The sequence below is a fragment of the Gossypium hirsutum genome, chromosome A12 (genome assembly GCF_007990345.1).
Source record: "Gossypium hirsutum isolate 1008001.06 chromosome A12, Gossypium_hirsutum_v2.1, whole genome shotgun sequence".
Taxonomy (NCBI): domain Eukaryota; kingdom Viridiplantae; phylum Streptophyta; class Magnoliopsida; order Malvales; family Malvaceae; genus Gossypium; species Gossypium hirsutum.
Window position 1 is genome coordinate 92,939,231 of NC_053435.1, and position 144,179 is coordinate 93,083,409.

Here is a 144,179-nt window from a genome sequence, read left to right on the forward strand (position 1 = left end):
GAGACAACCTATAATTTCGTGTGATGGAGTTTGACAGACCACACGAAGGTATTATTGGCGGGTAATATCGTGTACACTTGAGAAATAGGACTTGAGACTGTGGGAGGTTTGACGCACTTCGTTATGCATTCGCTCATGTAATTGTAGCTTGTCAGAATCTTCATCTAGATCCCATAAGCTACGTCGACGAAGTGTACAAACTAGAAACCATGTACAACGTGTGGAGACAAGTATCCTCACCTGTCCCAGATGAACGTAAGTGGCCGCCTGTATCACTTATTCTGTTTAAGCTGTTACCGGATAGAGAATTACATTGCAAACCAAAGGGTCGACCTTACTCGACTAGAATACATACCAATATGGATATCCGAGAAACAACCAATCATCAGAAGTTGTACGGATGGTGTAGGAACCCAGGCTATACAAGTAGATCATGTCCAAATAGAAATATTTGATAGTTGTCATAAAAAACTATGTTGTATTATTTATATTTTATTAAATGAAACTATGTTGTATTACAATTGTCTTATTCAAAAGAACTTTTATTTTTATTAAATGAAATAATATAAAAAAGTTTGTACAAATATATTAAAAAAAATCAATATTCGTGGCGGTCAGAATCAGTGCCATATGGGGGTCGTCGACGAGTCTGTGTTGGATTCCTCCTTCGATCAGCTTCTGGCGGGGGTTGTGGTTCATCTGGCAGGGGATCTGGTTGTGGGTGTTGGGAGAGTGACCCACCTTGATAGAATAATGATTGCGGCGGTGTTTGCATCACCTATGGCGGAGGTGTTTGAATCCCGTTAGGTGATGTGGATTGGTAGAAAGAAGAGCTCCTCGATGGTGCCTCGTGCGATCTCTCATGCGACGGTGGCCTATAGATCAAAGGTTGACTCGGAGTAATCGGAAACAGAGATGAACCGAGCCATGGATTCCAACCTGCCATAGGACTAGGAAAAGGAAACATATAAGGGTTAGGATACATATAAGGGCTAGGATATGCACCTGACATAATCTGAAAAGGCTGTGATATGGGTGTCGTCGGTTGAACTGTTGGGCCTGATGATTGTGTGGGCGTTGTTGATTGGCCTGCATCGTCGTCCCTTTTTCTTGGATTTAAAGGGCCCCGTCATTCCCTTTGGGCACAAATTTGTCGTCACCTCTCCTTTTCCGACAATAAATATGGCTTGCCATGGATCCTAAACCATGACATGTATTCCAGTACATACGCTAACTCTGAAACAATAATCGGTTGCCGAGTAGGTATATAATCATACAGATTTTCCCACATTTCAATATAGTGTGACCAGAATTTCAGCCAATCCATATGCAGTTGCCGTAAGTCGACTTTGTGCTCATCATCAAACATCTCGGGTACCACGGAAATCGGTTGTCAGAATCCAAATTGCCACAATACTCTATCTGACTGGTGCATCTCCATGGTAGCATAGTTCACCAATGGGACCTTCACATGCCAAACATTTAGATTTTGAAAGAATTCATCCGGAATTACTGCCCGAATTGTCGGATCCTCGTATGATGTCCATTGAAACTATATGAACATGATAAAAATATTACTTATATACATAATACATAATACTAAATACTAAATAAAAAATGACTATTTTATTATGTATATATATTTTATTTAATACTTACTTCTGCTTCCGATCGTTGGTCTAATAGAAGCTGTATATCTTCGAGAGAGGTAAGTAATCCGACATAACTCGCCGAATGGTTCCACCTAATTAAATAAATTTTTAGCATACAATTATATTCTAAATCTATGTAATAATTGTAAAATTTAATATAAAACTTACCTAGTTATGAGTGGAAATGTATATGGGTGGTCCACTCGAGGACGTAAAAATAGAAAGCGAAACCGTGCCCATGATTGCAGTAGTGATAGACAACCTCCTATTTTGGCTTTGTTCGGTCCCGTCGCCCCACACATTTCCTTGTACAATGTTGCCAACACGGTAGACCCTAACTCAATTCACTGATTACTCTAAAATCAACGAGTTTCAGTAGCCATCTCAGATGTACAAGGTTTCACGACAAGTCCGGCATCAGATAACCTCCAATCATCTCAAGAATGTATGCCCGAACATATCATATTCTTTTGAGTTTAGTCGAATCATTATCCAGCTCCGGGAATGTGTCTCATAACCATCCCATCTCGATCCGACCTCCGTTAATATTATCCGGTATAGCACCCAAAAGCTCGTAGCATATGGCTCCTCAATCAGTAGATGATGCGAACCCGGTGACTGCATACCTATCCACTGGTAATCCCAATTGCAAATGCACGTCTTCCAGAGTAATAGTACACTATCCGCATGGAAGATGAAAAGTGTGCGTCTCGGGTCTCCACCTCTCTATCAATGCACTGATTAGTTTCGGGTCCAACTTACACCCCCGGTCTATCGTGGCCACGTGCCAAAATCCCGCTTCCCGTAAGTGATTCTCAATTAACGACGATGGAGAACCAAATATATTACGGATGTAGCATTGCAACACCCGATCTACAGGCTATTATAAAAATTTATAAAACAAAAATTAATTAAAATTGCATAAATTAATTAATGCAAACATCATAAATGAAAAAAATCAAGCAATATTGAAATTGTAATTATAATTGCATAAATGAATAAAATATCAAATAGTATTGAAAATTTAATTAAATTTGCATAAATTAAAAAAATATCGAATAGTATTGAAAATTTAAAATTATCACTTACCATTGTCATTTGATCAATGGAAATGTGCTTATTATCGAGACGGATTAATTCTCCGGCCATTGCTAACATGATCGGATTTTTTTAATTTAAAAAAATTAAATTAAAAAAAATTTAAACAAAGAAATTTGATAGAATTTTGATAGAAATTTGATAGAAATTTGAGAAATTTTCAATGAAATTTGATATATTTTTGAAGGGAATATTGAAAGAATGTTGAGAATTATGAGAGAAATGTGTGAAAAATAAATAAAGGGAAAGGAATTTTGAGAGAATTATAGAAATTGTGAGAGATTTGTGTGAAAAAATGATTTGGGGGGGTTTTATAGTTTTTTTTTGGACCGTTGGAAGCCAACGGTCAAATTTTTGACCGTTACACGCGCAAAACTCTTCCCTGGGGGAGCGTTTTGTCCATGTCAGCAAAGCGCTCCCTCAAAGACGCGTTTTTTGCTAACATGGACAAAGCACTCCCCCAGGAAAGTGTTTTGCTGACGTGGACACTAAATCGTGCTTACGTGGACGCATTTTCGTGGAAACGGCCTAATCCGGTAAATAACCCAATAAACGGCCCATTTCCGTAATTATATTTTTTTAAATGGCCTTTTTGGGTAAAATGGCCCTCCTGGATTAATTAAATGCATTGGGAGATAGTTGCTCCATTGTTCATATCAATAGTACAAAAGAGCAAACAGTCATCTGCAAACAAGGGGTGGGACATCTCTCGACATTGTAATTTGATAGTCGTTAATCATCTCTGAAGCTACATCTTTATTAATAATATCAAGAAGACATTTGCAACTAAATTGAAAAAACCTGGTGAGAAGGGGCCTCCCTAAAAAGTCCCTTTCTAGGTATGATTACTGCAAGTGATGTTGCCAAAACGCAACTCAAAACTCTCTCTATCCAAGAGTCAAAAAAATCCCATTGGTATCATGGCTTTCTCACAAAATTTTGACGTACGCCCTGAGAAGATCAAGTTTTATAGCCATAATTCTTTTCCTCCCCTCATTTCTTTCTTTTTGTTCCATGGAAAAATATCTTACACCCGACTCGGTCGCTAGATTTATATGTATGATATCGTTACATAATCATGAAATATAAATCATAATTATCATTTAAACCATGTTAATCATCAATTATACTCACATATATGCATTCATAGTGTTTAAGATTCAATTTATCATATTGCGACGTTATGCAATGTTAAATTTAGAGTTAAAACTCGAATTCAAATTTAACTATCAAATTTTAGTGCTTGTGTCTCGATATGAAAGACTTATTGTCTTAAGACAGACCTTATTTATTTTAGGTATTTTTGTTTCAATGTCAATATGTCTGCAAGACACTAAAGGTGGTATCTCGAGATAAGGTTCTTTATATCTTGATACCAACCTCCATTATTTCTTTAATTTTGCTTTGATATTTAAATGTTTCAAGACAATATGTTCTTGTCTTGAGGCTTTAATAGTGTAACACTCCTAACCCATATCCATCGCCGGAATAGGATTACGGAGCATTACCGGAGTTTACAGAACAAATATAGTTAATTCATATTATTTACAATTCATATTCGAAATCAATCATGTTGTCCCTTAAATGGGCACTCGAGACCCAAAATATGCATTTAAAACAAGTCAGGACTAAATTGGGGACTCAGAGAATTTTTTGAAAAATCTCAAAAATTTTCTAATGTGTAGGGGACACACATCCGTGTCCTCAGGCCGTGTGGCTCACACAGTCAAGAGACACGCCTGTGTCTCAGGTTGTGTGGAAATTCGAAATAGGGATACACAACCGTGTGCTAGCCCATGTGAAAATACCTGAGCATTCTGTTTTGCAATTTTAAAGATACAGGTGACACACGACCGATCCACACGCCAGTGTGCATGGCCGTGTGTCACACACGGTTGAGACACACGTCAGTGTCTCTACCCGTGTGGAAAAAATAAGGCCGTTTCCAAGCCTTATGTCTCACCCAAACTTGTCTTCCACCTACATTAACACTCAAACACAATCCCAAGCCAATATAAACCATTCAATTCAATCAAAAATCAAGTTTTATGCAACACATATAAACACATAGGTTCAAGTATCTATACTTATCAAAATACCATATGTACAAATAGGCATATTCTATCAATTTTACCATCATAAACCAATATGCCTATATGATTTTCATCAATTATCCTTTTCAATCACACATCAAGCATATTAAAACCATTTTACACATTAAAACCATTTTACATATTAAAACATACCATTTACAAGCCATACGAGTGGCTAATTCTAACCAAACACATACATACCATCCATGACCATTTTATCCTATACATGCCATTATAACCAAAATGTATTTACTATATATACCGAAATAAGCTGATGGATAGTACGATCATATCTCCGCCAAGCCTCCAACCTAACGAGCTTCCAAATTACTATAAAACAGAGAAAATAGAACAAAGTAAGCATTTAATACTTAGCAAGTTCATATAACGGAAATTAACTTACCATTTAATTGCATTTAAGGTAATTATACATAATATATTCAAAGCAAGTTGGCCAATAGCCTATACACATATCCTCATAAAAATGTTGTCATTTATTTCACTTGAATATCAATAAATAAATATGAACTTATCATTAATCAAGTTTCCTTATTCATGTACTTTCCATATCATGTATTCAAACTTCTTATACAAGTCATGTTCATGTAGTCAAATATATGTCCACAATCTTTCATCACAAACTCATATTGTCATTTATCATAACTTTACCTGTTGAACCACTTATAATATCGATGGATACATGGTTAGTACACACAAAGTGTACATATTATATTCCGTCAATTCATATTCAAGAATGCTCATTCAACATTTAAACGGGAGGCTCTTCCAAGCCAAATAACAGAAAGCTCATGTGAGCTTGTAACGGGAAGCTTATTCGGGCTTAATAACAGGAAGCTCATAAGCGCTTATCAGAAAGCTCATGCGAGCTTAACAGGTAACTCCGAAGAGATATTATTAGGAAGCTCATGAAAGAGCTTTTAATTAGGAAGCTCCGAATAGCCATATATCGGGACACTCATAAGAGCTACGGTGTGTTCGCAACACATGCAGGATCACTACCGATTAGAATGATCATAGGAGCATATAAACGGAAAGCTTGGAAGAACCATGTATCGGAAAGCTCAAGAGAGCTTATATCGGGATGCTCAAGTGAGCTATAACAGGACGCTTTTGAGAGCTATGGTGTGTTTGCAACATATGCAGAACCACAACCACTCCGGAAACCCTGTATCCATCTAATTTCATTTGTTCAAACGAGATTTATTTCTTGTAGGACATTGTTGGATATGTGATTTATTTTCATACTTAACAATTATTCAAATCACATATATATAAATCAAGCATAACACATAAATATCTAATTTAGTTACACGAACTTAGACAAAGTTCATGTTTGTAGGGTACTAATCCGATACTTTTTGTTTTCCTCGATCCAATTTCGTACTAGGTCTATCCGGATCTAATTAGGCCAAATAAGTTTTCTCTTTCTTCAATTCTCCATGGCCACGATTTCCATATTTTATTTGGGAAAGATGATGATAAAACGATGATATTTTCTTTATTTTATTATTTATCATATTTATTTTTCATCTTTCCAAATTTATCATTTTCTTTTTCTAATTTTCCATGGATGAATCATCAAACTTATCTACTAACTCCTCTTAATGGTCTATTTGCCATATAAGGACCTCCAATTTTGAATTCCATAGCTATTTAATTCTTTTAGCTACTAGAATTCAACTTTTGCATTTTATGCAATTTGGTCCTTTTATCAATTAATAATGTAATTGGTAAAAATTTTCTTAACAAATTTTTTATAAGATATTCTTATTATGTGGTAGACCATAAAATAATTTTAAAATAATTTTTTTTCTTACGGACTCGGATTTGTGGTCCTAAAACCACTGTTCCGATTTCACTTAAAACGGGTTGTTATAAATAGGATTGTCTCGAGAAACTAAGCCTATAGATCAAAATATAAGGTAAATTTTGTTCTTATGGTTTCGAAAAATGTTCATATTGTCTCGAGACTCAATGGTAGAACAACTTAAGATGCATATTTTTAAGTGTCCAAACCATATCAAATGATACCTTAAACATACCTAAACTTCACATCAAATTAAAACTATCAATTGAACACGTAAAAACATAACTAAACTTCATCAAATTATAACCATTAATGCAACATCGTTTAACCAACTAATTCACGTAAAAAAAACTTATGAAAACTAAGATAATTATCTACTAATTGAAAATTAAAATTCAACTTAAAAATTTATAAGCCAATATACCAAATATACCATGATAACCACTTAAACAATATGCCTAAAACAATTTAGGTACGTATCATTTAAACTCAAACACATATAATCTACGTCTACTCACTTTCGATACCTACGCATAAAAAACAAACATAATCGTACACTGAGTATTGAATAGTACTAATTGATGCTAATATAATTCAAATTCAAACATATTGCATTAAGAATAAACTAAGTAAACTAAGTATATATAACAAGTATAAATTATTTTGATAAATACTATTTTCTCTCATCATATCATTTTCCGACTTTCTTATTCATTTCTCACATTTTAGTATCAATTTCAATGCTCATTCATTCTAGCCCCTATTATTCGACAATAGACGTCAGGAAAGATACACAGATCTATTTTATTCTATCATCTTAGGTTGCTCGACAATGATGACTTTTAAATTTATATAGTTTACCATATTGGGTTCCTCGACAACGACTTGTACTATTTGTATGTACTATTCATTCTATCATCTTAGATTGCTCGACAATGTTGGCTGGTAAATCACTATATCAATGACCCTATGGCATGCAAACTATACTCAAACTATCTAGTATCATTTAACGGGACATTACATCATAATTACCTTCATAACACATATCATCATAATATCAACGTCTCAACATTTATGTACATAGTAAACACAATTTCGAATATTTATAACATATTCTAAATATCACCAATTAAATCCATTATTTAAAGTTCATAGAGAAAGATATCACTATCTCGATGCATGGACATATTGGTTATAACGATTAATTAGTCTACGTAAGCAAATTGAAATTGAATTATTAAAGCATAAACTGTCAAAGTTAAACGATGTCCGACTTTTCTATTCCTTTTGACTTTGACGTTCTAGCGTCGTCTTTGGTTACATTCGATAATGCAATTATGAAAACGCCGCTAATCATATAATTTAGCACAATTCAACGAAATCAAACAAGAATGCATTTAATTCAATTTAATCCTTCACTGCTTTAATATTTGAAACTTTTATATTTTACAATTTATCAGATTGAATTTAGATCCACCTTAATGAATATAGTACAAGGTTTTCCTAATTTTATTATTTATCATCTAGAAAAAGTTTCCATTATCGAAGAAATTGCTAACTACAACAATCACAGCATCTTTAATAGAATGCTAAATATTTTTGTAAAAGACACCCATAAAGCCACTGGGACCAATGGCCTTATAAGGAACACAGCATTATAAATTTCTTCCGGTAGGACTTCCTTTTTTAATGTTTCATTTATGTGTTCAAAAACTATCTAAGATTTCATGGATTCTGCATTCTTGAAGAGATTTGATTAGATGAATAAAATTGCTCATAAAGATGTTAGATTGATTTTCTTCCCGGATCCCTCCGGATCCTGAGAATTGCATTCTAACTCCTATGGTTGGCAGTAGTGGCATAGAAGATTCAAACTGAAAGACATGTAATTTGTTAACCTTTCAATTTCTTTTTTTGGGTTCCTAAACTTGTTTTTATTCCATTCAACCCGCGGTTGCATCCAAAATATTGTGAAAACCATCATTCAGAGTAGGAGTATTTAAACGGTTAATTAATCGGTTAATCGAATTGAACTAGTATTAATTAAATTAATTGAATTTTTTAATTCTTTAATCGTTAACCGAATCGAAATTTTTCATAAAAAATTAATCGAATTGAAATTTATATGTTTTTTTTTTGTTAAAACAAGTATAAAACATATTAAAAGAAAATTTGATAATGTTCATTGGACTGAATTAATCAAATTAGTAATAGCCTAATACATGTAATATATAATATTATTTATTTAGGTCGATTAATTACCTGATTTTGAACCGAATTAACAGTTAACCGAAATTCCAAAAAATCTTTAACCGACCTCTGACAGAACTAGACAGGTTAACCGACCAATTAACCGAATTAAATCGATTTGGTTAATTAATTCAGTTTTAACCGAAATTTGAACACCCCTAATTCAAAGTGCTTTCATTTTGTTTCAATTATGATGACATTAGTTTCAAGATTGAAGATCCTTCATTCTAGTTTTTCTAGGGTTTAGTTTTTTTTAGATTTAAATATATTATAAGTTCATGTATTTTTTTAAAATTTAAATTTTAATTCTTATATTTTAATTTCAAAACATTAAATTTTTAAACTTTTTTATTTAAAAATTTTAGTCCCTCTCTCTAATTTTGCCATTAAAGTTACTAACATGACAATTAAGGTAAAATATTTTTTTTAATTTTCGAACTTTACATTTTTTTATCAATTTGATAAATGTCCATAAAAAATTATAAAGGAAATTAAAATTAAAAGTTTTTCTTGTTTTCACTAAAAATTGAAAATTAATAGTTTCTTATAAAAAAATATAAAAAAACCTATAAAAAAAACAAAATTGTCATAACAAAAAGGTCCTCATTCAACCCTTACCAATGAAATTATGACAGTTTTTTGTGATAGAGTTGAAGATTCATGTGGATAACACTCAAAACAATGAAACTTTGACTCTCTTGTTGATTTTTTTTTTTAAGCTTTAACTTCGAATTTGTTCATCTGGTTGTTTTTATTCAATAAAATCAGATTATTTGTAAAAAGAAATTATTATTTTTATTTAGAAAGATATAACGTTCAGAATTAAAAAATTATTCTGCCCTTTTATAATTTCCACATTAACAACTCTAAGAGCAAAATTGGAGAGAGGGACCAAAATTTTTAAATAACAAAAATAAGGTACTCAATATCTTGAAATTAAAGAATAATGACTAGATTGAAGTTTTATAAGAGTATATATACCTCAACATATTTAAATCTAAAAAGCCTACCCACTTAAAATTCAAAAAAATAAAAATAAAAATTGGGACATCAATTTCTTAAATAAACATTTTTTTTTTTGAAATAAAAGTTTAAACTACAAAATGGTACTTAAATTATACCAAACTTTTTTTTTAAATTAGTACCTAAACTTTTCTTTGATCTTAAGTGGTACTAAACTATACCCTATTATCTAAATCACCCAATTATTTTGAAATATTTTTTAGATAATTACTTTTATTTTCTTTAAATTAAGAGTTATTTTTTAACTTCGTGAATTATTTATTTTATTATTTCTAAGTGTAATTATTTTATTAAATTATCTAAGTAATAAATTAGATATATTAAAAATATTTTATGTATAAAATTTTACATCATCTGTTAACTGTAGTTTAATCAAATTTGTTAAAAAAGATAATTTGATAAAAAAATAAAGATTAATAAAATTAGAATTATCTTGATAAAATATATAAATATTAGTGATCAAATTTATCATTAAATTTAATTAAAAAAATTTAAAGTTTGAAAATTAATTTAAAAGAGGAGGGAATGCCTTAAAACTTTTTTATAAGAACTTTAAAATACTGTGTTGATCGACCGCAAATTCAAAATTCTTGCGACATGAACTCAACTTGAATGATGAATCAGATTACACTCACTACTTACAATAATAAAGAAAAGAAAACAGAGATGGAGAGAAAAGCCAGTTAAAACTTAAAAAAGTGGAAAGTCCACAATAATTGGTATTAAATGCTTATGGGGATTCGCATTTCGCCCTGTTGCTGAATTCCGAGATTTGCAGACATCAATTATACATATATCTATGCCACATTTATAAATTTCACCTATAAAGAATAAACCTTTTTTTTCTTGGTTTCTTGAATCTTTGCCTTTGCCTAGCAAAGCTTTGCTTCCCCAGTTCCCATTGGGTGAAGTCTGTCCAGAAGAAAATGGAGAGATTAAACAAAATAACAAACAAAGACAAAGAACCCCACAACCCCAAAATAAACAAATAAACAAGTAATACGAAAAAAAAAAGTAGCAGTAAAACAGCAATTGCAGCAGCAGTGAAGTTTTTAGATTTTAGTGAGAAAGAAAAAGGCATAACCAATTAGGGCCTTGTCGGAAAGTTGCCCACAAAAAGGTAACTTCACCTCTCCCTGTTCACTCTGTTTTTAGCGTCGTCGTGTTATTTGATTTTTTTTATTCAATTAAATTTGATGGGATTATTTTTTTTATAATTGTAGGATTTTAGGATTTGTTTTGGGTTGAATTTTCTTTTTCAGATTGCTATGGCATTTTTTTGTCCTTTGGTATTTGTGCTGTATAGGGTTTTGTAGGATTTTGATGAGCTGAAATGAAAAGAAAAAATGGTAGCTTTTGAAGGAAGTTTTTAGTTTAAATTTTAAAATGACGGGGAGAAATTAAGTTAGATTTTCACATTTGGATTTGGTTTGGGTTTTCAGTGAAGTTTGTTCGTGAAAATAATTTAGGTTCTATGATGAATCAACACGACATATCTTTCCAACCAGCTGCTATTGCCAGTAGTTCCGAGATGATTCCGATGGGTGGTTACTTTGCACCTCCCCCCATGAATTTCTCTGGGAATTCCAGTATTTTTACTACCTCCCCTGCTTTAATCGAACCTGGGAACTCTTCTGGCTCTTCCCTTATTGACTCAGTCGCAGGGTTCACGCATGATACAGGGTTGGCTGTCGAATGGTCCGTTGACGAGCAGTACTTATTGAAGGAGGGCCTTGAAAAGTATGTCTTAATTAATTCTTCATGCCTTTTGGAGACGTAGTCGGTTTCTTACTGTTTATGCAAGTATTGTGATTTAATGCTACTAATATAAATAATGAAGTCAAATTGATAGTAGTTAATATTAAGTATTAGATCCCTAGTCATGTTCTAGTATTGCTGAGCTGCCACAAGATAGAACTGCTTATTTAGAAGGTACTTATTTTGAAATAAAGATTCTGCTGATTTTCATTTTTGATGTTCATGTATATAGATATAAAAAGGAACCAAATATTATGAAGTACATAAAGATTGCGGCTACATTGCCTGATAAAACTGTACGTGATGTTGCATTGAGGAGTAGGTGGATGCAAGTAAGCTCCTTTCTTCTTTGATGATGTATTTCCATCTATTGTATCTTGTGATTTATTCCCCCATTCTTTGTCTGTATATGAAAAGGTTATGTGGAAAATGATTATTTTTAATATTCCAGTTGGAATGTTGAATTAATAATCAAGTGCTAAAGAGAAGTTACACAAAAATGCGTCTGCTTAATTATTTTTGCTCATTCTTAATCCATTTTGGTTTTTTTATTTGATGATAATTTGTGTCTTCAACTTGATAATGGATTATTTCTCTGTAAGTCACTGTAGCATATGTCAATCTTATGTTGATTGAAATGTCTTCTGCCTTAATACTTTATTCAGTTTGGTCCATCCCTAAGTAGGCCAGAATGAGTTATTAAGCAAATGAGTCAGTAAATTATATTGTAGCTACGGAGCCTTATTAAGACAATAGCTAAAAGCTGCTGGCATCTTTTGATTCCTCCCATTTGAAGATATTGCTAGCTGCTATTTTTTATTATGGCAGTTTTGACTTGCCGGGTATAGATTTGTCTTCAAGAAACATGATTACATAGGAATTGTCTGGAGCCAATGAAACACAATGAATCTTGTTAATGTGCTTTTTATTCTTTTTAAAAATTATTTGTTGATTCATTTGTTTTAAGAGATAAAGGTATGTTTTGGAAATTGGCAGAGAAAGCGAAGGAGACCTGAAGAACTTAATGCGGGTAAAAGGGTTAACAATAGGAAGGTATGCTGACAATTTTTAGTTCCTTCCCTAAAATGATTTTAAGCATGTTAGTTAAGTTTCTTGAGACAAGGCACATAGAAGTATATGATCCATGAATTCTGATTTTCTTTGTATAAAATGGTTTTTATCATCGGTATAAACAATAACGATTGCTTTGTGAAGTTTTTGTTTTTTGAAAGTATCCTGCACTACTATTTATGTCTCTTCCACATAACTTGATTGGGATTATCATATAACTACAAGTCATAATGTTGTATTTCTTAAGATGAATCCCAAGCTTTTTCACTAATTTGGTGAGTACACTGATTCTTTCACTGCTCTGGCTGTGATGCTTTTATACTTTTTGTTGGAAAGAATTACAGTTTTTCTCAATTGTGTTTCTTCTTTCATTCAAATTACAAACAAAACTGCTAATTATGACAAAGAATTGACATGAATTACCTTTGCTGTATCTCAATTCGCTAAGTTGGATGCTACAACTGGGACTCCTGTTTTAATTTCCTGAATCAACTAATGTCTTTAGGATGTAATGTGATTGAAGAACCAGTATTCTAAAGATCATACTTCTTCAGGATAAGCTGGTGGAATCATCTTCAAAGATGAATATGCCTTCAGCTTTGCCACAAAACACGGCTTCATATCCTCTCACAGTGCACCCTCTAGACCAGAATGGGAGAATACCTTCTGAAGGTTTGTATTTTATATTTCCACCTTGAAGCATCCATATCTATCCTTCAGTCGTAATTGCCTTTAGGTAATATCTTTTTATTGATATTTGTCCACATCTCCCTTTTATTATGTCAAGTAATGTAAGAAAAACTTTTGGTTATCTTCCAAAATGATGTTTATAAAACAGATTTGGGTAAGAAACTAGGTTTGGGGGTTTGGAATTGTGGTATAAATTTACATTTATTAATGAATTAGGGATGGACATCAAATATGAAATTCATGCTTAAGTTACGAGATTGGTAATATAAAATATTTCTTATATTAATTAGGTTTTTAGGTATTGCAAGTGCTATTGATGGGTTTTAGGTATGCATCATTAAAGTTAATTTCTTCTGAGTTGGGCTTGACACTATGTGGGCTTGACACTATGTGTACATTCTCCTTGATTTATCAAAGTTATATTTATTTAGATTTTCCTTCACATGCTTTTTTTTTTCTATTGGGTGTTTATGCAAGGTTTTGCTTAATTAAATCCTTGTTTAGGTTGCGGTGAATTTTAAGGTCTGACCTGCAAATTAGGCCTGCTTGTGGCATAAATGGTAGTAGTTGGATTTGATATATTGTGAATATCTTGTATACGTGCTTGTGGTTAAATGTATCGGCTTATAAAAACCTACTTCTATGATTCCTGTTTTCAGGAATATTTGGTACAACTATGCATCTTCTGAAGCAAAATTCTCAAGTACTTAGTCAAATCACATCCAACCTTTCTGCATACAGGGTGAGTGTATCATCCCTAATTTATGGCAGTCCTTGATTGCTAATATGCAGTCAGATGGTGAAAAATAGTTGTTGGATGAGATGAACACTTTGTCTTCTTGCTTGTGCTACTTTTTATTGGTTAGTCTGCAAGTTATGTTTGTTTATGCTATAAAGTTTGAGAGGTTAACTAATGTGATAATTATCCATTTAATGATGAATGTTGATGGCATTATAATGAGAATTGGAAAAATATATTTCACTAATGAAACTAGGAAAATGAAAATTTTCAGATATATCATCATCCTCCAAATGTTTTAGCTTCATTTACAAACTGATGTCTGGGTTCTTAATCAGGATTATAAAGAACATAGCAACAATCAGACTTATATACTTCTAATTGTGCTTTATTATACTCTTTGACTTATAGTGTTGTAAACCTATTTGATAAGAACAAAAAAAAGCTTAGTTCTGCATCTGCTGCCAGATAAAGCTTGCTGTTGTTGATGGGGTTCAAATTATTATTGTTCTTTTAATTATGCTCACGTAAATTTTGTATGTGATTGCCTCATATCATATATGATTCTTGTAGAAGTTTTATGAGGCTGGCTTATTAAGTAAAGCTTTTATGAACAGTTACAGGATAACGTTGATCTCTTTTGTCATGCAAAGAACAATATTACCGCCATGCTAAAAGAGTATGTGCACGTTCTTTCTAATTATCAATTGGTGATTAATGCCCAACTGGCAAGCATTTTCATTATTTCTTGGGTTTAGTGTTGCCTATGTGTTGGGTTATTAATTTCTACTACAACTTTTTGCAGCATGAGAGATATGCCGGGTTTAATGAGCCATATGCTGCCATTGCCTGTGTCTGTTAATGAGGATTTAGCAAATAGCATGTTGTGTAGTGCAACTCAGGTAGGTTCTCCTTTAAATTGACTCAGTTCTGTATTGTGCTGAGGTGGATGGCCAGAGTGGTGGGATCATATAAACTACCATAAGTTAAAGAATTTCTTCACTTTATGGGATATATTGTTAACTTTATCTCATTAAGGTTTCATTCAAAGCCTATTTTCACCTGGTTGAGATTCAACCTTTCCAGGTTGCAATCTACATATGCATGTCATGTTAGAATTTCAAACTTTATAAATCAAATTCGTACCCTCTGTAACCTTCCCTAGTAAAACACCCTTAACTTATGAGCATGTGAACTCCCGTACTCCCATTCATTCCAGTGAGGACTTGTAATCCCCGTCGCATTTTCTCCCTTAAAAGTTTTTCAAGTTTTCAGGTATCGTTCTCTCTCTAACTAATTGTTTTAATCTCTTTCAAGTCCCAGATTTCACGGAACCCTCCATCAACCTCCTTTCTCCATTTGATGTAATCTAGTTTTTGAATGGATATTTGATATTTTACGGCTATTGTCAAAAGCACAAGGATAAGAATCCACTTTCAGTTGCCTATTGACCAGACATTCTGAAGAGATTTATAGATGTCTTATGTAACTATCTGTGCTATCGCCCATCGGTTCCTTCATATTAATGCTGTTTAAAGTTTTACTCTGTCTTGCATTCAATATCGCATTTGCTTGTTGTTGGCACTGCAAACTTCTCTTCTTGGCATGACTACCTTTTGGACCTCTTGGTATGGTCTGCCGACCAAAACGGTTTCACGGCTAGCCCGTTGGTCATAATCCTGTTTTTCTATCATCATACTGCAAGTGCTGCAAACCTCATCTTATCTGCAAATTCATGTTCTGTAAAGTCTTTGTACTGACTGTTTCATGGCTTGTTGGTCAAATCCTCATCTAATCACTCATGTGTCTCGATATTAAATCCGTATTTCCAAAATCTTTCTCCAATTATTTTCGCATATTTCACATCATACCAGCATATCTGCCGCTCCTCGGTATTACGTATTATTCATGTTATTCAGTTTCATTGACGTACATTTAATTTTTGAATTCCTTTGTGAAACAACAATCTGCTTGGCTCCTTGTTGATGACATGCAAACTGGCATATATGGTCATCCTAATGTGTGGTTAGGTCACCTAATTCAACAGCAGGAAATTAGTAATCCCACAAGGTGTATCACATCTTGTTTTTACTCGTGTGTCCAGGCAACGATTCTCGGGATCAATCTCAAGCAGGAGCCAAGGTGCTGATTGGGAATTGTTGAGGTCGAGTTTCGATGTATCTGGTATGTATAAATTACGGAAAAAAATTTCTACTGTAAATTCATAAGAAACTGATATGAAGAATTTGTAGAAATCCCATTTTTCGAAACCTCAAATATTTAGATATCAAATAAACCCTAGCACCAGATAATAGGAATGGTGAAATATTCATCATCTCATATCTCAAGTTAGAAAAGGGGGAGAAAAAAAAATTATCCAACAGGTTCAGCTGAATTTTGCATTGAAGCTTTCATGTGTTTAATTTGTAACTTGCTAACGTTATTTGGTACTTGATTTATATAACTTGTAGTTTATTATCTCATTGTTCAGTATATTTTGGACCAGTTTCAACACAACTAAAATCGTGACATAATGAGCATCATTTAAGTTATTCACCACATAAAATCGTAACATAATCAAAGTGATTGGATTCAACGCAACCAAAATAGAACTAAAAAGTCCAATAAATCAAACCATTCCCACAATGGAAGTAGCTTTAACATTCTACAAATGCAACCAAAAAACAAAATAAAAGCCTTTACAATACAATTCTACAGCTAGTAGAAGAATGAAAGTTTGAATGGGAAAGAATTTGACATCTAAATCAATGCCTACCAAATCTTAAGCTATTTCACAGGCTTTTTTCTTCTTCCTTTTTTATTTTTTTTATTTTTTATTTATTTATATGCTTAGATGTTCATCTCTAGGCAAACTCTGAACCGTGTCAGACCATCGTCCTGGCGAATGATCGCTACTGTTTGACGATACTTGAGCCTCGGCCCTCACATCTCTAATCATCTTCAAAACTTCTCTCATTGCAGGCCGGTTATCCGGTGCAATAGCAACACAAGCCATTGCAATGTTCAAAAGAGCTTGAAGCTTGCCTTCGGATGCTTCATTACCCGAATTAGGATCATCGCCAGACTCGGTTTCTTCTTCCCGGACTGATTTTACCCATCTAGGGATGTCCGAACCGTGCTCCTGAACAAGGTCTTGGAATGGAGTTTTGCCTGTTAAGAGCTCCAAGAGAAGAACACCGAAGCTGTAAACATCAGCCGGTTGAGTCGATGATTTCCGGATGTCCCGGCACTCAGGTGCCCTGTAGAAAAATGTAGCAGCACCAGGTTCTTCGACTGAATCTGGGTCTCGGAATATAGTGAGACCGTAATCAGTGAGGCAAGATTCAAAATCAGGACCTAACAACACATTAGATGATTTGAGATTTCCATGGGTTAAGCCTGGATTTTGGTGAACATAAAGCAGTCCAGTAGCCAAGTCCTCGGCTATTTTCAGACATGATGTCCAGTGAAGAGGCTTTCCACCACCACAAGTTCTTGTTCCTACAAGGTAATCCAAAAACAAAACAAGCTTATATTATGCCTATGGAACATAAACAACATATTTCCACCCATTTAGATGTTCGTATAAAGTAGTAATTCTCCAAAACAATAGACATATTTATTCAATCTGGTTCTCTTATTCTTCTCTGAATTTTAGTAAATAAAAATTAAAAGATAAGTTCGTGGGGGCAACTGACAACGATAACATGCTGGGGGTGGTCAGACTCTGAACTATGAGTTGTCAAATTATAGTGATTCACCCTTCTCGATGTTCTGCTTTGTTTCATTTTATTTGAAAATTAAATAAATAAAAAGGGAAAAGAAACACAACTCAGCCACGAATTGTCCTTATTTACCTAAATCTTTTAGGATCATGATTGATAGAGAAATATTTTCTATATAAAGGAAAATACTAGTCATTTATTCGAGATGAAATTTTACACACGATCTTTGAATAATTTAATTCAAAGTAAAGAAAATAACCCAAAAATAATACAAATAAAAAGGGAGGTAGACAAAAGGTGGGGCATGGATTGGATTATTGGATTGTGAGAAGCGGAGACCCAAAGAAAAAACATGGGCTGCCTAATTTCCACGAAACACACTAAACCCCACAATTTCATGCACGGATACAGGGAAATAACCACAATATTATCTGAATAAAATAATTAATTAATTAGAATTTAGAAATTTGGGATGTACGAGTATTGTAACTCCTTTTACGAGTTATAGTCATTTAAGTAACTAGCTACGTACAAGGATCCAAATTTTAGACTGCAAATACATAATGTTTTCATCCTTTTCTTGCTTGAGATCTCCCCAAGGCCCAAGCTCCTACTTGTCTCATCCAATTAACTTTATTATCAGGATCCATTATGCCAAAAACCCTGACTTCCAAATTTCTTAAACTTAGCCATCAAATGGTCAAAAAGTACTAATAAAATTATTTTTCTAAAAATATGTTACTAATCTGAGAAAGTAATTGTAATGTCAAAATTAAATTTATTGATTTTTTTAAAAATAATTATAATTAACTAAAAAGATTAAGGAGAAATTAAGCGTTACTTAAAGTAAAAAAGAAAGTAATTATTATCACAAACTACGCCCAATACTCATGCTTTAAACCGTTTGACCGCTGATTTCAAGTCAAAGAAGGTTTAATGCAATTTCAGGGTTGTAAAGAGTAAAAAAACACAATGAAGACCCAAATTAAATCCCATATACAATCTAGTTCACTATGGAAATATGTTAATAAAAATACAATTTAATTCAAATATTTCACGATGGAAATAAAATATTTATAAAAAAAAATGAAACTTGTATGTATTAATTGCAAGTTATTGGATATTAAAATATTAATTCAATATAGGTATACTAAAAAAATAATTAAAAGAAGTGAAATTTGAGAGTCACCGACATACCGTGAATAAGAGAGAAGAGGCTTCCATTGGGGAAATAGTCGTATACGAGCAAGCGTTCTTCTTTGGCTTGAAAATAAGCTCTAAGTGGGACCAAGTTTGGGTGCCTGAGCCGTCCTATCAAATCCACGTGTCGCTTGAACTCCTCTAACCTTGGATATCTCGCATGTTTCAACCTTTTGACGGTCACGATGAACCCTGATTCCATCACCGCTTTATACGTACTCCCCATCGTACCCCTCCCCAATGTCTCCGCCGATCCCTTCAGCAAATCCTCTAAGCTGTAATTCATTTGCTGATCACCTGTTCCTAAGAACACCAGACTCCCTAGACCCTCTGCCTCCCAAAACCCCCCTTGTTTCCCACTATTATTACCTCTCATGCCACCACTCCATCCGCCGCCGCCGCCGCCGCCGCCGCCGCCATCCAACGCCTCCCCTCCTCCTTCAACCCCTTCAACGCTAACAACTCCTTTGCTTTTAACATCATTTTCCTTACCCTTTCCTCGCCTCCTTTTGCTAATAAAACGCACCAAAAACACACTGATAAGTAGCAGCGCTAACCCACCTATACAACTTACTATTACGATCTTGATCAACCTGCTATGTTTTTTCGATGTGGGATTTGAACTCGAATTGGGATAAACTGGACTCATTGCTGGCCCCAAATTGATCGTTCGACATGGGTTTCCAATCTGTTCGCCGCAAAGATCGATATTACCAGAAAATGAAGACAGGTTGAACCGAACCAGAGCTGGGGTCACAGGGATTTGACCATGGAGTTGGTTATTTGAAACATTGAAGAATCTAAGACTGGTTTGGTTCAAAGCTGGGAGTGTACCATTGAAGCTATTGTCTTGTAAGTAAAGAGTGTACAAGCGTTTGAGCTTGAGTAAAGAAGCAGGAATCTGACCAGTGATTTGATTTCCAGACAGAACTATGGTTTTCAAACGATGTAAGCTTGTAATGGACTCTGGGAATTCACCGGTGAAGTTGTTGTCGTTGAGATAAAGTGATTTGAGGTTGAGTAGGCCAGAAAGGTCAGGTATTTGACCTGAAAGGGAGTTGTTTTTGAAACTCAGAACCCGAAGTTGATCTAACTGGTTCAAGCTTTGTTCATCTAAAGGGCCACTCAAGCTTAGGTGTTCTAAAACAAGTTTTGTAACTCTTCCATTCATGCATTCCTTGATTCCTTCCCATGCACACACATTGGTTCCTTTCCATGGCAATGAGTTGAAAGGGTCGATGGATGATTTCAGGGTTAAAAGCGCCCCTGCATCCCCTGATCTGACAAGTGGAATAAGAGAAAGGAGAGAGATGAAGATGGAGAAGAAAAGAAAGCAGTACCTTGAAACAATGGGTTCCATTCCTTGAGCCTGTGATTTTCGAAAATACTCTTTGGATCTTTCAAATCATTACCATTAAACAATGCAAACCCTTGATTTGAATTTGCATTGAATAGCTTTCCATAAGCAAAGACATTGACGTTTTCAACCTTCCAAAAAAAAAATCAAAATCCTATCACCGCCCCAAACTCCAAAACTTGAGATCTGCCATTGTTTCCACGCACAGCATGAGAGTGGTTGAGTACAAGAAGGAAGAAGCCAATTTGGGTCATTTTCAAGTGGCGCCCTCTTGACGGCATCTAAAGCATGAAACAAGCAGCAATGGGGAACAAGCTTATTTACTCACTGAAGTGACTTTGAAAACCCTGAGAAGAAGTCCGTGTGCATTTATGGCGAAGTAGGATCAGAGCGGATGCATTTCATTGCATTGCATAGCAATGGTGAAGTAGGTTATCTCTCAAATACAGCAAATGCAGCTGAGCTGAGGCATCTTTTTCTCGAATTCGTTACTTGCAATAATCACGGACAAGGCAGCGTATTCTTCACGTGAAACCTCAGAATTTGCAGACCATAATATAATATATGTATTTTACTTATGGTTTCTATATTCCTGAAACTGCAGTATCTAACAAAGAATCTTGACTCAAATTTCTAAATTGTTTCGGGCTGCTCAAACGTCGTTTAGCTTATTTTGAAACTCGGAAGTAATGGGATCCAATACTTTCACTTTGATGGTTGTTGAATGCAATATGCATACAGTCAATCAAATCAAAAAGCCTTTTCAAAGTTCAAACCCTGAACCTTTGAACTTAGAAACCTGGGATTTTTTTTCGCACAGAATAACCACCAAAAACCCAGAACTTTAAAATCTTCAAACAAATTATTGAAGCAACCAAAAATAATTTAAAAAGAAAAAAAAATTACCCAATGCCATAGATCATAAGAAAAACAGTAAGAACACCATTGTTTGTCAGATAAAAAAATTCAAGTTTTTCTTCAAAAGGAAAGAGTTTGAGGATAAGTAAAATGAAAAACAAACAACAGGTAAGGAGAACAGAGGTAGAGGATAGATAGATCTACCTGTACTGAATGTAATAAATCAAGAGAGAGAAAAAGAAACTGAGTTTCTGAGCAGTCTCAGGAAAAGGGTGAGGGAATTGAAAGCAAAGAAGAGAAAATAATAATTTTGGAGTTTCAACATGCCATTCAAAGGTGCATGATTGCCTGACATATGTGTTATTTTGCTACATAAACGTGGCAAAAGCTCGTTTCATATAAAGTGAGCTTCCGTATATTTATTTTTATAATTTAAAATTATAAAAAAATTATTTAATAATTTATGTTGTACGAAATTTGAGTCTTTAATTTATTAGTTGCTTTCGTGATTCATGGAAAACGTAAAGGGTAATATAAATCTATTCACGCGCCTTTCATGAATTTGAATAAATATTATTTTATTTTTAATTAAACTTTCATTTTATGAATTAGATTAGATTAACTTGATTTTTTTAAATGATGTAATTCACTTCATCAACATTTAATTTTGTTGCTATTAGAATAATATAATTTAAAGTTTAAAACTTTAATATTGACTTTAGATTTCGTGATTAAAAATTCAAGATTCAACATGAATTAAGGTGAGATTAATTATCAGATGAGATTGAAAATTGTAGTAGTAAGATCAAAATTAGTGATGGGATATATATTTGGATTCAATTGCAGTTGTAGCATTTTTATGGATATTTTAATTATTTATTTTAAATTATTTATTATAATAAATTACTATTAAGTACAATAGTTTGAGTTTATAATATAATAAATAATTATTTAGAACCATTTATATTAAAATTTTAATTAAGTAATTAAAAGTATTAAAAGGGCATGTATATTAAATTATTTAAGATTATGTTATATTAAATAATAATTTATATTGTATTTATGATAATAAAATTTTATATTATTAAACTATGAATAAAAATATATTTTTAATAGTTTTTAAATAACAACACAATTTATTTGTATTCACTTTGAATAATTATTATATTTTACATTTATATTATCTAATCATACTATTATTTTTTATAAAAACTCAAATAAAAAATGGTAATAAAGAATTTCAACTTAGCTTTTTCTCCAATAGTAACTTTGGGGCTTTTTTTACCTTTATAATACAAATTAAAAAACTAAATATTGAAATGGTATGTCAAAACCATTATTTATCAAAATAAGGTGTTTGAAACCGTTCCAACTTTCAAGGGGTGTTTGAAAAAAAAGTTTATCTAAAACAAGCAACAACATATAAAATCAAATCATTGTTTGTAATATATTAGTCTAAGAAAATATTCAACAATATGATTGCTAATAAAATTATCAAGAAAAATAAGCATCTATATAGTTTTATTTAATTTCTCTAGTATTTTGTATTTGTTAAGCTATTCTCTTTCCAACCTTAAACATATACTCATTGTCATTTTTGGTTGGTTCTTGGCTGAATCTGAAAAATTAATAATAAATACTATAAAGTTTAGTTAAAATTAATATAAATAATTTATAGTAAATACCATATAATTTAGTTAAATATTTAGTAGGTCAAAATATATGAAAAATCTCTCATCTATAAAATTTTCATATTTGATAAACTATAATAAATTCATATTTTTATCCCATACTTGGCTTATTTTTGGATGATTTATCACAAGCTTCAGTGAATTTGATGCTCCTAATATGTTAAATTCATGTTTTATACTTAAGTGAGCATAGGAAGGCGAAAAGAGCAAGAAACGGGCCAAAAACGGACAAAATGGGCCTAATTCAGTGTTTCACAAGGCCTAGGCGCTTCCACACGGGTAATCCACACATCATGTGTGACACACGGGTAAAACACATGCCCATGTGTCATGGCCATGTCAACAATAAACCAAGTCAGAATTGTACACGGCTTAAGCACCCTCACACGGGCGTGGCATACGGCCGTGTCCCTGTCGAACCCAAGTCTAATTCGATTCTGAAAAGGCTATTTTTAGGCTATTGTCGGCATTCCAGAGTCTATTTAAACACCCTAGAAGAGGATCAAAAGGGGGACGGAGAGTAGAAGGCAGAGAATACTCAGGGATAGCCATCGAAATCAGCTCAGAAGCAGGATCTACTTCAAGATTGAAGATCTCCATTCAATTTCCTTAGAAGTTCTTTGGGTTTCTTTATGTTTTGTTGTTTTCCCAATTTTGAGACGTTTTCCATTATTATGAACTAAACTCCCTAAATACCTAAGGGCGATGAAACCTAAGACAGATCTTAGTACTATTTGAGTTGTATGATAAATACTTGTTCTTATTCTTAATTTTGAGTTTTAATCCTTACTTTAATATTCCAGGATATTAATTCAAGTTTTGATCTGCTTAGTCAGTGGAGCAAAAGTCCATGTTTAAGAGTAGATCTTCCATAATTAAGCGGAGTTGCATGCAATCCTAAAGATAGGACGACATAAATCTGCCAGATTAGAGTCAAATCTAATAAAGGAATCCATAGATCGATTTAATGCGATAATAAGGGTTTTAATTAGAAAGAGATTTTAATTAATCAACTTAGAGTCAGTCGTTTTTAGTCTCGAGTGAGATATTAACAAAAATCAGAGATTTCTACGGATTAAATCAAGTGAATAAATTGTTTAACTCAAAAGTAATAAGTGAAATCTAGGTGAATTCTTCCTTGGGTATTGTCTTCTTCATCGGTTTTCCAAAAGTATTTTCCAACTTTAATCTCTGTCATAATCCTAGTCAATTAGATAATTAGTCTTAGTTTAAAACATCTCTTAATTCTTAGGGTAGATAATAAAAAGATAGTAATTACTAGTATTTTTAGTCCTTGTAGATACGATATTTCCAGTCTCACCATAACTATACTATTGTTCGATAGGTACGCTTGCCTTAGTCGAATTTTTAGTTAGTTTAGCGACCATCAAGTTTTTGGCACCGTTGCGGGGGACTAAGATATTAGGAACGCTTGATTTTTATTACTTTAGCCATTTTTACTTTTATTGCAATTTACTTTTTGTTTTCAGTTTAATTTTTCTTTTCTAAATTTTTCTTTTTAATTGTTGCTGGTAGGTGTCTTTAGTTTATGACTAGGAGGAACTCGTCAGGACCTTTGCTTTTTGACAGAGAGATCGAGAGCACAGTTCGCAGAAACCGAAGAGAAATAAGGCGAAGTCTACAATACATAGAGGAAAAGCGAGAGGACGATATCCATACTACAACCGAGGAGATGGCTGAAAATCAAAATAATCCACTACCTCTTGTGGTTGCTGCAAATCCAGTGAATCAGAATCCTGCTCCTCGTACTATTTACGACTATGCTAAGCCTAATTTAACGGGGGCTGAATCGAGTATTGTTAGACCAACAATTGCTGTAAATAATTTTGAACTGAAACCTAACACTATAAAATTGATTCAACAGTTTTTTCAGTTTGATGGTTTGCAGGATGAAGATCCAAATACTCATTTGGGCAATTTCTTAGAGTTCTGCGATACTTTCAAAAAAAATGGTGTTTCTAATGATTCTATTCGCCTTCGGTTATTTCCCTTTTCATTAAGGAATAAGGCTAAACAGTGGTTGAACTCGTTACCACGAGGGTCAATCACTACTTGGGAACAAATAACCGAAAATTTTTTACTCAAATACTTTCTGCCGGCCAAAACGAAAAAGTTAAGGAATGATATCTCTTCTTTTATGCAAATAGACTTAAAAAATGTTTATGATGCATGGGAGAGATACAAGAACTTATTGAGAAGGTGCCTTCACCATGGGTTACCTCTGTGGCTGCATGTTTAGACTTTTTACAACGGTGTGAACCCCTCAACAAGGCAACTGATCGATGTAGTCGCTGGTGGAACTTTAAACAACAAAACACATGGAGAGGCTTAAGAATTTATTGAAGATATGTCACTGAATAACTATCAGTGGCAAGTCATGAGAACGAAGCTGACAAAAGCAGCTGGTGTTTTCAACTTCGACGCGGTCACTATGCTATCTAACTAGGTAGAACTTTAAATAAAAAGATTGATGGTTTGTATGATTCTACTCAGGTACATCCAGTGATGAGGTGTGATTCAAATGGAGGAGGAGTGCACAACACAGATTATCCATCCTTCAACCCTGGCACCGAGGAGGAACAAGTCCACTATATGGGTAATAATTCTAAACCTCAAAATAACCCGTATAGTAACACTTATAATGCAGATTGGAGGAACCATTCCAATTTCTCGTGGGGTGGTCAAAGAAATCAAAGGCCACAACATCCTTTAGATTTTCAACAACCATCTTACCAACAAGAGAAGAAACCAGACCTTGAAGAGATGCTTATAAAATTCATCTCAGTGTCAGAAATTCGTTTTTAGAATACCAAAACAGCACTTAAGAATCAGTAAGCATCAATTCAAGGGCTCGAAACTCAAATAGGACAGCTTGCTAAGTTGATCTCTGAACGACCACAAGGTGGCCTACCAAGTAACATTGAAATTAACCCATGGGAGCAACTTCATGTCATTACTGTATACAATGATGAAGGGTTAGTTGAAGATGAACCGAAACCGAGACAAGACAATGTGGCAGATAACGGTAAGGTTAATGTAAGTAAAGAGTATAAACCTCGTATGCCATACCCTAATGTGACAATGAAAGATCATACGGACAGACAATTTGGTAAATTCCTTAAATTATTAAAAAAAATTACATATTAACTTACCATTTATTGAAGCTCTTTCGTAGATGCCAAATGCAGTGAAATTTTTAAAAGAGCTATTGGCTAATAAACGTAAGTTAGATGATGCATCACATGTAGAATTAAATGCAGTTTGCTCAGCCATTCTACAGAAAAAGCTACCCAACAAGTTGAAAGATCCAAGGAGTTTTACGATTCCTTGCTTAATTGGTAGTTTGAATATTAATTATGCTTTGGCTGATTTAGGGGTGAGCATTAATGTTATGCCCTATAAATTGTTTAAACAGCTAGGTCTTGGGAAACCCAAACAAACTAGGATGGGCATTCAATTAGCAGATAAAACCATTAGATTTCCTAGGGGTATTGTTGAAACTCATTCCAAATTCGGCACTTTTAAGGTAAATAGTACTCGTCTAAACCTTATTTTGATAAGATTGATAGCAAGAATGAGGAGTTTCAACTCCTCGAGCCACCATGACCGTGCAAATATGAGGTAAGTTGAGCTTAGACTCTAAATAAGCGCTTCTCGGGAGGCAACCCGAACACTAACACCACTAACTAAATTATTTTTATCTATTTTTCGTGTTTAAATGCAAGTTTTTTTTGACACACATGGGCGTGTCCTTGGCCGTGTGGAAACAGGGCTTAAATCGTCCAAAATCGATAGGCACGGGCTAAAAGATATCACACGGGTGTACAACACGGTCGTGTGGACTACACGGCTTGGACACACGGGCGTGTTGTAACAGTCCGATTTAGACCCTAATCAGAACGGTGGTTTCGGGACCATGAATCCGAGTCAGAAAATTTTTTAAATATTATTTTTCGTGTTTATTATCTGTGAATTTGCATGTGTGAAAGTTTCGTATGAAAATTTGATTGCTTGTATGCTTAATTTAATAATAGGATTTAATCGCGTAAAATAAAAATTTAGTGGTTATTTGTGAAAGGGCCGAATAGTGGTTGTTCTTTTAATTTGGAGGCTTTAAGTTGCAAATTACCCATGATATATTGTAATGGACGGTGAAAGACAACCATTATATGGTTTTGTTATTATTTTATAAAGGTTATATATGTAATTTGGTTAATAATGTTATATGACATAAAACATAAAATAATTAAAAGCCATGGTTCCTTATTTTGCATGACCGAATATAAAGAAAAGAAAAAAGAAATAAGAGTTCCTTAGGTTCGGCCATTTTTGGAATTTGGTTAAAGGTAAGTTTTAGCTCGGTTTTTGATAATTTTTATGTTTTTGAGATCGTTGCTTCGAGTACTACCCGACCCATGTTTGAATTTTTGATTTTGGTGAATATTTTGAGTTATGCCATTGATGAATATTTGTGTTTTGTGATGTTTGATAATAAATTATGAAAGATATGTTTTGGATTAATATGTTTTGTATTGGAGTTTTGGATGATTTTGAGTTATTAGGACTAAATTGAAAAAATAATAAATTGAAGGACTAAAATGAAAAATAAATGAAATATATGGATTAGTTTGAGCATAAGGAAGATTCGGCTTAACTATGATGTGGTGACATTTTGTGTATTTTGTGTTTTGTTCAATTAAGACTAATTTGTAAAAGTATTAAATATCAGGGGTAAAATGATAATTTTCCCATTTATGTGTTGTTGGATTAAATTGAATGAAATTTTGTTTAAATGAGGTTAATTTGAAATTATATAGATCAAGAACAAAAGAAATCGGACTTGGATCGGGGAAAAGCAAAAATAGTCGAATAGCCGATTTACATCGTTCGTCGATATCCGAGGTAAGTTTATAAGCAATAAACGTTGTTGAATTTGAATGTGTATGATTTTTATATGTTGAATTTAGTTGTATGAATTTCTATGGTTGGAGCCGAATGCATGAATGTTTATGAAATTTGGGAATATATTGGTTCAATTGAGATATGAATTATGAATAAGAATAACTTTGTAACAGTGATATATCAAGCTTATTGCCTAGCAGGCTTTGATGCCGGTGTATGATATCAAGCTTATTGCCTAGCAGGCTTTATGCCGATGTATTGAATCAGGTTTATTACCTAGCACGCTCTGTGCCGGTGTTTTATACAAGGCTTTATGCTTAATGAATTTTATGTGAGCAACAGTAAAAGCAATCAAATGTGTTAAGTGAGCTAAAGCATTCAGGTATGTGAATATGGTTATTCTATTCGAAATGAAAGTTAATTGATTGAAAGATATGTGATAGAAATGTTTTGTGATGATATTGAAAATGTATGAAATTATGAGTAAGGTATTCGATTTTATGATAAGTATAAGTATGTGTTTTAAAAGTTTGATTCACGTGATTGTATATATATGAATACGTATATATAATCGATTATCTATGATATTATGACTTTGAAATTGGAGAATATATTGATAATTTATATATATGGTATATTCGGCCATGGTATATTGATGTATAAATATATGTTTGATTCGGGTTATTTTATATATAGAGAGAGAGGTTGTTAATTTGCTTAAATTGCTCATAACTTACTAAGCTACGATAACTTACTGTGAATGTATTTATTCATTGTTCTTATAGATTTTTGGAAGTTTGCTACAAGCTTAGGGACCGTCAGTGAAGTTATCCACACTATCGTCAACCTTCGGTACTTTTAAAAGTCTATTTTTGAACTTATGGCATGTATAGGCTAATATGTATTTTGTTCGACCTTGAATATGTATAACTTGAGCCATGCGAAAATGGCTTAATCTCCATGATAATTTTGGTCATATTTTGGTTATGGTTTGAGCTCACTTTTGGTTATGATGTTATATATTATACATGAATGGTCTAAGTGATAAATGTTATATGTTTGAAAATGGCTTGATGATGTTGGTAAATTTGGAAATGGTTGATGTAATGATCATTGTATGTATACAATTTCATAGCATAATTAATTGTTTCAGCTAAGGTTTTAACTTATGTAAACATATATGAATTGATATGAATTTTATTTCAATAATGTATTGGTACATTTGGACATAGGATGGAATTGAATAAGATGGTTAGGTTTAAATCTTGGTTTGATATTGCTTATATAAATTCCCATGCATATGATAATTTGACTTGATTTGTTTAATACATAGTATTTAATATTTATGTTTTAAATATGTCTATAAGTGATTAACGTCTTGTAATGATAGATATAGTTTTATTTAATTGATAAATATTTTAAGTTATATGTTAGAATGAGTTAAAGAATATGGTTGTTCAATGATTCAACTATTTCTTATATATATATATATATGAATGATGTGTTTAGAAAATGCAAATTATAAAATGTTTATCCATGTTTCCATGAACGGTTGTATATTTGTTTGTGATGAAATAAAGTTGGAATGAAAAATGATGATATGTATGTGTATATTCGGTTAATGAGATGAAAATTTACTAAATGAATAGTAACTTTTGTCAATTACTGTTATGAAAATTATATATGTTTTACATGATGTATAAATGTTTAACTTAATATTAAATAAATATCGAATATGATATGATCTTTATCAAATGATTATAAGTAATGCATTTCGTGTAATACATTTGTGTTTGATTATAGTATGCAACTAAAGTGTAATAAAGTCTGTTTTTCTGCATGTATTATGAGTTTAAATTAAAAGTATATTCAGCTATGTGGTAGTAGAGAATTAATTGACTATTAAAATTCAAGTACGTGTATGTGATCGTTTTAACTTGTGTTCTTGACTGGTAATACCTCGTAACCCTAATTCGACGACGGATACGGGTTAGGGGTGTTACACGTGTACCAGGGGGTATGAAAACTGGAGCTAAATTTTCAAATTTTAAATAAGTCTGGGTACTCCACGGGCAAGGCACACGACCGTGTGTTCGGACACACGGGCGTGGGGGATACCACACGGGCGTGGGAGAAACGAACAACGAAGCATACTGCCGTGTGAACCACACGGTCGGGACACACGGGCGTGTTTAAGGCCTTGTGACGAATGGGCATTGAATTTTTGTGCCCTCATTTAACCCTAATCCCCTTTTCATATTTTTCCAAGTTTGTTTTTTTTTTTGATCTCTTCTTCCCTAAGCCGCCGCCTGCCCCAAATCCGACCACCACCTAGCTTCTCTCTTTGCTCTCCCTCTCTTCTTCTTTCCTTTCTTTTTCTTTCCTTCCCTTTTTTTTTCTTTCTTTCCTCTTTCTTTCCCTTTCTCCCCTCTCCTCTTTCTTCCCCATTTTTCTCTTACCCGCACGGCTACCAGCCCACGCCCCTCGCCACCATAACCCCATCGTTTGACCCCTAGCCCGTCGTTACCCTCACCGCACGCCCTAAAAGCTATCGCGCACCACCCTCACCCTTACCCTGCGTGCGCTCCAGCAACAGCCCCCATCCCCAACCAGCAACCCCAACACCTACCCTTGCTCGGTCCAACGTCGCTCTTTCTTTCGACCGACTACCCTTCATATAGTCGGTTTCCCTTTTTACCCTTTTATATTTATTTATTTATTATTCTTTATTTTTATTATTACTATTACTATTCATTATATTTGTTATTAAGTATTATTATTATAATTATGATTATTATTCCTTTATTACTATTTTGTTGGTTGTGGTTTTCTAATTCTTTCATCTTTGTTCTTTACTCTATCCTATTCTGCTATTTTTAGTATTAATACAATATTTTCCCCTATTTGCATCCATATATTTTATTTTGGTTTAGCTGTTCTTATAAAATAATATTTAGCTTTTTCTTTTGCATATTTTTGCTTAATTAGTATTATTGTTTCATTTTTTCATCTTATCAACATTATATTAGTCATGCATATAGTTTTTTCTCTTTAGGTCCCTACCTTCTTTAGTACATATTCTGTGCGGGATATATTTTTATAACTAAGGGTCTCTCTATTTAGACATGTGGATTGAATATTTGGTGATGCCTTGTTACTAATAAATTCTTTTAATTTTTAGGCACACAATAACAAACACACGAGGCAAGAAGACTACCGTCCCCGCTTTCAAAAAGCAGAAAGGTCTCGGTGAGACCTCCTCATCAAGTGTTTCGGCCGCAACTCACCACCCTTTGGTCCAATTTCCATCGAACAACCAGGAGGATTTATATCAGCTTCTCAGTGTACGACCCCTCGGTATGAGGCGTCGCATTGATTGGGCCGCGCTAGAGTAGGTCCGTTTGGCTGATGATGTGCACGCAATTATTACCACAACCCCGTGGAACAGGTTCTTCACCACCATCGAGCCCACCTACTCGGAGCTCACCTTAGAGTTCGGCGCTACATTTTCAGTCCAGCAAGTCATGTTAGTCCATAACGAGCCTGGCACTATCACCTTTCGCCTTTGCGGGATGGTGGGACACATGAGCGTCCCAGAGTTTGGTGCTGCGTTGGGACTTTACAGAGAGGAGTTCATAAGCGCCAAGGACTTTCTTCAGCTTCATAGACATATTCATTACTCACCTTCGCGATGTTGGACTGAGCTTACAGGCGACCTAAATAACTATGACGCGAGTCGCTCGAAGGCGACGCATCTCTCTCCAGCCCTACGGTATATTCATGCCCTACTAGCTCACACTTTGATAGGTCGGAGAGAGAGCACACGTGTGGTTAGTATTTATGATGCATATTTCTTGTGGAGCATGACTACTGGACATGTGTTTGATTCGGCATATTTCATCACACTCGCTTGCCACAACCAAACTGAACGCCATAAGAAGGGCCCTATCTTTCTCGGCCCTTACGTGACTCGTCCTGCTCAGCACTTCGGCCTCTTCGACACTCCAGAGATGTCACCGATACTTACACTAGTAGGCCAAATGCCCCATCAGGGAATTTCTAGTATGATCCATATGAGGATGATAGAGCGACACCGTGGATTCGACCCCCTCAGTACAGACTCATTCACTCTGATGACCAAGATGAGCTAGAGGATATTACTGATGATGTCCCTCCCCCTCACGAAGACCCGCACCCACCACCACCACCGAGTCACCGACCTCCTTCTGCCACTTTAACCGATATATTTGAGCGACTCACTCGCTTTGAGCAACAGTGTTTTGAGCGATTCAACAACATTGATGCCACTCTTCGACAGATTTGCCACCACCTTCACATCTCTCATTCGGCATCGTCAACCCACAAGACATCCGATAATGAGAACCTTTGAGTCCTTTTATTTTATTATTATTACTATTTTTTATTTTTCTTTTTCTTTTATTTATTTTTGAAGACTTATGTTTTATATTTTGAACTATATTTGTCTTTATAGTTATTATCGAGTAACCTCTTAATTCTCTTCCACAGTTGTGTTTATTTTCTTACTAGTAACTCAGAATCATGCCTTTCATTAGCATTATCTATAATTCTAGCTTTCGCTATTCCAAGGATTTCATCCAAAAATTCAGGGCAGTTTCGCTTCTCTCCCTCTCTTCTGATATTATGCTTATATTGTTATTATCGATCTTTGTACATTGAGAACAATGTACATCTTAAGTGTGGGGAGGTTATTTATTTGATTATCAGAAAATCCCCAAATTATATCTTGTTCTTAAATAATTTTCTCATATTACTATTAGAATGAATTTTGATTGATTTATGATTTTTATTAATATGTTTTGGATTAAAACATGCATTGACCTTTTAAACTTTAGGACAATAGAGAATCAAGCATGATAATTAAGTTGACTTTTGAGAATTAAAATTGCCTGGTTGTTTCCCTGAATTGAGGTATTATCTTGAAGTTTCAAATTTACAGGATTGACATCAAATACCCATAATTTTTGTGAGATTTTGAGCCTTTAGAGCATACATTTTTTTTTCTTTCTCACTTTATTATTGGCTATGAGTGTGTCAATATTGAATTGATATTTTAGAACTTGCTTCGGTTATACATGTCGAGACCACACCTTTGATTTGATATACTAAGATGATAAAGGCACCTAGGTTTTAACCCACTTACCCCACAAAAGGCCTACCTTCATAATTAACCCTTAGTGAACCCCTTTGAGCTTAACAAAACCATTTCTTAATTAACCCTAAAATTTAACCCCTATATCAAACTTTTTGATTCGTTGAGAATTTTTCCTATTTTATTGATTCCCTTTTTATCAAGATTTGATTTGGTTAATTGCCTAACTATTTTCTTCCATCTTAGTTGTATAATTCTCTTTCATTATTTTTTCTTATTCTTAAAAAAAATGAAAAAGAAAAGAAAAGAAAAGAAAAGAAAATATTTATTTATTTACATATATGTTGATTATTATTAGTTCTTTGTTTGAGCTTAAGTATTTAATTTCATATTCTGAGAAAAAGCTCATGTTTTTCTTTAACAAACTCGATTGATATAATTATTTAGTGTTAGTTTATTTTTCCAGTTAAGTAATTTATCAATTCGATCTCGATTCTAAACTTCTTTTTCAGCCTTTATCCACACCTTTAACCTAAGCCCCGTTACAACCTTTTAAAGACCTTTTGATTTGTGTATCATCTCATTTATAGTGGTGGAGATTTGATTTTCATGCAAGTCTATGGTAATAATTTTTCATGTTTGACTATTGAGTGCTTAATCATTGAACCTTAAACACTTTGAGTGATTTGAGTGACTCTTTAGTGAGGATGCCAACCCTTGTCGGTTTGGAATTAAAGATAATTACTTAGATAAATAGGGATACCTATGATTTTATGATTAAAATGCTCAACTTGAAATGTTTGCAACTTTAATGTTCTTTTAGTTAAGCTCTCAATGTATGATTACTTGTTGATTACTTTGAAACATTATTGATGAGAATTATAAGTTGAGAAGAATTTATTTTAATTATGAGTTGAGGATTTTGCTTGAGGACAAGCAAATGCTTAAGTGTAGGGATATTTGATAAACCATAATATATTCATATTTTTATCCCATACTTGGCTTATTTTTGGATGATTTATCACAAGCTTTAGTGGATTTGATGCTCCTAATCCGTTAAATTCATGTTTTATACTTAGGTGAGCACAAGAAGGCGAAAAGAGCAAGAAACGGGCCAAAAATGGACAAAATGGGCCTAATTCAGTGTTTCACACGGCCTAGGCACTTCCACACAGGTAATCCACATGCCCGTGTGTGACACACGGGTAAACCACACGCCCATGTGTCATGGCTGTGTCAACAGTAAAACAAGTCAGAATTGTACACGGCCTAAGCACCCGTACACGGGCGTGGCAAACAGCCGTGTCCCTGTCATACCCAAGTCTAATTCTATTCGAAAAAGGCTAATTTTGGGCTATTTTCGGCATTCCAAAGTTTATTTAAACACCCTAGAAGAGGATCAAAGGGAGACGGAGAGTAGAAGGCAGAGAATACTCAAGGACAGCCATCGGCATCAGCTCGGAAGCAGGATCTACTTCAAAACTGAAGATCTCCATTCAATTTCCTTAGAAGTTTTTTAAGTTTCTTTATGTTTTGTTGTTTTCCCAATTTTGAGATGTTTTCCATTATTATGAACTAAACTCCCTAAATACCTAAGGGGGATGAAACCTAAGACGAATCTTATTACTATTTGAGTTATATGATAAATACTTGTCCTTATTCTTAATTGTGAGTTTTAATCCTTGCTTTAATATTCTAGTGATAAACCGTAATTCATACATATTTTTACCCCATGTTTAACGTATTTTATGGATGAATTAACCTAATAAGAATTGGTGAATTAGATGCTCCTAATGCTTTAATTTCATGTTTTATACTTAGGAAAGCATAGGAAAGCGAAAGGAACGAGAAACGGGCCAAAAATAGAGAAAATAGGCCAAAGTACGAGATCAACACGGCCTGGACCTCCTCACACGGGCAGACCACACGGCCGTGTCAATCTGACAGTTGGAGCACGACTCACACGGGTATAGCACACGCCCGTGCCATTCTAACAGGCTCGAACATGGCCTGAAGTAATCATACACGGGCGTGTCCCTGTCGAGCCCAAGTTGAGTCCAATTCAGAAAAGGCTAATTTTGAGGGCCTCTAGGCATTCCAAAGCCTATAAATACACCCAAGAGGAGGAAAAAAAGGGGGACGGAGAATAGGGGGTAAGGAATTACTCCAAGGAAGCCGATTGATCCATCTTAGAAGCCAGATTCATCATCAAGGCTGAAGATCTCTCCTCAATTTCCCTTCAAGAGTTTTGGGTTTTCTTGATGTTTTGTATTCGTTATTCTTCTGAGATGTCTTCTTATTTAGTTATGAACTAAAACCCCTAAATACCTAAGGGGGATAAAACCTAAGACAAATCTTGTTATTATTTTCTGAATCGTATGATAAATATTTAACTTGTTTTTAATTATGTGTTCTTAATTCTTGTTTTGATATCCCATTATACTGATTCAAGACATGCTCTTATTCAGAGGAGGAATAGACCCTGTCTAAGAGTACTTTTGTCATAATTAAGCGGAGTTGATTGCGTGCTTAGAAATAGGGTGACAAGATTTTACCGGATTAGGGTGAAACCTAATAAGGAGATCCATAGATCGAGTTAATGGAACCCTAAAGTGTTAATTAGAAAAAAGTCTTGGTTATTCAATCTAGGGATTAGACGTTATTAGTCTTGAATAGGGATAATAACATAACTTAGGGATCTCTACGGAACAAGTTGAATGAATAAATCGTCCGATTTGGAGCCTGAATAACAAGTAAATCCTAGGTGGATTTTTCATTAGGTATTGTCTTAAGTCAATCGATTTTTCCCAAAAGCAATTTCCCAATTCTTTTCTCTATGCGTTCTTGGTTTAGATAATTTGTTAATTAAAACAAAACCCTATTATTCTTAGGCTAGATAATAAAAAGACATCATTACTAGTACTTTTAGTTCTTTTGGGTTCGACAATCCGGTCTTGCTAAAACTATACTACTGTTTGATAGGTACACTTGCCTAAATCGCGATAATAGTTAGTTTCAAGAATGATTAATTATAAATTTTTAAAACCTATCACGAAACCTCGCGATCATCCAAGATATTAATTCAGGTTTTGATGTGCTTATTCAGTGGAGCAAAACTCCCTGTTTAAGAGTAAATCTTCCATAATTAAGCGGAGTTGCATGCAATCCTAGAGATAGGACGACATAAATCTGCCGGATTAGAGTCAAATCTAATAAAGGAATCCATAGATCGAGTTAATGCAACAATAGGGGTTTTAATTAGAAAGAGATTTCAATTAATCAACCTAGAGTCAGTTGTTTTTAGTCTCGAGAGAGATATTAACATAAATCAGGGATTTCTACGGATTAAGTCAAGCGAATAAATTGTCTAACTCAAAAGTAATAAGTGAAGTCTAGGTGAATTCTTCCTTGGGTATTGTCTTCTTTATCGGTTTTCCAAAAGTATCTTCTAACTTTAATCTCTGTCATAATCCTAGCCAATTAGATAATTAGTCTTAGTTTAAAACATCCCTTAATTCTTAGGCTAGATAATAAAAAAATAGTAATTACTAGTATTTTTAGTCCTTGTGGATACGATATTTCCAGTCTCACCATAACTATACTACTGTTCGATAGGTACACTTGTTTTAGTCGAATTTTTAGTTAGTTTGTCGACCATCAATATTATTTAAACAAGATTAGTGTAGGGGATTGACCCATATAAAGCAACAAACAAGTGAATGAACTAAATCGAAAAGATCAAACATGTAAAATTTAACATAGAAAAACTCTTCAAATGAGGATAAAAAACCACGGGCAAAAAGAGATTTCATTACAATAAAAGGAGAGTACAGGAGATGGAGATAATTAAAAGAAAACCTTAAAACCCACAAGAAAACCCTTACAAAGCAAAGAATAGAAATCTCTCAATCTAAATATTTCTTATGTGTGTTTAACTTAGAGTAATTTTGGCCTATTTATAGCCTAAAATTCATAGTATAATATGACTAGAATACATCCAAATTATGCAGAATTTAACTGGAAGAAGAAAAGTCGAAAACTTGAATAGGGTGTTTGTAACACTCCTAACCCGTATCCGTTGCCGGAATAACGTTATGAGGTATTACTTGACTGAACAAAACTTCTATAAGGTCAAAGATATTTACCAGACATAAATTATCAACAATGCAACCTGTCTCATTGATTTTTCATAAGAGCTCTTATAAATTTCCAGCATGACTAACTATCAAAACATAACCGAATATCTAATAACAAATTAACTACTATCAAGTTATAACTAAAACATTTCAACACATTAGTTCAATTATAAGGCTTCTCTAAATAAAATAAGCGAGCCATCTTCGCATGGCCATAATGTATACAAAGACAAAATATCATTCTACCTATAGTCTATCCTATACATGCCTTAAATCATGATGATATACCATCTTCTCAACTCACATAATGACTCGATAGTGTGATGATATCTCCGGCTCTTCCAACTCGAACTAAAGGATAAACCTATAAGGAATGGAAAAGAGAACACGGAGTAAGCTTCAATGCTTAGTAAGTTTTAAGCAATGCAAACAATTAATTTACTTATAGCTCGATTATTTCAAATTTTCAAGAAATCATTCCTAGGTAATTGCCATTTCGGCCAAGTATCCATGAACATAATGCATATTTAGCAAATTCACCTCACTTGAATCTGAACTCAATTAAAACCAAATATTGAAATCACAAATAAGATCATAAGAACTCGAAAAGTATCTCATTAACTAGTTTTAACCATGTTTGCAACAAAATCGCAAATTCACTACAAGCTATTTTCCTCAGCAACAGTCACTAAATTATTTATAACTGGAGATAAGAAACTCCAAATAAGTGCTGTTAATTTTTCCTGAAAATAGACTTATATATCTTCCATCCATAAAATTTTCAGAATTTTTGGTTTGACCAATCAATACCAGATTTTTATTGAAGTTTCCCCTGTTTCACTGTTTGACTATTCTGACCACTTTTCACTACAAATCAATTTTCTCATTATACAGAATTCGAAATATGTTATCGTTTACTTTATTTGAAACTAGACTCATTAAGGAGTCTAAGAATATAAATTTTATCTTATAATCATCATTGTACAATTTACAATGATTTTCTAAAGACAGAACAAGGGATTTCAAAGTCATTTTGACTTTGTCTCACTCCACTTCAAATATCTCATTATCTAAAATTCTTTTGCTTACATGGTTTCTTTTATAAGAAACTAGACTCATTAAGCTTTAATTTTATAATTTATTCAGCTTCTAATTCAATTTCCAAAATTTATGGTGATTTTCCAAAATCACGCTACAGTTGCTGTCCCAAGCAGATTTATTACAAATTTGCTCTTTCACACATTCCTTGCATTCAAATTATCTAAACATGTATATCATGTAATTCAAGATCGAACTCATATAACATAGGAATTAAAATGCTTCACTATCAGCTTTAGTTCAATTGAAACGAATGAAATACAATATCATATTCACATTTAATTTTCCAAGATCGTAATCACCTAAAAATAAAATCATATACTTCCACAAACCTTTCCACAAGGACCAAGTGTTTATATTTGAATATAAACATAGAATCACTTCACATAACTTCACATATTTACCGAATATATCACAATCACATTTATAGTCATAACACTTATTCACAGATGCATCACTTTATATATTTATAATTTAATTCAAATCAAAATCGCATACTAGTACATGATACATACCTAGCCAACTTAATATGTAATGCACTTTCAATTTGTCAACTTAGTGTAGGATCTTGTAATTGTATACTTTTATCAAATTCATCGGCACTTGGCCCACTAGGTATAAAACCCGAAATTATATTATCAGCATAAAGCCTGTGGGACTTTAACCCGGATACATTTCCAGTACGAAGCCTGCGGGACTTTGGCCCGGATACATTTCCATCACGAACTTTGGCCTGGATACATTTCCAGCACGAAGCCTGCGGGACTTTAGTCCGGATACATTTCCAGCACGAAGCCTGCAGGATTTTGGCCCAGATATATTTTCAGCACGAAGCCTGCGGGACTTTAGCCCGGATATATTTCCAGCACGAAGCCTGCGGGACTTTAGTCCGGATACATTTCCAGCACGAAGCCTGCGAGACTTTGGCCCGGATATATTTCCAGCACGAAGCCTGCGGGACTTTAGCCCGGATATATTTCCAGCACGAAGCCTGCGGGACTTTAGCCCAGATACATTTTCAGTGTCTTGCATATTTATTCACATGTTAACACATTTCACATAACATTTCACATTAGCAATTTAATTGCTTCATTCGAATATAAGCACAAAATGTACACCTACCTTTTAACTTTCGGTTCAATAATCATACACAAGGAACACATAATCTTTTCATTATCCTAGTTTCACTTTTAATAACCATTCGACTATATGCCATATTCACAAATTATTTCACACACAACCTCGATCAAGTAGGAGCAATAGTCACAATTCATCTATTATACAAATATCCCATTCTTTGACTTTGTTTCATAATAGCTATTCTGTCACCACATATATACCATTCAATTCACATTCGACTTTATACAAACAAGTACAATAAAATTGTATACACATATTACACACTTTCACATCATCACTTAATAGTTATTCGGCCACATTATATACATAAATCATCCATTTCATATTCTGCTTTATAGCCGAAATTCAATATACTTATTGCAATTCGAACTTGTAAACGTCAAATAATTACTTATCATATTATATAATCTTAAGCGCGCAGCAAATCAAATATAATTACTTAAGGACTTACCTCGGAAGACGATAATCGAAACGAGACGACTAATCGACCATTTTGATTTTCCCCCCGATCCAAATCCGAATTCTACTTTTGCCAATCTAATTAATATCAAAATTAACTCACTTATTCAACATTTCATTAAATTTTATCTAAAGACACATAATTTGGGCATTTTGCATTTTATCCCCTAACATTTCACATTTTTACAATTTAATCCCTATTTCAAAATAACACAAATTACTCAAAATTTCATCAAACCCATGTTAGGCCGAATTTTCCTTAGGTCTCTAGCAACCCATTTCTTTTATTTATTTCACGTTTTGACCCCTCAATTTACAAATTTCTAAATTTAGTCCTTAATACACATTTTTATCAAAAATCACTTAATCAAACATGAAAATCAAACATCAAAGATTTATTACTCATCATCAAACAACAAGATGCTCAAACATTCAATAATGGCATCATCCAAATACTTTAACAATTTTAAAATTAGAGGTACGGGCCAGCTAGATTACGAATCAACGATCTCAAAAACGTAAAAATTATTAAAAACCGAGACGACATGGACTTACATGCATGAACAACCATGGCCGAACCTTCAAAGCTTTGAGAACATTATTTTCTTTCTCACATTTGGCTATTGATGAAGATGATAGCATGTAATTTGGCTTTTGTTTTATTTTATTTTATTATAATTACCAAATACCATATTTAACCTTAATGTACATTAATAATTTCCATTATACCAAGCCATGGAATTCCACTACCAATAATTATGGAATAATTACCACTTAAGGACTCCCACTATTTAATTCCATAGCTATTTAATATCTTTAACTTATAGAACACAACTTTTACGCTTTGCGCGATTTAGTCCTTTTTGCTTAATTAACTATCAAAACAATAAAACTTTTCAACGAAACTTTAATATCATCTTATTGCCACTTCGTAAATATTTATAAAAATATTTACGACTCGGTTTATAGAAATGAGGTCTCGATACCTCATTTTCTAAACCCACTTAACCTTAGGGTCATACCACTTGAGCTTAATAAATCGCTTATAAAACAAAAATCACAATATCAAAAACCTTTTTTAAACTCACAATTAACTCATAAATATTAAATATAATATTTACAAACCTACTCATCGGATTTAGTGGCCCCGAAACCACTGTTCTGATTAACCCTAAAAACGGGTTGTTACAGTGTTGCGTAGTTGCGGCGCTGCTTCTCTGCTAGTCGAGATGAGCCTTTGTTTTTCGTCAGGACGAAACTTACTGTTTAGTCCAAATAAAGGCATTTTCCCAAAAATCTCCACATTAACTCGTATTTGGACTAACTTCCTTGCTGAGCCCTATTACGGGTCTACTTTGATCTTTGTTAGATACTTACTAAGTCCAAGCAATACTCGAACTTTGAAAGTGGAAGACTCTTTGTCAACATGTCAATAGGATTGTGTTCTGTGTCGATTTTAATAATTTGAACATCCCCTTGAATGGTCATTTTTTGAACAAAATGGTAACGAATGTCCATGCTTCGTTCTCTCATGATGCATTTGATCTTTGGTGAGATGTATGACATTTTGGCTATCACAGAATACAACAGTTACCCCTTTTTCACCTACTAATTCATAAAACATGCCCTTTAACCAAATTGCTTCTTTCACTACTTTGGTAATTACCATGTATTCTGCTTTACTAATCGACAAAACCAATGTAGCTTAAAATGTAGCTTTCCAACTAATGGTACAATTCTCAAAAACAAATAGGTAACCTGTGAGAGACTTTCTTTAATCTAAGTCTCCTACATAATCAGAATCAATATATCCGATTAAGCCCTTTGGGCTTATTCCGAACTCTAACCAGATGTTAGAACTACCCCGCAAATATCTAAAAATCTACTTAATTGCAAGCCAGTGTAACTTACCGAGATTGGCCATGTATTGACTAACAACACTAATAGCATGTGAAATATCGGAAGAAGTCCATACCATTGCATACAACATAGTTAAACCAACAATTCTTTTATCGATGGATAGTTTAACTAGCCGGAAAGTCTCGTTCTTATGAAGGGATTTCATCCCTTCTTCTATTTTAACGAGCCATTTGTTAGAATCAGAGGCTTGAACTGCCTCATAATAACATGAAGGATCGGTTGAATTAATGTTGTCAACAACACCAAGAACAAAAACCACTAGGTTTCTTTCACAATATTTCTATGGTGGTCGGATTTCTCGTCTCTTCCTATCACAAGCCAACTTATAGTTCATTAACTAAGATGGTAAGGGTGCTTGAAGGTAGGATGAAGCCCTAAACTGATCAGAAAGAGATTCAAAATTGTGAAAATCAAAATCTTGTCTCGTTGTCGCGACGTCAAGTGACTCTTTATTGGGACGAACCCTATATTCGTCGTGTCATTACTATGTAGAGTGTTGACTCATCGTGACGTTGCCTACTGTTTCTCCCTTAGTCCAAGACACTATGATTTATTGTGTCTTTAAAGGTAAAAGGCCTATTTTCTGATCGAAACTTAGTAGATTCATCGAATGTAACATATTTGCTAATAATGATTTTGTCGGATTCCAAACACCACAACTTAAAACCTTTTGTACTGATAATGTATCTTAAAAAGATTCATTGAACGATCATTGGATCAAGCTTCCCTGGCTAACTTTAGTATAAGCAAAACAACCAAAAATTCTAATATTAGAATAATTTGGAAGATTACCTAACCATATTTCCTCTAAGACTTTACCGTTCAATGCTAAATGATTAGATTGATTCACCAAATAACTTGTCAGATCTACGAATTCAACCCAAAATTCCTTCCTTAAACCTGCATTAGAAAGCATGCATCAGGCCTTTTCTCGCAAGGTTCTGTTCATTCTTTTTGCAACTCCATTCTGCTGTGGAGTTCCAATAACAGTTTTATGTCTTTCAATTCATTCCCGTTTGCAAAAATTGTTAAACCTTTAACGAACAGAACTCAAGGCCATTATCTGTTCTCAACCGCTTCACGGATTTTTTGATTTATTTTTATAACAATGTCTTCAACTAATTAAAGATTCCAAATATTTCACTTTTCTGTTTCAAAAAAAATATTCTAACTTTTCTGGAGTGATCATCAATAAAAGTTAAGAAATATTTATTACCTTTTTTTGAGATGTCGGGAGACGGACCCTATAAATCAGAATGAATGTAATAAAGAGTCTCTTTTGTTTTGCACACTACTAAATCAAAATTAACTCTATTTTGCTTCCCCAAAACACAATGCTCGCAGAAACCTAACTTATCAACTCTAATGTCTTTTAGAAGACCTCTATTGTACAAGGTTGTCATACCTTTCTCACTCATATGACCCAAATGCATATGTTAAAGTTTGGTTGAATCAGAATCGGTAGAAAAGAAGTCACCTCGCATCATCGGGACGTGGAATGCATTCTTGTCGTGACGTCATGTTGTCACGACACCATAATCTTCATCATCTTGACGTGGCGACAATTTTGGCTGTTCTTCAATAATCGCAATCACACAAGTTATCGTAGATCCTTGCAGAACGTATAGGATGCCATTTTTCTGTCCTCTCATCATAATAAGAGTTCCACGAAAGACTTTTAAGCCATTTGATTCAAAGACTATCCTGCAACCATTAGAATCCAAAATTCCCAACAAAATGAGATTTTTCTTTAAATCAAGTACATGGCATTTGACAGTGTTCGAATGATTTCGTTATGGGTCCTGATTTTTATGGTCCCTACCCCGACTATTTTACACGAAGAATTATTCCCCATTAGCATAACTCCATATTCAACCAAACTGTACATGGAGAACTAGTCCCTGTTGGGACACATGTGATAGGATCACCCTAAATCTAGGATCCATTCGAAAGTATGAATAGAGTTTTCACTTTGTGACATCAATAACAAATTATCACCTCTATATTTGGCTACACAAGCATCAACAACATCAATTTTCTACTTACCTTTCTCGTCGCTTTTGGCATCCCTTTTGATTTTATTTTGGAGTTTCTAACATTCTAGCTTAACGTAACCTTTTTTTTTTGCAATAACCACAAAATTTGTCACAATTTTTGGATTTGGATATCGCTTTAAACCTGTTACGATTTGTATTTCTAGATTGTTGTCTACCTTTTGCAACTAGGACTGAAGCTTGCCGTTTGACTTTTTGTTTGAGTCTAACTCATTGTCGAGTTTATTATTGCTTAACTGAGAGATGATCTCTCCCATAGATTAGAGTTTCCTTAAAAGTTTTATAAGGAGAGCACAAAAAGCACAACAACAACATAGCTTGATCCTCGTCACTAATCTCTACTTTAATATTCTTTAGATCATTAAGAAGGGTAACAAACTCACTAATGTAAGATCTAATGGACTCATCTTTGGCCATTTTGAACTTGTAGATACGTTGTTTTAATATTATCTGTTGGCCAAAGATTTCGTCATGTATAAGGCTTTCAGTTTCTTCCATAACTGATATGTTGTTTTCTCCTTCGAAACCTCTTATAACATATTGTTTGTTAGGCATAATTAAATTATTGATAAAACCTTTCGATCTAAACTATCCCATTCTAATTGTTCCATTTCTATCAGTTTTCTTTTTGCAAGGATCCTCTCTAGATCACTCTAGATCAAAATTGTTGACATGCAAACTTGCCACAAACTAAAATTTGCGATGCCATTGAACTTATCCATATCAAACTTGATGCTGCCATCTTTGAACGGGTTGATTGTGAAAATCGATCTAGTTTTGATACCAGTTTGTAGAGGATTGACCCGTATAAAGCAACGAACAAATAAATGAATTAAATCAATAATATCGAATACGTAAAAAAATTTAATGTGGAAAAACTCCTCAAATGAGGATAAAAAACCACGGGAAAAAGGAGATTGCACTATAATAAAATGAGAGTACAAGGGATGGAAAGAATTAAAAGAAAACCCGAAAATCCATAAGAAAAACCCTTCAAAGTAAAGAACAAAATTCTTTCAATCTAAATATTTTTGTTGTGTGTCTACCCTAGAGTAACCGTGACCTATTTATAGCCTAAAATTCGTAGTATAATATGAATAGAATATCTCTAGATTAATCAAAGTTTAAGTGGGAAACTGAAACAGAGTTTAACTAGGAGAAGAAAAGTAAAAAACTTGGATTGGATGCTGTGTCATCGCGACGCTGCTTCTCTACTTATCGGGATGTTAAGTTGAGATGAACTTTTGTTTCTCGTCGGGACGAGACCCACTGTTTAGGCCGAATAGAGACCTTCTCCCACAATCAGTAAAGTAACATACAATTATATTTTTTAAAAGAATGTCTTGAAATTAAAATACTTTTATTAGTATAAAAATATCTTCTTAAGCTTAAATCATGTATAAATGTGTTTGGAAAGCCATAGGTAATTGGATCTAAGTATACTGTTTGTAGTAATTACCCCGATTCTCATCTTTTCTTTGGAGTGTAATTGTGATACTTTAAGTACGCTCAGCTTAATGAGATCCACTAATTATAATGGTTAACCAAACGTGCCATGAATGTGTAATTACAAAACCACTATACCTAAATTCAATTATTAGGTTACTTTCGAAATGCACCCTAAAAATACTTTGCAAAATTAAAAAATATTAAAATAAGATAACTTTAAAATTAATTGATGAACTAACCTAATTCAAATTCATATAAATACAAAAAAATGTTTTTAATATTTTATTTTAGTAGTTAACTATAATAAATTAGTATAATATTAGAGAAATAATTTAGAAAGATAAATTCAAAATTTATCATTTTTTACGACATAATTTTTAAAAAATTTCAAGCGTTTTTTTCATTAAATAAAAAATTTAAGTTAATTTATTAACATTTTATAGTTTAATTAATTTTTAACATTAAATTAAAATATAGAAGAATTTTGTTAAATTTGTTTTCAAATCATATTATTTGGTAAAATTTAATACACATATTCTCAAATATAATGACAAATTTTAAGATAAATTTACAATTTAACCCATAAAAATAATATACTTTACTCATAATCAGGCCCTCTATAACAAAGAAACAAACCACAGCGTAGATACAAGACAGAGCGTTTTTAGTACGTGGAACCAAAACTGGAACCTTGGACGGAAGAATCTCCCACCTCAACATTCATAGTTTTCACCATCAGAGTAAAGCTCCACGTATCTTGTTCATGCAAATTAACCTACAATTATCTTACAGAATATATAGAATCCCCCACCTCACAGTGTATGTAAAATTGTACCCGAAAACAATGGCCAAACTCACGCTCTTAGCAGCTTCCTTACTCCTTACCCTTTCTATTGTTAATGTTGTTGCAGCTTCTTCTTCTCGCAAAGGTCTCAGGGGTTGCGAGAAATTTTTGACTGAGAGCTGCCGGCGCGTGAGGGACGATAGCTGCCGTGAACGAATGAAGTTATGCTGTGAGGAACTAGAGCGTATTGAGGTGCAACGGCGGTGTTCGGTGATAAGGAGGTTGGTGAAGGAACTGCTGGAAGATTTCAGAAGTAAACAAAAGCGAGAAATGTTGCAGAAGGCTAGAAACTTACCGGCTTTGTGTCGCATGGGAATCGGCCGTTGCGACATTCGAGTTCCATTTCCACCGTCTTGGTTTACTAACTTTGCCTATGTGTTCGGTTGAAATTTAAATCTTAAATGTTTTAGATTACCACTTTTTTTTTTCTTGTAACTTCTTGTCTTGTTTATCTGGTTTCTACTCGGATTTTTATTGCAATATCGTAGTTGCAGACGTAAATTTGATCGTATCTTAAGAAATTAGGTGTTGTTGAAAATCCAATACCTTCTTTTAATATACAAATGTTCTTTCCAATAATAATACATAATCAACAGTGTGTGTATATATCCTTGCTTTGTCTATGTGTATAAATAAATGTGAAAGATAGTTGGATGTTTTGGTTGAAGGGATTTCATCACAAGTTACCAGACCAATCATAGTCCTGATACATAATGTTAATATGGCCATCATCAGCCAAAAGATGGGCCAAAAGCCCCGATTGCGTAGAATCCAAGTACTTCATCACCCATTTCAGGATATCTTTCTCGGTTCCAAAATCTTCATTGTACCATTTGATGATACGAGTTAAATAAACGGTCCTCTTTTCCATGTTAAACTGAATTGCACCTCTCTGGAAATACTCCTTGGCAGAACATCTTAACTCACTTTCAACACCATCAGCAGTGAAAAACCTCACTGCAGGGCTGGACCTTGTCCCATTGCATAGTCCAAAATGTATCAATGGATTCAGTTTGTGAGGAGCCAGCTGTGATTTTCAAAATAATTAATATTGATATGATCAACTAAGACTGGTTACAACAATGGATGGGGATGCAGTAGAGAGGGTACCTCTAAGCGGCGGTCACCTTTGCTGAAGGGTCTGAAGAAGGAATAAGGGGAGGTCCGATTGCGACGGAGGGTACCATTGAGAATAATGTTAAGGGAGTAAGGGTATCCACCAACTAGATATAGGAACTCATTGAAAAAGGCTCGCTTGTCAAGCACTCCTTCGGGGTGTCCGATGCTAATAACAGCATGGATGGCCATGGCGTTGTGCAAGTTTAAGAACAAGGCTAGCCTTTCACTGGGACTCAGTAATTTCATGTTCACCCTTTGCAGATCTCGAGCCACATTTAAGTATCTGCATCACCCACACCCACCCACTCATAATCCATATAGCATGTTTGGTTGATGAGATAATTAGTAAAATAACAAGAAGAAGGGGGGATAAGGATGATAAAACCTGCGGAATTCTTCACTTCTGTCGATGCCACTATAATTAACGTGGAGCCTGTCATCCGATGCATAAGCTTCGAGAATGGCAAACATTAGTTTGGAAAGCCTATCGGCAAGAAAAGATGCAGGTTTGGGCTCACTATCGTTGGTTGAACTTCGATAATTGAAGCATCCCATTATGAATGGCTCATGTTCTAGGAATCGGTAAAAGTGGTTTCCTTCTTCAAATTCATTCTCTCTACACCATTTTCATATCATTAAATTATTTATTATTTAATGACAATCTTTACTACTTAAGAAAAAAGACTAAAAATTGAGCTGTTCTTACCCGAAAACATGATGGAAGAAGTGCTTCTGAGCCATAAGCTTTGCAGTTATGACGCTCTATGAAAACAAAAATTTGTAAATTAATGTTTGCGGAATTTCAACATGAGGAAAAAGAATATGTTGATGATTCTTAGAAAGGATTAACCGCTGACAATCCACCCATTTCATATAATTTTAATAATTATATGAATGCACTATTTGAATTTACGAAGAATTTTTTTATTTATTTTAGATATATAGAAAAAAATACCTTAAATATGAAAAATCATATCCAATGATTATACATCCCGATTAGCTTCATCCAAACTAATTCAACTGGATTGTTTAGTGAAAATATAAACTGAATATTAAGTAAAATATTACAAATACGACACATACAAAATAATATTTATAAAATATTATGTGAAAAACCAAATTATAACTTCCTTAAATTGATTGAGGTTTTAGAGACCATGATATCAAACTTTCTATATATAAATTTAAATTAATTTTATTAAATTTTAAGTTGCATGCTCTTAATTTTTTCACACTAAACTTAGTGTTTTTAATCTATGATAAGCTAAACTAGATTCTTACACATGGGAAAAAAATTATGTAAAGAGATAAAATAATTAAAAATTTGGTCAAAATATGACCCAAATACACATATACTCATATAAGTATATATATATTGAGAAGAAATTTAATTATGTTAACAATTTAATGTATATTTTTAAATTCAAAATGTAGATAACTTGAAATAAAAAGATTAAATTTCAAATATTTCAAGAGTATAAAAATTTGGAACATATTTTGATCTAAATGTTTATGTAAAACCAAATAAAGCATTGGTTAAACTAGTAAGTTGAATGTTTAAAAGCTTATAATAATATAATTTATTTTTTAAAATAATATTTTTAAACTATTTTTCAATTAAATTGATACTCAATTGACTAATAACCTCAATTTAATTAAAGGTTTAAATAATAACATAAATAATAGAGAGTTTATCAATTAATTCAACTTGATTTTTTCGATACTATTTGAGAAATAATGTATAATTTCAAACCTTATCAATAAATCACAAAAATTAATAAAATTATAACAGTTATATGGTTTTTTAAAAAACATAATAAATATATTTTTAAAATTACCAATTAATTTATTAATAACATAAATTTATTCGCATGACGGTATTTTAAAAATGTTACTTAATTCTAACATCATATAAAAAGGAAAAAGTGCTAAAACTATGGCATGTAATAAAATGGTATGAAAATCCATTGATGAATCAGATATATAATTACAATTCTAATAAATTTAAGATTATGTGATATAATTATAATTAAAAGTGATATAAAGTAAGAGTAGCAGTACCTTTTTCCTACCACGGTCAAGATGATCCATAATGCCTTCCACCAAATCAACACCAGAGAAGCAATTCTTAACCATTTTCATCTTAATCAAACGATCTTGAATAGGCAATGTCTTCCTCAGAGCCCTCACCGTCTCCAACAACACGTCGTCTTCTTCCTCCTCATCATCCACCCCATATACTGGTATGGCCGGCGCTCCCTCCGGGCATCTCTCCCCAACCATTTCCCTCAATTTCACTTCCATCTCCCCACCATTCCTTAATTCATTCAAAGCTGTCAATCCTCCATACCACTTCTCGTTGAAGAATATCTGCGGCACTTGGCTACTCCCCGTTCTTTCTATCAATTCCTTCTCCCTTTTAGGGAACACGTCGATGTTTATTTCCACGTAGATCAGCCCTTTCTCTCTAAAGAAATGTCGGACGGCGGTGCAATCTCGACAGTTCGATCTCGTGAAAAATGATATCCGACCTTTCAAATCCAGCCCCAGTCGTTCGGCTTCGCTTTTCAGCTTTACTATTACTTTCACTCCTGGGATATGGAACTCCGTCACCTCTAAGTTCAACGAGTCGTTTTTCACCACCAAGTCCCCGTTATCCTCTTTCCACGACGATAAACGTCTGACGATTGCTGCTGAGAAACTGCTGCTTCGGTCGCTTATGTATTTGCCAATGGAAGGCATGGTTTCTGCGATGGACAACGATTGCGAACGTTCCACCCTCGGCGTCGCTGGTGGGTCGGGTTTAGGGAGATGTGCTTGTGATTTAATGGCCGGCAAGTAATGGTTGCGGGCATTGCAGAATATTTTAGGACTATGAATGGTGATCTCCTTATCGTTGAATTCTTCGGTTTTGCTGGAAATGGAAGTCGATTCTTCCTTGCTTTCTTGTGGGGGCTTCTCCTCTTTCTCTCCATTGCTTTTCTCAATCTCGACGTCGTAGAAGTCTCCGCTATCTTTATCAGCCGACGAGGCGGTTCCTTTCGCTTCGCCGCCGTCTCCACCATAACCGTTGGCAGTCTTATCCTTCTTCTTCTCAACATCAATATCTCCGTCAACTTTCTCTTGCTCCGAGGAGTCCATCGCTATTTGATTTGTAAAGAAAAAGTATAGAAAAGGAAACGAACAGATATAAATATATAAAGGAGAACGGAGATTAAGCATAAACAAAGCGATGAAAACGGAAAGATTTAATGGAAGGGAAATATAGTTAAAGATGAAGAATAAAAAACAATGGTGGCCATTGGCAATAGCTTTTGAGTTGAGAGAAACCAGTAAAAATAGATTTTGGGAAATATTTCTACTTGCGTTAATTTTAGAAAATAATTATGATAAATTGCATGGATTCACACGTCACAATATCACAATAAAACTATTTAAAATACATTTGTTGAGTCTTTACGTTATTACAATGTAAGAGGTTTTCAGTATGTTTTGTCAGAATACTTTTTGAATTTTTTAGTGTGATTTGTACTAATTTGATTTGATGCATACGCGTATTATTATTTATACTTTTGATTAAGTTAGCATGATAACTTAGGTATCAATTTAGTTAAGAAAATTATTAAAATATTTTTTTTAATTAAAATAAATTATATTATTTTATAGTACTTTAATATTTTTACTTTAAAAAAATAATATATATATGGTGAGATTTCAACTCATTTTAATTGTATTAATAAAATTTTAAATTCATTATTCGACTAAAATTTTATTTTGATATTTTTTATATACTTTAATTTTATTATGGACAATTTATTATCACCATCAATTTAATAATGTTGTTGATTCAGATGATGTCTTAAATTAACTCGATATCAACTCATGATTGATACTAACATAATAATAAATAATTTTGTATTCATCTAATATTCTTAATCTAATGTATTTATGCGTTTAAATTTTGTTTTTCTCACAACTTAGTTTAATTTTTTATCTTAATGCCGTACATATTTCATATCTTATTATTAATTCGTTTCAAATCATACGTTTCATTATTTTTATATGTTATTTTTAAACGCATACTATGCGTTTAAATATGTTGTTTTGACATACACACGCATGTGATAGAATTTCTATTAAATATAAAATCTATTATTTTTATAAAGAATATAAACTTGTTAAAATTTAAATAAAATTTATTTTTATAAGTTTAATAGAAAATAAATTGTTAATACTAAATTATGGCACACTAATAATGTAAGTGAAAAAAATGTAATAAATATATTTATAAAATATTAATATAAAAAAATTAAATAGACCTTTGGTTGAAATATTAAAGTTAAGATGTTAATCATTATTATGTTTTATGATCACGTACATGTATTTTTTTAATTTCTAAATAAAAATATAAAAGGCAATTACACTCTCATAGTAATATTTATTACTTAACTTTTTTGTGTGTGTGCAATTTGTCAATCAAACTCTTGATTGCTAAGTGGCACTAATTCAATTAGTCAATTAAAAAAATTTATCCATGCACAATTTTTTTAACTACTTTAAAAAAATAAACACTTTTTTTTTTATCAAATTAATATCACAAATATTATAATATTTATCTTTGTAATAGATGACTTGATTATTATTTGATAGTAATTGATTTTTCATGAATGAAGATGTAATGGTTACCATGAGATAAAATAGGATCATATTGAAAGAACAGATTTACCACAAATATATTCAGGATATCCTATAATAGTAATACACTTATAACAAGGTCATTAGATGAGTACTTATTAAGTAGCTTTAGTAATGATATATAATTAGGGAGGCTTAGTCGCGATACTATAGTGGAATGACTTCGTAACTAAATAAATTTATAATTAATGGGCAAAAAACTAGAACTTAATTATTAATTATTTGAGCTCTAATTATATATGTCAAATCGGTCCCTCCGCTAGCTCGTTGAAACCAGAAATGAATTGCATGTAGAATCAAATGAATAAAAATAAATAGAAATGAAGTTCGAGAAATGGGTCGCGTTCACAAATGTACATGTTTTCTCACTAAATATAGAAATCATTTGAGAATTAATATAAGGTTTTTGAATTATTATTTATTTAATTACAATGAAATAATTGATGTTCAAAAATAGAATTAAATTAATTAGTCATTATGAATTCATTGAATATTAAAATTAAATATATTTCATCATAGATTCTTTTATGGTAAAGTTGTTATGACTTTAACGAAATTAGAAGTGGTTGAAAAAATTATTTAATTGAAAAATTAATTTATCTAATTAAATTAATTAATTAATAATATTTATTTTGGGAAATAGGAAAAATATGTATTGAGTTGAATTAAATTATAAATTGTTTGGTTAAAAGCCCATAAAACACAAATAATTGGACTCAATATAAGAGAGGCCCAAATAATATCTTGAATTTTATTTGATATACTCACATGAATCACGTTACTGGTCCACTTGTTCAAGTAATATATTATTCCAAAATATATAATAATGAAAAAAAATATAATAATTATATTATTAAATGCACGAGTGGAAATTGGTGAGGGAAATTTACTTAGGGACGTAAATATGGTAAGCGGTACCATGCCCATGACTAAAGAAAGAATATACATCCACCAATTTTAATTTTCGGTGCTTTAGCAATTCGACACATCTCTCAGCACAATGTAGCCAAGATAGTTGATCCCCAACTAAGCTGCCTGACTTCTTTTAGGTCAATTGGTTCAAAATTTATTTATATTAAACAAAACAAAATATCTCCTTAAATAACAATATTCTATAATAACTACCAAAAACATCAACTATTTACTCAAATTCCTAATGAAAGCACAATTTTCTAACCAAATATTCAAATTCATATTAGAAACCCAGCTTTGTAAAAGATCCTACAAAATTTTTTAAAAAAATGTGAACTTTTTAATGCTAAAAAAATTATACTTTTTATGAATTTTAATAATTTTTTTATGATTTTTCAACATATTTATTTATATAACAACATTTTATATGGATAACAGAATCTATAATATATACCAATAAATCTATTTATATAATAAAATCTCTATTGCTCTGCACATACAAAGTAACTTACAATCGGTTGATTTGGTAAAAGCTTTTACTATTTTTTTTTTGAGCCTACAACAAAAGCTCCCTATTTATAAACTTAGCATTCCCTTTAAGCCTTAATTTTAGGGCACACTTTCTAAGAAACCGCCACGATAACCATTTAAAATGTTGCTACCTGTAACATATCTCATAATCACCTCCAAAAGGTGTACAACTCAAGTAACAATTCAAATCATGCTCCACTAAGTCACGCTTTAACATCAGCTTAACAATCAAGTCATTATTTGAAATTCAAAGTCCAAAAAATTTAAAATCGTTAGATTTTTGAATTTTTTCATTGCAAGGAGAAGTTATCCTCCACATTGGATAGAAGTGAGAAACTTTCACCACAAAACACAAAAACATCTGTCTTTGAGAAGGTGTAACAATTTGACTTTCAGTGATACCGAAAAATACTATTTTGGAACCCATTTCCGTAAACTAAGTGTGTAAATATTAAATATGAATATTTATAAGGTTAATATAAAAATATATTGATGTTTGGTCCATCAATTTTGTCAATTAAATATTTAATTTAGGCACAGGGACTAGATTGTAAAGCTTCAATTGCTATAAGTTTTTAATTGCCCAAAGGTTTAAGGATTAAAATAGCAATTAGCCAAGGGTCCTAGATAGCAATTGGACCATTTCTCAATAGGAGAAAGTGAATAGTGATGTTGGAGTCCACTAAAGTTGATTAAAATTAAATTAAGTTAATTAAACCTCGATTATGTTAATTAAACTAGTTTAAATAAATCTTAATCAAGGTATATAAGTTAGTGGGAAAATAATGTCATCTTCATCTTTTATCTCCTCCTTACCATCCATGGAAGGAAGAAAACCATATTTGAAAGCTTAATATTCAGCCAACTAATAGGTATAAAATTTAAGTCATTTTCTTGTAAATTTTATAGTTTTGAACTCATGGGAGCGTGATTTAACTAGCCCATGTACCAATTTGTAAAACTGCTAAAATTTTAGAAAGTTTTCATTGTTGATTTCTTGAAGATTTATGCTTGAAATTGATAGATTTTAAGCTTAGATTATGAAAAGCATTATATTGTAAAGTTATTTAACTTGTTAGTTAACTTTTTTACATTAGGGACCAAATTGAATAAAAGTAAAACTTATTATGAAATTAGGTTAAAATAAAAAGTATAGAGTCCCTTTTGAGAATACATGAATTTAGATTTTTATCCAAAGCTTGAAATCGAAAGTTATGACTATCCTGAGTTCAAGGACAAAATTGAATAAAATATGAAATTTTAGGGATATCGAAAAATGAATTCATATAGGTTCATTCATATCATGATATAATTTGAAAATATTTAGTATTGATTGATTGTATAAAATAATTGTATAGATCAAGATTTGGATCCAAGCGGAGCTAATAGGGGAAAAGCTAAAGTTGCGAATTAGTCCCTGAAATGTCCACTCTTTTCACATTTTGAACAAGTAAGTTCATGGAAACTTACTATTTATGTTCATTATGTATGTTTTATGGTTGGTTTCATACATGTTTGAATATAATAGGATTATTTGTTAATTGACATGAAAGGCTGGAAATGGACCAAATTGAAATGTTATGTGAAAATTGGTATGTATCAGTATAGGATTCAAATGTGATGGTTTGATTTATTACATGCATGTAAATGAAATATGTGATCGCGTACAGCGTACAATATGAAAAATGGATAATTACAGGGATATGTGATGGTTATATGTGTAAAAGATGCTCTTATCAACTTAGTAAAAGGTTAGGATACAATTGACATGCCAATAGGGTCTTATGCTTGCTTGTACGAGATATGTGATTATTTAGAGATTGTCATAGTTATATTGAGATCCAGCATTTTTTGCAGATCATCAAGTTTTATATGTCTCTACGAAAACCCTGGTGTGGTGGAGGGATGTATTAGCATATGAACATACGTATAATGCCTACGGGTTTTACACTTCGGTGCCCTGGTGTGGTGTAGTTTGACGAACAACCTAGAGTAGTGTAATTTACCTGTGTATTTGATTTCGTTTACTAGGGTTTCATTGGGCGAAATTGTTTAAACGAAATCGAAAACCTAAAAACATGATGAAATGTACTTGATAAACAATCAAAATGCTATTGAAAAGGTTCAAATGTAAATGTTACATAATAATGTATTGATAATAAAAAATGTGATTGAAATGAATTATGAATGATTGACTTACACTTATGAATTGTTCGTTGAATATGTTTTATGATCGGTTATATGTACCATTGATATGATTTGAGTTGCTTATAATTTTTAATGTCATGGATATGTATGTATAGATATATGCTCATCTTGTGTAACACCCATCACCCGTATCCAACGCCGGGACAAGGTTCGAGACGTTACTAGACTTAAACATTCACAACATGCAAAATCGGGCCATAAAATTTTTTGCCTAAAATTATAACATCTCAAACACATGTATATCGCCCCTTATACAGGCCTTCGAAGCCTGTAACATACATCGGGGTGGTTCGGGACTAAACCGAGAACTTTGAAAATATTTGGGCAACTTAACCAAATTTTCTTGCTTTGGAGAGTCGCACGCCCGTATGGGTTGGGCCGTGTGGTCACACACGTCCGTGTGACTTGGGGCACGCCTATGTCCTCAGCCTGTGTAATTCTCTGTTTGTGACATCAACAACCGTTTAAAGGCACACGACCAAGGTACACGCCCGTGGCGAGAGGCCATGTCCTCCACACGGATGAGACACACGGCTGTGTCTCTACCCTTGTGGTCAAAAATTAAGTTAATATCCAATCTTTTTTTGTCATTTTCACATGCACACACATACTTTTAACCTTTTTTATCTTATTAATCACTTATACCATTATATTATGGTTATTAACTTATACATCGACATCCATGTTCAGGGCACTAATAACTTGTTACCATATCACACAATCATTCTATGACTATGACCACATCGAACGGCCCTAAGGCCTTCATATTCTACCATTAAACATCAAAATACTTGCATATCATTCATGGGTAAATTTTTAAACACAAACCCTAGCTCAAATAAATGGTAGAAATAGCTAGAACATGTTACCGGAACTTAAAAAATGCATAGAACGTTAAAAACGGAGCTCAAAATCACTTACTATTGAGCTTGAAAGCTTGGCCAAACCCTAACCATGGCTGCTCTTGGTATATTCTGCTGAAGCAAGAAGAAAGGGACACAATTGGGTTTTAAAAATTTTCTTTTAATTCATTTTACCCCTAAATGACCAAAATGTCATTTTTACTATTCTTTCAAATTTTAACCAACCAAGGCCATTTTTATCCAACAAGTTATACAATGGTCTAATTATCATTTAAGACCTCCCATGTAAAATTTCATAACAATTAGACACCTCTAACATGTAGAACTCAACTTTTTCACTTTTTACAATTTAGTCCTTTTGACCAAATTAAGTGCCCAAACTTTAAAATTTTCGAACGAAATTTTCACTAAACCATTCCTTAAAATTATAGACCATAAAAATATAATAAAAATGAAAAATTTCTCATCAGATTTGTGGTCCAGAAACCACTGTTCTAACTAGGCCCAAAATCGGGATGTTATATTTCTCCCTCATTTAGGGATTTTCGTTATCGAAAATCTCACCAGAAAAGGGGTTTTGTTTTTTTTTATTTCACTTGGATTCCTCAATCCTATAATCGATGTCAAAAAACTCCCACTCAAGCTGAACTCTTACTACTTATCTCTTTAAGTTCCACATACAAAAATCATGAGTGGTATTCACTTTACAATACTTTCACTGAAACTTAATCTCTACCAGAAAGCTCATATACTCAAAATTCCGATCCATACCATCATGTTCATATACATTCACACCCGAATCTTTTCGGATTCGAATAGTGAAACTAGCCAGTTCATCTCGGCCTCATACTCTTTATAATTCCACATAGTCCAATTATTTGCCAATTCAACCCTCAGCTATCCTTCTTTTCAAGCCTCTTTTGGCTTTCCCAAGAAATCATGATATGAAACTCGGATCTCAATCCGATTAATAGATATTAAAATTCCATGATATCCAATATTCATAAAGACACGAAATTCTATGAATCTGGTGAGCAGACATTCGGGTACACCAGCATAATTTACACATCTCATAACGTTTAACAACTCTACATATCACTTTCCTCTTTCAAGAACAGGAATGATCTAGACAAGAAAATCCATATTAACTTTTTCTATTTCCATTCTAGTGCCCAAATGGCAAAAATAATTCTGATGATTCTTGTTATACATCTTTAAATTTTCAACATTTCAAGAATTTGTACTCAAAGATAAACAATGATTATTTCAGCATTTTTAAATACCCAAATTATCTTCACATTATCAATTTCAGATCTTCTTATCGCATTCAATTCTTCTAGGAAACGTACACTTATTAATTGGACTATTCGTCTTTTTACCTGTGAAGAAATAAAATCTTATTCTCAAGCATAAACATCCCATTAAATTCTAAACATATATTCCACACAGATTGAACAATCAAGTCGACCTTATTCATCCGTAATTGATATTTTAAGAAATTCTCTCTTCTAGTCAACAGAACGATTTAACATGTATCATTCCAAATTCACTCATCATGCCAATCGAAGACCATAAAAAATGCATTAGCATAAGTAATACTGATACCTCAACTGAATACATTAACTTTGATTAACTTACTTGAGAAAGGAAATCCACCATACATATTGGGACTGGAAATTTTACCACATTATCAAGATCAATTCAGAGGTATAGTCATACTTGTTTTATATATATCAATCACAAGCTGGAGGTCGTGCTCTAAATGCAAGCCATGATCAACAAGTTACAAGATAAATATAACCAGAAAATTTAAGATAGAGAAATCCGAGACGGAGAAGCCCAGAATAAAGAAATCCAGAATAACATCATTTCAAACTACTGACAACAAATACAACTGGAACTATATACTCTTCATATATCTATATGTGTGTGTATAATCATTCAGAGCAATGATCAACAGAGACAGAATCATGGCACCATACACAATTTCTCATTGATTCTCAATAGGCAGAATATAACAAAATACCAGAGAAAAACAGAACCGTGCAGATCATAACCCAATCAGACTAACAACGTATTCGTCTAACGTTAAGATCGAGGAATATTTTCATAATATAAGAATTCATCAGGGATTAGATAGCCCCAATAATATTTCTGGTGTCAGATAATCTCATACAATATCTCAATAGAGACAGTCACAAATTGTTCACTGTAATTACCATACTTGGACATTTCATATTTCAAATATTATTCCTTTAACTAGTTCTGCCATCCCACTAAGAAAACCAATTCATAAGGGAATTTCAATCAATACATTTCTCGATGTCATACCAGGATAGATTGTTTTACCAAAATTAACCTTTTTCACTAACTGCGATGTTGCAAAAATTAAACAATCTTTCAATCAATCCGATATCTTTCTAGCTCATGTCTGTACTTACCAACCCCTTCTCAATCTCTAATCATGCTTATAACCATTCTATCATTGAACTCTTTGGTTTCTCACCCGGAAACTCATTCAACACAAATCTCAGAAATTTCCATTATAAAACACCACTTTGGTAAAGGGGAGGGGTCGTAGGGCCTTTGACTTGACTCTCATATACATATACATGTAACACAGTTTTTATCATCATAATCATGTCATTCATTTCAAGTAAACTAACTTTCATATTGATTTTACACTCACTTTCCAGTTATCTCATTTTAACAAGTATGCTTATACATGCATTCCATGTTTTCTGGATAACTTTACTTATCTATTCATTTAATCATATAAGTCATGCACATGATATCATACATGGGCCAACAAACACATATAAGTTTATCACAATCTATACTTTTACCTCGTACACCATCATTTAGACATATCTTTACAATCATATGAATTAGTACAAGCAATTTAACATATTTACTTAAGCTATACGAGCTTATCAACCATGATTTTTCATATAAGCGTACGTGAATATTCATTTCGTCTATATCTTTGGTAAATTATCTAAACACATGTATTCATTCAAGCAAATAGGCCATTTACATCATAAAATTATTTATTAATCATAAATAAGCTCATTCACCATGTACACATTTCATGAATCCTCATTCGTACCTTTCTAAGTTGCAGTTCATCATGACTGGACCTTACTCTAATATTTTAGCATCACATTTAGCATGGTCGATGTAACTCAGTTAGAGAGTACCTTTGTCTAAAAAAATGACTCTCAAATGTGTTGGGAGACATCACACTATCACAAATCAGTGGCATGTATAGCTGGACTCTCATACATATACCACTAAAAAATAACACCCCTCACCCATATCCAACGTCGGGACAAGGTTCGTGACGTTACTGGACTTAAACATTCACAACATGCAAAATCGGGCCACAAAATTTTTCGCCTAAAATTATAACATCTCAAACACATGCATATCGTCCCTTATACAGGCCTTCGAAGCCTGTAACATACATCGGGGTGGTTCGGGATTAAACCGAGAACTTTGAAAATCTTTGGGCAACTTAACCAAATTTTCTTACTTTGGAGAGTCACACGCCCGTGTGGCTTGGGCCGTGTGGTCACACATGTCCGTGTGGCTTGGGGCACGCCCGTGTCCTCAGCCTGTGTAACTCTCTGTTTGTGACATCAATAACCGTTTAAAGGCACACGACCAAGGTACACGCCCGTAGCGAGAGGCCGTGTCCTCCACACGGATAAGACACACGGCCGTATCTCTACCCGTGTGGTCAAAACTTAAGTTAATTTCCAAGCCTTTTTGTCATGTTCACATGCACACACACATACTTTTGACCTTTTTATCTTATTAATCACTTATACCATTATATTATGATTATTAACTTATACATCGACATCCATGTTCAGGGCACTAATAACTTATTACCATATCACACAAACATTCTATGACCATGACCGCCTCGAATGGTCCTAAGGCCTTCATATTCTACTATTAAACATCAAAATACATGCATATCATTCATGGGTAAATTTTTAAACACAAACCCTTGCTAAAATAAATGGTAGAAATAGCTAGAACATGTTACCGGGACTTTAAAAATGCATAGAACTTTAAAAACGAAGCTCAAAATCACTTACTATTGAGTTGGAAGCTTGGCCAAACCCTAACCATGACTGCTCTTGGTATATTCTGCTGAAGCAAGAAGAAAGGGTGTAACACCCCTTAACCCTAAACCGTCGCCGGAACGAGGTTATGAGGCATTATCGGACATATTAGACAACTTACGAATAATTTACAATTAATATAACTTTCATAGTATAATATAATAATTAAGTCCCTATATTGGACTCTCGAAGTTCAAATACGTATTAAAAGTAGAACGGGACTTGTTCGAGTATTCTGGGGAATTTTTTTTTTATAAAAAAAAATTCGACAGCATTTCTGCTTATTTTTACCTAAAACCCCCTGCAAATTCAAACCAAAACAACCAACACCAATGTTTCACATTCATATAACTAATATTTATATCATTAACATAATTTTTAACTTAATAACTATCATAGCATCATTCTAAATTGATTAAAAACTTCATTCATTTAACCATCTAAATTTTATAATTCATCCTTCACTACCCAAAGTAATATACATATTCAAGTGACTAAACAACACCTATGTACATGCCACCTTTACCTAAAAGAAAAATATACATCACCAAATTTGTGTTGGAGTCGAGATTGTTCTGGATGCTGAGCCGGGACACTTGACTTCTACTAACCTGCGCACGGAAACAACCGTACGCTGAGTATGGATATACTCAGTGGTATTACCATAATTCAAAATATATCATCAATAATAAAAATATAAATATTAAAATACATAACAATTAATTTCTTAAATACTAATTCATACTTTATTTTTATTTTTATTTTCATCTTTTCATAATAACAATTCAATTTAATTATTCGTCAATCAATGTATTTTTCATAAACTTGAATTTAAACCACTTATGAACATTTAGCTCATACTTTTCTCTTTCTATCACAATTCCAATTTCTATTCATAATTCAATTTCTCTTTTTTTTTTTATTTCAATGCCTTAAATTCACATTTCAATTTTTCACCCTATTAACGTAACTCGGACTTTGGCGGATACACGGATCCAACCAAACACACCAGTATGGCACCCAGTGCCTCAGCGGATAGTTTGAAGTAATAATTGTCACCCAGTGTCTCATCAGCCTAGCCGAAGTAAAGTTGGTACCCAGTACCTCATCGAATCTATCCGAAGAAATTTAGTGACACCCAGTGTCTCATCGACTCGAGGTCGAAGCATCCCTGAACACTTCTAATCCTATGGCATACCAACTATATCCGACTCAGCCCGACTAGTTAATAGGGTATTCAATTCACTTTCTCAATTCTATATCACTTTCACTTCACAATTCAAATCACCATTCATTTTTCAATCAATACACTTTTCAAATGATCACATATTCCATAATTCACTTATTCTATTCAATTTAATTCAATTTGCATCACTTTCATTTTCACTCAATATTCATATCAATTTCACATGCTTACCTCAAATCTTACTTACCATACATAACAATTAAAAATTCAGCAATCAATAATAATTAAAATTCAAATTATAGTAATACACATCGTAATTCTCCCGTTTTAGTCCTCGATGACTTTCTCCTTTCCTTTTGATGCTGATGCTTCAGGTTCTTTGTTGGCTACGAAAATAATAGTAATTTACATTATTATTTACAGCATTAATTATAATAAATAATTAAATTTCTAAACAATTCCTACCTTATTCCCAATTTAATCCTAACTAAACTTAATTATTTTCTTAATCCAATTCACTCTCTTTTTCTATTCAAATTTGTCTAAACTTATATTTAACTATAAAATTTCCTGCATATTTTCCTAATTTCGAAATTTCTTCAATTTAGCCCCTACAACATAAAACTTATAGCCTAGTTTACAATTTAATCCCTTAATCAATTCTAACTTATAATTCATTCAATTAAATCCCTAATTCCATAATTTGTCCAACAAGAACCATATTTGGAAACATATGAACTCTTGAACTATCAACTTAATTTCATCAAAATCTTGTTTCAAAGCTTCTAAAACATCAAGATTAACTAAAAAGGACTTAATTGACTTACCAAATTAACTCCAAGCTTCAAATCCTCAGTTTTCTCTTTTATTTTTCTTTCCCTTTTTCTTTCTCTTTTTCTCCCCTGCTTCCCGTTTTCAATTCTGTTTCTATTCCCTTTTGTTTCTTTATTTCTCTTCTATATTTATTTGCTTTACTTATTTAATTAGCATATATTATAATATATTTATTTTAAATATCTATTTTAACATCATTTACATATTTTACAATTGCACACATATTTAATTCTACATTTGTACCAATAGTTTTATTACATTTGTCATTATTTAATTTGTTTCTCAAACAAAAATCTCATAATTTAAAATTTTAATTATTTAATTAACAAATATCTTTTTACTCAAATTATAAGTAATTTAGTATTTAAATTACAAACGTACCAATATAATTTTTACACATGTATATTTTATTACCATATATTTATCAACTATTTAATTTATTTAAAATATAATATTCATTAAATAATCATAATAATTGTAAAACCATAATAATAATTTTAATATATATAATACATACATTCAAGAAAAATCTTGATTTTTCTTCCATTTGCTGCCTCAATTTATGTAAATAGCTTAATTGCCATTTTGATCCTTTTTATTTTCTATTACTTTAGAATTAAATTTTTACCCCTTTTTCAATTTAGTTCTTTTTACTAATTATTCTAAATTAAGCTAATTTCACCTAATTAAATCCTAATTAGACATACCACTAGGCTCATAAATATTTTTAATAATTATTTTCGAACTTATTTCACTAAGACGGAGGCCCTATAACTCACTTTTCCGGTGCCCGTGGATTTTGGGTCATTACAAAGGGACACATTTGGGTTTTAAAATTTGTTTTTAATTCATTTTATCCCTAAATGACCAAAACGCCCTTTTTACTATTCTTTCAAATTTTACCCAACCAAGGCCATTTTTGTCCAAAAAGCTATACAATGGTCTAATTATCATTTAAGGCCCTCCCATTTAAAATTTCATAACAATTAGACACCTCTAACATGTAGAACTCAACTTTTGCACTTTTTACAATTTAGTCCTTTTGACCAAATTGAGTGCCCAAACGTCAAAATTTTCAAACGAAATTTTCACGAAATCATTCCGTGAAATCGTAGACCATAAAAATATAATAAAAATGAAATTTTCCTCATCGGATTTGTGGTCCAGAAACCACTGTTCCAACTAGGCCCAAAATCGGGATGTTACACCTTGTTAATGTTGTATAGTGCTATGATCTAGCCAACATTGTGCCAATTTAAGGTAGCTAACATGCTTAGGTGAAAATAAGGTAAGCATAGTACTTCTCATTTGAACTTATTAAGCATTCTATATACTTACTTTCGTTGTTTTCCTTCCCTTGTAGATCGTCACCTTGTGGAACGTATTGAGCCGGATCAGTATGAAACACACACTATTAAAAGACTGTAGAATCATGTTCTTTTAAGTACAAAATTGTGGCATATATATAGGAACACTTAAGTGTTCAAATGCTCATTTTGGATAGCTAGTTTTGTGAGAAATTGAGCATAATTGATTTTGAATAATGTGAGTTCTTTGTGGCTAGGTAAGTGCATGGAAATGAACATATTTAATGCTATTACAAGTAATAGTCATAATATTGAGTGATTTGGTAGTTAAGTTGATGTTTAGCTAGTAATGGTATTAACTCATATAATGCTTGAAATATGTATTTAGTACTTGGTGGTTGTTGTTCATGCTAAAGTCACATAAGGTATTGATGCACAAAATGTATAAAAATGTATGTATTCAAGTTGAATGTCATGTCTTAAAATGTTTTGGTATAGGTAGATTTGGCATTTGAATGAATGTAATGAAATAAATTGATTTTGAATAGGTTGAGCTCATGTTTCAATTGGTTTTGATTGGAATGGTTTGGTGATTTGTTTGGCATGAAATGGTATAATTGGAGTTGCTTTTGATGGTATAAGGTTGTATAAATCATTTAGGTAGTATTGCACATCTTGAATAGGAACCAAAATGGTGTTTTTACTAAAAATAGACATCGTCACGACCACCAACTCCTAATGTCACAATGTGATGTCAACAATAAGGGATGTTGTGACGTCAATATGTATGAAGTCGTGACGTGACATACTAAGTTGGCGACATCATGATGTGGAGAGAGTGAGGTCACGACATCAACCCATAAATTTTCAAACATTATAGTTTTGTCCTAATTCAAACTGGAGTTAGCAAAAGAGCTTTTGTAAGCTCATGTGGGACCCAAAAATGATCATGTAACATATCATGTATGTGAATGTTAGTTATATACGTGTTGAATGATCGAATGTTGTTTAATGGTAAGAAATTGCTCCGACAATGGTTATAACATCTCGTAGCTCAGACTCGATGACTGGGTCAAGTATGGAGTGTTTCAGAAGGTCACTTTGTAACATTCCCTTCGACTTGACACATATGTTTTGCCACCGAGTTACCTACGTCAAATGCCATGGTTGTTTGAATCAGTGGTCTAATCAGTTCAATCTGTACCAAAAAATTGAAGAAGTACTGAATCGACACAAAATCGATTAAACCGAATAAAAAACCAATTAAAAACATTTGAATCAAATTTAAATTAGTTTAAATATTTAATTTTATTTTTATAATTTATAAAATGAATGTTTATTTTCTATTATTATTCATTTTTATATTTTAATTTTCCTTATTTTCATGATTATTTTCTCAATTATTTTTATTATTTTTAGATTTTCTAATTTTGTAATAGTTGATCCGGAAATCAATGGTCCAACCAATTCAACCACCAGTTTGATTTTTAAAACATTACCGAATGCCACTAAGTAGAGGTGCTCATGGATCGGGCCGAATCGGGCCCATGCAAGGTGTATATAGACCAATTTTCTAAGCTCGAGCCCGATCCGAAAAATGGGCTTACTTTTTTACCCAAGCTTGACCCAATTTAAGGAAGGTAAACCCGAGCACGACCCGACCCTCTCATATTTGATTTTTTTAGATTAGTTTTTATTTAAAAGTAAAATTTTTAAAAAATATAATATACTAAATGCACTAAAAATGTGCTAAAATAAAAATTTTCTAACACATTAAAAGTATTTATATTAAAAAAATACTACCATAAAGATAATAAATGTTTTATTATATTAAAAAACACAAATAAATATAATAAATATTTTATTATATTAAATATAAATTTTAAAAATTTATATTTTGAGTTGGTTATTTAGTTGGGTAAGTTTTCTTTTAAGTTTTGATTAATGAGTTTAATTGTTATTAGGTTAGCGATTTAATATAAATATATATAATTATTATTTAACATATATAATTAATATAACATTTTTTTTAATATAATATATTCGGGTCAGGATGAAAACATTTTGCTCAATGCCCGGCACATATAGAAAATGGATCTTAAATTTTTATTCAAGTCCATTTTTCGAATATTGTATTTTGTCTAAATTCTCTCATCTTTAAGTAGACCTTTTACATCTGGACAGATAGTTTGACCTATGAACAGGCCTACCATTAAGCCACCCTCGCTAAAACACCACAACCATCTTACTTCGCCTAATATACCTCCTCCACCATTGGAACTATTTCACTAGATCATAGGAAATGAGCAAGCTATCTACTTCTGATTGTCAACAGATTATTTCGATAAAACATACATCAATTGTCGCTCACATATCTTATAGTCTAATCAACTCATGTTAAATTGTTAATCCAACAAGAAACAGTAGAAAGAACCACCCAACCTGTCAAGAAACGACGCATGGCAAGAGAAGACTAAAGCCCCTATAAATACTCCTCTTAACCCGAAGGAACTCTCGAACTCTTATAATACCTTCTTCCTCCAGTCCGTCCTCCCTCTCAGCCCCTCAGCTCCATTAAAAACTGTACGGTGCCTAAGTAGGATGAGCCGACACTAGTCTCCTCCTCGCTACCTTTGCTGTTTGTAACTTTGCAAAAGCAGAAGCCAATTTTCAACTTGAATTCATGATGACCGACTGATAAAAATACAGTTACAGTGCTCCTTTGTTGATCAATTCTTCCTCACCTTCATGTTGGGTTTTCAATTCTACTTCAAATATTCTAAACAAAACTCACACAAAACAGTTCTTAAAACAATGTATGATGTTCAAGCATGTTTTATTTCACCATAAGCTATAGTAAGTTACATTTCTTTTCATTGGTAATTAACATTTAATGATTTTTTACAAACAAAACACGTTTGCACACATATATATGAAACACTATTTGTTCATATAAAAAGTAAAACCTGCAACTACAGATCAATTACAATGTTCTTCTCTTTGACTTTCTATCCATCGTCAACAAACTCAAAGCTATGCTAATGATGGCGACGCAACAGAAAATATTATAACCGAGCAATGACATGATTGAATGCAAAACCGGGACATTATCCTTAAAAAAACATGCTCACAACATATTAGGCATTGAATTCAGCGTCATCTTCCATTTCTCGAACAGCTTGAAGAGGACCACTACCAAACATGAAGCCTCGATCGGAGAGATTGTTCAAAGGACCATCTCCATATAAACATACCTGTGGTTCAATCCGATTCAAGCGGTTCCACTCATCATCTGACAGAGACCAGTTAAATATGTCAATGTTTTGCTTTATCCTGTCGGGTTTTAGGCTACATGGTAGAACACTGGTTCCTCTTTGAAACCCCCACCGTAGAATTACCTGCAAACAAGCAAAGTGGACAGACATGTCCAGAACATATTCAGACATGGATACGGAGATACAACCCTCCAAAAATCTTTCAAATACAAGGAAAAACTGAGAAAAATTAACATACCCACATCGGACTTAGAGTCCAAGTAACATAGTTCTAATAAAAATGGCTGTTATGATCAACATTTTCTCTACCATAAATGATTGTGATCCTAAATGCTCCGAAAATGACAGACATGCTAAATAACCCACAAATGTGGATTCTTGTAGTTGCAAGTTATTTGATAAGAAAATCATTCACTATACACATGAAGCTTTAAATACATAAGATATCCTCTGCCAACCATCATGCTGATGTTAAAAGAAAAATCCTTGGGCTAATCCTGCTGCTCATCTCATCGCATTTCCAAACACATCTATTACAGCCCAGTCATGATAATACAAACATATATACTCATAAAAGCATAAGACTGTTCCTTGCACAGATAACTTTAGTCAGTTGTAGGCTTCCCTTATTATATGGTGTTATTCTGTTGGGACGGAGTTCAATGCAACTCTTTTTCTCCAATGTTCAAGCTTTGTGTTAGTTCTGTGAGTCTTTTGTCCACTTTGCTCAATGCAAGGTTATAGCATCTGAAAGATCTAAATTCGGGTACTAGAAAGCAGTTGGGCATACAAGACTGACCTAGAGATTCAACAAATTTAACCATAAGCATACAGGGAAGAGTTGGGTAAGGAAGCCCCTCCCTCTTTACTTTTGATCTGAAATGGCAACTAGTCTTAAATTGTTTCATAAAGTCCGACACATTGATGCATATAAGTGAATCCTACAATATGGATTTTTGTGTTCTCCCACAAAAGATACTGATATTCCCAACTCTTCTCAGTTTTGTTTCTGCTAAAAGTATAGACTTTAGTTTTGATAGATGATAAACACAAGCTCTAACCGAGCTCTTGTGTCAGGTCAGCGAATAGCTCTATGTTCAAGTAGACCCTAAGCTGGATGCATCTAAATTTTGTATCCGTAAGCATTCATTATATACTCATGCACTTCAGACACCGGTAATAATCTAAAATAGTTCAATTGTGTTTATTATTGTACCTTCCACCTTATATCATTTTGACATTCAGAAATGATCCCATAAATCCAACAACAAAGTAAGGGATAAAATAATTTGTCAGTTACCAGGATCAATAGGTTGATATTTTACATCAATGAATGAGGTCAACATACTGTCAACAAATTTGAAGTCGTTCATTAGCCTACTTTAGGTCCGAAGAAACACAGAAAATGGAAGGTAGAATGATAAATAAAGTAAAACTAGAGATGATATTGTTAATAAAAGGTATACCTGCTCAGGTGTCTTTTTGTGCCTATCTGCTATCTCTCCAACAACTGATAATTTCAGCATCGGTCCATGTACTGATCTAGACCTCCGAAATGAAATCCGAGGAGTTCCGGGTTCATCTTCCCCACCCGATCCACTATCGGACACTCCAGGACTTGAAGTAGGTACTCCCAAAGGTGTATGAGCCGATACATGGATACCCTTCATTTGGCAGAACTTCACCAGCTCATCTTGCCTCCAAAAAGGATGCAACTCCACCTATAAAAAAAAAATTAATTAGTTGTATAACTCAATGAATTTCGCCAGATATGGGATTCAGAAAACAGAAAGCAATCAACGACGAACAAATAAAGGTCAATATCTGGAAAAGTATTACGAGATCGAAGAGACAAACAAAACGATGTGCATCAACTACAACATAAACAAATATTCTAAGTCCATCAACTAGTAAAGTTTGCCTCAAATGTTGCGGACTCGCATTCGAACATTGTAGAAAGGACTGGAGCTCACCAACTCCGTGTTCTTAGCCAGGCTAATAGATTTGGATCAAAAAGAGAACTTAGAAATCATCTCAAATTAAATGAATGCAAGCAAAAGTTCATAGATTCATGCTAGCAAATCTCACGTTTGAGTCACCAACAATTATTCCAATAACTACACATCAATCAACGTATGGACAAATATGTAAGCATTCCTTTAATTTCACGGTAAAGTTCCCAACAAATCTACAAAAAGATAGAAGACTGTAACAAATGCAAAGTTAAAAAATACGTGAAAATCTATCATACCTGATTAACAGCAGGTACGATTTTTGCGAATTTAAGCAATTCTTTGATCTGATGAACACCGAAATTGCTAACACCGATAGCTCGAACTAAACCGGAATCGACTAGGCCTTCCATGGCCTTCCATACCTTCTTGAGGCGATTCAGAAACTGCCTATGCTCACTCCCAGACTTCAAAGGCGGATCAGTTGCATCACCAAAACCAGAGCTCTCAGGCCAATGCATCAAATAAAGATCCAAATAGGAGACTCCAAGATTCTTAAGAGACACCCTAACATAATTCTCAATCTTATTCAAAGAGTTCATGGTACAATAAAGCTTAGAGGTTAAAAAAATATCCTCTCTTTTTAAAGAACCTTTGAAAGCTTCATTCAATGCTTCCCCAACTTCGATTTCATTACCATAAAGATGTGCACAATCTATGTGTCGGTAACCGACCGAAAAGGCTGTTTTAACAGCATCAACACAAAGGTCTCCTCCACTCTGCCATGTTCCAAGCCCAATGGCGGGGATTTTAGCTCCAGTGTTCAATACATAGAAATTCCCTGGAATCCCAGATTTTCCTTTCATTTTCCTTGATTTTCTCACCCACCAAACAAGAAAAAGGGGCAAGTTTTTCAACTATATATTCACTTCTGTTTTGGTATTTGAATTACCGGAAACACTATCCCAAACCCAAAAATCTCAGTATTGCACTAAAATATGCAAATTAAACCAAAAACCCAGTAATGGAATCTCAAAAACAAAACAACCCAAATCAGCAAAAAAAAAATCAGCAGTAAAAGAAACTAAAGAAACTGTCTTTTATCCACAAAAAAAAAACAAAAAAACAAAACAAAACTTAACTTCAAATGAGAAAGAACCCAGCTCGTTTTTATCCATTAATCTGAAAGAACACAACAATGGATCGTCCATCAAAAACACCACCCTACACAAACCTTAGAGACAAAGCAATCGAATAAACAAACCTTAAAAATTCAGACCACAACAACCAAAAAACTAAGGACTTGTTTTTTTTTTCTTTTCTTTCCTATATATCATACATATAATATTACAGCTAAACTTCAAAAGAGAGGGTCACGGTCAACAAAGGCAACACAACAAAAGGAAGAAAAATAAACTTGCAAACTAAAACTCTCCATCAAGAGATAAAACAAACCTCTTACCTGTAGGTTGGAGTATATGAATAGTTTTTATATATACCGTATCAAATTACCAATCTTTATATCTATTCTTTTATATATAAAGAAAAAGACAAAAGGTCAGAGATATAATAATTGTATTCATATTATTTTGTTGGGATTTTGAACACTATTGTGTATGTTTGTGGAATATTACAAAGAAAATGGAAAATTTAAGGGCTACCTGCCAAGCTATTATTATCAACTTCACATCCACGCTCACTGTACATTGTTCTTTAAGATACCTTAAATTCGAAAAAGAAATAGTAAATATTGAGATTCCAACAAAAAATTTTAACTTAACGAAGTAAAGTTTAATTGTTTATTATTATTTGAAGATATATTTGGTGGTGATTAAGCTTTACTTATAGATTTCAACGTGAGAATATTCCTTATGCTATGACTTGGTAACTTCCTACAAACAAACAAGGAAACTTAGGGATATTGTTGTAGAAACCTAAGTAAAGTTTCATCATACAAATCAAAGGCACCCCCAGTTTTGCTTGTGCCAATTTTATTTTATTTTTTATGTAAAATTGTTTCTTGGTTTTGGTTTATGAAAATTTTCTGTAGATGGTGAACGAAACTAGTTAAAATTCAATATACCCTATTTAATACTTGGTTCTTTTGATGAATTGAATAGTTTTTAGGTCTTTTTCAAGTTTATAATTATATACAAAGAAAAGAACATATATAAAATAAATAAATACTATAAATAAAGATGAGAACTTTTTTGCACGTTTCTATTCTGAGAAAGTGTCAGCAATGATGCAAGAGAAGACCAGAGGTCCAGACGTGGTGATCGAACTATTATTACAAAACCCATAAATAATTATAATGATAAGTGCTTAAACTTTTATTTAGTATTCATATTCTGAAGTATTGGATCGTCTAGATAACAAAAAGAATTGACTTGTTCAATTTTTTTTTAAAAAAAAAAGAGCAATCTTTTAGGTTATTTTATTAGGATCTAGACGAGTATGAGATACAGACTTATTCATTTTTTTTCTAAAAATATATAATTCTAATATATTAATATGTGTCTAACATAATATTAAACATAAATACTTTTCTTTTGATAAAGAGAAAAAATTCCTATTATTTAGGAAGGAACAAAGGCGAGCTTCCTTTGTATGGATAAACTTAATCATCTCTGGTATATTATATAGTCATGAGTATTATAGAAAGTAAATATGGATTTACGCATATAATGGAAGTCTTAGAAGCTAAAGCAGAGTTGTTTTCTTTTTACTAAAAATAGAGCAACCCTTTTATTCCTAACTTCCAACTCTCAAACAATTTCCCTTTTTCGACTAAAACACAGAAAGAGAAAATAAATATTAAACTCAAAAGAAGGCATTAGACATTCATGTATACATGCCCTTTATGCTCTCTTATGTGCTAAAGTCCCGTTGCTTCAGCTCCCACATCGCCAATTTAGCTTGGCTGGGAAGTACTGCAAATAATTGTTTAACCAATAAATTAACTATGGTACTCCGATTCTTCACTTTTTTTTGAACATATGCTCGAGTCAAAGTAACATTGTTATGTAGTTAATGTTAATTAAAGATTTTGAAATGGGAATTTTACCTTGTTGATGAGAGATAAATAGTAGGGCTTGACTTTCTCAACATGTATGTGAACTTTGCTTTTGCTGTAAAGATCATATTTACTGAAAATCCAAACAGAAAAAAAGGGGGGCCATAATGTTTGGATGAAAATGATCTTCCTGTTACATATAGAGTAAAATAAATAAGAGAAGGGGTTAAATTATTTACTTGAATATCTTCAGCCATTTCAGATTCTCAATATCTTCTTCATTCATTAAGTGCATATATGCACCACACCTATGTAAAGCTGCAAATGAATTGGTTCCAATAAGATATGTCAACTTTATCTTTATTATATTCATGTTATTTTAAGCTGATTAAAGTAAAAAAAAAAAAATTCTTTTTTTTTTAATATTTACCATAGAAAGAGTGATATCTTATGATAAAAAGTCCAAGTGAAGGAAAAGTACTTTTATCCTCCTTAACAACCTAAAATGTAATTAAATTTAACTCTTGTAAAAAAAATTAAATTCAGCTCAATCATTGTCAATCAAGATAAAGAGCGACCTGAATTTGAGAATACTAATATTTGACTTGTGAGCTTAATAAAGCTTTCCTTATTTTTAATTAGGATTGAATTTTTTTTAATTTGGATTCAAATTCAAACATAAATGATCAAAATTGAAGTTAAGTGTAGGAATCAAGCTCTTTTTTTAATAGGTAAATGAACTTTAATTGAGGGGCCTAATTAACTAATTAGATTTTATCTCGAATTGAGCTTCACCTAAGCTTCAAGCCTTGAACTTCTTGTAGAGTGAGATTGGTTCAACTTGATTACAACCCAAACCATATAGTGTTGAATAAAATTCAAGTTAAAACAAAAGAAAAAGGAGAAATGGGGTTGGAAGTGTAACAAGTACATGTAATCATCATGCCCCCATGACATCAAGACATTGTGTAAGCCAAAACCTTCAGAGTAAATTGTTATAAGCAGGATTTTTGTTGTCAAGATTTTCCTGGAAATACTGTAAAATATGTCCAACAGAGTATAGCAACTAGAAGATTTAAGTAAGCTGATGAAAAGAATAATAAAATTGAGGAACAAGTATAGAAATGAGTAATGACCTTATGGTCAACGATTGATTCATCAAAGGCACATCCAACAGGAAACGTGTCTCCTGGAATGACAGCAATCATCATTAATTAATTAGTAGCTGCAATAATGGAATCTCTGTATATCTTAGAGTCTAAATACTATGTGTGAGTGCCCACTATATACATATATATATATTTAATATGGAGGATCTTTGAAATTGAAAGATAATAATCCCATGCCATACCCAAAAATGTATTAAACATGCATTTCAAAAAAAGAATACTCAAAAGAAATTCAGAGCAATATAGATTTATATAGCAAAACAACAGAAAGAAGAAGGAAGTAGGAGGCACTCACCCACCATAGCCCATTGAGGAAGCTCACCAAAAGCAGGATGAAGAAGCACTTTTCCAAGATCTGCAACACATTGTGAAATAACAATAAGTCTAAAATAGCAGCATATCTAAATCAAATAAGCTAATTAAAAAGCTCTGTATGGTATTCAATCAATCAGGTTATGATATATAAAATGTACCATGGATAAGGGCAGTCAAGTGGAGCCAGTCCTCATCTGGATAGTCTTTTCTAATAGCTTCAGCAGTTTGCAGTAAGTGCTGAATTTGAGGTTCATCCAAGTCAGGATCACTCTCATCAACATATTCATTCAGAAGCTCACAGCATTCCCATAGGCTCATTTCCACCCTCTCCATTTTTCCACATTCCTCTCTCATTCTCCTCACCTGATCATTTTCATACATACATACATACATACATACATACATACATGCATGCATGCATGCATGCAGACATAGTTTTTAGAATCATTTATTATTTAAGAATATGAAACAATTTGGTAAGAGAAATATCACTTACAAAGTCAACAGTCTGGTTAATATGATTTGTCCTGTAGAATTCCTCTAACTCCCTTTTGCCTTTCGCTTTCCACATGATAATCTCTGTTATGCATTTTCAGGAATAGGTTACCTCCTCATCAAATCAAATAATTTCAAGATGGCCTATGTTTTCAAGTGGGATCAAACCCTTTCCTTCAGCAGTTTTGGATCAAACTAGTAAAAAAAAACAGAAATTTTATATGAATTTTAATAACAAATGTAAAGAGAGCAAGACCTGAAATTGTGGCCAAAAGAGTTGATATGTGGAGCCACAAATCCCCCATCGGAAGTTTTTAATTCATTCTCATCAACAGCAACCTTATGCCTCTCCTCAATCCCAGCTTCTATATCATCAAAGAAAAAAAAAGAATCATAATATAAACAACAAAAAGTGTCAAAAAAATGAACACCCAACACAAGGTCATTAATGGAAGAAACAAAAAGGAACTCACCAAAATCAGGCTGGTCAATGAGAATAGTCATCCTGAACCAATACTGAAGCTGAAAAAAAGGAAGAAGAAAGTAGCTATGGCTGCTTGTAATGTGTTAGGTTGAAAAGACGGGGAGAATCTATAAGAATGAGGGAAGTCCTTCCCTGAGAATTTTCTGAGTATCAAAGTCCTTCCAATATTTGCATGGCAAGGACAACCCATAAGTCCTTGCATGAAAAACTACGTACACTGACACGTCATAGGGACATAGAAGAAACGAGAATTTTAGAAACTAAAAAGAAAAATCATGTGGACTCTTTAATCATGCCTTCCTTATGTTTTATTTATATTTGGATTTTAGTGTTATATATTTTTAGCATGCCTGACATGTATGTATCACCATCCTTATCAAAACTATGTCTGTAACGTAATGAATACGTGTGGTAGGTTAATGGCAGGAAATAAAACCGAGAAACTTGAAAGGCTAAAACTAAAACTAAAAGCAGCGAAAAGAGCAGAGGCGGCGATGGTTTTGGGTCTAGGGTAGTCATCAAATTGTGGTTTTAGAGATAAATTTGGTGTCCTCTTCCAACAGTTAAAGAGAGTGATGACTCAGTTTGTAGTGTTTTAAAAGCTTTGATTGAGACCTACAAAACTTGCCATCTACTCAACTCTTCAAAACACGAATTCCTACTTCCTTTTGCTTTTCCAATTTAAATAGTTGTGTTATTTTGATATGCAATTACCACTTCAATGGACAATAGTATACAAATGCATGCAATAAACAAATTTCTTTTTACGTAAATGAAGTTGCCCTGATGCAAATACTGGAATTCAGGGTTTAAATGCATGGGATATTATTGTTTTAATTTATAAAGAGAACTACATGAATTAATTGGGTTCAAATTAAAGATGTAAACGAAACATTTATACTAATTAGTAACTTGAATTCAGCTCCAAAATTTTAATTGACAAAAATTAAATGAGTATTTTTACATTTGACTAAGTCTTAACTTTTTTTTATTTTAATTTTCAAATTCAACTTTGAGCACAATAATTAAGTTCACAAAAATTAATCTCCTTTTTCTATTGGGTAATCAAGCTTAATGGAATGTATTCTAGTTAATTTAGAAAGTTTAATTTTTCTCTTGATTTATAATATCCCATAAACTCAAGTCATGAATTTTGAATCGAGCTAGAACTTCGATTGCGCCCTACTTCAGACGACTTTCTTCTCTTTTCTCATAATATATTTCAGCTACCATTCAAAAAAGAAAAGAACAGTAACTGAAGGCAAGTTGACACTCAGGTTTAGAATGGTAGGTTTTTCATGGATCTACAAGTCAACCTTCAGATAGGCTTTATATATTTGCCGTCTAATTGCTGATTCTGCTGTTCGCAATTGAAAATTGCCCATCTAATCTTCTCTCTCTCGTCCACATATTTTTGATTCAGCTATTAAGTAAGAAATGTATATCTTTTTGCCAAGGTACGTCTCAGATTTCTGTATGTTTTCATCTCTTCCTCAATATCAAATCTTTATTTCATAAACGCTGTTAGAAGTTATTTCATAAACACTGTTAGAATAGCATTCCATAAAATCAGAAAACCATCCTTGGTTTTGCTTACATGACTGTTTGGTGTACCAAAATAGTCGATATTCTCCACAATTTCTACTCCAAAAAAAAACCCTACAACACCTTCATTTGAACACAATGATATGTTTAGAATCCAAGAGATCAGCTTGTGCGTACAAAACAAACCACAAAACTATCAGTTTTAGCCTTCACTATTGCTAATTTTCTGTCTTTTTTTTTTTTTTTGGCAGGGTACACAACAAGAGCCATGTTGTAAAATCATTACAAAAGCATCCGACATCGTTCAGCGTATGGGATGATACTGTGTAATACCTCGTTTTGGTGGCAACTTCCTCAAAATGAAAAGGACCAGAGATGAAGGTAATATCTCCACCAACTGCTCAGCAAAAGAAACCGAGTCACTTAAAATATAGTTCATTCTCTTATTTGTAATCAACACTAAGAAACAAATACACCTTTTAATTTCGAACACAACACGAAAATAACTAAAAGATCACACAAATCACAAGACAACCACCAAAAAAATTTTGAAATATAGCAATTCCTATCAATTTTGGTAGCAAAAAGTAGATAATCGCTAGGTAGCTCATACATGAATATAGTGGTGCACATGGATACTTCACTTAAAAAAGTAAAACCAGTTCTTCATTCAATTTCCCCTCTATTAAAGCCCCTTAGTCTAGCATTCTCAGGTTCCTCTTTTTTACCCGATTTACCATCATTGCTATCCACATATCTGATACCCAGCAAACAATTATTATTCACATGCCTAAAATTTAAAATTTTTATATAATGGGTCTTAGTAGTGTATAAAATAATGGTAGGGAGATTTTTGCACTCTAATTGTTTCATTCAGTTTTCTTGTAAACTTGAAACTGCTCATTGCTCGGTAGGTAGACACTGACTTAGCCTGTGATTATTGTCTATATTGAAGTAATAGATAAATAAAGCATTTGACTAATAGATAAATAGTATGACAAATTCCACTCAGAGCCAAATCACACGTAGTGCAAGACATATGTGTTGGTTATATTAAAAAATAAGTACACATTCAACAATAAAATCAGAATGATGGTTGCGATAATAAATCTATTTTATTAATTAAACAAAATGAAAAGAACAAATTTCTCAAATAATAAGAATACAGTTGTTCAATTTCATTAGTTAAAATTGAAAAACCTAAGATGTCTAGCAGACGCAAGTCTCAAATATCAGTGAAACTATGCAAGTAAAATTATTAAACCTAAACTCCAAGGGCTAGTTTGCAATGAGGATAAAAGTTGGGTGATGGAACTCTAGCCGACTTAATCGTTATGTGGTGTTAAAACAACCTCCTGCTCTTCAAAAAGTCATAAAAGTTTTATTAAAGCAGACCACAAAACATTCTTTGACATAACAATCTGATGTCAAAGACTTGTAAATTGGTTACTGAACTATCAGTTTCCTGAAATATACATTCCTATTTAACTAAAAAAAAAGTATGAAGCAAAAAAATGAGGCAATTGCAGCAAAATTTTCAGTTTTCATATGGCAATAACATGAGTTGGCAACCTTCACACTGTTTCAGTAGGAATCTCTTAAACAGTATCAATAAGCAACATGACAGAACTATTTATCTAACTTACCAGGTAATATATGAGGTTTAGAACTGGATGGTTCAAAACATCAAGGTCAGCAGCTTTGTCAAATGCATTAAAGCACATCTAGACAAAAAATAACATTAGAGATCAAATTTTATAAACTTTGGACAAATAACCAATGATTAATCAATTAGATAGTGATCTAAATCTAAACCATATAGCAGCTAAAGGTTCAACTAGAATACATTCATTTTGTAGCAAAAGTCCTTATAACACTATATGTATCTAAAAGTTTCTAAGGTCTAAGAAAACATGCTTAAAGCATGTCAGTTTGAAACATGTAGATAGTAAAGCCAGAAAGTAAGGAAGAGATCTACCATAATGCATCTGACTAGGAAACATAAGAAGCAAATGGTGGTCACATAACCAACCTGCCCAAGCCAAAAAGAAATAACAATTAAATATTGTCAATAAAAGGAAAATTTACTGGAAAAAAAACCACGACTACAGAGTAAATATGTACTTCTTGCAGCTTCTTACGCCGCCCTTTGGACTCTACAGGAAAGCGCTGCAACATTAAGAAAAGCCTGCAAGGAAATATATGATTATATAGCTTTTCCATGCAATATGCATACAAATCATATGAAATGCATCACATTAATTGCAAAAAGCATACAGGTGAGTGGAATTCAATATTTTAAAAGAATAAAAAAATTCAAATACCAAGAAAGCATTTCATAATTTTAAAAAGATAATAAATGTATCGAAAATAAGGAAATGCTATTTCTGTTATCACAAGATCCCAAACCCCTTAAGCCACTTTAATACGCAGTATCTACATTATATATATTGAATTAGCTTGAGGACCAAGATGTCCTGGACATTATGCTAAACCTGTAGATCAGAAGAAAGACCTTTTAACAAAGAAGATGAAGAGCTACAAATAGAAGGCACAATTTCGAATTACATAGGAAAGACAATGATATGCCAGTTTCAGCATGCAGCCTAAAAGTAAAACCAAATACTCACACAAAACTTGACCTTATGCCATTAAAACAATTAGAAACAGAACAACAAATAGAACATAATTACCTTCCACCATATAGTAAAAACCCAAGGGCTGCAAACAATGATACACCTGCTCATACACATGTCACGTTAAATAATTTCATTCATTACTGAAAATTTTTAACTACCATGAGATTAATGTCTACAAATCATCTAAAATTACTAAGGTTCCATTTGCTAAATGCTTCTCTTTTTTTCTTTTTCTTTTTCTTCTTTTTTTTTTTCAAAAAGTAGATGAATAGGAAAAGAAAAAATAGCAAAAAAAAATGTCTATTTGAAAGAATGTCTTGGAAAACGCTTGGAAACACTCTCAGCACAAATTACCATGTCTATTTCCACTTGAGATTTTTAAGCAAGTCTTGACTGGTTCTAATAGATTTGTGGTTCTTGAAACTGTAAATTTGGTGGAAGATCAAATTACAGATAGTCGAAACAGAGAGATCTGAACATATTGAGATTGGGAAAATTGCCCACGGGGAAGCTGAGTCTATAGATCTTGTTGATATGGGTGTTTCTCCTAAGAAACCTAGAGCTGCAATTGCTGGAGCAGCTGACTTAGTAAAAAGCTTGAAGAGTAAAAGAAATTTGCAAATTTCAAAGGGGAAATAAGATAATAGTAGCTGCCTATGGAAGTTTACCATCTAGCTCTAAAGCATGAATTGTTTTGTGTGGAATGTCAGAGGGCTTAATAAACCTCTGAAGCAACATGCAGTGTATAATAGAATTAAAGATAACAGGGCTAGGGTTGTTTGTTTGATTGAAACTAGAGTAAAGCATAATCAGAGGAGGGCCATTCTTGAAAAATGGTTCAATGGTTGGAAGTCTTTTCACAATTATGTTGAAGCTGATAATGGGAGGATCTGGGTTCTATGGAAAGACTATCTTCAATTGTCTTTGGTGTGTACTACTGATCAAAGCATCACAGCCAGCTTTAGTGCAGATAATTACCTTCTTTTCTTGACTGCCATTTATGGAAGGAATATGGGTAGTGAGAGGAAAAGGCTTTGGAAGCATTTGCAAGGATTGCATCAACTTGTGGCAGATCATTCATGGATCCTTGTTGGCGACTTTAATGTCATAGCAAGCTCTTTTGAAAGCTCTGATTTCAGGGTACCTCTAACCTGACTCTGGTTGTTTTGGTCCCAAAGAAGCAGAATGCTAGCAGCATTAAGGATTACAGACCAATTTCGTGTTGCATTGTTTTTTATAAATGCATCACTAAGGTATTGGGTATGAGGCTCACCAAATTTCTTCCTAGTAGCATTACTAGAAACCAAAGTGCTTTTGTTCTAGGGAGGAGCATTAGTGACAATATTCTACTGGCCCAGCAGCTTGTTAGGGGTTATAATAGATGCACCTTGTCACCTAGATGTACTTTGAAAATTGATCTCCAAAAAGCCTTTTGACTCTCTTAATTGGCAGTTTATTCTTGCTGCTTTGGCTACTTTGGGATTCCCTAGTCAATTTGTTAGTTCAATAGAGAAGTGCATCACTAAGGCTCGATTTTCAATTTCAGTAAATGGGGGTTTGATTGGCAAAATTAGAGGTGCTAGGGGAGTAGGACAAAGGGATCCACTTTCCCCTTACCCTTTTGTGATTGCCATGCATGTTCTGTCAAAATTACTTGATGTTGCTGCATTTTCTGGGTTGTTTAGCTACCATTCAAAATGCCATAAGCTTAGGTCGACTCATTTAAGCTTTCCTGATGACTTATTAATTTTCTCTAAAGGCAATTTGGAGACAGTAGTGGGAATACAATGTGTTTTGCAGCAGTTTTATTTCTTCTCAGGCGTATAATTAAATCCTGCCAAGAGTGAGATTTTTTTCTTCAGGAATCTCAGAAGAGGATCTTCAACATATCTGCAGTCTTACTGGGTTTAAAAGAGGTCCTGGAAAATTGACAGTGGCCGATTGCTCTCCATTGATTGAGAAGATAAAGGATAGGATTAAAGGATGGACAACTAGACATCTTTCTTATGCTGCAAGAATTTCATTCAGTCTGTTTTAATCAACATGCAAAATTTTTGGTGTAGACATTTTATTTTCCCAAAAGGTGTTCTTCAAGCTATTAATCTTTGCCTCAAATTTTTCTGGAAAGGGCAAAATATGGATGCTAAAGGTGCAAGAGTGGGATGGTCTACAACTTGCAAACCTAAATCAGAGGGAGGGTTAGGTTTGAAGGAGCTTGATAGTCGGAATCAAGCTTGCATTATGCAAAACTTGTGGTCTATTTTGATTCAAGCAGGACCTCTTTGGGTTGCTTGGATCCAAGCTTATGTTCTTAGAGGTAGGGATTTGTTGCAGGTTTCTCCTTTTCAGACTAGTAGTTGGAGCTAGAGGAAACTTCTCAAATTGAGGTGTTGTATCGGGTTGATTAGAGATCCTCAAATGGGTGAACTCATTGTCCCAAGACAAAAATATTCTGTTAGTTAAGTATGGAATGGAAGTAGAGGTAAAGTAGCCAAGGTAAATAGGTGTAAGCTGCTGTGGTTCCCTTATCATATTCCAAAACATTCAATGATTGGTTGGATGGCAATGCTTAATCAACTACCTACGAAGGATAGGCTATTGGCTTGGGGATTGCAAGTTGATGGCTGTTGCTGTTTTTTTCATAGTGAGATGGAGACTAGAAACCATTTATTTTTTGAATGCAACTATTCTAAGACTGTTTGGAAAGAGGTGTTAAGTCTTTGCTCATTGCAAAGATCCCCTAGACAGTGGAATTTTATGTTACAATGGCCAGTACTGAAATTAACAGGAAAAGCTTTGATTTCAATTGTATTGTGGTTGGCATGGGGAGCTTTCTTTTACTGGATCTGGAGAGAACGAAACTGCAGAATTTTTGGTAACACTCGTTTGTCTGAGAAAGTAATCTTGGAAAAGATTAAAGATGCAGTTCTTATGAGTTTATCGGGTACTAGAATTAGATCTGATGAAATTGTAAATAATAGAATTTGTATAGCTTGGGGTATAGAGTGATTTTACTGTATAGCTTTTGTTTGCATTGGAATTTCCTATGTTGTTTTGTTGTAGCAGATTTTCTGCTTCTGGATAAATAATATTTACAGATTTATAAATAATAATAATAAGCAAAAATAAAATTTGAATAGAATACAAAAAGCAAAGCATTTTACAGAACAGAACCTAAGTGATCATACATGATAAATCTAGAAAGCACCCAAAGTTAATCAACAGTTAACTATTATGAACCTATTAAGGATACAGCACATAATTACCTGCAAAGAACACCTTTGAGAGGACGACCAAAACTGGGATATATTTCCACCATAATATCAGCCACATTCCAATCTGAAATCAATTCCGCCAGGCCCGCATCAGAAAGAGGAACTTTACTAACACCTTCTAAAAGTAACAGTTCCAAAGTAAAACAAGTATGCAACAATACTTACAAGGTTCCTAGAATGTCTGCCCTGCTTGGATGACATAATCGATACTGTGGTTTCGTATTTACTACTAAAATCTAGAACAAGTTCCATTAACATCCTTGTCACCGTTGTAGCCAAAGTAATATTGTACTCTAACCTATTCGCTTGATTTTATGATTACCCTTATCCAACCAACACTTATCTTATAAAAAACTGTAGCTTATAAGCATTGTTCCAGCAGAAGAAATCATGAAAAGCATGAAGGAAAAATAAGCTACTGCAAACAGTGTGCAGAAGTTCAGAGCACCATAGATAATAATATAGTTTTGATTTGAGCAGTGAAGTAGGAAAACATAAGGTATTTAGTATAATGTAAAAAGGAGAAGTTCCAAACTTCAAATCACTTCTTATCTATGTAGCCCTCTCGAAACTTATCTTCTCCCTAGAAGTTGACATGTGCCTTTTGCCTTGAATCCCAAAGCCCGAGCTTTAACGCATAGATGTAACAGAGTTCGTTGTTTTCAACTAATGACACCGCATATTGGACCTTTGATTATTTCCTAATTCAATCCTCATACAATTAGCACTATGTTTGGATTGCATTAAAACTAGGGAAAGTAAAGGAAATGAAAGGAAAGTAACATCCTTTCCTTTGTTTGGATAGTTTCGCCTATTTGAGCAAAGGAGTTGTTTATCCCTTGCTTTCCCTTGGTTTACTTAGTTTTTAATTACCCCAATTCAGGGGGGAAAGCTAGGGAAAGGAAAGTAAGGTTACTTTTAAGATGTGAAATTACATTTTTATCCTATTAAATTTTACATGAGTTATTTTATAAAAGGACATAATTGAAAAAAAATCATTATAATCAATCATTTCCTTTACTTTCCATAGTTTAAGCAAACAAAGATTGTAAATTTTACTTTACTAATTCTATCTATCCAAACAACATAAACAGACATAATATCCTTTCTTTAACCCTCCTTTCTTTTCCTTTCCTTTATAATTATTTATCCAAACATAGGGTAAAAGAATTATAACAGAAAACTAGCCTAACAAAAAACTTTTCATGTAGGACAGAAACTTTAGATACTCCCTCCAAGAAAAACAAAGATCATTTATGAACAATATGCTTATTGATGTCATTCCATTTACACTATTTACAAAGTCTAAAAGGGTATCAATCTCTGTCAAAATTCGGCACCCTTCTCCCAAGTAAACATTCATAATTTGCAAGAAATTGGCCAAATAAGTTAACTGGGGATACAATAAAATAGCAATGTGTTATAAAATATAACTAGCTTCCAAATAGAAAGAATCCAACTTCCAATTCTCTTTTTGGTCGCACTTATACCAAAATAATAAAACATAAATTCACCTGGATAGTATAAACCACTGCATTAATAGTAAAGAAACTCGGCCTCAGTCCATCAGTCGAAACAGCACGTGCCTGTTTTAGGATAGGCTGAGTTAAGATGAAGTGAAGCAAAATAAGAAACACCAGGACAGGGAGACAAACTGGCAAAGCTCAAGTAACCTAACCTGGTAGTAGATCTCAGCCCAAAATAAGACCAAAAGAGCATATGTGGTGAAGAAAGCTAGACTTGGCATGTCAAGCAAGATGTGTTGAACAATCTAAGAAAAATGGAACACCGGGCAACAAACCATAAACAATTCATGTTCAACTATAAATCAAAAAGAAACGTCAAACATGTACAGTTTATTGCAAACCTCTGGATGTAAGTTCTGCACGTCCCGTCTGAAAACAAATACAAGCCCACGAACTGCAATATAATTGAAAGCAAAGTAAATACAGAAACCAAAACAAGGCCCACAAAAAATTGTTAAAAATAGAAATTCTCTTCTTTCAAAAAAAAAAGAAGAAGAAGAAGAAATTCTCAGATACAAACCCCCATTCACCAGAAAATTCAGAAAATGGAAGACCTTCTGTGTGGTCCAACCATACTCAGGAACCCTCAATTGTATCCGAATCAATTGGACCTAAAAACATCAACAATTAAACGAGTTTATGAACAAAGCTAGTCATTAATAAGTATCATTCTTGACAACAACATCATATCAGGTTCTTAATTGCAGTTAGTTCTTTTAGTTTCTCTTATTGGAACCTTCCTTCTGACATTAAAAGGAAGAAGCATCAAATAAGGAAAACCTTTTTTGTTTCAAATTGAAAAAGCTAGTCATCAATTTTCCTAGACAAACAAGAAATCAAACGGAAAGCTAAACCCTAACCACTAACAAACAAATTAAAGAAAAACAGTAAAATCTAAAGTATTGATGAAAAAGGAAGGAGATGCATACGAGAGCAACGGCGGCGACGAGACCGTAAAGTGCGGCGAGGATGTGAAAAATCCGATCCTGCCAGAGTGTAGATTCGTTAATGTCATGCCACCAATTCGATGCATCTTTCAGCTTCAAAGCTATCACCGCCTCATCCACACCGCAACCCTCCATCTCTCTCTAATCTTCTTCGTCTTCTCTTTTCTCCTTTTTCTTTTTTCTAATATTAATGTTATTAATTTGATTGATTTGATGTCTGTTCTTTTATGTGAAAAAACAAGATTTGAGGATCAAAATCAAAATCCTAAAAGAAAAAAAAAGAAAAAAAGAGTTTTAATCAACTTTGATTTTATGATTTCTGTAATTTTGTTTTTCTTTTTTCCTTAGAAATTATTATGGAGCAAAGCAAACAAGGCCGACCAAAGGGAGAGGCGTGGAAGAGGAACGAAGGGGATGATTTTTTATTAATTTCTTTTTTTGTGGAAGCTACCGGCAATTGCCGGTAATCAGTTCGAGAAATGACGGGATATGTATGGATGGGATGATCTTACGTGTCCTTAGGCAACCGTCAATGAATACTGTAATGCCAAATGCCGGAATTGTATTGGATAAGGCTTTAGGGTTACAGGTTTTAAGTAGACCCACTGTACGCGTGTCCTATTACTTGTTTTTACTGGTCACGTAAATATAATAATATAAAATCATTAAATATAAATATTATTAATTTTTACAATGATGATCCCATACCAAATTATTTTTGGAGATGTATTATTTTCCCGAGGAATTCTGTTATGTACTTATTTTAGTATTAGTATAGTGTGGGAAATTTTGGTATAACTATTGTAGTTCATGTACTTTGCAAAAGTTATTAATTTAGTCTTTGCATTTTAATTTAGTCATTTTTTAGCTTATGTACCTTATAAATATTAAAATTTCAGTCATTAACAGTTATTAAATTCATTAAGTTTAGCTATTTTTAAAATTTAATGTGACAAACATATTATCATATGTATAATATCATGGTATTTTTTTTACATATTACTTGCTAAAAATCCAGTTAATGAATTAGCAACGATCATTTGCGTCAAAATTGAAATTTGAAAACTTGAAAAGTATATGGACTTAAAATGAACCAACAGGAGAATATTGATTTAATCTACAAATGAAAATATAGTACAAGACTAATAATTAAATTTAATCAAGCAAATTTAACCATTACTTTTGGATTAGGATTAAATTTTAAAATTTTAAAAAGTATATGGATTAAAATTGACCAATTCAAAAAATCATAAAGTGTAAACATAAATAACAAAATTTAACCTACATTTCAACAATATCAGGTTTGGGTTTAAGAAGATTAATCATTTATAATTGAATTTTGTTAACCATTATAATTGAATTTTGTTAACAATTACCTATTTTTTAGATAATTATACATGATAATATACTCATTTAAATGAGGTTAAATGGAGTAAGTTATAACTTTTTAGAAATGGAGTCTATTAGTCTAACTACATTCAATTACACATCATCTAAGAAACGGGCATTATGTTTTGGTTATTTTGGGATAAACAAGTAAATAAAGACATACTTTACAGATTTTGCCAATTCACGTCACGTGCATGCAAACTATATTACACGTCAGCTTTGTTTTCATTTGTAAAATTTTACATATAATTTTTATATGTATATTTTTTTTATTTTTTTTAGGGTGGGATTAGATTTGAGCAATTGACCAAAAAAAACTCTTTTCTTAAAAAAATTATAGAAATGGGCTGATTTTTTTTAAAATAACAGGAATGGTCCATTTTTATAAAAACACGCTAAGTTAGTGTCATTTTCAGAAGAAAAGCAAAAAAATACGTCTAGCTTAGTGCTTTTTTCCCTAATTTAAGGTAAAACGTACTGATGTGAATGCGCTTTTCTAAAAAGTATCCACATCAGAACACTTTTGCCTGTGCTCCAACGGTCAATTCCAACAACTATTTGAACTAGTCGTTAGGCCCCTACGGGTCCAAAAAATAAAGAGTATAAAACCCTCAAACACATTTTTCACACACAATTCTCACAAATTCTCTCCTAATTTCTCAAGTTTCTCACAATTCTCAAAAAGCTCTCAAATTATTATCTTAAATTCTATTTTTATCTAAGTTATTTTTTTTGTAATTCCAAGAAATAGTATTTTTTTTATTAAAAATTTGTTCATGTTCAATCTAGCAATGGCTGGATCTTTAATTCGTCTTGATGACAAGCACATCTCCTTCAATCAATTGCAATTGGTAAGAATAAATTTTAATAAAATTTAAATTTTTAAAATTTTTTTATTTCATAGTTATAATTGAACTTAATATTTTTTATAACTTTTTATTTAAATAGGTGGAAGTGTGAATTTTGCAATGTCATATTTGTGATCTACCCGGTCCTCCATCACTATTGATCGAAACATAATTGAGGGAAGCTGGTTTTTTTCACATGGCCTATTCAGGCCAGGGGTGTAAGTTAGACCCGAAACTCATAAGTGCATTGGTGGAGAGGTGGAGATCAAAGACACATACATTTCATCTGTCATGCGGTAAGTGTACTATCACTCTAAAGGACGTGCAGTTACAGTCGAGGTTACCCATGGACGAATTGGTAGTCACCGGGTCTGTTCATTCTGCTAATTGGGGGACAGTCTGTTACGAACTTTTAGGTGTGGTCCGGAGATTATTACTGGAGGTCATATCGAAATGGCCTGGTTAAGAAATAATTTCGAGGAACTGGTGAAGGATTCTACTAAAGAGAGAAGAGTACGATATGCTCAGACATACATCCTTTAGATTATTGGAGGTATTCTGATGCCTGATAAGTCACGAAACCTTCTACATTCAAGGTGGCTGCTGAAACTCGTCGATTTTAGACATGCTGGCGAACTCAATTGGGGGTTCACAGTGTTGGCGACATTGTACCGGGAGATGTGTTGGGCGACGAAACCAGAAAAAATCAAAATTGGTGGTTACCTTTTACTACTACAATCATGGGCTCCGTACCGCCTTTCATTTTTACATCCTTTAATGGACTACCCATATACATTCTTACTCGTAACAAGGTAAAATTCAGTATATATTACCATTATTAAATTGATTTAAAATAAAATTATTATGCTAATAAGTTATTTAATTAGGTGGAACCATACCCTGAGTCACATAGGATTACCTACTGAGTTTGAAGATATACGACTTCTATTGGACCAGCGATCGGAAGCAGATATATGACATTTATTTAATTTTGAACTATATACAAATAACGTAGTCGATTCCGTATTTAATATTTAGTAGTATATATATAACTAATATTTTTATCACATTTATATATTTTGAATAGACATTGTAATGGCCTAAATTCAAGTTATCGGAACAATGGTTTCGTAGCCACAAATCCGATTTAAAGAGAAATTTATTTTAATATTTTTGCATGAATATTGATATGATAGGAAAATCGTATAAAAATATCGATAGAAAAATTTTACCTATTTAGTGGTTAGTTAGAAAAAGACATTATAGAAGAAATTGGGTAAAAACAAGGTATCGAGACCTCGATCTCGTAAAACCGAGTTGGAAATATTTTTATAAATGTTTGGGCAGTCAATTAAATCAAAATGACTAAATTGGAAAATGTGTAAAAGTGGCTGGGATGATTAAATAGCTTAAGTGTCTAATGAGAAAGCACTTATAAGGGAATTAGACCTAAAATTTATTTGGGCTGGACGGCAAGGGCATAAAATCAACAAGAAAATGGATGATTTAAGGGCAAAATTGGAATATTGCATAATTAACTGAATAAAATTAAGACTAGTATGGAAATATCTAGATTTCTTGTGATTTCTCTTCATTCTCATCAGCCAAAACACCATATGAGGGGTTCTTTGAGCTGGTATTTCATAATTTTTGTACCAAGTGAGTTAATCCTTGCCTTTTTTTTATAATTTTTGTGTTTTTAAGACTTTTACAACTACGTCCTACTATTAAATTCATTAGTTTTTCATTTCATGGATGAAATTGAAAGTCATCATGGTTGAGCGCTGTAAGTTTATGATGAAATAGCATGAAACTGAAGCTTTAATTTGTTTATGAGATGATTTTATTAGGTAATTTCAATAGAAATTGATTTTTAGGACCTAATTGTGAAAAGGTTTGGAATTAAAGTCTAGTGCTAAAATTCTTATTCCCAAACGTTATAAAGTAGTTTAAAGTGATAGAATAAAGTGTTAAATGATAAAAGGAACAGCTCAATTGAGATATTAATTGAGTAGGGACGAAATTATCATTTATTAAAAGCTTAGGGGAAAAATGGTAATAAACATCTTGCACTAAAACAGTTTTGGACAGCAACAGTAGGCTAACTTTGAAAAATCACCAAAAATTATGAAAATTGAATTAGAAGCTAAATAAAATATGAAATTAAATTTTATTGAGTCTAGTTTTTTAAAGAAGAAACGGTGTAAGCAATGGAATTATAAATCATGAGATATAATAAATTTTGTGAGATAAGGTTAGAATGAATTCGGGTTCCCCTATTCTGACTTTGAAAAATCATCAAAAATTTAATAAAAATAATTAAGGGCTTAAATTTATATTTTTAGAATTCTGAATGAGTCTATTTTCAAGAGAAACAAATTGAAACATCATTCGAATCTTGTATGAGGAGATAATTAATTTTTAGTAACAAAGGGTCGGAACTGTCAGACAGCATAATAGGGATGACTTTAAAGAATAAACTGTACTTATTGGTTAAACCAAAAATTCTAAAAATTTTATGGTAAGAACATACATGAGTCTAGTTTCAGGGAAAATTAGCAGATCTTAATTTGGAGTTCTGTAGCTTAAAATATAAATAACTTAGTGACTACGACTCAATTAGACAACTTTGAATGAACTATAAATAATAGTGGAATTGTAGAGAATGTTACATATAAAGATGAAATGTATTAAATTGATGATTAAATTTATTTATTTAGATCTAGAAAATTCAAATACAAAGCTAGATGTAATAGCCTAAATTTTCAGTGGTGTCAGAATAGTGACTCGAGATCACTAAATCCGACAAATGAGTAGAAAAATATTAATAATTTAGTGAATATAAGTTAAATGTGAAGTTAGGAAAATTTTTGAAATAGCGAATAGTGTGCTAGAAATAAATATTTAAAAAAAATTAGAATCGAAAATGAGGTATCGAGAGTTTGAAAATTTTAAAACGAGCCATAAATATTTTTATAAATATTTATGGTGTGTTAATAAGTTAGTATTGAAGTTTAGTCAAGAAATTTTAAAGTTCCGATAGTTAATTGAATAAAAAGGACTAAATTGTAACAAATATAAAATTATGAGGAATGGTTAAATAGCTTAAGTGATAAAAAAAGAGGGTTTAAAAGGCAAATAGACCCAAGGTCTATTTGGGCTGGACGGCAAGGGGCTTGAAATCAGCAGGAAAATTGATGAATTAAGGGCAAATTTGGAATATTGCAAAATTTACTTAATAAAGCTAGGACTAAAGTGGAATTATCTAGATTTCTCTTTATTTTTCTGCATTCTCATCAGCATAAACACCATAGAACGGTTTTCTTAAGCTGGTTTTTCATATTTTTACTGCAAGTAAGTTCAATTCTTGATTATTTCTTGAAATTTTTTGTGTTTTTATGACTTTTACAACTAGGTCCCCTTATTGAATTCATTAGTTTTTCATTCTATGAAAGAAGTTGGAAGTTTCTATGAATATGTGCTGGAAGTGTATGATGATTTAGCATGGAATTAGAGCTTTAAATTGTTTATATGCTGATTTTATTGAAAGAATTGAATGGAAAGTGAATGTTTGGGACCTAATGGTGAAAGAGTTGAAGTTAAGGTTTTATGTGGAAATTCTAAATTTTAATAGTTGTGAAATAACTTATAATGTCTAGGTAAAGTATTAATTGAGAAAAATCAGCTCAATTGAGAGGCTAATTGAGTAGGGATGAAATTGTTATTTATTAAAAGCTTAGGGGAAAAATGGTAATAAATAGCTTGCACTAAAACAATTTTGGACAGCAGCAGTAGACTAACTTTGAAAAATCACCATAAATTGTAGAAATCGAATTAGAAGATGAAAAAAATATGAAATTAAAGCTTATTGAGTCTAGTTTCTCATAGAAGAAACAGTGTAAGAAAAGGATTTGTAAATCATGAGATATAATGAATTTTATGAGATAAGGTCAGAATGAATTCGGGTTCCCCTATTCTAACTTTGAAAAATCATAAAAAATTGAATAAAAATAATTAGGGTCTTAAATTTATATGTTTAGAATTATGAATGAGTCTATTTTCAAGATAAATAAATGAGAACATCATTCGAATTCCGTAGGAGATAATTAATTTTTAGTGAAGAAGGGTCGGAACTGTCAGATAGCAGAACAGGGGTGACTTTAAAGAATAAACTATACTTATTGGCTAAACCAAAAATTCTGAAAATTTTATGATAAAAATATATGTGAGTCTAATTTCAGGGAAAATTAGCGGATCCTAATTTGGAGTTCTGTAGCTCAAGATAAAAATAATTTAGTGACTATGACGCGGATTGACAGCATTGAATATACATAGGTAAATAGTGAAATTGCAGATAATGTTACTTATAAGCGGGTTATAAACATTAAGGATGTGAAATAGAATGAATGTGAAGTCAATACTGATAAGTGAAAAATTTTATATTATAGATCAAGAAATTGAGGATAAACGAGGAAAAGAGAATTCCGGAATAGTTCCAGAAATCTCTACAACTACTGCAAATTGTTTCGGGTAACTTCGTACGGTTAAATTATTAAATTTCAATGTTATTTTATGAATGGTGATTAATATTTATGTATGTTAATTGTTGAAAATAATTAAATCATGTACAAAAGTTACGAAATTGAACTGAGTATTTCGGAGGGACGGAACGCAGGAAATGAGTACGATCGTTCGGTGAAAAAGATGAATTGACGGTAAATTACTCAAGTAAACCGAGATTCAGCATTTGTTGTGACCTCTCATGTTTGCTTTCTGTTTAGCTCTTACGAACTTCCGTTAACTCATATGAGTTTCAGTTAACCCTTTTTGGGTTTCAGTTCAGCTCTGGTGAGCTTCAGTTAGCCTTCGGGCTTCTGTTTAGCACTTATGTGCTTTAGTTAGATTTCGGGCTTCAGATCACGATATACTCAAATTCGTAACTCGTTCCTTAAATTGACAAGTTGGTAAGTCGTAATTGTAACGTGTGGAAAAAGAAATGTAATTAATGTTATCATTATTTTTTAGCTCAATTAAGTAAATTATTTTTAAAATGAGATTATGACTTACAGGATGAAAGTAACTTACTTGAAATGTCCATATGGTTTGAATTTTGGAAACCAATATTGGTAAGGTTTATGGTTTAAGCCGATGAACTTACTAAGCTATAGTTAGCTTACTTGTAATGTTTATTGCTCTTTGTAGATTAACGGGAGGGTCAGAGGATCGGATCATCACGCTCAAGTCACACTATCTCGATTTTCCAGTAGATTTTGTTATAAATACTTTAAATGGTTTATATGGCATGTATAGGAGCTTATGTGACTATGTTTTGTATCAACTCATGAATATATTAGTTAAGTTAATATAAGTTGATATATGATATGAATGGAAATTAATTAAGATGTTTAAATACTACTTGAAAGTGTGAATGGATATAATTTTAGATAAAATAAGGATTAGTGATATTGTTATGAGACGAATGTGATTTGGATGAAGATTGTATTTGTTGAGTTGTTGTTGTGTTGAGTTAGTTGCAAATTTGAAATTGCAGGGAAGGTTAGATGTTTCTAAAGGGGTTATATTGATTTTTTTTAAAATAATAATTATTATTATATTACGAAAAATTTTAGGAGTACTTGAATAAGTCCCTATTCATTTATAATACGTGATTTAGGCCTCGAGGGTTCATAAAAGAGACTTAATGATTTAATTTTAATATATTTGTTGTTTATTCATGAATTGTTTGTAAATTAACCACTATGTTCGGTAACGCCTTGTAACCCTATTCTGGCGACGGTTTGGGATTAGGGGGTGTTACACTAGATCGAGGAAAAGAAAAAGTTCGGGATTAGTATATTTTTGTATACGAACAAGTATCGAGGTAAGTTCATGTAACTTGAATTATATTATTAAATACTTGAAATGTATGTTATTGATGTGAATATGATTTGAATGTTCATTGTATGAAAATTGATGAAACATTAATATATTTTATAAAAAAGGGGAAGAAATCCCGGTTGAATGGAAGGAAAATTCAATGGATCTCTGAAAAGGAATTGACGGTAAAAAGGATCTAGCCTGGACGGGTGATCCTATCCTGATATAGCCCTCCCGAAGAATATGTGTAAAATGAATTTAGCGTGAACGGGTAATCCAAATTAGGGTCTGAATTTAGCCTGGACTGGTAATTTAGATCGAAGCTCATTAGAGTAATTGTCATTGCAGGGGATTTAGCCTGGACTGGTAATCCCGCTGTAAGGATGAGGTTCGCGGGAGTGTGCTCTCTGAAATGGAAATGTGTGCACAGGAATATGAATTGACGGACCTGGAATTGTACACTAAAAGTGTATCTCTGAAAATCCATCGAAATTTCGAAAAATTCAACGGGATAAAAATGGAAAAATAACAAGGGAATGAAAATCATGGTATTGATGAGCTCATCAATCATGGTATATATTATTGATACATGAAAATTATTAGACTAAATTGAATGTTGAGTTTGGGCATGTTAGGGTAATAATGCATTGAATGGATATTTGAATGTTTATTGCATTGTATTGAAAATATTAGGTAAATATAATTCTTGTTACATGAGCTTACTAAGCACAAAGTGCTTACCCTATTTCCTTTTCCCCTGTTTTATAGTGTTAAGAGCTTAGAGGTCGGATTCGGTCGGAGACACATCACACTATCAACCTAAAGATTTCAGTATATAAATAAACTTTATTTTAGAAATCAATGGCACGTATAAGCTAATAAAGTAAATGTTAATGTGAAATGATTGTAAAGTCAACCATTGGTATCGCTAACAAAACTTGATTTTGGTATATGATAAGGTTATCTTATAAATATGCATGAATCTATCTTGAAAATATGTTGAATTGGATTGGTTGATATGGATTGGTCTTGGTTTAAAATTGCAAGGAAGATTAGATATCTATAAAGGGGTTATATTGAGTTAAAAAAATTAAATTAATTCGTAAACTCCGATAATGCGTCGTACCTTATTTCGGCAACGAATACGGGTAGGGGGTGTTACAGACACCATACGAGGACCCGACAATTTGGGCAGTAATTCTTGAGGAATTCTTTGTGAATCCCAGCGTTTGGCACATTAAGGTCCCATTGGTAGTATACGCTACCGTCGAGATGCACAAGGCGGATAAAGTGTTGCGACAGTTCGAATTCCGACAATCAATTCTCGTGGCACCTCAGGAGCTTGATGATCTGCATCGTGTCGACTTACGACGATCGGATACAAATTGGCTGGTATTCCACTCGCAATACATCGAGATGTGGAATAATCAGTATGATTTTTTACTTACTCATAACACAATTCTCATTTCAGAGTTAGCATGCGATCTGGATTACATGTCATGATTTAGGATCCGTGTCAAGCCATATTTTTTGACAAAAGAGGATAGACATCGGCATCCCCATACGAGTTGGCCACAACAGGCCCCCTTAAATTCAATAGGTGGCGAGACAGACCCATCATCAGCGCCCACACAAGAACTGACCCCGACGGCATCAACACTACCACCCTCACCACATCCTCTTCATTGTGTACTGTCTTATTTTGGTCTATATCTTAACTCTTTTATTTTCACACAAATATAAAATATTGCACCACATTTTTCTGTTTCTACTTTTATGACAGGTTGGATTGTTGGTCATCGACCACTGATTTGGTACACGCCTAGGTCATCTCATTTCTCAATGGCGGTGACACATACGACTATGTATAAGCCATCTAAATATGAGGCACAGATAAGGAGTCCACTCATTATCCCATCGACTTATGGGATTCAACATAGTTATGCTCATTCGCCGTAGCTGACGCAAACACCTCCGCATTTTTGTTCTATCAAGGCGGGTCATCTTCCCAACCACTTAGGTATAGACTAAAGGTTGTACGAATGCAAAGATCTACATTGACCGAAGGCGAACCCCAACAACCACAATGTTTTCGATCCTAGAAGGAATTCAATACGTAACCGTTAACCACCCCGATGTGGGACAGATTTCGACCGACATATGCACTGATGAATTGTAAATTGTATCATTTAAATTAATATAAGTTCTTTTGAATTTTTTTTTGTATATTATCTGATTTAGCTATCCATTAAACCCTAATCAAAATTCAAATTTACCTAGAATATTTTCACATAACATTACAATAAGATTTTATTTGAACAGAAATATCAAATGTTTTTGTTGAAAATTCACATGAATAAAAATTAAATTTATTTTTGATTAACAATGGGTAACAATTCTCATAAAGACATACTATAAAGTTTAACTTCGATGTGGACAGGACGACATTGTATGGCTCGGGTTCCTACACCATCCGCATAACATCTGTTGATTTGAGTACTCCCGAATATCCATGTTGTCACGAATTTAGGCTGATCACGGTCGACCTTTTAGTTTACGATGTAGATCTTTATCAAGTAACAACTTAAATGGAGCAAGTGATATAGGCGACCACTTACATTCATCTGGAATTGGTGGGAATACGTGTCTCCACACGTTGTACGGATTTCTTAATTTGTACAATTCGTCAACAAAACCTATTGAATCCAAACGGAGATTTATACAACCTGCAATTGCATGAGTGCATGGATAACAAAGTGCATCAAATATCCCACAATCACAAGCCTTATTTCTTAGGTGTATCCGATACACCACCCGGTAATACCTTGATTTGGCCTGTTGAACTCCGTCACTTGAAACCATAAGTCGTCGGGCGAGTGACAAATTGTGTACATGTACTTTGCTCGTGCTTTACCGTTATTAATTTCTTCCACTACCATCGGACACCATACATGGCCTCCCTGCAATTGCTCAGCATAACTCGCAGCTCGCTTTGGGAATAGTTTAGCCAGATGGAAGTATATCTTTTTCACAACTCTGGTTATCAACAAATGACGTGTTCCCTTTAAAACGGAATTGATACATTCCCTTTAAAACATGAATCTTGGATTTTTATCATCTTCATTTTCATCACCCTCTTCACGGTCTTCAGGTTTAGTTGGGATAGGCTCTGGTTTAGAAAATAATCCAACTTCTGAACTGTCGGCACCAAGCTTTCGAGGTGGATCCACATCGGATTCATTGTTATCTTCATTCTTTGACCCACTAACATCTACCATGTTAGAGGTCCCCTAGCCGATGGATGTCGTAAGGAGTAAACCATAACTTCTCGTGTACATTTCGAAACATCCAAAATCACATGTCGATTGTCAATCACTAGAAGATGATGTCATTCTCCAGTAAGTATTCCCAACATCGAACATCGAACATCAAACATCGACCCACCGAGGTGCATGTCCCATCTACTAACTGAATGTCATGCAAAGGTTGTGTATTCTGTTCTACCACCAAAACCCGATGGTTTTGTGTTTTGCCTCCCATAATTGAAATCTAATGCTGAGACGGATGAGTGTATTCTCATTGATGATCCCGAGATATCATAATAGGAACTTTCTAACATAGTGGTTGTACTATCGACATTTTCAACCGTTCTCACCTCTTGGACAAGAAAAAATGTTGAAGTCGCAAGTCCTTCACCCAGTCTTGAAAATTTCATATATAACTCAAGAAACAGTGATCCACTTTCAAGGTGCGTTTGCACTATCACCTCTAGGCCCCGAGCACATTTGATATCAAATGAGGCATATTTCACAAAATCGACCAAAACACAAAATCGATACTTAATAGACGAAACTCTCATTGCAATATATTCGAAGATCTTTTGCTTAATTCTTTTACGAAGTTCTATCAACTTTATGTTCTGGTTAAAAGCCAGTCGCACTGTGTTCTCAGATAAAAAAGTCACGCTGTTCTCGGTGTCACAGACCTCACCGTTGTAATAAATAATAGCATTAATTCATCCACTCATTTTCAACCAATTTATCTATCGAGAAAAATTCAAAACACGAAAAATCAAAACATTATGCAATAAATATAATGCTTCAGATAAATATTAACACGAAAAATTAACTTAAACCTTCAACCCCAACTTCTATTATTCTGAACTTCTTCAATTTCTATTGCTCTAACTTATGTCATTAGAGGCTAAAATATAAGTCATTTATAGCCTAGGGGAATGCATCCCACTCCTTTTTGTAAAATGCCCTGGATAGTGAGGGTTGAAATTTGTAGAGGAAAAATGCTCCAAGTAGGATACACAAGCAGTATTAAAAAGGGCATCCAGCTAGAAGCGTTTTCAGTACTTTTACTGATTGTGCATCCTACTTGAAGCGTTTTTTATCTAAAAACCTCAACCCCTACTATTCGGGACATTTTTCACAAACCTCATCTCGGGAATCCCGTGCTATTTTTTCAGAATCATCTCATCAAATTTATTTTCTTAGAAGCATCAGTACTGAAAATAGCATCTGTAATATCCCGAAAATTTTTACAGTAAGATATTATCCTTGATATAGTAAAATAAGGAAATAAAGTGACAAAAAGGGAAATTTTATTATGTCAATATTGGGAAGTATATTATGATATATTACATTATTAATTCAAGAAAGGAATAAATTGTAAAAGTAAAAAAGTTTTGTTGCCCAAGAATAAATACTCAAAATTTGAGGGGTTAAAGTGTAAATATGAAAAATTTGAAAGACCAATGGTGCAAATATTTTAGGGGTGGATTAATCTAGAAACTAAGAAAAATGGACGAATTAGCACCAAATTGAGTAGGTGAAGAATTATGAAAGACTAAATCATAATTTTTCCAAATTAAGTGATGACTCAATGATGGAATTTTAAAAGATTATGAAGGGCAAAATGGTCAATTAGTAAGAGAGAGAATTCTAGAATGTAATGATTATGTTGATGATATTTTAAATTAATTAATTAGATAAATAATATTTTATTAATTTTTTAATAAGATATTTATGATTATTTTATTATTTTGTTTAGTATATATATATGTGTGTGTGGAAAAAAAACACACGCACCCCATCCATCTTTTCTATGCAACCAACGTTGGAAGAGAAGAAAAGAAAGAAAAATTTTATTTTTTTTATAATTTGGTCCTTTCACCAAAAATTCACTATTTTCACTTTGAAATCAAAAGAATTTCCATAGCCATTAAGAGAGAAAGATGACAAGGAGATTATGGGGAGCCAGAATATCAAGTTAGATTCAGAAATAGAAGACGAAGAAGAGAGAAAAATCAAGTTGAAGATTGAAATCAATAGGACAAGGTAAGAACATGAAGATTTCAATATATTTTTAAGATTGTTGTTATTGAAAAATCATGGAAATGATGTTATAGTAGAGTTTTCTTATATATGGTCTTATGTTCTTGATATGTTAGTGAAGAGAAAATAACAGAAAGTAAGGAGAAATAGTGTAGAGAAAGAAAATAAGGGTATTATAAACATGGTAAATAAACATCTTGCACTAAAACAGTTTTGGACAGCAGCAATAGGCTAACTTTGAAAAATCACCATAAATTGTGGAAATCGAATTAGAAGATTAAAAAAATATAGAATTAAATATTATTGAGTCTAGTTTCTTATAGAAGAAACAGTGTAAGCAATAGAATTGTGAATTATGAGATATAATAAATTTAGTGAGACAAGGTTAGAATGATTTTGGGTTCCCTTGTTCTGACTTTGAAAAATCATAAAAAAATTGGATAAAAATAATTAGGGGATTAAATTTATATGTTTAGAATCCTGAACGAGTCTATTTTCAAGATAAAGAAATAGGAACATCATTAAAATATTGTATGAAGAGATAATTAATTTTTAGTGAAGAAGGGTCAGAACTGTCAGACAGCAGAACAAATGTGACTTTAAAGAATAAACTATACTTATTGGCTAAACCAAAAATTCTTAAAATTTTATGGTAAAAATATATGTAAGTATAGTTTCATGGAAAATTAGAGGATCTTAATTTCGAGTTCTATATCTCAAGATATAAATAATTTAGTGACTATGACTCAAATGGACAGTTTTGAATATACATATAAGTAAATAGTGAAATTATTGATAATGTTATTTATAGCATGTTATATAAATTAAGGATGTGAAATGGAGAGGATGAGGAGGAAAATATATATATGAATATTCAGCTAGTATGGTTAATTTGCATGTTTTAGGCTCAAGGACTAAATTGAATAAAAGTAAAACTTTAAGGGGCAATTTTGTAAAAATGTCAAAAATGACCAAATTGAAGGGAATGAATTGTTTAATTATCTAAATTAATAAATTGAATGAAATTATTAATTTAAGATCGGGTAAAAATTAGGAAAATGGTAAATTACCAAAATGCCCCTAAATCTTGGTATTTCTGCAATTTAGTCAGGTAGGTTCGTATAACTTGAATGAGCATGTAAATATGACAATTTAAATATTGTGTCGTATTTTATATAATGTTTGAATTGAATATATGAAATGTATAGATGTTGAAATGAAAAAAATAATAGATGTTCTAAAACTACTTGAAAGGGATAAAATCTGTTTGAATATTAGGTTCCGGATGGATATAGGTGATTTCCCAAATGAAAGAGTTCCTACATGTGTTGCAGAAATAGATAACCTGGACGGTTAATCTGAAAAAATCATTCTCGAGAATATAAAGTGGATAGGATTCATTCTTAATTCACTATAATACCTCAAAGTGGATAGGATTTGTTCCTGATTCACTACGGTAATTTAAAGTGAATAGGATTTATCCCTGATTCACTACGGTAACTTAAGGCGGATAAGATTTGACTTGAAAAGGTAATCCTGATTCGCTACAGTTACATGAGAAGTGACTCGAGAGAGTGCTTGATAATTAAACGTCCTAAAGGTTATTTCTGAATATGAATTGATGAAATATGGAAATGTACGCTTTGAGTGTACTGTTGAAAAATCCATCGGAACTCCAATGATTCAACGGATAGAATATTTGATATGATACGAGAATTAAAATATGAAAAGGATGTTACATGAAACATGAAAATGAATACTAAATGATATAAATTAATTAAAATTATTCTGAAAATCTCGGTAATGCCTCGTATCCTATCCCGGTCTCGGGTACGGGTATAGGGTGTTACAGCGTCCAGTTAGAAACGTTTTCAGTTCTTTTACTGATTGTACATTCTACTTAAAGTGTTTTTTCTCTACAAAACTCAACCCATCTCATCAAAATTATTTCTTCAGAATCCATCCCCTCAAAACTATTTTTTCAGAATCCATCCTGTACAAATTATTTTTTTCATACCTCCAAGCCCTAAAAAATAAAGGAAATCCTGAACCTAGACAATTAAAAAAATAAAAACCTAAACCCTAATTTTATAGACCATAAACCTTAAACCCTAACCTTAACCTTGAATAATTAAAAATTAAAAAAAACCCTAACTAGCTCTGGGAAAACACGGGCAAAAGCGTGCCCACGTGGATGCTTTTTAGAATTGCGCTTCCACTTCCACATCAGCGCGTTTTACCTGACATTAGGGAAAAAGCGTTGTGCTGGATGCGTTTTTCTACGTTTCCCCTGAAAACGACGCCAGCTTAGAGCGTTTTTGTAAAAATGGACCATTCCCGTCATTAAAAAAAAAACAGCCTATTTCTGTAAATTTTTTAATAAAAGGACTTTTTTTGGTCAATTGGTCATTAGATTCAGAAGTAATTGTTTATAATTATGTACTGAATATATTTGGATAATTATTTTGGTTAGTGAATTTACATAATTTATTGTAATCAAATCATTTACTTATTTTTTTTAATTTTTTAAAGAAGGCTGAGAGTTACAACCAATTACATTTAAATCTAATTATTTAATAACTTTTCAATTACACCGGTAAATGAGTATACTAAGTTTTTTTTTTATAGAATAACAATAGTATTTTATTTTTATGATATATATTTTATTTATAAAATATGATATGTTATTTTACTAATTACGATAGAATAATATGAAATTTTTAGTGCCAAAATTGTTCTAAATATTTAACTAAATTACATATTATTAATTATTTATATTTGTCCAGTGTCAATCAACATGATTTTACTTATATCCCTTCAAAAAAATATTTATATTTAGTCAAGGATCACCCGATGTTGACAAAAAGTATATGTTTAATGTTAGAGAGGGAATAACTCAATAAGTATGAAATGTAGAGTAATTAGATAAAATTACATAGGATATTTATTTTTCTTGTTAGCTTTATTATTAATAATATTGTTGAATATTTTCTTGAACTATCATACTACATATGATGATTTCATTCTAGGGTTTGTTACTTGTTTAGGGTGAGTTTGGATAGGCGGCGTGTTTACTTGCGGTTAATGTAAAAACAACAGTGATGGTAAAATTAGATACTATAGCAATACTATAGCGTGAGACAACAAGTAAGCTAAATACACGCATCATACCCAATCGTCCGTCCAAACCCACCATTTGACAATTTTGTTCTCAAGTATTATGGATAAATTTTTATAATAATTAAAATTCTATTTTAAAATTTCATATTATGTAGTTCTGTAATTAAATTTTTTATTACCTAACATTTTATCGAATTATAATGTAATTACATTATGTCAGCCTAACACATCTAGAGCATTATAATTCTTTGTAATTACAAGAGGGTGTAATTACACTTAATTCAATTATTTTATGATGTCCAAATATACCTTTAATAATCTATACTATATTTAAAACACTTAATTGAATTGGTGTCATGAGTCAACTAGATACCAACTTGGTTGGAAAATGAAGAAAAATCCTTGGTTGTTAGAAAATGATTGGATCGACCAATTGAATTGAAAACCAATGGTCCAACTAATATCATAAAACCAAAAGGGGATAGAATCAATGCGAAATTGATTGAATCAATAGAAAACCGGTTGAACTAGGCAAAAACCAGTTAAAAATCATTTGAACTAGATTTAAGCTAGTTTAAATATTTTATTTTGTTGTTATGATTTATAAAATAAATGTTTATATTTATATTATTATATATATATATATTTTTCTATTTTTGAATTATTATGGATTTTTAGACTTTTTAAAATTTTATTTTGTGATGGTTGAACTAGTTGGAGATCTGTCTTCAATGCTATCTCAATCTAATCTTTGCAATCTAAGAGATCCAGTCCAATTCAATTTTCAAAATAAGTTGTGCCAAAAGAATTGATATTCATAAATGAATTTGTAAACATAGTAATTATATTTTGTCTGAGTCAAACTCAAATTCATGACTTCTAGTATTTAATTATATTTGTTATAATTATATTTATTATTTATTAATATGATAAAAAGAAAAAATAGAGAGAACTATACATATATATATATGCACGGTTGAATAACTTTTATGTTAACATATACATATAGAGTACATCTATACACGTGGGCTAAGGTTATAATATTTATGTAAATACGTGGGCATTGGAAAAGTCATTCCCTTTAACCGAACCATTAATACATAGAAGAACAAGAAGATATGCTCATTTGCTGGTTTATTAGCTGCATATCTAGCCATATTGCAAGCCTATTGGTTGTGTGATACAACCATGTCGCAAGTCTGCTGCAACCTTTTTTGTCTCTATTCTCCATTCTGTTATAAAGTATTTACATTCACTATAATTGTAAAGAACAGGTTTTTCAGCAATACAATGCTTTAGCAAATATTTTCTCTTAGCATGTTTAACGTGGTATCTAAGCCTGGTTTTTCGATCCTCCATACCTGAACTTGATTCTGTTGAATCCTTATTTTTCTTTATATACTATCTGACTTAGATGATAGTCCACCATCCCTCACCTCTGCCCTCACCTCAAACTCTCAATCGCTATCTTTTTTCTCCACCAAAAGCGTCAATGTCAGATTGGATGAGAAAAATTACCTCCTTTGGAAACAACAGATCCTATTTACTATTCAAGGTCATAGTCTGGAACATTTTCTTGACAGTTCCACCACCCCACCCTCAAAATTTTCTGCCACTGCATCTGGTGAATCTATTCCAAATGCAACCTATACTCATTTTTTCAAACAAGATTGTGCCCTTGCCTCATGGCTTCTGTTCACTGTTAGCTCCAATATCCTCCTGGATGCTAAGTCTTATCTTCACGAACCTCTCTATCTTCCTCTATCCATCAATACTGCTCAAGTTATAGCACCTACACCTATAGATTTTGTTTTCACCCTGCGCCTTATGCCCAACACTTTTGGCCCATCAGCTTGCTCGATCCCTTTTCATGGTCAAACCCAATTCTTAGGACATTTCCTCACCTTTCATTTTATTCCTAGGCCACAGCCATTTTACAGCAATTGTGGCAGAAGTAGGACTACATCGCGTCTACAGTGCCAACTCTGGGGTCGGATGGGAAACTTAGTTGACCAATGTTTTTATTGTTTTGACCAATCTTTTTCAGGTATCCAAACCTACTCTCCACCTCAACCACCAGTTGTCAACCCTTCTGTCAACATCTACACCTATAACAACCCTTCCCAATACTATGACCTTGCATATCATATTCATACTTCTTTAGACGGGTACTGTCCATTTGTTCAACCTCCCTCAAATACTATAAACCTTAACACTATCATATCTTCTCCAACACCCCCCAACAAACACATATTCCCCACAAGTTACCAACATTACCATCGCTACGGTATCATCTCTCAGAATACAAAACTAGGTTACCGATTTTGGCGCTTCTCATCATGTACCAACAACCTCGCCAATCTCTCAACACATAGTCCTTACACAGGATCTAGTAAGGTTACTGTGGGTGATGGTTTTTCCCTCCAAATTAATTATATTGGCACTTCCACTATATCTTCTTCATCTCGATCGTTATTGTTGAATGAATTACTACATGTGTCTACTGTTTCTAACAATTTGCTATCAGTTTCCAAATTCGTAAAAGATAACTTTTTTACTTTGAGTTTCATCTTGGTTACTGTCTTGTCAATGATGAACATACAGACGAAGTTCTCCTGTACGGTGTGGAACAGGATGGTCTGTATCGATTTCTCGCTACACCAACTCGACCTCAACTAATGCAAACTATTGTCATGGATACTGCTCGCTCTACTTTACCTTTCTTACCTGTTGAATTCTAGTTATGGCACAGACGTCTTGGCCATCCCTCAGTTGAGGTGTTGAATTAAGTTATGAAGAAATACAATAAATCTCAGTTTGTACGACAACAAATTCCACTATGTAAGGCTTGCTGCATGGGGAAAAATCATCGTCTACCTTTTGTTAACTCAACCACCACTTACACTAAAACTTTTGAGTTAGTCGAGCTTGACTTATGGGGACCAGCTCATGAACCTTTATCAGGTTATTAATATTATTTGTCTTGTATTGATGCTTTTTCAAAGAACTGTTGGTTGTATTTATTGAATTCAAAAGATGAAGCCATTGTTGTTTTTGATCTTTTTAAGAAACTTGTCTCTAATCAATTTTCCACTACTATTACTGCTATTCAAACTGATTGGGGAGGTGAATTTTGAAATTTCACTTCATATTTGGCTAACTTTGGTATCCAATATCGTGTTACTTACCCTCATATATCTCAACAAAATGGGATTGTCGAGCAGAAACATAGACATATCGTTGAGACAGGTATTACCTTATTAGCTCAAGCAAATCTACTCTTCCAATTTTGGACAGATGCATTTTGTAGTGCTGTCTATCTCATAAATCGACTTTCAACTAATGTTCTTGGTGGAATATCACCGAATGAGAAACTTTATGGACGACCACCAAATTATAAGTTCTTACGTGTCTTTAGATCTCCATGCTTCCCTCACCTTCATTCATTTATGCCGTACAAGTTGAATTTTCGTTCCAAAACTTGTGTTTTTCTAGGATGTAGTCCAATGCATCATAGATATAAGTGTCTTGACAAAGACTCTAGCAAGATCTACATCTCTAGACATATACTATTTAATGAACATGTTTTCCCTTTTGCAACTAGTCAATCATCTTTGGTGACCAATGCTCTTATCAAATTTGAATCCCCTCCTCTCTCTGTGGTCTCCTCCCCTTAGTTGAGCCATTATATAGTTTGGGTCCTTATCACCATCTCCATTACCAATGATGCCTGCTTCCCTTTCTACAGCTATAAGTCACTCTAATGATCGAGAGGACTCTTCTGATGTTATCATTCAAAGTCCACATTCTCCACATAAGACACCCTTTGATTCACTTCTAGACAATGATGATACTCTTGAAGATACTAACACCACCAATAATTGTCCTCCCATCAATGTGTACCCTATGATTACACGCAGTAAAAACAAAATTTATAAACCTAAGCTTTATTCTGCCATTCTTGAGAACCATGAACCAATGAACATTGAAAAAGCTTTGATGGATTCAAAATAGAGAGAAGTAGTCATGACAGAATACAACACTCTCATTTCAAACAACACATGGTCTTCAGTTGAATTGCCACATGATCGCAAACCTATAGGGTGAAAATGGCTTTTGAAGTTGAAGAAAAACCCAGACGGTACAGTAGCATGGTATTAGTCGAGACTTGTTGGTAAAGGCTTCTCTTAAGTCTCGGGGCATGATTTTCTTGAAACCTATAGCCCAGTAGTTAAATTTTCTATTGTTAACATGTTTCTTACTTTGGCAGCATATAATTGTTGGAATCTAAGACACATTGATATCAACAACATATTCCTAAAGGGATATTTATCAGAGGATATCTATATGACTCAACCCCCTGGTTTTGAACAATATCATGACGACGATAAGGCTCTAGTTTGCAAACTTCATAAAACCATATATGGCTTGCGTCAAGCACCAAGAAACTGGTTTTACAAACTACAACAATTTCTGTTTACCATTGGTTTCACTCTTTCTAAAGCAGACCCCTCACTATTTATTCTTAAAGATAGGGGAAATATTACCTACATGATTATGTATGTTGACAATATACTGCTAACGGGAAGCTCACACAGGACAATTGAAAATATAGTTGATCAACTTTAAAAACAATTTTCTTTGAAGGATCTAGGTAGTCTTGAGTATTTTTTAGAAATCAAAGTTCAACCTATTGGTAATGGTTTCTTCATCAATCAAAAGAAATACACCTTGGACTTGCTTGCTTAAATTGACATGATGAATTGTCAACCCACAACAACACCAATAGTAGTCGACAAGAAACTAGTTAAAGATGATGCTATAGCTCTTAATGATCCTCAACACTATAGAATCATAGTAGGGTTACTGCAATACCTCTGTCACACAAGGCTAGACATATCATATAGTGTCAACAAGGTTGCTCAATATGTGCAAAATCCTGGAGATTCTTACTGGGTTGTTGTTAAGCAAATTCTTCACTACTTAAGAGGTACTTTAGATTATGAATTGATGTTCACTTCTAGTAAAATGATGAACCTTATAGCATACATCGATGCCGACTGGGGAAGCGATGTTGATGATCGAAGATCAACATCGGGTCACTGTATTCTTCTAGGACCCAACATCATCTCATGGAATTCCAATAAATAAAGGTCTGTCTCTCGATCGACTGCAGAAGCAGAATATAGAAGCCTCGCTGATACGAACTAAGAAATTATATGGTCACAGTCCTTGTTGTTAGATTTCCAAATGAACTTAATTGAACCACCCAAAATTTGGTGTGATAATTCAATCACTGTTGCCATAGTTGCCAACCTTGTACTACATTCGAAAAAAAAACATGTTGATTTAGATCTTCACTTTGTTTGCGAAAAGGTGCTCAACAATCAAATTCATGTTGGATATGTTCCAGCAAAACATCAAGTTGTTGATGTCTTTACTAAACCTCTCCTGACCAAGGCATTTCAAGAATCGCGAGAGAAGTTGTGTGTCATCTCCTACGATGATGCTACCACTCTGCTTAACAAAGAAAAAAGACAGAAAACATAGTAAATATTAGCTATATATCACAGCCACGTTGCAAGCCTATTAGCTGCGTGATACAGCCACGTCGCAAGTCTGCTACAACATTCTTTGTCTTTATTCTCCATTATGCTACAAAGGACAATTTTACAATATTATATATTTTCATTCACTGTAATTGTAAAGAATAGGTTTTTTAGCAATACAATGCTTTAGCAAGTATTTTCTTTTAGCATGTTTTATATGGTTGTATCGACTTTGAATGGCAAAGCAAGATGGCCTTGGACTTTCGAGTGTTGATGACGTGAGAGAGACGAACCATTTTGTCTGTGTAGCTTCGCTCTAGAAGGAGATCCGAAAGCAAATCAAAGTGATCAGTTAGTTGGTAAAAGAATTCCTTGATTTGATCATTTACCTTTTATATTTTTAAAGTGATCATATGCATAGCTTAGTTGTTTAATATCTTGAGAAAGTTCAATGCTTGGTTGTTCCATGCTTGGTTGTTCCATGTGCCATAATTTCCTTACGCAATATGAGGATAAAATAAATTTTTGAGAAATTAATAAAAATTTTGAGGCATGTATCAATGTCACTTTTTTAAGGTTTTATTCACATTGCCTATGTTATGGTATGCAAAAGAATTGCTAGTAAATAAATGTTGAGGATACGATGAAGTCCAATGAATGTTTACGTTTTGCATTGATAAAAACAATCCACTGAGCACTAAGTTGAGCATAGCAAGAATATCAATTTCTATAAAGAATTACTTTAAAAAAAATTTTATAGAACAATCTAGGAATATAAATATGGTAGAAGAATAAAAAGAAACTTTGTTTTTATATTTTCAGGTGTGTCATGTAAATGGAATTTTATCCTATTTATAGAAGGACTCATGTCACGTCATAAGGGCATAAATATCCAAATGGATAATTTTATTTTTAATAATAAATATAATTATTCATTAGATGTTTATTTGAATAATTTTTTATTTGTAACTACTAAAGCACTATATATATTGAAAATATTTCAACACTGTCGTGGCTTGTTACTTATATAATCTGTTTTTGATTTCATCGTCTTTTTATATATTGTGTTGCTAGTTTTCGACTTAACCTTGGAATTTAGTGTGTATATACATGTTTGTATAATTCATGCGTGCATAGCTATTAAAATCTAGTCTGATTTTACAATGTTGATTTAAACGTAGTTCAGCATGTGTGCATTTACCCTTGATTTCATTTGCTTTTTCATTAGAAAAATTAATGAGATTGTTATCAAAATTATTAGATACGCTGTCGTTTATTTTTCTAAATGTTAAAAATGCCCTTTTCAAACTCAAATGAAAATTAAAAAAAAAAATTAGTTTCTTTTTTGAGTTTCTAATCACTCAATTAATTTCTTTTTTGAGTTTTTAATACATGCCTACTCAATTTTAACGGGATCATATTAAACAACATGTATTTAATGAGATATTAATTTCTGAACGTTGTAAGAGTGTTAATACTTTCTGCATATGTAATCGACTCTTGAACTCGATTTCTTCATCTGGATTTTTAAAATTTGGACCAAATAATTACCTTTTAAAAAGTGTTGAAAGCAAGTTAATTTTGTGTGTTTAATATATCTATTTTTGGTCAATTTTCTAATAGAATGCTATTAAACTTATTATTTCTTTCTTAAATTTTATCATGGACGCAATTGGAGTGCTGAAATCCAAAAACAAGCAAAATCTGGTTAAATTGGAACAAAAAGCAAGATGCTGAGCTAAATTGAAAATTACAAAATTATTTTTGAGTTGATAAAAAAATTAAATTTTTTACTTTGACAAAATCCTATATTTAGAAAAAAATCTGATTTTGTGGTTGGTTGCTAAGCATGATAAAGTGTCAAACATTCTGTCATTTCTTTCTTCTTTTTATATTTTGGTGTAATTGCCCTTTTAATTCTCTCTCTTCTTCACTTATTGCCTTTCATTAAAATCAATTCTCATAATCTAATCAAGTATGATTAATTTCATGCTCAACTAATCTCTATTTAGCTTTAGACCAGTCATCATTCCAATCTAATCAATTCCACGCTAAAACCTTACAACACAATATTTATTATCTTTCCAGAGTATGAGATAATCATAATCGCCCCTTAAAGTTAATTCAATTTCAACTCAAAAAGTGCATGTTGGGTTAGAGACTTGGAGTAGTTGTAACAACCCGATTTTGACCCTAATCGGAATAGTGGTTTCGGGACCACAAATCCGAGTCCTAAAAATATTTTAATATTATTTTCTATAATTTTTATGTGTGAATTTACTTGTGTGAAAATTTCATGATTTAATTTCGTCGTTTGAGCGTCCGATTAAAAAAAAGGATTAAATTGCGTAAAATAAAAATTTTGTAGTCATTTTTAAAAGGGCTGAATAGTGGATGTTCTTTTAATATGGAGGTCTTATGTGGCAATTAATTCATTTAAATGCTAGTGGACGGCATTAAGTGATGGCATATAGTTTTTATATTATTAATATTAATTATAAAGGTTATGATTATGTATATTATATTATTATGTTATAATAAAAATATTATAAGCCATCATCATTTTATTTTATTTCTTCTTCATCTTTATGACCGAAACTAAACAAAAGAAAAAGAAAGAAGAACCTAGCTACATTCGGCCATTTTGAATGTTGATTAAGGTTAGTTCTTTGTTCGGTTTTTGATAATTTTTACGTTTTTGATATCGTTGTTTTGTGTTCTTCAAAACCCATGCTTAAATTTTGTGAATTGATGATGATTTTGAAATGTGTCATTGATGGATGTTTGAGTTTTATGATGTTAGTTGATGAAATATGAAATATATGTGTTAGATTAACATATTTTGTCTTGGGATTTTTGATGAATTTGAGTATTTAGGGCTAAATTGTGAAAATAAATTTTTGAGGGACTAAAATACGAAATAAATGAAATGCATGGACTTGTATGAGTATAATGAAGTTTCGGCCTAACCATAGTATAGTCAAAATTTGAATGTTTTGTGTTTTGTGTAATTCGGACTAAATTGTGAAAAATGTAAAATGTTAGGGGCAAATTTGTAATTTCCCATTTATGTGTTTTTGGATTAAATTGAAGTTAATAATATTTAAACTAGCTCATTTTGAATATGTTTAGATCAAGAACCAAAGAAATCGGAGCTAGACCGGGGAAAAACCAAAATCGTCGGCTAATTATCCGATTTCAATTTTTCACTGTCCGAGGTAAGTCTGTTAGCAAAAATTCATGTTATCAAATCAATATATATATAAGTATATTTATTTTATAATTAATGAGTTATAATTACAAGTATAAAATTTATGTTAGTTGATGTGTGAATTTCATACATATACATGTGATGTTCGAATAGGTATGTATATAAAAGTATAAATTTTTAGACTCAATTAAAAGTTCAAATGTTATGGTTGTGTTTATATTAATGTGCGAATATATGTATATGTGTGTAATATATATATATATGTGTGGATCGAACAAGTTTGCATATACATGCATGATACCTTATATGGATTTAGGAATGAAATTATGGATGTATATATATTAGATTCGAATATGTATGAGTATACAAATATAAATTCATGCTTTGATTATGAGTACGTAATTATATATGTTTATGATAGACTCAAAAATATATATAAATGTATTCGGTTGAATCATTGTATTTTCAAGTTTGGAATTGGTGATATGAATCAGGTTATAAACCTAGCAGGCTAAGTGCCGGTGATCTAAATCAGGCTATAAGCCTAGCAGGCTAAGTGCCGGTGATATGAATCAGGTTATAAACCTAGCAGGCTAAGTGCCGGTGATCTGAATCAGGCTATAAGCCTAGCAGGCTAAGTGCCGGTGATCCGAATATGATGAATTAAGTGATTCTAAGCATTTGGTATAAATATAGATATGATTTTATATGAAATGGATGAATGTATGAATATTGTTTCAAGATGTTGATGAGTATATAATTGTTCGAATCTTTGTGATTAGTGAGTATGTATATATATATATCGGATGTCATGAAAATTGTTGGATATTTATGAGTGTATATATGTATGCATTCGGCATAGGTGGGTATAAGTGAATATGTGTATTCGGCCTTTATAGTTTATAAGTATAAAAATTATGCTTTTGGTATATGTAATTGAACAAATATATAAATGGATCCGATGAAGTATGAATAACAAGTACTCTAAAAATCTGTATATGCAGATAATGATTATGTTAGTAATTTGATTTTATGCATATAATGTATATACCTTAGTCCGTTTATGTATATTAGTTAAATATACATTCTTTTAGATTTAAACAAAATGACTTAATATAGAAATGTTTGGTTAGTAATTATATTTGATATTTGTGATTTCGATAAATTTACTTAAATAATTATGTGATTCTTTTATATGTATTTTTATATACGCTATAGACTTACTAAGCTATAAAAGCTTACTTTGGTTATCTTTGTCTATCTATTCTTATAGATTTTGGAGACTCGTTACGAGCTCGGGGATCATCAGCATAATCTATCACATTATCGACCGTCTTTGGTATTTTATATATTTTGAACTCAAACCTATGGCATGTATAGTCTAGTTAATATGTTTAAATTTTTGGGATATGTGAATATGAGCCATGCGAAAATGGCTTATCTCTTTTTGTTTTGAATTTGGTATTAACGAATATGTTTTAATGGTTTATTTCCTATGCTTAAATTCGGTTTAGTTAAACATGGCTTGATCATTATGTTTAAACTTAGTTTTATATATTCTAGGTTGAATGTTCAATGTAATTGATTTAAATGATTCAACCATAGTATAAGTCCATTTGTATAAATGATAATTAGTATGATTGAAACTTGATTATATGTCTTGATTGGTTACATCAAGAATAAATTATGAATTAGTTTGTATTAGTAAGTTTAAAACATAGTAAAAAATAATAATAATAATGGTTGTGTTTGTTCGGTAATGCCTCGTAACCCTAATACGGCGACGTATATGGGTTAGGGGTGTTACAGTAGTTTGGCATACAGTTGGGAAAACGAGACGGTCGTCTGCTGCATTCTAGTTCCCGCAAAAAAATTGGCGTGTCCAAGTGGGAGCATGCCAGTTGAATTTTGCCAAGAGAGATAGTGATCAGATTTAAATGACCTACGAGGTTAAGGTCGTTAATTCGAGTTGGACTTTTCTAGATCGCAAGGCTACTAAGATCTTAAATTATAGACGCATGTTACGTGGTTAGATAGTCGGTAAGAGTTGGTTTGCAGGTTATACCGGAATCAACTACACAAAGAAGAGTTGGCAGTTGAGGCATCCTTAGTCGCTATAACTAGCTTATCATTTGGAAGGAAAAATTCACTTTCAAGAATCGACTCGAGACTGGAATATTCCGAGTCTAAGACTAAGAATTCACATATTTGATTTCCTAATTCAATTCAATTATTTAATTTTATTTTGCAATTATAATTCAAATATTATTTCAATCTGTTCATTTTTATATTTTTTAACCTTAATCAACTAAAACCCGCTTTTGATTTATTTTTAGCTCAATACGTTACAAGTCGTGGGCACGACAGCTGTCACGATTTTAGAATCTAGTCACGCTAAAAATGATATTAGGAATCTTAGTCTTTGTAGGGTTGACCCTACTTCTTTATGCTACTGTTTAATACAGTTAGAATGTAGGAAATTTATATTTGGGGTAAAAGAATTACCAAAATTATATATCAATGATATGGAAAAATTGTTGAAATGTCATTAAATAATTGGAAAAAGGCCATGGATGATGTGGTGGGAAGGGTCCATAAAATAATTCCTCCTAAATATGACAGGTAATAGGGTTGGTGACAGCCATAGGGGCCACTACAGTTAACACTTCGACAGCTACTTCAAAAATTACCTAAACAAATACTTCTACTTTCAAAATGTTCAATTTGATACTTGAATTTTAGTTTTGTTTATCAATATGATATCTGGTCGTAACACTATTATAAATTTTGATGACATAACATACTAATTAATCAGCAGGTGGCAAATGGTACACCATTAACTTTTGACTAACTTCATCACCTCTTTAATGCTACCACTTGCCATCATCAACCCATAACTTCATCCAAGGGCGGAGTCGGAAAATTTTTTGAGGGGCGGCTGGAATAAAGTTGTATATTTTTACGATAGCAAAAGTGAAATTTCACAATTTTAATAGCCTATATCTTTATAACTTTTAAATGATTAAATCAATTTTTTCTCATTCTTTAAGGGGGCAAAGTATAATTTTATCATATATTAATTTAAAATTTTTAAAATTATAAAAAGATTAAAGGTCAAAATTTTTATTTTAGAGGAACTGGGCCCTTTGCCAACCCCTTGGCGCCCCTGACTTTATCATCACCACACTATCAACCAATAGCCACCCTCACAATAATCCATATTTCACACATTTAATTACTATAATATCTTAACCCATAATCTCATTCCAATCATGAGTCAATAATAATAACACATAAGAAAAGAAACTTTTCTCGACTCTGGAAAGGAAAAGAGAAACTTACAAAAAAAAAAATTCTCATGATTCAATTCCACACAATCTCATCCTAAGCACGAGATTCATGAAACCTAAACCGTATCATCTCCATTTTCTTTGTTTGATAAAGGTATAAGATTGCCTATTGTGTTTGAGAATGATTGAAATTTTGTAGGCGTCGAGTTTGGTGATGATTAAGGTGATGAAGATGATATTGATTGAAATCGAATGTTATCAATTTTAATATAAAAATGAAGGCACGCCTACACATAATTTTCTAAAGAGATGGTGAAGGACGAAGATTGATGATTCTAGAGTCCCCTGACGTTGATAATGTTTTTCTTTTCTATTTCCGATTTGAATTTTCATTGTTTTTTGGGTTAAAATGAGTTTGGTATAATCGTGTTTTGGTCCCTTAAATTATCTGAATATAAGAATGATGTGGCAGATTCATCCTCATGCCATTTGGTTACCGCATTGATAAACGGAATGAAACCTCTAATATTAAATTGAACATTTTAAAAATAAAAATACTAGATTAGAATGAACTTACAGTGTAGGGGCCAATCATACGATTATGCCTTTTAGACATTATGACATTGGCACGTCATTGGCAAGTGCTACCGCGGGCCTCCGACCTTGACCCACTTTTCTTTTTTCCTTTACAAACAAATTAACACAAGTAAAACGTGATTCGAACCGGAAGTGCGGGTGAATGTGATACCTCATGAAATAAAAAGTCAAACTCATCGATTATATTGGAAATTGATAAATTTGTCAATAATTTTATAAAATTAATTTTTTTAAATAATATAAAAATCGAATCTTAATTAGTCAAATATCAGTTCAATTGATAAAAAAAAAAACTATTTCAATTAATATATGTTTTAAGTAAAAACATATTTTCAATTACATTAAATATTATTTTACATCAAATTAATATTTTAACATTACTGTTTTCTTGGGTTCAATAATTAAACATTACTATTATAAATATAAAAAAAATTCTTAATTATATAAATTGAGTCTTAGTTCGATTGACACAACATTATTGTCAATATAAGAGGATGTAGGGCTATGGGTAGTTTTAAGTATTGTGTAAAAAAATAACAAATATGATTAGAATCTATAATGAGATTGTTAAAAAAAATTTAAGGGTAAACTAAACTTGTTGGCCTAACCTAAAGGCCCGTTTAAAAAGTGAGAGGGTATGAGTAAAAATATACGCTCTAAAAATGAGTTTAGGTAAAAAAAAAGATGCTCGTTTAGAACATATGCTGGGCCTTGGGTAAGACTTTTTGGACACAAGCCCAACTTAGCCTGACCCGAATATGCAAAGAAAAAATTGTTTTTTTTTTTACTTTTTTTGCTATTTTATTGTTGTTCTTTTTTTTTTTCACTATTTTACTACAATTTAACTATTATATTGCTACTATTTTATTGTTATTGTATAACTCTTGTTTAATTGTTAATTTTGTTACTATTTTAGAATTATTTGCTTGTTTATCTGGGTTGGGCTTAGGCAAAATTTTAAGCTCATTTTTCGGGCCGAGCCTAACAAACGAGCCTAAAATTTTGGTTAGACCCAACTCGACCCATGAGCACATCTAGGATAAACTATAACTAAGGTCACTAAGCCATTGCTAAGTTTACAGTTTGATCACTTAACTTTAAAAAGTTACAAAATAGTCAATAAATTATTCAAAAATTTTCATTTAATTCATTAAACTATTCAAAACATTTTATTTAAATCAATGCAGTGTTAAGTTTTTTATTATTTAAAAATTGACTTGTGAACTTTAGATCGATAATTTGACAATTGATATGTTAGGTCAATATATATAAATATTTTGTAATTTTTTAAAGTTAAGTGACTAAAATATAAAATTAATAATAATTTGATGCTTTAAATTAAAAATTGGAAAATTGATATATATTTAGTCTCCGACCTTGGCCTAAAAAAGAAAGGAAAAATATTGAGACACAAACAAAACGTGAAGGCATGGTATTGCCACAAAAATAAATTTCTGCCCAACTTCCGCTACTTTTCCTATTCACTATTTGCTGTCCATCACACAACTTCAAAATCTCAACCATTTCCCTTTTCAAATATAATAAGATATAATTGAAGGTCGGTTAATCCCCCCAATCGAAAAGCATTAAAACCCCATATCTTGTTCATTCCCCTGCTTTCATTTCAATTCGCTTCTCCCACTTCCTTCATGTTTTTTTATTACCATTAGCAACTATGTTTTCTGTTGTTATCCCCACTTTTCTACTGGGGCTTTGTTGAATACGTTCCTCCCTTTACCTTTAATAAATGATCTTTCTAAAACCTTCTTCTTTTTCTTCCAGTTTCAGCTTCCCTCTACTTCTTCCTCTTTGCCCTTGTAAAACCAACCTCTGTTTCGCAACTAGGAATAAGAATTACAAGACCCCGCTCATCAATCGCTTAATCCCACACCGGAAATATTGTCTTCTTGCTTGTGCAATTCCCAGTCCAAATCCCAACAGGCTTAATGTAAGGGTAGCTAGAAATCTTGTAGCCAATGGCTTTTCAAGTGAGTTTGTGGATGGGGAAAGGGAAAGGGAAAATGAAAGTCAAGAATCTTCAATCCAAATGGGTTCAAATTTCGCTAGTTTCGAACAAGACCCCATTGTTGGCAAATTACGGACTCAGCTAGGTGTTATCCACCCAATCCCGTCCCCTCCAATTAACCGTAACATTGTTGGATTATTTGTTTTTTTCTTTTTTGTTGGGGTTGCTTTTGATAAAATCTGGACTTCAAGGAGGAGGAGGGGCAAATTGGGGGCTTTAGATGGTGACCTTGTTAGAATGGGAGGAGGGGTTTGGCCCCAAGTCCCGACTAGTTTTTCATTGTTCTTGGAAAAGGATTTGCAGAGGAAAGAATCAGTTGAATGGGTTAATATGGTGTTGGGAAAGTTATGGAAAGTTTATAGAGGTGGGATTGAGAATTGGATCATTGGGTTACTGCAACCTGTTATTGATAATCTTAACAAACCTGATTATGTCCAGAGAGTGGAAATTAAGCAGTTTTCTTTAGGGGATGAGCCTTTGTCTGTTAGGAATGTTGAGCGTAGAACTTCGCGGCGAGTCAATGATTTGCAGTGAGTGTTTTGCCACTTCAAAACTACGAGCACTTTGTATTTTGTTGTTGGCATAGTTATTAGTGCACTTTTACTGTCTATTATTGCTGATTCCTATGTTTATTCATATACAAAGTTCTAATTATCAAGTTTGAAGTGTTCTTGATACATAAAGTAGCTTTCATATTGCTTGGAGCTTCAATAAAACTATGATGCTAAATTTGTCGCTTAATGTGCCATTTTTTTATTATTTGAGGATATTTAGAGGTTCTACTTATAAAGTTGAGAGTGCATTTGACTAACTTTCATTTACTTTATGTAGGTATCAAATAGGGCTTCGTTATACTGGTGGTGCTCGCATGTTGTTGATGTTAACATTAAAATTTGGCATTATTCCAATTGTTGTGCCAGTTGGTATTCGAGATTTTGACATTGATGGAGAACTTTGGGTTAAATTGCGATTGATACTGACAGAACCTTTTGTTGGAGCTGTGTCATGGGCTTTCGTCTCGCTTCCGAAGATCAAGTTTGAGTTATCTCCATTTCGCTTGTTTAACTTAATGGGTATGTAAATACAAGCTAACATCTTTCGGTAATATATTAGTCCTTTAATTCCTTCTAAGCACAGTCATTGAAAGTATGATGTCTCTTTCTGTCTCCACTAGTCATGCAGTTTAAAAATGAAAAAGTTGTATAAAGTTTCCCTCTCCCTTGCACTGTATGTTAAGATAATTCTTGTATTTAAGTAATTGGTTATCTGAGCATTGCTTAAATTACTTGGCTTTCTCCAATAACTTGAGTATGCTCATTACCTATGAAACTGTGAATTTAGTAGTTGGTTTAAAGGGTTAGAAGAAATTCTTACTGGATGGCAACAGAAGAAAACAATGCATACTACTCTCCTGTAGCGAAATTTAGTTAATGGGAGTTTGATTATATAACTATGAAATCAAGAGAAACATTCCTTTTATTTTATTTTCCTCATTGAAGTTGTCTTTCTTTGGAGATGACTGCGTTCGATTCCCTCATCTTCAAATAGAAAAAATTAATAGGAATTGTTCTTCAATTGGCATCAAAGATACTGATGGATATTTCTTTTTCTCTTCTTTTCTGCATGCGCCGGACTATACCAGCAATTCCAGTTCTTTCAATGTAAGTGCAAACTTTTTTACAGTTTCTGTAATTTATGCAAGCTTACTGATCTATGATTCTTTTTTTTTTTTAAAATTTTTTCCATACTAGTCCGAAGGACTACAGACTTTCTTACCTTACTAATGGTATTATTTTAGATTAACATAGTTGTCGGGAACATATTCTATAAGAACCTTTCTGGTTTGAACTATTGTCATAATCCCCTTCCCTTCACAGCATTGAAGACATTACTTTACAAAACATCTTACTGGTTCGCTACAATTTCCCAAGCTTTTGATGTAGGTTTCAAGAATATCTCTGAACTATATATAGTCAAATGGAAGAATTTATCTGAAACTAAAACCTACTAATTTGATTTTAGTTAAAATTAATATTTTATGTAAGCTTGATCCGGTTGTACAGCTCACTCTGTATCAATTTAAGTACATATTTAGGACTAATCGTTAGTAGATAAGTTGTATCTGGTAGTGTTTGCCATCTCCTCGTTGTTTTTCCCCTCCCACTTTTGACAAAAGCATTCAACTTAGCCCATGTATCGTCATACTAAACACCCATATTAGCTGAAAGCTTTATCATAATTCACCTTTTACTTTTTACACAAAGATGGCTTTGACAGCTTTCTGTGTATCTCGTTCTTCTAATATTTTATTCATATGGTGTTTGACTACATTTGTATTCAGGTTTTTGAGAAAACTGCTCACTGTGGATTTGCCTCGATTATTTGTCCGCCCAAAGAAGATTGTTCTGGATTTCCAAAATGGGAAAGCAGTTGGCCCTGTTGCAAATGGTTTGAAATCAGGAGAAATTCAAGAAGAGAAGAACAAGGATTTTGTTGGAGAACTATCCGTGACTCTTGTAGATGCCAGGAAATTGTTTTATGTTTTTTATGGTAAGAACCATTTTTCATTTAAGTGCCGAGAAGATTTATTTTTCTGATTTTGAAGGGGAAATGATTACTTTCTATATGTTTTTACTTTTGACTTCCTATGATGTATCTTTAATGTTCTATTTTCATTCTTAGTAGGCCTGGGTCAACATTTGGTTTAAGCTGCTGTAAGCAGTGGAAAAATGTCCGCTCTGTCACTGACTGCTTATCATGTGTTGAGAGCTTTTCTTTAATTGCTGAATCAGACACTTCTAATACAACACGTCTGCAAAGCTCTCTGTTTTGAAAATTGTTCAAAAGTGACTAGGCTGTTTAAGGTTATGAATTTTCCATTTAACCCTTGACTTAATGGAAAGTACAGATATCTGTGCATGTAAATCTTATGTTGCTCGAGCTCAGGCATGGGTGTTGTCTACGATAAGGATCTTAGTATCCGACTCTTCAAAATATTGGTAATTTGAGATGCTGAGATATGAGCCTGAAATAGGTTATGGGTACTAACACACAGTTGTCTAAAAATTAGGGATGTAGGCTGAGGGTTGTGTACTTTCCAGTGTCCTTGAAGAGCTAAGTTTATAATAGTCGTGCAACACTTTACAGGTTGCTCAAAATGTGGATGGAAGCTTGTATAAATATGTGTGTGTGTGTATGGCTATACCTTTTTTAGTTTGCTTCTGCTTAGCCATGACTTGTACTATAGAAATAATCAAGAAAAGCAAAGGCGTAAAAGACAAATTGTGACCATCTGTTTTTTGTGTATTTGTGTGTGTATCCACTGCCATGCTGATCTTAGCTAGCCTGACCCTGAATTTTGTAGCAAGAATGGGAAGTTGGAGGATAGCACCAAAGAGCGAAGACTGCCTTAATGAACTTCAGCATGTCATTATTGTACTTAAGCTGGTCACTGCCTTTTAAGACTGTCAGTGTGCCCCACTTAAATCTTTTAGGATTTGTTTATTTACCTCTTTCTCTCTTCTCTTGCTTTGCAATGTCTTTCTCTTGAGACACAAGGTCCCTCTTTTTGAATCTTTCTTTTTACCTACATTTGGAACACAACCTGAATAATGTCCCAAACTTTCTCTCAAGGTTCAAATAATCCACCCTTTACTTGTGTTACTTAGCGACATTGGTAAGACAGAGTAAACTGATAAGTATGAACTACAGAGAGGTAAATTACTTGTCATTGTTGCCTAACATGCAATTTGAGATAGGGCATAACTCATGAGGATGAAATACATAGGTTTTCTGATACTTATATGAATATCTTAGTAGAATACTTTATGTGAATGTATATCTTCACTTTCATTCACTGTGTTCATAACCGCCCTTCTTTTGTCAGGCAAAACTGATCCATATGTTACTCTAAGCCTGGGGGATCAAGTTATACGCAGTAAAAGGAACAGTCAAACCACTATTATTGGGCCTCCTGGTGAGCCAATTTGGAATCAGGTCTAGCCTCTTTTTATTGGGAATACTATCATCTATAATAAAACTTCCAAAATGGATGAACAAAATAAAGCCGTAAGATTTCTTTAATTGATAATTGTTTTGGCATTTTGGCAGGATTTTCATTTACTTGTGGCAAACCATAGAAAAGAAAAACTATGCATCCAAGTGAAGGACTCCCTTGGGTTCTTGGATTTGACAATTGGTACAGGAGAGGTGAGTTTTTATTCGTAAAAGCAACTTATGTAATTGTACAATATATGCTGAAAATCATCTTTTCATATGGGAATTGTTACCTAGCTTTGAGATTTGATGCTTAAATACAATAGTTGCGTATATAATTTTTAAAGATTAGATTGTACTCACACATGTGTGTGTTCCTTTAGAAAAGGGCAAAGATTGGTCGAGATGAGAGACTCGCCGGCAGCTATGTGCAGTAACACAAGGCTAGCTAGTTGTTCAAGGCACTTATTGACCAATAGGCAAGACGATCTGTCTTTTACATGCTAGTTGCCACCTATTTGTTCTGATGAGCAGCAGTATTTTTTCTGTTTGAGACTGCTGTATTGCATAACATACAGACTATTCTAGGTAGAGCTTTAGATTGTATGAATATGAAGACCGGTGCCTTGCCTAGGAAGGTTGATGGTCAATAGGGTATATATCCATGTCTTGCTGCTTCTGCTACCTGTTTGATTGAGTTCAAATATGGATGAATCCATGATAAAATTTTGCTTTATTTGAAGACTAATCGATGATAGACTGCAATGATTTTCAGTCAATGGTTTCTCCTTTTCTATGAATATGTTCATTTGATGCATCAATACTTTTCAGGTTGATCTTGGGACTCTCAAGGACACTGTTCCATCGGATCAGATTGTTGTCTTGCAAGGAGCTTGGGGAGTGTTTGGAAAGAGATCTGCCGGAGAAATATTACTTCGGTTAACGTATAAAGCTTATGTTGAGGATGAAGAAGATGACACAACTGTGGCAGGATCTGTTGATACGGATGCTTCAGATGATGAATTATCTGATTCTGATGAACTAAATGTGACAAATGTGCAGGGTGTAAAGCAATTTACAGATGAAACAGACAAGGAGTCCTTTATGGATGTTCTAGCAGCTTTGATTGTTAGTGAGGAATTTCAAGGCATAGTATCGTCCGAACCTGGGAGCAAATCTTTTGATGACATATCAAGAACAGGATCTCTAAAAACAAGATTTAGTGGTGTTAATGGGGAATCTTTGCCATCGGATTCTGATAAGGGTTCTGAATCATCTGGAGGTGTGACACTTAAATCTCTGTATATAAGATTAAGTTTCAATCGTGTATATTTGAATCCACTCAATAATTTATCTTCTGCAGGATCAATCTTATTATGGTTTGCTGTGATTACAAGTGTATCAGTGTTAATTGCACTCAGTATCGGTGGCTCGAGTTTCTTCAACCCTTGATATCACGTGATGGGCTAGCTAGGAGTTTGTCCTTCTGCTTGATCAAGTAATTATTCTCTTTCGAATGTGATTACAGTTGCCCGCAGTTGCCTTTTCATATATTTTTACATCTCATTTGAGTTGCCACTGGCTGCTAATTCATTAAACCGTATATTGGCAGGTTTAAAGCCAGCCATCATTTTGCAAATCCAATAATGGCTTGGAAGGAGACCTGGAGTTCTCATTCCTGTACTATACACTTACCAGCATGCATAATCGTGTTTGTTAGCAGAGTGTTCGATTGGCGGCAGGCAAAATTTTGGGTTTTATGATGTAGAAAGTACAAGCCATATCAGATAAGCTATGTATACATGTCATGATTTGGGTCATGAGATTAGAGAAGAGAGTGAAAATTTATGACCCTATTCTTTTCGTAAGCAAGGAAGGATAGAGGGCAGTGAAACCTTGATCTGAGTCGAACTACTTGGGCTTAAGTTATTTTTTTGCCTCTAAAATGCAGAACCAGGCAGTGTCATGAAGGTTGATATTGTACCCGGTTCTTTTCAAGCATGCATCCGTATATATTGTGCATTAGTTTCTGACGATTTTTTTCAGTTGCATTTACATGGCAGTAATTAAATTTCTTTTGATGAAAATCATAACCAAATTATTTGTTGTGGAGTTTCGAGGGATGGCAGAGTTCGCAACATCAAAGCATTTGTTCACTACTACAATTGAACTTCCACTCTTTTTATATGTTAAAAGAAACAAAAAACACAGTATTATTTCATTCTTAAACTATAATTTCCGCCAGTTTTAATAAGAAAAAGGTACGAGTATTGGCATATGGCATTCCTGTGGTTGTATGAACAAAATATCATATACAAAATTTGTATATAATTTCTAACTATTATCTATACCGGATTTAACCCAACAAAATGAAGATGACGAGGCAGTATTTCCTTGGTTATGCCAAGAGATAGCCGTCCAAGAAGATGGCCATTGTTTGCTGCTAGACACCACCGTGGTTGTTGCGGCACCTATTTGTTTGATTTCGGGTGAATTCAGTAAGTCCCACATCACCTGTACGTCTTCATATCCACACATCTTTACATCATCTTGAAGCTTTAATAAACCATTTCCACTACAGGTTTCACCATCTTTCCCACCTACTCATTTTTATTTCATCAGTTCATTCAAAAACCAAGAATCAATTTCCAAGTAAAAAAGAAAAAAACAAAAAAGGGATTGAGATTGATGATCATGTAGTATGGAACTAAACTGACCTTTGACAGTGGGTTTATGGGGTTTAAGCCTGTCGGAGACAGACACCCAGACCCTCCTCACCTTCCGCCAAAAGTGCATGGTATTTTGAGCGCCAAATGAACTTTGGGTCAAGCTCCACTGGATTGGTTTCAAGTCTGAAATGTTGAAAATTTTGAATAAGTAGGCAAAATTGCGGCCGCCCAGCACCGAAATCCATTAACACGTTTCTTGATGGCCGAGCCAAACGTCTCATATTGCTTCAATCCACCAGTCTGATTTTCGTTTGTGCCGCTTCCCCTCAGTTACTCTATTTTTGGCTGTTTCTTCATTTCACATTAAAAGAAGATTGCTTTTCACAATTCTTTTTTCTTTTTATTTTTGGATATAAAATTTTGTTTTCGTAGTGACGACATGATTCATGAAACTGCTGACATTCATGCATTCATATTTTCTTTTTTCACGATGACGCCAACTGCTTTGTTTATCTGCCTACCGTTTCATATTGTAAGATTAAAGGGCCAAAGCATTTATTTATGTATTTATTAGAATTTAAGTTCTTCCTAAACTTAAAATTTATTCAATATTTTTAAAAATTTCTTCTCTTTTTCTTCACGTCTTTCCTTCTTCTCTTTTGCCAACGAATGGTATCAATCTTTGGTTGGTTACCATTCTCCCTCCTTCCTACCAACTTCTCTTTCTTTCTTCTTTTTGACTCTATAAGCTTTCTTTCTTTCCGGTCTATAAATCAACTTTGTCTGTCGTGGTTGAAACTCTACTAGTCATAGACAATTTAGAAAATGGATGGTTTTTTCGTTCTTGATTTGTTTTTATTTTGAAAAATTTTAGAATAATAAATGATAAACTAAAATTGCTTATCTGATTAATTACGAAACTTTTTTATAAAGGTTTGTTGTAGCAGCAGGTCGTATGAACCAAAAACCTATTTATAGATAATAACACATTCCAACTAATTCCCAAAAAATATAAATTTGTATCAAATTTGAACTAGTAACTAATCTCAACATTGAAGTATCGAACAAATTCATATAACAAAAAATCTCAAATATCCTTCATCATGAGACATAATTGTCACTATAAATAAGAATAAAAATTCCAATAGTAGTGATTAATATTGACATAATAGAGGTATTTGAATCAATAAAGTAACCAAACTCGAAAGAAAAATCATTATTGATGGTCTAAGACCATACATATTGATAGATGGAACTTCCATTTATTTGCTGAATAGACAAATAGACTAAAAAATCATAACTATACTTAACAATAAAATATTGAGAAAAGCCCACATAAGACGAAGGTTTTTTGTTGCCATCGGAAAAAGTAGAAGTCCCATTATTATTTGAGTGCTCTCTTATTTCGACTACCCTAGAGCCTCCGGTAACACAGTCGAGACGACAAGGGGTTCTCTGTCATTGCGGGGATTGAGTGACAGAAGTTTTGAGAAATCAAGAGAAGGTCAGGGCGAGATGAGCCATTTATCATTACGATAGGTGTCAATTGGAAGTGCAGTGATGTATACAGCTGAGACATCCTAACAGACCGGTAGACTTGAACCTTATTCCTACATGACCTGATCAATTCGATCAGGCACTCGCCATCTATTTTCATTGTTAAACTCTTTGACAACACGAAAAATCAATTTTTTTATATATATTTTATTTATTTTTTATTGTTTAATAAGTCTTTACTTGAAGTTTTTGTTTGCTCTTGTAGCATGTTTTTTAATCTTGTTTATGCATGTTCCGTTGTTTTTGCAAGTTTTAAGGATGGTTTTGATGTCATCCTCTCCAATTCAATGAATGCTCAAATCTTTTAGCGATTTTTGCCTACCGCTTTGGACCACTCAGAGCTAATTTCCTTATCGTATTAGGTGATTGCAATTACTTCAGATATGACATGCTTGAATTGTGACAACCAATTGTCATTGTGTCATAATGTTTTACTAATGTTGAAGATGAAGTCTTTGTTGTGTTGGTAGAGCTTATCTTTCTCACCCTATTACAGGTGTTTGTTGTTTTTTTTTCTCGAATCGTATGATCCCATTCATAGAATGAATTAATGAATTTCAATTCTTTTAAAAAATAATTCAAAAATTTTGTTTTTTTGTTTTGTTTTTGTAATTAGGGCATCCACCCAAGCAACAGTGACTAATCTCTTACCATGAATACTCTTCGAAAAGGTTAACTAACTAGCCATGAAATCTTTTACATTTATAAAGTCTTTAATCTTATACCTTTCAATACTTTTTTCAAAGTGTAAATAAATATAAATATTAACAAAATGTCAAAAGATAATTCTATATGAGACTATTTGATTGCTAAAATAAATCTTCCTCATATCTTTTTATTTCAAAAACCAATGAAAAGTTGAAACTGATAATTTTTTGCTATCAAATACTAATCCATATTCACTATTTTTTGATAGAGAAATGAGACATTGCAAACAAGTGAATAAGGTGCATTAGAAGGTAGAAAGGAAGACTGAAACAAATTCGATAACACTAAACTCAACGATAGACAATGGCAGTGAATGTGAAGAAAGGTAAATGTGACTAACAATAAGGCTCAAGATGTAATACCCCTAACCCGTATCCATCGCCGAAACAGGGTTACAGAGTGTTACCAATACATACAGAACATTTACAGATTAATCAAAACATTACTATTCACTTTCTGAGATCATATATATATATAACGACCTTTATTTAGGCCCTTGAAGCCCAACATGAACATTAAAATCAAGTCGGAGCTCAACTGATTTCTCGTAAAATTTTTCGCTTAATTAATTTTTTTTAAAAAGTTTACTTGTGAGCAGTACCCACACGCCCGTGTGGATTCCACACGCCTGTGTGGCTTGGGACACGCCCGTGTCCCTTGTCCGTGGAGCTTTCTGTTTATGACATCATCATCAATTTAGGGGCACACGGCCACATCGCACGCCCGTGTCCTAAAGTCGTGTTCCATATACGGCTGAGACACACGGCCGTGTCTCTGCCTGTGTGGTCAATATCTAAGCTATTTTCCAAGCCTTGGTCGACCTTAATCTCTTACACACTTATACAAAATCAAAAGCATATAACATGGTATTCATTTAATGATTAAACATTCTCAATTAAACTACAAACATAGCATTTGTATGTCATTATACATGTGTCTCTCATACTCATTTTACCTTGTCTATTATGGTACCACTTATACTTTTATACCATGATTATCATCTTACCAAATATTTTCAGCTTAATCATCAAGCATATATATTTAAAGCTAGATCATATCTTTATAAAATACCACATTTCAGATGCGCGGAATAAAATACTTGCCTTAGACATTTCAATCCAACTTCATACCCAACAAGCATCATATTGAAACTAGTCATATATATACATGTCATGATATGTATCATTCTCATACTGTTTTCTTATAAACATATATCATTTTTTTTCTCCTCCTCCTCTCCATTCCACATCCTTAATGTATATAACATTCTTGTAAGTACAATTTCACAATTTACTTATTAATGCTCACATCAAGCTGTTCACACGAGTCATAGTCACTCAATCATTTATAATTCGAGCTACAGAGCTCGAAATTAAGATCCGTAAATTTTCCCTGAAACTAGACTCACATATCATTCCACCATAAAATTTTTATAATTTTTGGTTTATCCAATTAGTACAGTTTATTCATTTAATTTTCCCCTGTTTCACTATCCTACGGTTCTGACCTCTCTTCACTAAAAATTAATTATACCACAGTACAGAACTCAGATAATGTTCCTATTGATTTCTATTGAAAATAGACTCATTAAGGATTCTAAGCGTATAAATTTGAGCCTCTAATTAATTTATCCAATTTTTGGTGATTTTCCAAAGTCAAAATAGGGGAACCTGAATTCGTTCTAACCTTGTCTCACAAAATTCATTATATCTCATAATTTACAGTTCAATTGCTTACACTGTTTCTTCTATAAGAAACTAGACTCAATAAACTTTAATTCCATATTTTATTCATCCTCTAATTCAATTTATACAATTTATGGTGATTTTTCAAAGTCAACATACTGCTGCTGTCCAAAACTGTTTTAGTTCAAGATGTTTATTACCATTATTCCTCTAAATTTCACAGCTCATACAATTCAGTCCTTGCTCAATTAGCCCATCTATTAAGCTAATTTTTCTCAATTAACATTTTATTCCATCATTCTAAACTATTACACAACCTTTGAAAATCAGAATTTTAACACTAAACCTTAATTCACAACTTTTTCACAATTAGGTCCTAAAATCAATTTCTATTGAAATTACTTGATAAAATCATCAAACAACAAAATCAAAGCTTCAAATTCATTTTATATCATCATAAACAGCCAACACTTATCAATGATAGCTTTTAATTTTGTTCATAAAATCAAAAACTAATGAATTAAACACTTGGACCTAATTGTAAAAGTCACAAAAACATAAAAATATCAAAGAAAAGGGCAAGAATTGAACTCACATATGTCAAAGTATGAAAAACCAGCAGTTTTCAGACCTCCCATGGCGTTTTTGCTGAAGAAAAATGATGATATCTCTATATTTTTCAAAATTGTCTTGTTTTATATGTTTAATTTACAAAATTTCCCATTTTGCCCTTGTTTCTCCTTGTCTTTTTTGTTGATTTTCTTGCCCAACCGTCCAGCCCATACAATTTGGGTCCAATGGCCTTTTAAATCCCTCTTTTTTAATCACTTAAACTATTTAATCACAATTTAATAAATTTGGCACTATTTTCAATTTAGTTCTTTTTAATTAATTGACTAACCAAACGTTAAAATTTTCTAACGAAACTTTAATACTAACTTAATAACACTCCATAAATATTTATAAAAATATTTATGGCTCGGTTTATGAATCCACCCTAATTTCTTGATTAATTCTTTTAAAGTCGCAAAACTCACTAATTAAAAAATAATTCTTTTAAGTTCACGCTTGGCCTATAATTATTATTTGTTAAAATTTCTAAAATTACTCGTCGGATTTAGTGATCTCGAATCACTGTTTCCGACACTACTGAATAATTTGACTGTTACACAAGAAAGAAAAAACAAGTTGAGAATTTTAGTAAGAGGTTTAAGAGTCAGAATGTCAAAATGACAAAAAACCTTTCACTATTTGTGAGAAGCTTCTTTTTATAGTATTTCAAAAATAGGAGTTTCAAAGCTAGCAATTGATGAGAACAATAACTAATATTTTTCAGTTACAAGGCATTAATGATTCTTTTTATTATGAAAGAATTTTGTAGGTGATGGTGAATAGTGAATAAGAATACACTATTGTCGAAACCATTTTTTTGAAAAACGGGGTCGACTTGATTTTGGAAACGAAAATGAAAAAAAAGGGAGTCGCCACCAATCCTTTTTGATGAGGTGTGATCGGGTCACTTCGTAAAAGTGGTTGTTTTTAATAAATGGTTCGATTTATTTAAACAACGATTTTGGTCCACGGAATTCAGAAAAACGGGTTTGGGAGTCGGTTATGCACGAGGAAGGATTAACACCCTTATAACGCCCAAAATTGGTACCTAGTTGATTAATTAGTGTCTTAGTGTCGAAAATTGAAAACTTGAAAGACTTTTAAAATATGATCCCTCTCTTGTAAAAAATACTCGAACGTTAAAGACCTTTTAGTCTCAAAGTAATAAAATGTCACATCCAGTAAGTTAGGACACGACATCTCGAACTTTTGAGAATGAGCTTGCCTTTTACTTAAAATTTGTGTATTTGAACCTTTTTTAAAAGGGTATTCAATTATTTAGAGTAAACGAGAAAAATCGAAACCCAGTAAGTTAGGGCACGATATCTCTAATTTCCAAATGCCAAATATTGCCTTTGTTAGCAAAAATCTTATCCCGAGGTACCAAGATGTCATATCCAGTAAGTTAGGACATAACACCTCGTATATCCGAGAATAAGCATTTTATTCAAAATTCGTGTTGCGAGTTTAAAAGAATATTTCGTTATTTAGATTAAATGAGAAAAATCGAAACCCAGTAAGTTAGGGCACGATTTTCTTGAAATTCTAAATACGAAATATTGCCTTTATGGAAGAATTAATATTGGATTGGATAAAACCTAAATTCGTAATGAAACGAGATAATAAAGAATGCATAACAAATAAAAATTGATAGGCATAACCAAATAAACATAAACACCAATGTGAATGATAATTATAAAAACAAAGATAAAATAAATGCATCAAACGAATAATAAGAAAGGGAAATAATAAATAAGCTAAATGTTTGAAGATAAAAAAAAAAACTAGTCGTAAAATAATGAATATTATGAGAGTCTATTTAATAAGGTAGTAATAGTGATGATAATGATAGGAAAAATATAACGATAGGAAAAATATAACGATAGTAAAATACGATATTAGTACCTAAATATTAATATAGACATAATGTGCTTTAATATTAATATAGACATAATGCCTAAAGCATAATAATAGCGAAAATATGAATGAATAAGAAATATAAATAACTAAGTAATGAGAAAATAAATAAGATGAAAAAAATATAATAACAATACAATGATAGTAAGAAAGAAAATTTAGTAATAACAATAATATGTCAAATAGAAAAAAATAATAGTAACAACAATAATACAAATAATAAATAATCTAAAGTTTGAAGTTATTTAAAAAATTATAAATAAAATAAATGATGAAATAATAATAATAAGAGTAATGATATATAAATAAAATAAGTGTGCTAAAATATATATATATTAAATTGGTTAATATATAAAAAATAATAACGTATAACTAAATACAAAAAAAATATAATAATAATACAATAGTAATAATAATAAAAAAGGTATAATAATATATTAGATAAAAAAAATAATAACAGAAATAAAAATGGTAATAGTGATATTAGTAATAATAATAATAGGAAATAATAGTACATTAATAATAATAATATATGTTAATAACAATAATAACATATAAAAAATAGGAAATAATAATATGGTAAAAAATAATAATAATAACAAAAAAAGAGTAATAATAGTAGTAGAAAATATAAAAATAATAATAATAGTACAAAAATGACAATAAAATAAGATGATAATAATGATAATAAAAAAATAAAAATAGTAATAATGGCAATAATAATACCATAATAAAAGAAAAAGAAATAATAACATGTAAATAATAATAACAATAATGACAACAATATATTTAATAAAAATAATAGTAAAAATAATAAAATTAACTAATTTGATAGTAAAGTAACCAAATAATTAAAAAAAGGATTAAATTGAATTCAAAACAGAAAATTTGGGGAAATCTAGAAATATATAAAAGAGAAAAGGACTAAATTGCGTGTGCAAATACCCAGGAGGGACTAAAATGGACAATAAATTGCATGCGCAAATACCCAGGAGGGACTAAAATGGACAATAACCCCTCCCTTCAAAATGCGCAGCATAAGGGAGGACCGAAATGAAAACAAAAATAAATTATAGGGTAAAATTAGAAATAATGAAAAATTAAATTTTAAAACAATAAAAAAGCGGAAGGGCTAAAAGTGCAATTAGCTCTTCCGTTGAAAACACGCGGATCCTTTGAGGCGGGTTGGGTCGGCACGCGAGTCGTCTGAAAACAACGCCGTTTTGGGGTTTAAGGACCCAGGCCAAAACGATGTCGTTTTGGCCCTCTATTTAAGTAAATTTTCGCCCCCAAAAAAATTCATTTCAACACCCCTTTAAAAAAAAAAACTTCTCCCTCTCCTATTTTCTCTGAAGCCTCTCCCCTCTAGTGGAGTCTCGGTCGCCGAACCACCGTTGTCCGTCGTCATCGCCGCCGTCGCATGGTGGCTGAAATTTAAAAAAGTTATTTTTTTTGTTTTTTTTATATTTTTATATATAAATATATATACTACTTTTGAAAGAAAAAAAATTAGAGAAAATACGTTTGTATGTGTAGCCGAAAAATGAAAATAAAAAGGAAGAAAAAAATGGGACCTTGGCACTTTTGAATCTTTTTTTTTGCTTCAATCCTTGCTGTTTTTTTTGTATTCAGATATGTGTTTGAAAACAACGATTTTACATTCACAATCTCTTGATTTTTTATTTAAAAAAAAACCCCTTTTGTGTTACATTTTCTCCGGCTTTATAGCTGATTTGAATACATATTATATTGTTTCTTTGCTGCTCTTTTTCTTGCGTGTTTTTCTCTTCTTTTGCAGGTAGGAGCAGTTGGAGTGGTTGATGCTAGGGGCGGTGGCTGACGGCTAGGGTTAGGGTTAGGTTTTTTTTTAATAAAATTGGTTTAGGTTGTAGGCCATTTAGGCCCTTAGGTTTTTTTTTAATTTTGGGCTTGTAATTTTAGGTCTAATTTTGTAATTGGGTTTAGTTGTTGGGTTTGTTTTACGGGCCCGGGCAAAAATGGGCTAGTACAGCTGCCCTTTTTTGTTTGCTTTCGTGTAACGAGAACAGAGCAAAAACTTTTAAGGAAGACCAATTTTGCCCGGTCTTGCCGAGTCTTGACTTCTTTGGTGCTCCTCTTCTTTCAAGTAACTTCATTCTAATCCACCGCATCCTCAGGAACTGTTGCTTTGATCTACTCCACTGCGATTACTTGTAGCTTTAACCTGTTCTATTTCAACTTCAATGAGATGGGGTTTGTTTTGATCTGCTCTACTGCAACTTCAGAGAGATAAGATCTGTTTATTCATAGCTTCAATCTGTTCCACTACAACTTCAGGGAAATAAGATTTGCTATCTTCAATCTGCTTCACTGCAACTTCAGGGAGACAAGACTTGTGAATTCAATCTACTCCGCTGAAACTTCAAGGAGATCTGCTGTGGCTTCTAGTCGCTTCAACGCTATTTTAGGGAGAAGAGATTTGTAATTCCCAGCCTGTTACCCTGCTGCTTAGGGGGTTAAGGCTTACCGTCTTCGATTTGCTCCTCTACTGCTTAAGGGGTTAAGATCCATTACCTTCGATCTGTTTTCCTACTACTTAGGGGGTTAAAATCTATCACCTTCGATCTGTTTCCTTACTGCTTAGAGGGTTAAGATCTGTAAATTCAGCCTGTTACCTTACTACTTAGGGGTTTAAGGCCCATTACCTTTGATCTGTTTCCTTACTGTTTAGGGGGTTAAGATTTGTAAATTCAGCCTGTTACCCTACTGCTTAGGGGTTTAAGGCCCATCACCTTCGATCTATTTTCCTGCTGCTTAGGGGGTTAAGATTTGTAAATTCAGCCTGTTACCCTACTGCTTAGGGGTTTAAGGCCCATAAACTTCAATCTATTTCCCTACTGCTTAGGGGGTTAAGATCTGTCACATTCGATCTGTTTCCCTACTGCTTAGGGGGTTAAGATCTATCACCTTCGATCTGTTTCCCTACTGCTTAGGGGTTAAGATCTGTAAATTCAGCCTGTTACCGTACTGCTTTGGGGTTTAAGGCCTGTGGATTCACTGATTCCACTGCACTATCCTCTGAGGAACATGATCTGTAAAATCGGTTTCATGTATATATGCTTATGCCAAATAATTAGGATGCAATGATTGAAATGAATCAAATGCTCCTAACTAAATGTGATGCTTATGTCAAATAATTAGGATGCTATGATCGAAATGAATCAAATGCTCCTAACTAGATGTGTTATTATTGAATATAGAAATGTCATAAGCTTTTTTTTTAAAAAGGCTTAAGGTATTATCGCTCGTTGTTCATCAGGACATTATCACTGGCGTATTACGTTGCCATCTTGTTCGGCTGGTATTCTTGAAAGAAAAGTTAAAGAAACAATCACATTTTGCTCAGTAAGCTTGCCCCGCTGTAATTTCAAATTCCTTTCCACTGTACCTTCTGGGACATAAAGTTTGTGCCTCCCACTGCAATTTCAGAGGAATAACATTTGGTTTCTTCCATCCATTCTGCTGCAACTCAAAAGTATAGGATTTGTATCATCTTCAATCAGTTTGATCTGTTACACTATTCCCTGGGTGTAATGACCAGATGTATATGCCTGATATTTGTATAAATGCAAAGTATCATTTTTCTTTTCTCGAGAATAATCCTATTTCTCTTTCTTTGCCGGGATTATAACACCAATGTAATTTCTTTTTGCTCAACCAATATCTTTGACAGAAAACCCAAGGAGATAATTTCAATTTAGGCTTAAATATTTCCAACCCTTGGGCTTGGCGAGTTCTAAATAATAGTCTTGTTTCAGGCTTCTGTACTATTTAGAAGCTTCCAAAGTAATATGCATAACTTCTTTTGTAAAAGTATTATTGGTCCATTAATTGTTATTTCAATGCAAAATGCTCGAAAAAGATCAAAACAATGGACAAGAAGGAAATTGATTGGGAGCATAGCTCGAAATGATTAAATTAATCAAAGATTGCAAATGTAACAAGAGGGAAATTTATTGGGACGTATCTTGAAAAGAATAAGTTAATCAAATATAACAAATTCAGAATGGGTAAAACGGAAGTTAGGTGCCCCAGATATCGCAGCTTAAGCTTCTCTGTACCAACTTCTTGAGGACCCTTCTGAGCTCAATATGTGTTCAGGGGATCCGGAGTACTTTGTCGATGCCCCAAGATGTAGCATACCTCTTTATTGTTAATTCAGGCATAGCAAGACTGCTGTATGCCCCACTTTGATCAAAATTTGAGCCGCTCTTTTCGGGTTTTCAACTCGAATCCCTTTTAGTCTCAATGCGCCATTTGCGGGGTTTCGCCTTGGCCTCTTATTTTTCTATTTTTTTTTTAGGATTTTTTTTCAAGGCTCCCTTTGCTAGTTTTCACATTGGCTTCTCCCTTTTTAGATAGAATACTCCTTGACTGGATTTGAATTCACTGATTTGGTTTGCCATCCATTTCGATCAATATCAATGCTCCTCCAGAACAGGCCTTCTTTACTGCATAAGGTCTTTCTCAGTTCGGCATTCACTTTTCTCTGAAGTCCTTTTGTATAGGAATGATCTTCAATATCAAATTCCCCTCGTAGAATTTTCTAGGATAAACTTCTTTATCGTAAGCTCGCATCTGTCATTTTCGGTGCATTGGACCTCGACAGATAGCTTTTGATCCTCTCTCTTCAAATTCAATTGATCTTATCAGGATTGGATCCATTCTGTCTTATCCAACTTTAGCTCTGACAAGACTCAGAGAAAAGGAATCTCATCTTCAAAGCCGATTTTATCCCATAAACCAATGAGCAATGTGTTGCCCCAGCTAAGGTCCTGGCCGACGTTCGATAAGGTTAAAGGGTAAAAAAGTCACTTCCTTACGCCAATCTTTACAAGTCTCAGTTATCTTCCACGATTTTTTTGCTACCTTTGCTGCACTATGATGTGACGTCTGATCTTCAAACAAACTACAAACTTTTGACATTGTGCAGTTCGATATAATCATTTTGGCATCTTTTATTTATTTATTTATTTTTGTTTTTTTCCTTTTGTTTTTTTGAATTTGATGACCGTGGACTTAGTAATATTGGCTATATGAACTGACTTTCACCCTTTTCACGAAATAATCGACGACCCCAAAGATGAATCAGTATCGGTTAAAAGCTTTTAACAAGATCAGCCCCATAATATCCATGCCCCACATATAGAAAATCTGTGAAGAAATGGATGAGGCACATAAGTCTTGTCTTCCTCCATCTGGCATTTATGGCATAACTGATAAAATTCCTTTCTATGGTGGGCAAGCAGAACTCGAATCTCATGATTAGCCTGGCCATCATAAAACCATTAGCATATGCTGTTCAAACACCTTGCAACATCCTCGCGTCTTAATAACCCAGACATATCTTGATGCGATCATACAAAAACATCTTTGAATTGGGAATAACTCAATGATGTCTCACTTTGTCTTTGTGGTGAGGTAGGATTTGATCTTTTCCTTTTTCTTCTCTTAGGTTCGCGATGTCCATTGCCCCTTTTGTAAGGTAGGATCTATTTCTTATCTTGTTCTACCATTCTTGACAAATCAAGAGATAGGCTACAATCTCTATCATCTTCAATGTCCTGAGATCTCTCTAGACACATATCTTGCTCAAAAAGAGACTCGGAGTCAGTGACAGTTTCGCTCCCGTCATTGATATCTGGAGACCTGTTGTAGGTATGAAGGCAGATTCCAAAGAATAAATGATTCTAAGGATGATTATTTGTATGGTATGATAATGAATAAAGAATAAATGAATATTTGAAAGAAAGTCCAAAGAACAAAAGAATCTATGAACAATTATTTGTATAGTATGAAATAAAAGAATATTTACTCAAAAAAATATGCATTTTATTGAAATAAAGACTTAGGACACAAGCCTATTTCACAAAAGGATCTTTATTGCTTCTAGGCTTAAAGCAACAAGCGTGTTTTGAATATTACTCTAGATTAACTCTAAAAATAAAGGAATCTCTTCCACAGTCCCATTGTTCAAAACACTCTCAAGTATGCAAAAGTTTGGAGACTTTTATTCCTCAGTTCCCTCTTTAGATATATCATTCAGATTCCTCGATATTCCTTTCAGGCTTTTGACTTATTCAAGGCATTGCAACTCTTTTGGCCCCACTTTCAAATCGCATTTACTGCATTATCGGAACGATTTAGTTCTGAGGAATTGTCAAACTTCACAACTCCCATCTCAATGAACTTTTCGACTAACTTTTTAAATGTAGTGCAGTTTTCGATTGAGTGTCTCGTTGTTCCTGCGTGGTACTCGTAATGAGCATTCTCATTATACCATTTTGGGAATGGAGGTTGCACGGGTTCCGAGTAGAACGGAGACACCACATGTGTATCAAAGAGATTCTGATACAACTCCTTATATGACATTGAGATAGGTGTAAACTGGAGCCTTTCTGTATTCGGCCTCGAGTTAGATTCCTGCCTTGAAGAGCCTTAATAGCTAGTGGTTACAGTCCTCGACTGGCCTACGTTGACCAATTTGGAATACCCTTTGCTCATATTATTCACTTCATTTTCATTTCTCTTTGGGGTTGACCTCTTCGCGCTTTCTTCTACATCTATCTTCCCGCTCCTGATTGCATTTTCAATCATCTCACCAGACATTACTATGTCTGAGAAACTCAAGGTAGCACTTCCCAACATATGGGTAATGAACGGGGCTTTTAGAGTGTTAACAAAAAGCACGTAGTTTCTTTCTCTAGAAGAGGTGACTGGACTTGTGTCGCTACCTCTCTCTATCTTTACGCATATTGTCTGAAGCTCTCACTTTGCTTCTTTTCCATATTCTGTAGTGTAATTCTGTCGGGCGCCATGTCAGTCACGTGGCCATAATGCTTCATGAAAGCCCGTGCTAAGTCCTTCCATGAATTGATTTTAGCACGACTTAATTTATTGTACCATTTAGCTGCTGACCCGATCAGACTGTCTTGGAAGCAATGAATTAATAATTGGTCGTTATTAACATATCCTGTCATCCTTCGACAGAACATTGTGATGTGAGCTTCAGGACAACTAGTCCCATTGTACTTTTCAAACTCTAGAGTCTTAAATTTTGGTGGGAGTACTAGATCAGGGACCAAACTCAGATCCTTGGCATCAATCCCACAGTAGTAGTCAACATTCTCCATTGCTTTAAATTTTTCTTCCAACCATCTATACAGATCCTCGAGTTGCTTTGGCAATTCCCTCTTTGCTTTTTCTATTTCATCCAGATCAGGAACTACAGGATTGGTTGGATTGCCCCCCGAATTAGAGCCTAAGCCTATCAGGTAATCCACCGGTACCGAGGTGCCGGTTTGATATTGCTGGGTTCTGATAATAGGTAGCCTTGCGGATCTGTTGGAGCATTTTTCGGGGTGAAACCCGGAGGGTAGAGAGGCTTCTCATTGTCCTCCTCAGCATTGATCATGGAGCTTTTTCCTTTTTCTAGCCCCTTAATTAGCAATTGGGACAACTGATTCATCATATCCCTTTGGGACTCTAGCATTTGGTCCCTTATATCTTACTGGATCTTCGCTAGTTGCTCTTGCATTTGCATTTGTAGCAGGTCTTGCGTCTCTCTTTGAAGTTGTTCAAGTCTTTCCAATCTTTGATCCATATCTTTTATCCTTTTTCATGTACCATAAAGATGCCTAGTCGTTTGACTTTTGTCGGTTCCCAGGTTAACTGAAACAATTTTACCTAATTAGGGTCCTTTTTGTAAAAATCTAATGCATGTGATGAAATGCAATGCAAATGCATGGGATGAATGCAAAAAGAAAGAGAGGCGCTGATTCTGAATTCAATTCCATTAGAACAACTTTTCTAGAAAATAAATTTCTTTACACAAAACGGATTACATATGCGGCATTGCCCTCATATTCCAAGTGAAGGCACCGATCTTTTTCTTCATATCCGGATGTTATGGTCAAGTCTTGCAAATTTTCTAAAAGATGTCTCCATTAACTCCTTTTTGCTTGATCCAGTCTGCGACTCGTTGCTCACTTATCCCTACAATACTCGTTAGCTTCTTTAAGACATGACGGCTCTCGAATAATCTTTGTTGGCTTGAATTCTTAGGCAATGAAGCAAAGTCGTGTATTCCTTCATGAACTATCAGCATTCTCTTGTTGTTTACTCGGACCATATTCAGACAACCGTATTATAATCCACTTTATCAAAAAATCCATTTTCTCATGACAAGCTCTTCTATTTAGCAATTGAATATGAATCAACACCTCTTTTCTATGATGATGTAATGCAATGCAATAATAGATAAACAAAACAAAATACGTTACTACAGAACAAATAAACAACAAAATAGAACACTTATCTGGATGACCACTAGGGTTTGGCGTGGCTCTACCTAAGGTGGGCTCCTAAGTCTCTCTATATGTGGTCCAGTTCTACAGCAAAAGGTACCCGAACTTACAGATTCCTCGATCCTCACCCATCATAGGCTTATATAGACCGAGTTCAGTTCAGGGGGATACATTTCCCTATGGCTGCATGGAGATGAAAATCTCACGAAGACATAGGTACAGATGCATTCCGAAAGCGGTCTACTAGCCTATGCGAAGGTGAAAACCTCACGAAGGCATAGCTTCTCACTCCACTCCACCTAAAAGGGTAAGATCGACCGATCATGCAATGCAATATACAGAAAGATGCCTAAACTTAAACTAACCCAATGATTATAAACCGCAATGATAAGGATCGTAACAATGACAAATAAAAATGCAACGAAAGGATCTTTTACGATGGAAATGCAATGTGATCAAAGCAAAATCAAACGCATCAACACAAAATGAAAACAGAATAGAGCACCTATCCGGGTGACAACTAGGATTTGGCGTGCCTCTACTTAGGGTGAGCTCCTAGGGCTCTCTATATGCGACTTGGTTCTAAAGTAAAAGGTACCCGAACCTGCAGATTCCTCGATCCTCACCCATCATAGGCTCATATAGACCAACTTCAGTTCAGGGGGATACATTTCCCTATGGCTACACGGAGATGAAAATCTCACGAAGACATAGGTACAGATGTATCCTGAAAGCGATCCACTATCCTACACGGAGGTGAAGACCTCACGAAGGAATAGTTTTTCACTCCCACTTAAAAGGGTGTAACCGAGCGGTCATGCAATGCAATGTGCAAGGATATACAAAAAGCTCGAAGCAAATAAAGACAATATGAATAAAATGATGAAGATCGTAACACCAACGGATGAAAACGGATGAAATGTAATTAAAGGATCGTATATCAAAATCAAATTTTCAATTTTCGACAAAAAGACAAAAGTTAATCAATTTGTGGCTTGACTCTCTTATTTGGGTCCCAGTGGAGTCGCCAAGCTGTCAAAACCATTTTTTTGAAAAACGGGGTTGACTTGATTTTGGAAACGAAAATGAAAAAAACGGGAGTCACCACCAATCCTTTTTGATGAGGTGTGATCGGGTCATCTCATAAAAGTGGTTGTTTTTAATAAATGGTTCGATTTATTTAAACAACGATTTTGGTTTACGGAATTCAGAAAAACGGGTTCGGGATTCGGTTACGCACGAGGAAGGATTAGCACCCTCGTAACTCCCAAAATTGGTACCTAGTTGATTAATTAGTGTCTTAGTGTCAAAAATTGAAAACTTGAAAGACTTTTAAAATATGATCCATCTCTTGTAAAAAATACTGGAACGTTAAAGACCTTTTCGTCTCAAAGTAATAAAATGTCACATCCAGTAAGTTAGGACACGACATCTCGAACTTTTGAGAATGAGCTTGCCTTTTACTTAAAATTTGTGTATTTGAACCTTTTTTAAAAGGGTATTCAATTATTTAGAGTAAACGAGAAAAATCGAAACCCAGTAAGTTAGGGCACGATATCTCTAATTCCCAAATGCCAAATACTGCCTTTGTTAGCAAAAATCTTATCCCGAGGTAACAAGATGTCATATCCAGTAAGTTAGGACATAACACCTCGTATATCCGAGAATAAGTATTTTATTCAAAATTCGTGTTGCGAGTTTAAAAGAATATTTCGTTATTTAGATTAAATGAGAAAAATCGAAACCCAGTAAGTTAGGGCACGATTTTCTTGAAATTCTAAATACGAAATATTGCCTTTATGGAAGAATTAATATTGGATTGGATAAAACCTAAATTCGTAATGAAACGAGATAATAAAGAATGCATAACAAATAAAAATTGATAGGCATAACCAAATAAACATAAACACCGATGTGAATAATAATTATGTAACACCCCAAACCCGGCCCAGAAGTTATGGCCGGATCCGGCATGCCACATCAAAAACGTAAAAAAAAAATTCCATTCTAAGTCCAGAAAATCGTACTTAATGTTCAAAAAATTAATTCATTAAAGGTTAAAGTGAATGGAAGCTGTGCACCAGGTAGGAAACCGGAAAAGAGGTGGTGAGTCCATCGGACTGCTTAAGTACCAAGCTCCCTTCGGATCCAATCCTAGACATGCATACCGCCATTGCCACACCTTAACGTCATGGATATTTCTAGGAAACCGATTCGATTAAGTCATTTTTAGGAAAAGTGATTAATTTTGGAAAATACTTTCATTGCGGAAGCTTTGCTTGTTGTCGTGCTATTTTGAAATCAACTGTTGTTTTTGAAAACGCGCCCTAAAGCTATCCAATTTCAACAGTTAAATTAAGTATTACCTATCTTAGTAATACATATTAAAAACCATCAAAAATAAATAAGCGGCCTTATTATATTTAAAAGCCCAAAACCTCAAACGTAATTAAAAGGATGTCCAGTTCACCAGAAGAAAATCAAACTTTCAGAACGGGTGGCCACTCCGAATTCCCTCAACACTCCAAGCCCACTATGGTTGGCGATTTCCTGCGTGGATGAAAATAAAAGGGGTGAGTTTGGGGAAACTCAGTGTGTAAAGAAAACCCATTCAAAGTCCAAGTCAGCCAAGCCTATTGGGCCTAAGCCCATTCAGGTAACAGTGGTACTGGACCAGAGCCCTTTTCAGATTACAATAAACTGGGCCTTAGCCCCTTATTTCGATAACAGTATGGCCCAGAGGCCCATTTCAAAATACATGCAACATCAATAACATATGCAAGCCCATTTGGGGAGACTACTCAACCCACCAACCACTACACTCCACCCGTACCAGCCATACACTCCATGTGGGGATAGCTCAACCCACCCAACCCAACACTCCACAGTTGTAGCATTGCTGCTCAGTTAACAGTAAATTGAGGCAAAGCCTCCAGTACGTGGACAAGCCACTTTCAGTACTTCCTCCGTCAATTTCCCAATCCCATGCATCAGATAATAACAACATGGCATGCAGTAAATAACAACAGTGAAACATGCATTTAAGTCAATTTAACCCTAGGGGTATTTCGGTAATTTATCTCCTAGGGGTAAAACTATAAATTTTCCACTTTTAAAGGTATTTCAGTAATTTATCTATTTTAGGGTTTTTCATGCATATTCCTACCATTCACGTACTAACAGAATTACGTACCGAGGGTTCTTACCGAATTGGGCCTGTTGACCCATCATTCTAATTTTGGCCCATTAAGCCCAAAAATATCGAGGGCACAGAAATCATGCACTTTGCAGTCCAAACATTGCAGCTTACCAAAAACATTAATCGATTTACCTCACGAGCATTCGTACACTCGCAAATCTACAAAATACCAGTTTTCGGCATTTCGGCTTTTGCCGATCTAGACTAAGAAAGAGGGTGTTAGTTACACACCTATTTGCGACGATATGCTGACGAGATCCACACACGAACCGTCTATAATTGGATTACTAACATGTTAATCTAACTATTCAAATACAAACTACGTATTAACCCTTACAGTATTCGGCCAACCACACCTACAGATCATAGTAAGCTTATAAGAAATCAATAAGCAACTCATTAACAAATTTTTGTCAATGTTTACCACATAATCATAATTTCACTGCAAGCTGTTTTCCTGAGCAACAGTCACTAAATCATTTATAACTGGAGCTACGAAACTCCAAATCAAGTTCCGTTAATTTTCCTTGAAAATAGGCTCATATATCTTCTATCCATAAAATTGTCAGAATTTTTGGTTTAGCCAATCAATACCAGATTTTTCTCAAAGTTTCCCATGTTTCACTGTTTGACTAATCTGACCACTCTTCATTACGAATCAAATTTCTCATTGTACAAAATTCAAAATATGTTCTTGTTTATTTCATTAGAAACTAGACTCAATAAGATTTAATTACATAATTTATTCAGCTTCTAATTCATCTCCCACAATTTATGGTGATTTTCCAAAATCACGTTACTGCTGCTGTCCCAAGTAGATTTATTACCAAATCACTCTTTCATACACCTAACTTGCATGCATGTTATTTAAACATGTATATCACCAATCAATCATCACATATCTATGATTTTTACTTAAGCAAAATCTCCATTTCATCATTTTAAAGCACAACATGTTAGCCGATTTTTCCCTTTAGCATCTAAGGTACATGCATGCTCATTTGTTTGGCTCAACTTCACATATCTTCCATTTTCATCAAAAGAACATGAAACAACAAACATTTCCTTCATTTTAATTCATGACCAAATGCTCACAACACAACTAAAAACCAAAATATGCTTCAAGAGTTAAGGTAGAATAAAAAAGAACTCATGAACCTCAAAATAGAAGCAAGGTACCAAGAACTTACCTTCAATTTTCCTCCTCCTAATGACCGAATACTCAAGACCTTTCTCCTCTCCTTTCTCTTCTCTAACTTTCAGCTATGATGAACAAAGATGAACAAAACTTTGTTCTTTTCACCCCTTTTTCTTTTAATAAAACTTCATATTTCATCCATTTAATTCTTTAATACAAAAGACATGAAATTCTTATCATGAAACATTTACCTAACCCATTATCATGGAACTTTTACCTAACCTATTATCAATTTGTATCAATTTGTACCATAAATTATGGATATCAAGTGCACATTTTGTCTACAACAACATGATGGCTGGCCACTTCATGTAAAATGGGAGGTTTGTCATGCAAATCCTCCTATTTTGCACTCCTATTTATTTGGCCACTTCAATTTAGCCTATAGCATTTTCAAACATTTTCACATAGGTCCTCTTTCATAATTTCACTCCCTTTTTATTATGGAACAAAAATTAACTAAAATTACCTGGTTCTATCTTAAGCTTGGGTTTTCTAGAAGCCCACTAACATAATTAAACCTATGCCAACATTCACAGGATTCCCGAAAATTGGGGCGTTACAACTCTACCCTCCTTAAAGAAATTTCGTCCTCGAAATTTACCTAATCCAAACAGATGAGGGTATTGCTGTTGCATCGTCTCTTCTGGCTCCCAAACTCAGAAGTTTCCCCTTCCTTAACTTGTTGAAAACGAGCGACCAAAGACTCATCGTTCAACTATTTTTCCTTAATCTGATCCACCCAGGTTGGCCACACTTGCAACTCAGCCAACAGACTTCTATCATCATACAGACTCAGACGAGCAAACATTGCTCTCAGATCAGATACAGCTCTACGACTTAGAGCATCGGCTACCACATTAGCCTTGCTTGGGTGATACTCGATCGAACAGTCATAATCCTTAAGCAACTCAATCCATCTCCTTTGCCTAAGGTTCAGCTCCTTCTGAGTCAACAAATATTTAAGACTCTTATGGTCAGTGTATATAATACACCTTTCTCCGTACAAGTAATGTATCCAAATCTTAAGTGCAAATATCACTGCTGCCAACTCTAAATCATGAGTCAAATAGTTTTCCTCATGAGGCTTAAGCTATCGTGATGCATATGCAACCACCTTACCCTCTTGCATTAACACGCAGCCCAAACTCACGTGTGATGTGTCACTGTACATAGTAAAATTATTCCCAGACTCCGGCTGAATTAACACAAGTGCTTCAATCAGAACTTTCTTCAACTTCTCAAAAGCTTTCTGCTGCTTCTTAGTCCATACAAACGGTACTCCTTTCCTTATGAGTTTTGTCAAAGGTGCTGCCATAACAGAAAAACCTTCCACAAACCTTCTGTAGTATCTTGCCAGTCCTAGGAAACTCCGTATTTTCGACACTAACCTAGGCTGCTTCCACTCTAAAATTGCTTCAATTTTTCAAGGGTCCACCTTAATCCCCTCAGTAGAGACCACATGTCCTAAGAAGGTTATCTCCCTTAACCAAAATTCACACTTGCTGAACTTCGCAAAGAGTTCCTTCTCCCTTAATACTTACAGCACTATACGGAGATGCTCATCATGTTTCGTTTCAGTTTTAGAATATACCAGGATATCCTCAATAAAGATGACTACGAACTGATCCAAAAATGGTTGGAACACACGATTCATCAGATCCATAAATGCTGCAGGAGCATTCGTTAGTCCAAATGGCATAACCAGAAACTCGTAATGACCATACCGAGTCCTGAATGTCGTCTTTTAGATATCTACCTCCTTGACCCTTAACTGATGATATCCAGATCGAAGGTTGATCTTGGAAAATACAGAAGCTCCTCTAAGCTGGTCAAATAGATCGTCAATCCTTAGCAGTGGATACTTATTCTTAATCGTCAGTTTGTTCAACAGGCGATAATCAATGCACATCCGCATCGTACCATCCTTCTTTTTCACGAATAGCACCGGTGCTCCCCATGAAGACACGCTTGGCCTAATGAAGTCTCTATCCAACAACTCTTGAATTTGAGCCTTTAACTCCACTAACTCCTTCTGTGCCATCCTATACGGTGCGATGGACACGGGCGCCGTTCCAGGCAACAAGTCTATTCCAAACTCAACTTCTCGATTCGGAGGCAATCCTGGAAGCTCCTCCAGAAAAACATCTTGGAACTCCTTTACGGTCCTAACCTTATCCACTGTCAGTCCCTCCTCTTCTGACTGACTTACAAATGCCAAATAGACCTCACAACCTTTCCGAATCCACTTTTCGGCCCTTAATGCCGACACCATATTGGACAAATAATCCCTTCGCTCATCTATCACCATAACCTCATCATCCTTTGTGGTCCTTAACACCATTCGTTTAGCAGTACAATCCAGGGTTGCCTTATGCTTAACAAGCCAGTCCATTCCCAAAATGAGATCAAACTCTCCGAACGGTAA

At 33.2% G+C, this 144,179-nt stretch overlaps 8 protein-coding genes, 1 long non-coding RNA gene, 1 other non-coding gene and 1 pseudogene across 14 annotated transcripts; 4 read left to right on the top strand and 7 right to left on the bottom strand.

Annotated features, from left to right (window-relative positions):
* Positions 1 to 10,627: 10,627 nt before the first annotated feature.
* On the top strand, positions 10,628 to 17,829 carry LOC107938741 (uncharacterized). 4 transcript variants are annotated; one of them, XM_041083106.1, is made up of 10 exons: positions 10,628 to 11,064; positions 11,414 to 11,684; positions 11,935 to 12,034; positions 12,699 to 12,755; positions 13,328 to 13,445; positions 14,123 to 14,205; positions 14,820 to 14,881; positions 15,008 to 15,104; positions 16,307 to 16,386; positions 17,185 to 17,829. In XM_041083106.1, exons 2-9 carry the CDS (start codon positions 11,419 to 11,421, stop codon positions 16,349 to 16,351), a joined length of 828 nt encoding a protein of 275 aa, XP_040939040.1. In that variant the 5' UTR covers positions 10,628 to 11,064; positions 11,414 to 11,418; the 3' UTR covers positions 16,352 to 16,386; positions 17,185 to 17,829. The 4 variants fall into 4 exon arrangements, with proteins under 4 accessions (XP_040939040.1, XP_016727461.1, XP_016727462.1 ...); XM_016871974.2 differs by having other exon boundaries at positions 10,660 to 11,064; positions 11,387 to 11,684; XM_016871972.2 differs by lacking the exons at positions 16,307 to 16,386; positions 17,185 to 17,829 and adding an exon at positions 15,520 to 16,300 and having other exon boundaries at positions 10,657 to 11,064; positions 11,387 to 11,684.
* LOC107938740 (inactive leucine-rich repeat receptor-like serine/threonine-protein kinase At1g60630) lies at positions 16,810 to 21,707 on the bottom strand. The gene is made up of 2 exons (XM_016871971.2): positions 19,125 to 21,707; positions 16,810 to 17,703 (listed from the first exon to the last, which is right to left on the bottom strand). The coding sequence occupies exons 1-2, from the start codon at positions 20,485 to 20,487 to the stop codon at positions 17,045 to 17,047; spliced, it is 2,022 nt and encodes a 673-aa protein (XP_016727460.1). The 5' UTR covers positions 20,488 to 21,707; the 3' UTR covers positions 16,810 to 17,044.
* A 3,457-nt stretch (positions 21,708 to 25,164) lies between these two features.
* Positions 25,165 to 25,271, bottom strand: LOC121211894 (small nucleolar RNA R71). The gene has a single exon (XR_005907111.1). It is a non-coding gene; the product is annotated as a small nucleolar RNA R71 (small nucleolar RNA).
* Positions 25,272 to 46,187: 20,916 nt separating this feature from the next.
* LOC107938733 (2S albumin) lies at positions 46,188 to 46,574 on the top strand. Its single transcript, XM_016871967.1, has one exon. The coding sequence runs from the start codon at positions 46,188 to 46,190 to the stop codon at positions 46,572 to 46,574; it is 387 nt and encodes a 128-aa protein (XP_016727456.1).
* Positions 46,575 to 46,863: 289 nt separating this feature from the next.
* Positions 46,864 to 50,482, bottom strand: LOC107938729 (uncharacterized). Its single transcript, XM_016871965.2, has 5 exons — positions 49,368 to 50,482; positions 48,013 to 48,068; positions 47,692 to 47,922; positions 47,298 to 47,589; positions 46,864 to 47,214 (listed from the first exon to the last, which is right to left on the bottom strand). Exons 1-5 carry the CDS (start codon positions 50,445 to 50,447, stop codon positions 46,864 to 46,866), a joined length of 2,010 nt encoding a protein of 669 aa, XP_016727454.2. The 5' UTR covers positions 50,448 to 50,482.
* A 16,315-nt stretch (positions 50,483 to 66,797) lies between these two features.
* On the bottom strand, positions 66,798 to 70,712 carry LOC107938746 (aldo-keto reductase family 4 member C10). The gene is made up of 4 exons (XM_016871980.2): positions 70,668 to 70,712; positions 69,505 to 70,387; positions 68,720 to 68,974; positions 66,798 to 67,376 (listed from the first exon to the last, which is right to left on the bottom strand). The coding sequence occupies exons 2-4, from the start codon at positions 70,069 to 70,071 to the stop codon at positions 67,116 to 67,118; spliced, it is 1,083 nt and encodes a 360-aa protein (XP_016727469.1). The 5' UTR covers positions 70,072 to 70,387; positions 70,668 to 70,712; the 3' UTR covers positions 66,798 to 67,115.
* Positions 70,713 to 72,099: 1,387 nt separating this feature from the next.
* Positions 72,100 to 74,704, bottom strand: LOC107938732 (inositol oxygenase 1-like; annotated as a pseudogene).
* Positions 74,705 to 74,877: 173 nt separating this feature from the next.
* LOC107938739 (uncharacterized) lies at positions 74,878 to 81,930 on the top strand. The gene is made up of 2 exons (XR_001694963.2): positions 74,878 to 76,141; positions 76,481 to 81,930. It is a non-coding gene; the product is annotated as an uncharacterized lncRNA (long non-coding RNA).
* LOC107938737 (tobamovirus multiplication protein 3) lies at positions 76,251 to 84,856 on the bottom strand. 2 transcript variants are annotated; one of them, XM_016871970.2, is made up of 11 exons: positions 84,599 to 84,856; positions 84,190 to 84,280; positions 84,011 to 84,063; positions 83,822 to 83,914; positions 83,658 to 83,729; positions 82,135 to 82,207; positions 78,923 to 78,968; positions 78,354 to 78,417; positions 78,208 to 78,261; positions 77,876 to 77,953; positions 76,251 to 76,626 (listed from the first exon to the last, which is right to left on the bottom strand). In XM_016871970.2, exons 1-11 carry the CDS (start codon positions 84,749 to 84,751, stop codon positions 76,534 to 76,536), a joined length of 870 nt encoding a protein of 289 aa, XP_016727459.1. In that variant the 5' UTR covers positions 84,752 to 84,856; the 3' UTR covers positions 76,251 to 76,533. The 2 variants fall into 2 exon arrangements, with proteins under 2 accessions (XP_016727459.1, XP_040939041.1); XM_041083107.1 differs by having other exon boundaries at positions 83,658 to 83,744.
* Positions 84,857 to 115,241: 30,385 nt separating this feature from the next.
* On the top strand, positions 115,242 to 121,897 carry LOC107938743 (tricalbin-3). The gene is made up of 9 exons (XM_016871978.2): positions 115,242 to 116,395; positions 116,697 to 116,938; positions 117,508 to 117,526; positions 118,207 to 118,415; positions 119,752 to 119,861; positions 119,976 to 120,074; positions 120,693 to 121,143; positions 121,225 to 121,359; positions 121,474 to 121,897. The coding sequence occupies exons 1-8, from the start codon at positions 115,587 to 115,589 to the stop codon at positions 121,311 to 121,313; spliced, it is 2,028 nt and encodes a 675-aa protein (XP_016727467.1). The 5' UTR covers positions 115,242 to 115,586; the 3' UTR covers positions 121,314 to 121,359; positions 121,474 to 121,897.
* Positions 121,898 to 122,050: 153 nt separating this feature from the next.
* Positions 122,051 to 123,142, bottom strand: LOC107938745 (uncharacterized). Its single transcript, XM_016871979.2, has 2 exons — positions 122,579 to 123,142; positions 122,051 to 122,461 (listed from the first exon to the last, which is right to left on the bottom strand). Exons 1-2 carry the CDS (start codon positions 122,655 to 122,657, stop codon positions 122,196 to 122,198), a joined length of 345 nt encoding a protein of 114 aa, XP_016727468.1. The 5' UTR covers positions 122,658 to 123,142; the 3' UTR covers positions 122,051 to 122,195.
* Between the last annotated feature and the right edge of the window lie 21,037 nt (positions 123,143 to 144,179).

Excerpts from the sequence above, each read along its gene's own strand:
- LOC107938740 (XM_016871971.2), bottom strand. The coding sequence starts at position 20,487 with ATGGAACCCATTGTTTCAAGGTACTGCTTTCTTTTCTTCTCCATCTTC. Across the intron at positions 17,704-19,124 it reads CCTCTTCTCTCTTATTCACG|GAACAAGAACTTGTGGTGGT; the intron begins GTATGTCGGTGA and ends ATTACCTTGTAG.
- LOC107938743 (XM_016871978.2), top strand. The coding sequence starts at position 115,587 with ATGATCTTTCTAAAACCTTCTTCTTTTTCTTCCAGTTTCAGCTTCCCT. Across the intron at positions 119,862-119,975 it reads GTGAGCCAATTTGGAATCAG|GATTTTCATTTACTTGTGGC; the intron begins GTCTAGCCTCTT and ends GCATTTTGGCAG. Across the intron at positions 121,144-121,224 it reads GGGTTCTGAATCATCTGGAG|GATCAATCTTATTATGGTTT; the intron begins GTGTGACACTTA and ends TATCTTCTGCAG.
- LOC107938745 (XM_016871979.2), bottom strand. The coding sequence starts at position 122,657 with ATGCACTTTTGGCGGAAGGTGAGGAGGGTCTGGGTGTCTGTCTCCGAC. Across the intron at positions 122,462-122,578 it reads CCATAAACCCACTGTCAAAG|GTGGGAAAGATGGTGAAACC; the intron begins GTCAGTTTAGTT and ends AAAAATGAGTAG.
- LOC107938729 (XM_016871965.2), bottom strand. The coding sequence starts at position 50,447 with ATGGACTCCTCGGAGCAAGAGAAAGTTGACGGAGATATTGATGTTGAG. Across the intron at positions 48,069-49,367 it reads TTGACCGTGGTAGGAAAAAG|AGCGTCATAACTGCAAAGCT; the intron begins GTACTGCTACTC and ends TTGTTTTCATAG. Across the intron at positions 47,215-47,297 it reads AAGGTGACCGCCGCTTAGAG|CTGGCTCCTCACAAACTGAA; the intron begins GTACCCTCTCTA and ends TGAAAATCACAG.
- LOC107938733 (XM_016871967.1), top strand. The coding sequence starts at position 46,188 with ATGGCCAAACTCACGCTCTTAGCAGCTTCCTTACTCCTTACCCTTTCT.
- LOC107938741 (XM_016871972.2), top strand. The coding sequence starts at position 11,419 with ATGATGAATCAACACGACATATCTTTCCAACCAGCTGCTATTGCCAGT. Across the intron at positions 12,756-13,327 it reads AAAGGGTTAACAATAGGAAG|GATAAGCTGGTGGAATCATC; the intron begins GTATGCTGACAA and ends ATACTTCTTCAG. Across the intron at positions 13,446-14,122 it reads TGGGAGAATACCTTCTGAAG|GAATATTTGGTACAACTATG; the intron begins GTTTGTATTTTA and ends TCCTGTTTTCAG.
- LOC107938746 (XM_016871980.2), bottom strand. The coding sequence starts at position 70,071 with ATGAAAGGAAAATCTGGGATTCCAGGGAATTTCTATGTATTGAACACT. Across the intron at positions 68,975-69,504 it reads TCGTACCTGCTGTTAATCAG|GTGGAGTTGCATCCTTTTTG; the intron begins GTATGATAGATT and ends TTTTTTTTATAG. Across the intron at positions 67,377-68,719 it reads ACAAAAAGACACCTGAGCAG|GTAATTCTACGGTGGGGGTT; the intron begins GTATACCTTTTA and ends GCTTGTTTGCAG.
- LOC107938737 (XM_041083107.1), bottom strand. The coding sequence starts at position 84,751 with ATGGAGGGTTGCGGTGTGGATGAGGCGGTGATAGCTTTGAAGCTGAAA. Across the intron at positions 83,915-84,010 it reads TGCAGAACTTACATCCAGAG|ATTGTTCAACACATCTTGCT; the intron begins GTTTGCAATAAA and ends CATTTTTCTTAG. Across the intron at positions 82,208-83,657 it reads CAGTGGTTTATACTATCCAG|ATTGGAATGTGGCTGATATT; the intron begins GTGAATTTATGT and ends AATTGATTTCAG.